The following is a 144179-nucleotide window of genomic DNA, read 5'->3' on the forward strand; positions in this document are numbered from 1 at the left end:
AGAGATGAGGTACTTATTAAAAAGTCCAATCAACTTATTATGTGACTTGTTAAGCACATTTTTACTCCTACATTTATTTAGGCTTGCCATAACAAAGAGGTTCAATACTTACTGACTCAAGCCATTTCAGCTTTTCATTCTCAATACATTTGTTGAAATTAATACATAATGCCACTTTGATATTATGTGGTATTGTGTGTAGGCCAGTGACACAATCTCAATGTGATCCATTTTAAATTCAGGCTGTAACAAAACAAAATATAAAAAAGTTTTTTTTTTTAAATTAAAAGGGGGTGTGAGTACTTTCTGAAGGCACTGCAACTACATGATATAGGCAGCAAGGATAGTTGTAATGCCTGTCATATAAATCCTTTGTGGATGTTTCAGAAGCTTGACGAGCATTTCTAATATGTTAGAAATGCTCGTCAAGCTTCTGCACTCACAACTCAATTATTTGTTGCCTATAGACGTTCAAGCCTCTCCAGATGCAAGTGGACCTCCAATGCCACCATAATCTGATTAGCTTCAATCAGGCATTTCCCTCTCCTAATACATAGAAGATGCATTAGACGTTGTGGAGCTGTCATCCTAAGTACATAAGGAAGAGGCATTATAAAGACTCCATATTTTTTGATGTGTGGTAAGGTCAAAGTGCACGTGTCCATGTGTTAAACATCTGGATGTCTAGGCTGCCAACCAGAGGCAACAGTTTTAAAGGAGTTTCTTTATGCACACTTTATGGACAACACAACCTGTCCAATGGACCAACTTTAGGCTACCGGCTATTAGAGAAATCTCTCTGTCTGTGAAATAATGTCCAATCATCTTTGTGCACAGATTCGATCTCATGCCTTATGGCCCACTTGATATCGTACAGTTTAACACTCAGTTTGAACGCATTTCATAATATCACATTCTCAGCACATTGGGCTGTACAGGTGCATCAAAGCAGGGACCGAGAGACTGAAAAACAGCTTCTATCTCAAGGCCATCAGACTATTGAACAGCCACCACTAACATTGAGTGGCTGCTGCCAACACACTGACTCAACTCCAGCCACTTTAATAATGGGAATTGATGGAAATTGATGTAAAATATATCACTAGCCACTTTAAACAATGCTACTTAATATAATGTTTATATACCCTACATTACTCATCTCATATGTATATGTAAATGTATTCTTATAGGCAGACTCGACAGCCTTGGTTTCTAAAATGATTGCCTCGCCTGGTTTACCAACTACTTCTCTGATAGAGTTCAGTGTGTCAAATCGGAGGGTCTGTTGTACGGACCTCTGACAGTCTCCATGGGTGTGCCACAGGGTTCAATTCTTGGGCCGACTCTCTTTTCTGTATACATCAATGATGCTCTTGCTGCTGGTGATTCTCTGATCCACCTCTACGCAGACGGCACCATTCTGTATACTTCTGGCCCTTCCTTGGACACTGTGTTAACTAACCTCCAGACGAGCTTCAATGCCATACAACTCTCCTTCAGTGGCCTCCAATTGCTCTTAAAGCAAGTAAAACTAAATGCATGCTATTCAATCGATCACTGCCCGCACCTGCTCGCCCGTCCAGCATCACACTACGGCTCTGACTTAGTGGACAACAACAAATAACTGGGTGTCTGGTTAGACTGTAAACTCTCCTTCCAGACTCACATTAAGCATCTCCAATCCAAAATTAAATCTAGAATCGGCTTCCTATATTGCAACAAAGCATCCTTCACTCATGCTGCCAAACATACCCTCGTAATACTGACCATCCTACCGATCCTCGACTTCAGTGATGTAATCTATAAAATAGCCTCCAACACTCTACTCAACAAACTGGATTGGACGCTCTAGAGGTTGGCCCTCGCTTCATACTCGTCGCCAAATCCACTGGCTACAGGTTATCTACAAGTCTCTGCTGGTAAAGCCCCGCCTTATCTCAGCTCACTGGTCACCATAGCAGCACCCACTTGTAGCACGCGCTCCAGCAGGTGTATCTCACTGGTCACCCCCAAAGCCAATTCCTCCTTTGGTTGTCTTTCCTTCCAGTTCTCTGCTGTCCATGACTGGAACAAATTGCAAAAATCTCTGAATCTGGAGACTCACATCTCCCTCACTAGCTTTAAGCACCAGCTGTCAGAGCAGCTTACAGATCACTGCACCTGTACATAGCCCATCTGTAAACAGCCCATCTATCTACCTACCTCATCTCCATACGGGTATTTATTCATTTATTTATTTTGCTCTTTTGCACCCCAGTATCTCTACCTGCACATTCATCTTCTGCCGATCTACCATTCCAGTGTTAATTGCTATATTGTAATTACTTCGCCACCATGGCCTATTTATTTCCTTAACTTACCTCATATGCACTCACTGTATATAGACTTTTAGTTTTCTTTTGTTCTACTGTATTATTGACTGTATGTTTTTTTTTATTCCATGTGTAACTCTGTGTTGTTGTGTGTCGAATTGCTACGCTTTATCTTGGCCAGGTCGCAGTTGCACATGTTCTCAACTAGCCTACCTGGTTAAATAAAGGTGAAAAAAATGTATATACTGTACTCTATATCAACTACTGCATCTTTATGTAATACATGTATCACTAGCCACTTTAAACTATGCCACTTTGTTTACATACCCTACATTACTCATCTCATATGTAAATACTGTACTATAGATACCATCTACTGCATCTTGCCTATGCCGTTCTGTACCATCACTCATTCATATATCTTTATGTACGTATTCTTTATCCCTTTACACTTGTGTGTATAAGGTAATAGTTTTGGAATTGTTAGGTTAGATTACTTGTTGGTTATTACTGCATTGTCGGAACTAGATGCACAAGCATTTCGCTACACTCGCATTAACATCTGCTAACCATGTGTATGTGACAAATAAATGTGATTTGATTTGAAGTTTACCATTGTGTAACAATAAGAGAGGTGTAATGAAACAGAAACGCTTCTGACTCTGCAGCAACCAGGCTCATTCAAGGACTCAAGTCATGTCGGTAGAATTGCAAGGTTGGCATGGCAACATTTTTGGGGGGACTGAAATGGAGAGGTCGAGTGTTAACACCTTGAATAATGAAGTTCTCCTTGAGTGTGTAACGATACTGCTGTGCTGCCTAGGCTCCCTAGCCCACTAGTCTAAGACCAGACACAGACAGTTGACTTGATACAAGACATTCTTCTCCACCCTGGGCTCTGGGGAGATCTGCTTCATTAGCCCAGGCAGGCAATAAGGGTCCGTCCATTCTGGAGGGACGAGCTATTGTTCATTTGTTGTCGCCACATGGAACGATGGCCAGAGGTTGACAACACATTAGATCACGTGATGTACAGAGTGATTTAGCCAGCGCTCATCTATCCAGGAGAGGTCTTAGATGAAGATGCTATGGTTTATACAGTGCGTACTGCAAGCATTGCATAAGGCACACGAGAGAAAATGAAAAAGTCAAGTCAACAACAACAGAAATCTTTCAGCTCCAAATTTCTCTTATCAGCTGTAACAATGCTCCTATAATGCTCCCCACTCATGAACTTATTCAACTGGAAGTGTGAAGGAGGGAGATGGAGAGCGCAAGCGAGGGATAATAAAGTGCTGTCATTATTGCGTGGTATATCAGGAATGGTGTCTTTTTTATTTGATAAATACTTGCAAATATTCCTGAATATTCCTGATGAAACGGCACCTTTTCATTTGAGCTTATGGCGTTTATGTGATGTCAAGAATCAGCGAGCTCACTCTGTACATAGTGAGTTTGGGATTTCAGCTACAAACCTTTTTAAGATGCAAAGGTGGGTGGACGAGATAAGAGTGGGACACAATTATTAGATTTAAGAGCCCCATACTGTATTCACAAACTTATTTTACTCACAAAGGAAAATAAGTCACTTTACTACCTGTATGAAGATTTATAACTCTCAATAGCCTGTCAGTCCATGTCAAAAAGCCAGTTCATTCAAATTCAGAGGTTGGCAGTAAGTGTGACTGCAGATAAGGAAGGTTTTCTTTGGTGGATGATGGAGATCCGTTTGGCTCTCTAAAGCTAAAATATGAACTGCTTTAGAATACGTCTAATGCTTGAAACTTGGAGAATACTGTCAACTAAGCAAAATTCTGAACAACAACAAAAATGTATAAATGGTCTCACTATCAAACAGTCATGACATAATAAAACAACATTAGCTTCAAGAGACAACCAAGTGGGCGTAGAAATTTTGCAACCATACAACGGTCAGTTATCACTGGACCCAACGCTGCTAATAGAAATACAAGGGAGGGCATAAACATCATGTAAATAATTATGTTTATTCACAGATAAATCAGATGGCATAACAGAATAAAAAAATGTAAAAAAAAAACTCAAATGTATAGGCTCAGCCAAATTAAAATGCAAATAAACTATCTATTTTAGATCGGTAAAACAGATTCGATATGTGAATGCTTCCATACAGCCAGTACACAGTAGGTAGGGTAAATCATAACAGAGAGAACATTCGACCAACGTTTACTTGGCAATACTTAATTCCCGACTTGGAAGACTTCTAAACTTCCATGTCTAGTTGCAGGGGGTTCATTTGAATTTAGAAATTGCTCCATTATTAAATTCATGTTTTGCTCCATGAACCAATCCAACACTGTGTACCCCTGTGCACATTGTTGGATTACTTCCTCTCTTCCTAACACACTCACTTGCTATATCAACTGAAAACAGGAAGGAAAAGTGGGATCCTTGGGATGTCCAACTCGGACGTCATCCCATTGAAGGGTTAATGTAAGGGTTAAGGTTAAGGTTAGGGTTAGGTAAGGGTTATTATAGTTCAATTTAGGGTAAGGGTAGGATTTAAGATTCGGGTTTAGGATAGAGACGTCCCATGGATCCGGTGTGGCTAGAGGGTGACCGGGGTGGAGCCCAGAGACTATACACACTCAATGAACCATGGAACCTTGTGGGTAACAGCTATATGAAGCTGGCAGCAGGTAGCCTGGAAGTTAAGAGCGTTGGGCCAGTAACCAAAGGTCGCTGGTTTGAATCCTTCAGCCGACTAGATGAAACACAACATTTGTTGATGTGCCCTTGAGCAAGGCACTTAACCTCAATTGCTCCTGTAAGTTGCTCTGGATGAGAGCATATGCTAAAATATAAAGAAAGAAAGACAGTTGAAGTTGGAAGTTTACATTCACCTCAGCCATGTACATTTCAACTCCGTTTTTCACAATTCTTGACATTTAATCCTAATACAAATTCCCTGTCTTAGGTCAGTTAGGATCACCACTTTATTTTAAGAATGTGAAATGTCAGAATAAATAGAGAAAAGTATTTATTTCAGCTTTTACTTATTTCATCACATTCCCAGTGGGTTAGAAGTTTACATACACTCAATTAGTATTTGGTAGCATTGCCTTTAAGTTGTTTAACTTGGGTCAAACATTTCAGGTAGCCATCCACAAGCATCCCACTGTCACGACTTCTGCCGAAGTCGTTGCCTCTCCTTGTTCGGGCGGTGCTCGGCGTTCGACGTCACCGGTCGCGCGTCGGGTCCTCGTACCCATGTTTGGTTTGTTTGTACATTTATTGTTATGGAGCATACTCTTGGAACTTTATTAAAAGACTCCATTTTACACTCAGTTTGACTCTCCTGCGCCTGACTTCCCTGCCACCTATTACACCTATGCGTGACACCCACAATAATTTGGATGAATTTTGGCCCATTCCCCCTGACAGAGCTGGTGTAACTGAGTCAGGTTTGTAGGCCTCCTTGCTCGCACACGCTTTTTCAGTACTGCCCACAAATCTTCTGTAGGATTGAGGTCAGGGCTTTGTGATTACCACTCCAATACCTTGACTTTGTTGTCCTTAAGCCATTTTGCCACAACTTTGGAAGTATGCTTGGGGTCATTGTCCATTTGGAAGGCCCATTTGCGGCGAAGCTTTAACTTCCTGATTGATGTATTGAGATGTTGCTTCAATATATTCACATAATTGTCCTTCCTCATTGTAATATTTGTGTTGTGGAGAAATGACCAGGCAGGAGACGGGAGTACAGTTAGTTTTCGTTTAGTCAAAACCCCTCGTGCTCTACAGTTCCCAGCACCCCAGTGCGCATGTGCATTTCCTATTAGGTGTAGTAACGTAACACTGCCGTAATGCATTACTGCTTAGTAACAGCACAGTAACTAATATAAACAGATGTAGATCCCAGATACTACACTCCTCCCCCATAGTGTTTAACTCCCAGAGAACAAGGTAAATATGTTCGGTAACTACTAATGCAATATCTGAACAATGCATTCTTAACATTTTTCAACTACTTTGATGAAGCAGACTTTTCAGAGCCCAGCACAAATCCAGGGGATTATTCTGCCCCGAAGATGGAGTTTGTGTCCTAATAACTAACCCAGGTAATGTCCTTTTTCTTTCCTGTTATCTAGGACATATTAAAGTGTTTGTTTTACTGTCTGTTACCTCCTTAACCAGCTCAACTCACAGGTCAAGCTTTTGAGGTGCCCTTCGCTGTCGAATAGGATATCTCGACTCCTCCTGGGCTTCCTGTGGTGGGCCAGGTTCGGTGGAAGGTCAGGCTCTGTCTCTCCTGTACGTCCACAGCAGAATAGCCCTGGGGGTCATTATTGTTCTTGTTCTCTCAGCATGTCTCTGCTGGGGTGTTGGACCGTAGCAGATGATCCACATGAACGTTGACCTGGCGATGACCAATTTGGACTTGGTAAGTCAAAGGTCCTCTGCGTTGCAAGATCACACCTGAGTTCCACTTGCGCTTAGGGTGTCTGAAATCACGTACCATCACCCTCTCTTTCTCTTTTGAATTTGTGAGGTACCACCACCTTGATCCCCACAGAACACACCCTTGATCAGTGGACAACTGGTCTTTCTTGTCGATGAATGGACCAAGGTTATCGTCATTTACGAAGGTTGGCCAACCGCCTAATGTATCCAGGCACTCCGCGTTGAGTCATGCTCAACAACAGCCCTTAGCCATAGTCTACTCTACTCTATTTCCGGTCACAACTTGCAGATTTGTTTACGTGTTGCTGTGCGTTTTGTTGCCAACCTATTTTGCTACCTGACAACTTTACGGTTTTTACTTTTTAATTACCGTTTATATATATATTTTTTTTCCCTCAACTTTTTCACTCCGGACGCTTTATCTGGACACGATTCGTCAGGACCTCCAACAGCCGAAGCTAAGTAGTAACATTAACATGATGCCTTCTAATTGCAGTCGCTGTACTCGCCTTACGGCGAGGATAGCTGTGCTACAAGCCCAGCTTCAGACGCAATCGTTAGGCAAGGGTAATTCAGTGTAGGAAAGGTTGAAACAGCGTCTGTGCCACCAGTAAGTACAGATAGTAGTATAAATCCCCTGGCACAGTCCCCGCAGCCGGACAACTTTCTCACGGTTTCTGGAAGGAAATGCTGTAGGAATGCTCAACCGGTGTCGCTCATTCAGCCGACAGAAACTTTCAACCGGTTTTCCCCATTAAGCAGCGAGTCAGAGTCAGAGGCCGAGTCTTCTCTTGTCTCTACTCCTCCCGTTACGGGGTCTGAGACGCCGAAGCTTCCCACCATTAGCTCTGACAAATTGAAAACTCTAGTCATTGGCGACTCCATTACCCGCAGTATTAGACTTAAAACGAATCATCCAGCGATCATACACTGTTTACCAGGGGGCAGGGCTACCGACGTTAAGGCTAATCTGAAGATGGTGCTGGCTAAAGCTAAAACTGGCGAGTGTAGAGAGTATAGAGATATTGTTATCCACATCGGGACCAACGATGTTAGGATGAAACAGTCAGAGATCACCAAGCGCAAAATAGCTTCTGCATGTAAATTAGCTAGAAAGATGTGTCGGCATCGAGTAATTGTTTCTGGCCCCCTCCCAGTTTGGGGGAGTGATGAGCTCTACAGCAGAGTCTCACAACTCAATCGCTGGTTGAAAACTGTTTTCTGCCCCTCCCAAAAGATAGAATTTGTAGATAATTAGCCCTCTTTCTGGGACTCACCAGCAAACAGGACCAAGCCTGACCTGCTGAGGAGTGACGGACTCCATCCTACCTGGAGGGGTGCTCTCATCTTATCTACCAACATAGACAGGGCTAACTCCTCTAGCTCCACAATGAAGTAGGGTGCAGGCCAGGCAGCAGGCTGTTAGCCAGCCTGCCAGCATAGTGGAGTCTGCCACTAGCACAGTCAGTGTAGTCAGCTCAGCTATCACCATTGAGACTGTGTCTGTGCCTCGACCTAGGTTGGGCAAAACTAAACATGGCGGTGTTCGCCTTAGCAATCTCACAAGGATAAAGACCTCCATTCCTGTCATTATTGAAAGAGATCATGTTACCTCAAATCTCAAAATAGGGCTACTTAATGTTAGATCCCTTACTTCAAAGGCAATTATAGTCAATGAACTAATCACTGATCATAATCTTGATGTGATTGGCCTGACTGAAACATGGCTTAAGCCTGATGAATTTACTGTGTTAAATGAGGCCTCACCTCCTGGCTACACTAGTGACCATATTCCCCATGCATCCCGCAAAAGCAGAGGTGTTGCTAACATTTACGATAGCAAATTTGAATTTACAAAAAAAACAAAACGTTTTTGTCTTTTGAGCTTCTAGTCATGAAATCTATGCAGCCTACTCAATCACTTTTTATAGCTACTGTTTACAGGCCTCCTGGGCCATATACAGCGTTCCTCATTGAGTTCCCTGAATTCCTATCAGACCTTGTAGTCATAGCAGATAATATTCTAATCTTTGGTGACTTTAATATTCACATGGAAGGTCCACAGACCCACTCCAAAAGGCTTTCGGAGTCATCATCGACTCAGTGGGATTTGTCCAACATGTCTCTGGACCCACTCACTGTCACAGTCATACTCTGGACCTAGTTTTGTCCCATGGAATAAATGTTGTGGATCTTAATGTTTTTCCTCATAATCCTGGACTATCGGACCACCATTTTATTACGTTTGCAATTGCAACAAATAATCTGCTCAGACCCCAACCAAGGAACATCAGAAGTCATGCTATAAATTCACAGACAACATAAAGATTCCTTGATGTCCTTCCAGATTCCCTCTGTCTACCCATGGACGCCAGAGGACAAAAATCAGTTAACCACATAACTGAGGAACTCAATTTAACCTTGCGCAATACACTAGATGCAGTTGCACCCCTAAAAACTAAAAACATTTCTCATAAGAAACTAGCTCCCTGGTACACAGAAAATACCCGAGCTCTGAAGCAGGTGTCCAGAAAATTGGAACGGAAATGGCGCCACACCAAACTGGAAGTCTTTCGACTAGCTTGGAAAGACGGTACCGTGCAGTACCGAAGAGCCCTTACTGCTACTCGATCATCCTATTTTTCTAACTTAATTGAGGAAAATAAGAACAATCTGAAATTCCTTTTTGATACTGTCGCAAAGCTAACTAAAAAGCAGCATTCCCCAAGAGAGGATGGCTTTCACTTCAGCAGTGATAAATTCATGAACTTTTTTTGAGGAAAAGATCATGATTATTAGAAAGCAAATTACGGACTCCTCTTTAAATCTGCGTATTCCTTCAAAGCTCAGTTGTCCGGAGTCTGCACAACTCTGCCAGGACCTAGGATCAAGAGAGACACTCAAGTGTTTTAGTACTATATCTCTTGACACAATGATGAAAATAATCATGGCCTCTAAACCTTCAAGCTGCATACTGGACCCTATTCCAATTAAACTACTGAAAGAGCTGCTTCCTGTGCTTGGCCCTCCTATGTTGAACATAATAAACGGCTCTCTATCCACCGGATGTGTACCAAACTCACTAAAAGTGGCAGTAATAAAGAATCTCTTGAAAAAGCCAAACCTTGACCCAGAAAATATAAAAAAACTCTCGGCCTATATCGAATCTTCCATTCCTCTCAAAAATTTTAGAAAAGGCTGTTGCGCAGCAACTCACTGCCTTCCTGAAGACAAACAATGTATATGAAATGCTTCAGTCTGGTTTTAGACCCCATCATACCACTGAGACTGCACTTGTGAAGGTGGTAAATGACCTTTTAATGGCATCAGACCGAGGCTCTGCATCTGTCCTCATGCTCCTAGACCTAAGTGCTGCTTTGGATACCATCGATCACCACATTCTTTTGGAGAGATTGGAAACCAAATTGGTCTACCCGGACAAGTTCTGGCCTGGTTTAGATCTTATCTGTTGGAAAGATATCAGTTTGTCTCTGTGAATGGTTTGTCCTCTGACAAATCAACTGTAAATTTCGTTGCTCCTCAAGGTTCCGTTTTAGGACAACTATTGTTTTCACTATATATTTTACCTCTTGGGGATGTCATTCGAAAACATAATGTTAACTTTCACTGCTATGCAGATGACACACAGCTGTACATTTCAATGAAACATGGTGAAGCCCCAAAATTTCCCTCGCTAGAAGCATGTGTTTCAGACATAAGAAAGTGCATGGCTGCAAACTTTTTACTTTTAAACTCGGACAAAACAGAGATGCTTGGTCCCAAGAAACAAAGAGATCTTCTGTTGAATCTGACAATTAATCTTAATGGTTGTACAGTCGTCTCAAATAAAACTGTGAAGGACCTCGGCGTTACTTTGGACCCTGATCTCTCTTTTGAAGAACATATCAAGACCTTTTCAAGGACAGCTTCTTTCCATCTACGTAACATTGCAAAAATCAGAAACTTTCTGTCCAAAAATGATGCAGAAAAATTCATCCATGGTTTTGTCACTTCTAGGTTAGACTACTGCAATGCTCTACTTTGCGGCTACCCGGATAAAGCACTAAATAAACCAGTGACTCACCTGAGTGGGTTGAGTCACTGATGTGATCATCCTGTCCGGGTTGGCGGCGTCCCCCCCCCCCTTGGGTTGTGCCGTGGCGAAGATCTTTGTGGGCTATACTCAGCCTCGTCTCAGGATGGTAAGTTGGTGGTTGAAGATATCCCTCTAGTGGTGTGGGAGCTGTGCTTTGGCAAAGTGGGTGGGGTTATATCCTTCCTGTTTGGCCCTGTCCGGGGGTGTCACAGTGTCTCCTGACCCCTCCTGTCTCAGCCTCCAGTATTTATGCTGCAGTAGTTTATGTGTCGGGGGGCTCGGGTCAGTTTGTTATATCTGGAGTACTTCTCCTGTCCTATTCGGTGTCCCGTGTGAATTTAAGTGTGCTCTCTCTAATTCTCTCTTTCTCTCTCTCTCTCGGAGGACCTGAGCCCTAGGACCATGCCTCAGGACTACCTGACATGATGACTCCTTGCTGTCCCCAGTCCACCTGGCCGTACTGCTGCTCCAGTTTCAACTGTTCTGCCTTATTATTATTTGACCATGCTGGTCATTTATGAACATTTGAACATCTTGGCCATGTTCTGTTATAATCTCCACCAGGCACAGCCAGAAGAGGACTGGCCACCCCACATAGCCTGGTTCCTCTCTAGGTTTCTTCCTAGGTTTTGGCATTTCTGGGGAGTTTTTCCTAGCCACCGTGCTTCTACACCTGCATTGCTTGCTGTTTGTGGTTTTAGGCTGGGTTTCTGTACAGCACTTTGAGATATCAGCTGATGTACGAAGGGCTATATAAATACATTTGATTTGATTTGATAATGTTAAGTCCAAGACTTTGGAAAGCACTGGGTCTTTCCTTGTTTCCTCTGCTATGTGAGAAGCAGATATGGGCAGTTCATCAATGAGAGAGATCTGGAAGACTGCTCTATCATCTTCACTGTCAGAGCCACTATTGCACGATAGTCTCGATAGTGCATCGGCATTTGCGTGATCACTGGATCGTCTGTACTCAATCTCGTAGTCGTAGGCTAACAATATCAGAGCCCAACGTTGCATTCGAAGTGCAGCAAGGGTTGGTATAGCTGATTTTGGTCCAAGGATGGCCAACAGAGGCTTGTGATCTGTCAGCAGTTGGAACTTCCTTCCCTGGAGGTATTTGTGAAACTTCTTCACTCCGAATATTATGCTCAGGGCTTCCTTCTCAATTTGAGCATAATTTATCTCACTTTGGTGACAGAGTCCATGATGCAAATGCAATAGGGTGTTCTTCCCCTGACGGTAGAACATGTGAGATAACGGCTCCTACTCCGTATGGAGATGCATCACACGCGAGTCTCAGCTTCATCTCTGTGTTATAGTGGGCAAGCCACTTGCTGTTTAGCAGGCGCTGTTTGCAAGTCTTGAATGCTTCTTCGCATTGTGGGGACCAATTCCACTTTGTATCGGCCTGCAGCAGTTGGTGAAGCGGATGCAACAATGTGGACAAGTTTGCCACAAACTTTCCGTAATAGTTCAGGAGCCCCCAAAATGACCTCAGCTCTGAGATATTTGTGGGTGCTGGTGCGTTTACGATTGCTTCCACCTTGCAGTTGGTTGAGTGCAGGCCTTCTGCATCAATCTTGTATCCGAGTCCTGGAGGAACTCACACTTGCTGCATTTCATTCTCACTCCGTATTTCTCCAGTCTTGACATCACTTTGACCAGCACTACAAGGTGCGCTCCAATGGTTGGTGCTGACACGAGGATGTCGTCCATGAAGCACACAACATGGTCTATACTGTCCAAGATCTGATCCATTGTTTGTTGGAATATCGCTGGAGCTGTCGAGATTCCATAGGCCAAGCGATTGAATCTGAATAGCCCCTTGTGTGTATTGATGGTCAGATACTGTTCTGACTCCGGATCCAGCTTCAGTTGCTGATAAGCGAATGCCAGGTCCAGCTTACTGAAAACCTTCCCACCAGCTAGAGTGGCAAACAGATCTTCAGCGTTTGGTAGTGGATATTCCTCTGGTAGTATGCAGTGATTTACTGTGACCTTGTAGTCACCGCACATTCTGACGGTCTTGTCTTTCTTTGGGACTACAACAATCGGAGCGGCCCAGTCGCTCCTCTCTACTTTCGGGATTATGTTATTGACTGGCGGATCTGGAAGAGTCTGGCTGACTGGCGGATCTGGAAGAGTCTGGCTGACTGGCGGATCTGGAAGAGTCTGGCAGACTGGCGGATCTGGAAGAGTCTGGCTGACTGGCGGATCTGGAAGAGTCTGGCTGACTGGCGGATCTGGAAGAGTCTGGCTGACTGGCGGATCTGGAAGAGTCTGGTTGACTGGCAGATCTGGAAGAGTCTGGCTGACTGGCAGATCTGGAAGAGTCTGGTTGACTGGCGGATCTGGAAGAGTCTGGCGGATCTGGAAGAGTCTGGCTGACTGGCGGATCTGGAAGAGTCTGGCTGACTGGCGGATCCTGGCAGACTGACGGCTCTGGCTGCTCCATGCTGACTGGCAGCTCTGGTTGCTTCATGCTGACTGGCGGCTCTAGCTGCTCCATGCTGACTGGCGGCTCTGGCTGCTCCATGCTGACTGGCGGCTCTGGCTGCTCCATGCTGACTGGCGGCTCTGGCTGCTCCATGCTGACTGGCGGCTCTGGCTGCTCCATGCTGATTGGCGGCTCTGGCTGCTCCATGCTGACTGGCAGCTCTGGCAGCTCCTTGCAGACTGGCAGCTCCTTGCAGACTGACAACTCCTTGCAGACTGGCAGCTCCTTGCAGACTGGCAGCTCCTTGCAGACTGGCAGCTCCATGCAGACTGGCAGCTCCGGCTGCTCCATGCAGACTGGCAGCTCTGGCTGTTCCATGAAGACTGACAGCTCTGGCTGCTCCTTGCAGACTGACAGCTCTGGCTGCTCCATGCAGACTGACAACTATGGCTGCTCCATGCAGACTGGCAGCTTCATGCAGACTGGCAGCTCAGGCTGCTCCATGCAGGCTGGCAGCTCTGGCTGCGCTAAACAGGCAGGAGACTCCGGCAACGCTGTAGAGGGGGAAGGCGCTAGCAGCGCTAAACAGGCGGGAGACTCCAGCAGCGCAGGAGAGGAGGAAGGCTCTGGCTGCGCTGAACAGGCGGGAGACTCTCAGCGCTGTAGAGGAGGAAGGCTCTGACTGCGCTGAACAGGCGGGAGACTCCGGCAGCGCAGGAGAGGAGGAAGGCTCCGGCAGTGCTGGAGAGGCGAGGCGCACTGTAGGCCAGATGAGTGGTGCTGGCACTGGTGGTACTGGGCCGAGGACACGCACAGGAAGCCTTGTGCGGGGAGCTGCCATCGGAGGGCTGGTGTGTGGAGGTGGCACAGGATGGGCTAGACCGTGAAGGCGTACTGGAGATCTTGAGAGCAGTGCTGGCACAGGACATGCAAGGCTAGGGAAGTGCACAGGAGGCCTGGTGCGTGAGGCTGGCACCAACTTCACCAGCCGACTAGCACACACCTCAGGACGAGTATGGAGCGCTGACTCAGGTGTCATCAAATCCCCGACACGCTCAGTCGGGCGAATTCCATATTTAAAGCACCAACACAGCAACTCCCTCATTACTCTCTCCTCCAATTTCCCCATTAACTCCTTCGCAGTCTCTGTTTCGCTCACCTTCAACACCGGCTCTGGTTCTGGTCTCCTCCTTGGCTCCTCACAATAAACAGGGAGAGTGGGCTCAGGTCTGACTCCTGACTGTGCCACACTCTCCCTGAGCCTCCCCCCCAATACATTTTTGGGGCTGACTCTCGGGCTTCCATCCGCTTCGCCGTGCTGCCTCCTCATACCGGCGCCTCTCCGCTTTCTTCGCCACCAGTTCTTCCTTGGGGCGCCGATATTCTCCAGGCTGAGCCCAGGGTCCTTCTCCGTCTAATTCGTCCTCCCATGTCCATTCCTTCTTTTGTTGCTCCTGCTGTTGCTTTTGCCTGTTACCACGCCGCTTGGTCCTGTTGTAGTGGGTGATTCTGTCACGGCTTTCGTTGTGGGAAGGAGGAGCGGACCAAAATGCAGCTAGTTATGATTCATTTTATTTAATACGGAAACTATACACGATAAACTAACAAAATAACAAACGTACGAAAACCGAAAACAGCCATATCTGGTGCAAAACATAAAGACCGGAACAATCACCCACAAACACACAGTGAAACCCAGGCTACCTAAATATGGTTCCCAATCAGAGACAATGACTAACACCTGCCCCTGATTGAGAACCATATCAGGCCAAACACAGAAATAGACAAACAAGACATCCATCATAGAATGCCCACTCAGATCACACCCTGACCAATCAAAACATAGAAACATGCAAAGTAAACTATGGCCAGGGCGTGACAGATACAGCCTGGATTCAAACCAGGGACTGTTGTGATGCCTCTTGCACTGAGGTGCAGTGCCTTAGACCGCTGCGCCACTCAGGAGCCCACTGGGGATGCTGGAGTGCCTTATCAGTGGACAGCTGCTGGAACATCCGGGAGGGTCAATATGGTTTTACTTGAAACTCTTCCATTTCTATATTTCGCTCTCAGACATTGTGATAAAGTTATTTTAGAATCCATTTCATCCTGTAGTGCTGCAATGCTGTGCAGATGATGTGTCTGCTATCTTTGTGCAGAGATATAGTAAGCTCATTGAATTAGATATTCATCTGAATAACATTTTTTACAGTGTGGGGAAGATCTACTAAACCATTCTTGTACCGAAGGCATGTGCAGATACTGTATGAATTGTACTGGTACTGTATGTAGGCCTATGGAACATTGACATGCAGGAAACTGCAATATATAAAACATTAGAGGTTGCATTTGATCAGGTTAGATACTGGATCAATGTTGATGATTCACTTATGAACCAACTAGTGGAGCAACATCATCAGACTGTCTCTTTATAGAGAACAAGCTAATAATACTAATAATACAATCTAAATCAGCAGAAAAATTGTATTAAAATATTTAACAAGTACCAAGATCAGATTGAACTAGTGACTTAGCCCTGTGACACTACAAGACTTCCCCAGAAAGTTTTAATGAGGGAACAATATAACGTAATGACCCATTAACTCACAATTATGGGCTTCTCAACTAATTGCCAGCTCTTTTTTAGCGTGTGTCTCCCCTCCTGATGCCAGTGCAGTTATTAGTGTTGTGTTATGCTGTCTGGTGCCTCCAGTTCACAACAGAAAGAACAAAAGGTCCTGGACCAGGGATAATCAACTAGATTCAGCTTGAGCGGATCATTTGTAGATTGCAAATTCACAGCAAGAAGCCCAAACAAGCCCCCTTTTGCCCTCAGAAGAGCCTCAATTCGTCAGGGCATGGAATCTTCAAGGTGTTGAAAGCTTTACCCAGGTATGCTGGCTCATGTTGACTCCAATGCATCCCACAGTTTTTGTCAAGTTCACTGGATATCCTTTGGGTGGTGGACCATTCTTTATACACACAGGAAACTGTTGAGCATGAAAAACCCAGCAGCGTTGCAGTTCCTGACTCAAACTGATGCGCCAGGCAACTACTACCATACCCTGTTCAAAGGCGCTTAAATATTTTGTCTTGCCAATTCACCCTCTGAATGGCACACATACACAATCCATGTCTCAGTTGTCTCCAAGTTTAAAAATCCTTCTTTAACCTCTACACTGACAAAGAGATTTAACAAGTGACATCAATAAGGGATCATAGCTTTCACCTGGATTCACCTGGTCAGTGTCAGTGTCATACTCAGTGTATATCTCTCTGTTATGTGTGGGGATACTTTAGAACAGATTTCCAAAATTATAATCACTTGGATATGCTGGTGTTTTTACAGTCCATTATCTACAACAATAAAAAATTAATTATCAGTAGCCAGTTGAGGAACCCCGTCTTATATGTTTGATGCATTGGACATTTTGGCTCTTTGAAGAGTAAAAACTTTCACTCAGAGAAAATAACAGAAAGAAAGGAACAGAGGGAACAGAGGGAAACAGACAGATAAAATCTAAAACACTGCCATTTGAGGCCCAGTAGGTTTCAGCTAGCCCTGAAATTGGATCAAGTCTGAACCTTTTTGTCTTTCTTTTAAAACCACAAAAAAATGCCTCAGGATGTTTCCTGTGTTTGATATCGAGTGAAAATGGGCTGGGGTTTCTCCGACAGCGCCTTGCCTGGAAAGGTCAGCTCCGTGGGGGAAATTAAAGTGAGAACAAATGTGGCATTTATTATGATCAATACCCCACTTTGGGCCAACAGGAAGAGTCTCCCAGCACAGCAGGCCATGTGAAAAGAAGACCATTGAGACCAAGATCTATGTACTCAACACCAAACACACATTCATGTACTGGTACTCACCTGTAGGAAAATCAGGGGAGGGTAAATACAAGTTTTACTCCTACGTAGGTAATGAGGTGGGATCCACTTGATACCTCCAGTTTCAGATACTTCATCAGGCCTTTTGTGAGGATTCTAAAAGGCACTCTTAAAACAATTACCCATCTTCAGTTCACTGATTTAATGACACTATAGACTATAGAGATGCACCCAAGGGGAGAGTTTCTTTCTCTCTCCCCAGACCATTTTCACTCTTAGCCTCATCATCCATCCTCCATAGAGTGCTGAGTAAAGGAAAAGAGAATCCAGACAATCCCAGTCATGTGGTTACAAAAGTTATTTTATTGAGAGCACTGTTACTAAACAAAGTTTTATTTCCCCACCTATTGAAATCCAAGTCACATCTTGGATTAGTCTTTTCTAAAAGCTATCTCTCGAGACAAATGTGAACACAAAGACATAAGGTAGCTGTTTCTTGCATTTTTAGAAGTAAATTAAACAAAGTAGTGGCAGACCAAAAATAGTATTTAAAGGACAACATACATTGAATCTCACTATAAATGCACAAAATGAATTGGACTGAAAATAGATTAAAACAAAACTGTCTGAACCAATAGTCAACTGAATGGAACACCATTTCAATATCATCAGGGTGTCTGCACATATATTTCATATCATACAAATGTGGATATTATTTTTATTTTTTTTAACAAATTGATTAAGGTACAAAAACATTTTCAGTTATGTGACACTCCCTTTTATTGTGCTATGCCAAAGATGATGACAAATAGGGAGAAAATTGTATAGAATACAATTACTCTCAAGTCATACAGTAAAATATTAGGTGATGGATAGTAACAGATACGATGGATGGCTGCTCAGTGGACTATGAGATGCTTTCCCTTAACAGTAGAATACCATGTGTTTGATATCGATACAGTGTGTATTTTGAGTCCATTTTAAGAGTGTTCTTAAAAGGGAATGTTTATCACAAATCCATTCATGTACTGGTACTCACCTTAGATGTACTATGGATCAGCTGTGGGAAACTGTCTTCAATCATATGCCTTATTTCAAAATCACGATCCACAAATTAATTTAGTAGGTTTAAAAGAATGAAACGTTAGTGGATTTGTAGAGTTAAATAAAAAGGCACACCTTATTTGTTGGCTAATTCTGCCATCCTCTCACCTCCCCTCATTTGCAGTTCTAAAGCCACTCTATTAATCATCTCATTAATGTCAAAGATGTTAAACCACTAGATGTTGTACTGCCATCTACTTACCAGCTAATTGGTAGTGGAACATTTCCATCTCTTTGTCAATGGCTTATACTTCAACCCTGAAGTATTAATGGCAAAATGCATCATGAAATAGTAGGTAGAAATTATAATCACTTCTATCTGTACTCCGTTTAATCCTTTCACCTTAGTTTGAAATCTAGTTGGATTCGTCATGTCACTGCACTAAAAATGCAAGGATATCACTGTGGTATCAAATGACAGGTTAATAGATTGCCTACAGACTGGTGGTTTAAAACATTTATGAACAACAGAGAAAATGGTTGGGAAATATGTCATGTCTGCACAAAAACTTAGCTCTAAATAGTCATTTCAAAATGTCACATTTTTCTCCATGTCAAGTGTTGAGCAAATTAGAGAGGACATCTGTAAGTAAGAGGCATTCCATTTCAATGGAGTGACATTAACAGAATGACAAAACAAAATCATCCAGTCCTGTGATGTGTCCTTCCAGTGCAAACATACAACAATACTTTTATTCAGTATACTGTATGCATCTATAGATGGTGTACGAAGTGGATGTGAGCCAAATGTTTGGATTTGGAAATGCTTGGATCTTTGTGTCTCAAGGAACAAAACCACTGTTCAGTATAAGGCAGACGACATAGCTGTACATGACTGTTATTGACATATCAAAATAAACAAGACAAACTGAATTGGCATAGTGCAATAAGTGTCACTATTCTTGGGTTGGGGGAAGAGCTTCTCTTTTTAGATACACCCCGAAATTATGCCCTCGATCAAAGTCCAAGACAGCCTCTTTATTGCAGCAGAAGAGATCCGGATAGTTATTTTGTTCGCATTTTCTATCTTCAGGAGTCCAGCGTGAGCAGTCAGTGAATCCTCTTGGCAGTAGTTCAGTGGCGGTTGAGCGAAATGCCGCAGTGCAACACTTTCCCACCTTCTCTTTTTCCTTTCCTCATTTTTGTGGGGTTTGGGGAAAGGCTGCCCGATCACATGCCCGTGGTGCTCAGGCCCATGCCCGCCTGGCTCATGCAGGGGAGAGTCTGGGCAGCTTTGGGGAAGTCATGGGCGACCAGCCGTCCGTTCTCTCCCCCGCTCCCTGTCCTGGTCATTCTGCTCAGGGTGGAGCTCAGCATGGCCGCATCAATGATTTGCTGCATGGGAGAGTTTCATTACACTACTGTGTTACATAACAACAACACAGAGAAACACATGATAGTTACGCATGAACTCTACTGAACTCCACTAAGGTAATCTGTTGAACTATTGAACTCTACTGAGTTAATCTACTGAACTCTACTGGGTTCATTTTCCTTTTCTGAGTTCAATCCTTCGGTTATGCATAAAAACAATACAAAATTACTTGAAACAGCCACTAAGTCATCATCATCGATTCAGTGACTTTGTATAAAGCAGGGATTTGCAAACAGACAATCCTGACTTCTGTACTCTGAGTCACTCAGTTGCTTTTATTCCCTCGTAAACTCTTGTGAAAGATGAGAGCATGAACTCATTCTCTCTGCTTATTTCTCTCTGTTTATTTCACACAGTGGAGAGCCATGTGCAATAATTGTAGCATGCAAAATATGAGGCCGAACCCATAACAATAATGCAAGCAGAACCGCGCGGCGCTAGCTCCCAGCCTACTCTCTTTTGCATTAGTTTAACATAATGAAACCCTGTAGGCTTGAAACTGGAGCTAATGATCTAGATGTGGGCTGCTACATCCTCTGTGTATAAATGATTTAAATCCAGCACACTTCAATGGATTCCGAGGATTATGCTCTTCGGATGATGCAGACTAATTGGTATATTCGCAGCAGCGATTTGTGGCTGTGATACTTTAAACACAGCAGTTATGTGATTCTGCTGTCTACACGACATGACAAGGAAACATTTTCAACAGAACAGCTGTTCATGCTGGAGAGTTGAACGTGTACTGTAAAGCAGGCATGTAATCATATATACATTCAAATATAATCCCGTCATTAAATCACTTCTGCTGCTCATATGCAACAACAACAAAAAAGTCCATAGTTTCACGTCTTCTTAACTGATGTAATTGGATGTTCGTTTTTTTTATATATAAATACATTCAAAACCGAAGCGTTGTTTGGGAAACCCTGCACTGGCTGTAAGTAGCTCTGGATAAGAGGCTCTGCTAAATGAATACAATGTTGTTGTTTTTTATTATACATTCTAATATTAAGCATTAAGATCCTGAGGTTAATGAGAAGTGGCAAATGAAAGTTATATACAAGTCTGAACTAACTCTGATAAGATGAAAAGATACCCGCATCTTTGATCTAAATAGGAACTTCTACTCTCGCATGATCAAATGCATCTGCCAGTTTAAAATGTGATTGTTTTCAAGGGTCACCAGAGATAGAGACCACAAACATTAACACCGACGTCTCTATTTCCAGAAGATACAATACACCACAAGGGGAGAATAAGTACTGTACAACTAAGAAGTGGTGTGACATATTCTCCACCTACACACAAACTCTTCAGCACAATTACTCAAATCATAGTCATCTAGTAGCTGTAGGACTGCATAGAACCCTTCATTAAAGCAGCTCTGTGCCCCACAAAGTGCGTTAGTCTTCAGTCCTGTAGTTGAGTGGGATGTACAGTATCTCTGTATGAGTCATAGGGGGCGTCATAAGTAGACAATAATGGGTGCCAAGGTAGAGTCATGAATATTGTCTCTTATTACATTACAGAGCCTTCGTCATTGCATAAAGGTTATGGCAAGCACTGCCTGTAGTCCTGCACTTACCTTCATCCTCCTGGACTCAATCCTGGACTTGTAACAGAACTCGACCAAGGCCACGAGCATAGCCAGCCCCAGCCCACCAATCAAGATGTAGAACACCCCAGCCACATTGCTGAGGCTCAGAGCACTGGTCTTGTCCTACAGACACAGAGACACAGGGTGAGCTGCATCAAATCACGCCCAAGAGACACACCACAGCACATCATAATACACAAGTATAAAAGGTAGGATAAACATACAACTGCTCTCTAAGGCTACTACACTGTCATAGTGACCTTATACGGCGCATTCCATTAAGCGTGCCTTCATGATTAATCAACAGGCTATTTTTTATCACCTATAAAGGTGCTGGCATGTCTTTCTAATTTAAGTGACTCCTATCAACAACAAACTTGATACAGTATGTGTCTAAGACTGACGGAAACATGCAGAGTCATGCATATCTAACAAGCTTGGGGTGAACATATCCTCAGAAAGTAGTGAATTCATGTGGATTTATGGTATACTGTATCTTTTACATGACATCATTTCCACTCAGTCAAAATCACATATGCATTAAAAACCATGAATTCCATTCTACATCTCCTCGCTTATTTATTTATCCTTTACTTAAACCAGGAAGTCCCAGAATTATATGTAGTTGGTGTTGTGTATTCTAAATAGAGTGGAACCATGCAAGAGGAAAAAAGGTCAACATTGTTTTAGGTTTACTTCATAGGTAGGGGTATCTCTATAAAATATCATTACATTTTCAAATAAATGCACCAAATAAGGGAGGGCAATTGGTTCCGACAAACCATAATAATAATAATAATAATATAGTAGTCATGACACCACAAGAGGGTTGTGCACATCCATGACATGCATGGTCTGGGTTTGGTGGCCAACAGGCCATGCCTTGGGTCTTATACAATAGCATGCACACTGTCTAAATAAAAGACAGAGACGAGGAAAACAGCACTAGAGGGGCCGATTCTGGGAGAGAAGATCGAGATATGGAGTTGGTCTCGTATCAAGGGCTTTCTCTCCGCACCGTCATTTACACTTGTGTCTCTTTATTCGATTGTGAAAGTTAAGATCACAAATCAATCAAAATTAAATTCAGTCAGCAAATAGTGAATACTTTGTCCGTTGGTGACTCAAGAATATCCCAGACATTGGAAAAGATGGTATTGGTGCTGACAGTAACTTTATGGTTTTTAGCCATGTTTTTCATATACTATACAAATTCTGTTGTTATCATCACAATTGGCTGCATCAGCATTAGCTACTCGGATTTTGGAGAAGAGAATCCAAAACTAAGTATACGTTTTGGTTAGATGAAACAAGCATTTGCCAAGATCTAATTACGGGCCCGTTGACTTATCCATAGGACGTGAGGACACAGCAATTAACACTAATCACTAAGGTGTCTGAGTTCCACAGCTGACATGAATCGCAGTTATAAGGACACCAGTTTGGGTAAATGGCAGATTGGAGACAAAGAGAAAAAGTGCTGAGTGCTAGGGAGGGGACGAGGGACCTTACAGAAGTGCTAATGCTCAATCTTGGTGTTAAGTATAGGACCAACACATGGACTGACCTTTCTTCCGGAGTCCTTGCTTCCACACTCTCCCTTATCGTACCACCATTTGTTCTTTAGTTTGTCTAAGACGGCTTGCTCATTGAGTTTCAACACCGCTAGGTTTACGGGGATTCTTCAACCAGGGAAATAACATAAATAACATTACCCATGTTATCTTATGTTATTCAGCACATAGTAAACATACACCCATTATTATGTATAGATATCTAGATAGATAAACAAAAAAAACACAATCACAACTTGAAACTGTCACTGCCAAAGTGATATGCATTAATACTCCATCTAGCTTTGTGTCCTTTCTCCCTACTGCAAGATGTGTATTACTATATCACTTTGGGTAACCGGCAAAATGTAAACACTCAGATATGCAAACCTGTCAATTATTGTTGCTCTATAAAGACAGTAGTTGAGAAATCATACTCAAAACTGTGTTCTTTCGGGATTGCTAATACAACTACTTTGAAAGTAAACGGCACATTTTTGAAGAATTTATAATACAGTATAGTTCTACGGTTACACAAACTAACGTCACCAAGGACGACGGGGGATTTGTGGTATTGCAGCCAGTGTGTTTTTCAAGGTACATTGCCGGTTACCCCCATTGTCGTGGTTACCCGCTAGGTTTCTCATACTGGGGCTGACCTTGGAATCACCTCCCCCGCTGCCGCACTCGCCCTTGTCGTACCACCATTTGTTTTTCAATTTGTCCAACAGGCCCTGTTCGTTCAGTTTTAACACTGCCAAGTTTACTGGGTTTCTTGAAATGATAATAGAATAATACTGGTCAGCATTTATGGAGATGTGATATGTGGTGTGTGGCAGAGGTGGTTCAGAAATAAGGTCTAAATACGAAAAAGTAGGTATTGTCGTCAGAACAATGAGGAATGTATACAAAAAATAAGTAACTAATAATGTGGCTGACACTGTACATTTAAGAAAAACATTTGTTTCTAGTATGTAAAAGTGATATAATATGGCTAAACCATGACAGATTTTACCAAGCAAGACAAGGATTGTAGGTAGGAGAGCTATACCTGTCAGTGATGTCTTAGATTTTGGTGTGTGATTATATCGTTCTATGAACATTTCCTGAAATAAGTAGTTCCCTGGATAAGGAAAAGACGTAAATAGCCAACTTGCTGATTCACTTTGCAATATTCAGTTTCCGTCAGTCATCATTCATTCATTGTGTTATTGTTGTGGTCAAGGAGCACCATCCAAAGCCTTCACCCTTTGCACCATCCAAAGCCTTCACCCTTTGCTATTGCTGATCCACTGTGGACAACCCTCTCATTACTAACATGGCAGAAGGTGCTGCTGAAAAGAAGACTAATGGAAACATATAGCAGCATGAACCTCAGCAAGCTAGAGTCTTTCTCAGTAAAACCCCTGAATTCTTTCTTATCCAGAGAGAATTGGAAAGAAAGAGGTCAGTCTGCCTTTTGGATGAGTAAAAGAAATCCACATCCTGTATTAGGATTAGTAGCATTTATCTTTGAGAGCATCGGTTTTCTTGTGATGCAGCTGACAAAATAAAGGGATGTGAGTGACGTTGATGTGGGGAAAAACAGGAAGGAAGAACATTACGTTTTCAACAGGTAAGGCAAGATTAGGCAAGGGTGAGATGGAATGGTGGGCCACATCAGAAGCATAGCAGTGAATGACTCTTGATCCAGTTGTGTTTCATGGATATTATGGAGAACTGATTACAGTTTACAACTTTATGATGGTGGATAAGGGTGTTGTCCGAATCTGACAGAGCAACATTGGTCGTATTTAGAACTCATGGTGAAGAGATTTTCCAAATGATCAAAAACAAAGCTCATATAGAATACTGTGCATCTGATGTGGCACAGTTGTTACAGTTCCTACAGTAGTTATATTTCAACAGCATTTTCTACTTCCATCATACACAGACAATCATTAAAGTGCAAATATAGTACACTGTGGCATGGTGATCGTTGATTGGTTAGAGCTAGTTTTAGATGGTTCGTTCTCAAGAGCAAGATTTTTACAACTTCAGGAATATAGAATAGGAAAACATCAATTCCATATACAGTACGTAACTCCAAATAAAGATCAATTCACATAGTTGGCTCAGAATTTGATAGCGAATTTGAATTCCCATCCACAGTGTGATACCAGACAGTTAATCTCAGAGCATGTATGAGGCAGTCCAGCCCAGTCTGTACCAGCCATCACATCAGTGAGTGTAACTATGAAAGCCTTTGTGAAACACCACTCTCTTCAGTCACATTGATGAAGATATTATATGTGTATCAAACATACTGTATGTGATGCAGGTAATGTGGAATTGGTAGACTATAAACTAGGTAAATTACATGAGTGATCAATCAAAAAGGCTGCTAGGTGTGGTTGCCAAAGCCTATGGGCTTTGCGATTGGTTCATGAAAGACATGTTAATATGAGGAAAATAAAATCGGATTGAACACAGATGCATGGAAAGTGGTGAAACTCATGACTTCCTAAATTTGACATAAATAAAACTGGGTTACAGTGCCTTTGCCCTGAAATAACTAGGCAAATACTGGGTAATAATTGGTTTTTGGTACTAAAAATAAAATGGTAATTAAATCATGAGAGATGGTACAGGAAAGGTAACAACTAAAATGTACGATTCTATTTCTCGGGCTGTTTCTTGCAAAAATTCTGATTTGATATTTACTACCAAAGTACTCCTCTCTTGTAGTGTCTCCATTGTCTACTGTGTTTCCAAATTCATCTGTGTAACAGCACCACAGAGCTCGAGGATAAAAAGCTGCAGGGCTTCATTTAAAGTTCCTTTTAATTGGCTTTCATGTACTATATGTCAAGACTGAATTTATATTGTCATAACCGTTGTCGTCCCGTTTGCCTAGTTATTTAATGGAGAAAGACATTGTAACATGATATTGTATGAATAAGTAAAAGGACTGAACAGTCATGCTTCCAACATAAGTAGGTGTTGATGATACTTTATTAACTGAGTTGAGACAGTGGGGACACAAGCCTTCTAAAATTCTGGTGAGAGTGGTTACAAACCATAAGTACAGTATAGTTATCTATGGCTGAATGAGATCTCACTATACCATTACATTAACTATTATATAAGTATTATGCATTATTACTGAAACAGACAAAATGTGCATAATTTACCCATGAATTGTGAAATTAATATAACATTTAACTAAATGTATTGAAGCAATTATCTCTTCACTCATTGTTATCTACATTAGAATTACATCTGAAAAATAATTTATAATTTATGTAAGCTCACTCACCTTATTGTGTCTTTGGCATTCACATGTAAAACACAACATGTGGTCGATCGTCATGGTGATGTGACCATCCTGTAATTACCTTAGTGCTGATCCCTTTGGCGTGGCAATGCCGTATCCTTTAGAGTCCAGGTTCCCGCCCACCTTCATAGTGTCACATGGTTTCCTCTGCTCGATGTACTCGTTCATGGTGGACTCCAGCAGGTAAGCATACCTCCCTTTGGACTTCCTGACCCGCACCACGCCCTCGTCTGTGGTCTTCACAAACACTGACGGGTCGGCAGACTTCATGTAGGACCACATCTTCTCAAACACGGCGATCTTCGATCTCTGGGGTGCAAAAACATGAATGACTTGAGTGAACTATAAAGGCTACAGATGTGCTCTTTGAGAATGTAACCGTCACATCAGATACTATATCGCCACATCATGACTTCCTCCAGAGTGGCGCAGCCGTCTAAGGCGTCACTACAGACCCTGGTTCGATCCTGGGTGTGATCGGGAGTCCCATAGGGTAGCGCACAATTGGCTCAGCGTCATCCGGGTAAGGGGAGGGTTTAGCCGGGGTAGGCCGTCATTGTAAATAAGAATTTGTTCTTAACTGACTTGCCTAGTTAAATAAAGGTTAAATATAAATATTTTTTAAATGACTATTCTTTTTCAGTGATAACATCTAGGGCCCAAAAATGTGTCATTGACTCCAGTCACCCAAGTCATAGACTGTTCTCTCTGCTACCGCACGGCAAACGGTACCGGAGCGCCAAGTCTATGTCCAAAAGGCTCCTAAACAGCTTCTACCCCCAAGCCATAAGACTGCTGGACAATTATCAAATGGCTACCTAGACTCTTTACATTGACCCCCCCCCCCCCCCCCCCCGCACCCTCTTTGGTGTTACACTGCTGCTACTTGCTGTTTATTATCTATGCATAGTCACTTTACCACTATCTACATGTGCAAATGACCTCAACTAACCTGTACCCCCACACATTGACTCGGTACCCCCTGTATATAGCCTCATTATTGTTCTTTTGTGACTTTTATTTCATTTTATACTTGAGTTTATTTAGTAAATGTTTTCTTAACTATTTATACTGTTTATACTTAACTGTTAAGGACTAGTAAGTAAGCATTTCACGGTAAAGTCTACACCTGTTGCATTCAGTGCATGTGACAAATACAATTAGAGTTGACTTGATTAGAGCAGCAGCTCACCCTGAAGAACTCTTTGGTGGAGCCTCCGTCTAGGGTACCATAGGCGATCTCTGTCTGCTTGGCCAGGTCCTCAGCACTCTCTATGGGTGACACCATCCTCTCCACTGTGAGGAAAGCAGCCAGGTTGGCCGTGTAGGAGGAGATGATGATAAGGGTGAAGAACCACCACACGCCCCCCACGATTCGACCAGAGAGGGACCTAGAGAGAAGAGAGAGGTATCTTTAATTATCAAAACATTGCCAATCTACGATGGAAGCAAATGAAAAGGGAAAGTGTTGCGTGAGGTGAGTGACAAATCCATTTTTTTCAAGAGTAAAACTAATAGTTTCTTGGCACACAATGACACTACATTGCGTTCTGTTGACACTATGGATAACCACTCAATCAATTGGATAATCATAGTTTCTCACAATGCCACAGGTATAGTGAGATTTCTAACATACACAATATGAGCAAAAGATATGCTCTTAAAATAGAGAGGGGGGGGGGCGTGTTTGCGTGTTTGCGCCACAGGGTTTTTTCCTCACTGTCGTTGTACGGTTGGTAATTTATTTAGGAGTAGAGATTTCTTTGGTGGGTTGGGACTTATAATAAACAACTGTGCAAACTGGAATTTCCTTGCTCTCCTGACTTCTGCACCTACCTCTTCTTAGGAGGCACCTAACACTTCCATTCAACTTTTATGGTAACAAAAACCCTCATTTGCTGTATGATTTGGAAATGTTGGAACTGGGCCATGTCAGTTTCTAAAAGAAAGCACAATGGCTAATCTTTTGCAGTGACTTTCAAACTGAAAAAGCAACCCGCTTATAAGTGCCAAACACTGGCCGCACAATCTGCAAGATCGATTGTATATTCAAACAATTTTCATGTAAATGCTGCCTACAGCCCACACGTCTATGCAAAAGACGAATGATTGTGTTTCTATATCCTGCCTCGGTATAGGCTCTGAGATTAAACAGGCTATGATGTTGCACTGCTTACACACAGAAATGCTGTAGCCTACCGATACTGTCAAATATTTTAAATAGGCTATTGGTCTATTTACTTTTGAGCGTGGTCGACTATCAAATGAGCAATGGATAAATGGTAGCCTAATATTTGTTGTGTAGCGGGAATAAACCAGTCTTGTCAGAAAAGGAGAAACATGCCCTGTAATATGATTGATTTAGGCCTATATAATAAAAATAAAATATATTAGGTGGGATGCTGCTATTTGATCTCCTCCAATGGCAAATTAATCTGTTTTATCATTAGACCTACATTTATGTTTTTATTAGACTACCATTATTATAATTCCTGTGCATCAAACAACGCTATTTTCCCCAAAATGACTATATTTGCTTGCAATACAGTTTATCAACCGCTAGAAATTGTGCGTGCGCATGGTTTGAGATTTGCATGTAGATACGCATACTTTCTCGTCAAGTTCAAAAGGGATCAACACCAACCTTTGAGGGGAAAACTGGCGCACGCAAACCTTTGATAAATGAGGACCCTGAACCCATCCTCGGTCTAAATCTGAGAGCCTTCTTATGTTCTGCTACAAATGTGTTCTAAACCACAGCAGGGACAGAGAGATGCTGCAGCATGTCTGCCCCAAAGATCACAGCGTCGCTGCGAAACAGTGATCACATTTATGTAAACAGAAACATGTATTGTTGGATTGTCTTTTGTAGGCTGCACCCATCCAATTATTATGCATTGTATGAAACAATCTTCTCAAATTCAGGCAGATCAGGCGTAAACAAACATGAAAGTTGTGTGGGCCGAGGGGAAGATGGGGAAAGCTGATAGATCTGTAGCAAATGGCGTTCAGCCTTACAGGAGCACTGAGGGTAAATGCAGATTTCTCAAAGATGACACTTCTCTCTTGGAAGCAGCAAGGCAGCTAACCAAAGCAGAGTAATTGTGTGAAAATAAAAATAGCAAAGTGTTGTTCTCTGTTGTATTAATCAAAGCAGAGGATAAGCTGACTCCAGTATTTGGATTCACCCTGCATATTCGGGGAGAAGAACATCCTCACCCACAGACCTGTTTCCAAATCCAGAAATCACTGCAACCGTTTCTCTGGAAGATTTGCTGAACAAAAGCTTGTTTTATTGCCCCGAATCCCTGCTGCACAATGCAGCTCACACACTAAAAGAGAATTTAAAAACAGCAACAACAGAGGGAGCCCAGAAATAGGGGTGGGGGGGTGGCATGTGAGAATGCCACTGATAATACCAACAAAGGAAAGCAAAAACAACTAGAGAAGTACATTTCCAGAAGAAAATGTGTGTTTGCTAGCTTGTGGTTGTGAAATAACTTATAGTACTGGAAGTAACTTCAGTAGTAATGGTAGTGACTTGTTACAGTTGAAAAAATAGGTAGATGGGAGAATTGATAGATTGATTAATTGATTGAATTATTCATAGGATATGATAGCTTGAACATGTGAAAGTTGTTTTGGTGTCTCTCTCTCAAACGATTCAAGAGTTGGTGGGTTATTTTATGCTAAGTTATGCAAATATAGATGTTAACGTTGTTTAAATGTTTGTAGATTATATTGTTAAAGAGCAGTAGCATTTAACATGTTTACCACTGTTTTTTATAGTTGGCATTGAACCCATTAAAGTTATATGCTAATTTACGCAACTTACATTGCTTTGTAGTTCATAAAGATTTGAAAGTTGGTCTTGTATTTGGCCAAGGAGCAGGACCATTTGGAATAGCTACCACTGTATTCCTATGGTTCTTATTCAAACTCATGTTACTTTATGCAAATCATATTTGTAATTGTTATGGTTGAAAAAAAATGTATAGTATAAAAAATCTGAATGCAAACAATATAAGTTGGGTCAGTCTGAATATCTCAACGATGGTTTGGTGTTGATTGCTTAAACGGTGAAAGAGGAGATGAGTCTAGAATGTGTATTTATTTTTATCATTCAAGTCTCGCCCCTTTTTGCAATTGAAATGCATTGGTAGCTAATTTAAGACACAGACATTTAAAACAGAGAAATTAAATAATGATGTTCATTTAGAGTTTCTATCTTGAACGGTCAGAAAGTAGTGGCACTGTGAAAATCTACCTCTTATTGTCACCATTTACTCTAATGTAAATGTTGTACGTTTTAAATACATAGCAAAAAGTATAAATTGTATCAAAAAGCCTTTGACATGAAATCTAAGCAGGGTCGTTCTCAGCATCTTATCGTTGGTTTGAACGGTGAAAGAGGAGATGCGTATCCATTTTCAAATGTTTCACCATTCAAGTCTATAGCTGTTGACTTGCATTGAGTTTTATGCAAATATGGTTGTAGTACAAAAAGTTTAAGAGGTTTCAAAAAGACGTTCTTAAGGAACCTGAAGTGGTCTGTCAGCACATTCTAACGTTGATTTGGTGTTAATAACATAAGCAGTTTAAGCGCTAGATAGAGCGGAATAATAATAATAATAATAATAACGTAAGTATGTAAGAAATCTAGAGTGTTCTTGACTTCAACAGGCACACTAATAAGCCATTTCTTCTTTTCAACTTCAATTCATGACAGCTAACAGGCACAAGAACTGGACACAGGGGAATGCTCCAGGTCCAGCCACAAGATGTGAAAAACCTCCGCATGGTCGTCCAGTTACACTTCCAGCATGTTAGCAGCGGGGAACTCTTCTAAAATTGACATTTGTTTACTTACATTTTCATGAAAATGCAACTAACTGGTCAGCAGGGTTGATATTATTGTGGATAGCTATAACACTGCCATCAATTCAATATAAGAGGTAATAAGGTACAATAACGATACACAAAATTGCCAATGGCAACAGTAAAATGAAAATTACATAATTTCCCAAGTGTGTGCTACAGCAAACACATGCCCACACGCATACACACACACACACTAAGTTCTCCGTCACGGTGAACTGTCCTCTCCAAACATTTGAGCAGAGGGAGACAGTGTTATGTCAGTAGGTCTTCCAGCCAAGTCTGAGCAGGTAACGAGTCTCCAGAGGTCTGTATTATCTGAACAGGACAGTGCAATGATAGCAGTACACAGCTCAGATGTGACGGTGATCTCTGTTTTTGACAGAACTATTGTTCTGTTAAACAATGTTGAGCATGTCATAACACTCAGAGTGACTGGGTCACCTCTGCACTGTGAAAGGGCTGTGAGGCACGCAGGGTTGGGTTTGTGTGTGTGTGTGTGTGTGTGTGTGTGTGTGTGTGTGTGTGTGTGTGTGTGTGTGTGTGTGTGTGTGTGTGTGTGTGTGTGTGTGTGTGTGTGTGTGTATGTGCATGACTGTGTGCGTGTGTGGGTCGGCGAAACAGTGTGTACTATAAAAGGAGGAGAATGTGTGAGTGTGTAAAAGTTTGTAGCTATGGGATGGCTGGGTGTTGGGGTGTTTGTGTAACAGCAGAGCTGAAATGACAGGCTGTGCCTGGGGGAGAAAGAGGAGCGTCTGGGCATCTGGTCACGCTGATCACATCTGCCTGGGGCCTGGAGATCTGACCCTTTCAAGACCATGGCTCACTGCAGATACAGACAGGAGGACAGTGGGACTAGCCAATGATTACACAGTGATCCTTCTCCACTGTGTACACCAGCGGAGGCTCCTCAGAAGAGGAATGGAAGGACCATCCTCTTCAGTGAATTTCATTTTTATTTATTTACAATATAACATTACTGCATGATTGTAGTGGGTTTACTAATGCTTCAGTTCCATTAGCTATGTTGTCTATGACATTACTTTCTCTAATAAGGTGACAACAATGTAGGCTCTGTGTAGAAGTTATGATATGGTTTGGCTTGGAAAGGTTTTGTCGCCTGGTCACATACAGCTGATGTGTTGTGCATTTAAGTCCACAAGCCAAGGGAAAAGGTGAGAGGAGGAGAGCGTGTAGATGCGAGAAGGAATAAAACGTGGCTGCTATGGAAGTGAACTGTTTTTACAAGTGATCAGGGCTGTATTCATTCCGCCGATTCTGTTGGGGAAAAAAACGCTTATTAAACGGAAGCAAATGGAACAAAACGGGGATAAACATAACTGAATTTGTTTAATAGAACATTCTCATTTGCAACTGCTAGACTAATAATTACACCCTAAATCAGCTAGATGCAGGCAAGAGTGTGCAAGGCGGTATTGAATGTGTGACTGTCCAAGTGTCACCTCCCAAAAAATTATTGACTTGTGTGCACCTACGTTATATAAACTTTCATTCACAGGTTGTAGCAACCTCATGATGTGTATAGGAAACTCTTGAGTATCATGTTGTAGCTTAAACCTATCACTGTTACATTGAACTGGGTGAATGGAATATGAATGACAGTCATCCAATATGTTGTAAAAGAAATGAGGCCATGCTCATTGAAAAAAATAAAGAAAAAAAGTGTCCTCTCATCTTAAATGGCACCGACCGATACTGGTGTGCACACACATACACGTTTATTTCAGTAAGTAGATATCACCCTGGCTAGTGGCAAAATATGTGCTGTCAAAAGAAGCCAGATTATATTTAATTATATTAAAACCCATCTTAACCCTTTCACAACTCACCTATCTACAGAAGCCTCTTATGACATAGGTAAGTATGCAATACTTGTCCAGTAAATTACATTAATATGGTGTGAAACGTTACAGTAATGTTAGAGGTGCAGCACACATTCCTCCAGCAATAGAAGAGGAGTGTATGAGACAGAGTGAGAGGGACGAGGGCTGGCGAAGGTGTTCATAATCAACACGGTCACTTCTTCACTGCCTCACTCAATCCCTCAGTAAAACTCAAACTATTAGATTGCCTCACTGAATGGGAGAGAATCCCATCAGCTTTACACAGGGGAGAACAAAAAGGTAAGTGTTTGCTCTAAATCTAGCTGTCATGTATACATTGAGTATACCAAACATAAGGAATACCTTCCAAATATTGAGTTGCACCTCACCCTTTTGTCCTCGGAATAGCCACAATTCCTTGGTGTATGGATTCTACAAAGTGTAGAAAGCATTCTAGAGGGATGCTGGCTCATGTTGACTCCAATGCTTCCCACAGTTGTGTCAAGTTGGCTGGATGTCCTTTGGGTGGTGGACCATTCTTGATACACAAGAGAAACTGTTGAGCATGAAAAAGCCAGCAGCATTGCAGTTCTTGACACAAATTGGTGCGCCTGGCAACTACTACCATACCCTGTTCAAAGGCGCTTAAATATTTTGTCTTGCCAATTCACCCTCTTGTCACGGCTTCTGCCGAAGTCGTTGCCTCTCCTTGTTCGGGCGGTGCTCGGCGTTCGACGTCACCGGTCTTCTAGCCATCATTGATCCATTTTTCATTTTCCATTGGTTTTGTCTTGTCTTCCCACACACCTGTTTTCAATCCCATTCATTACCTGTTGTGTATTTAACCCTCTGTTTCCCCTCATGTCTTTGTCAGAGATTGTTTTATTGTCAGTGTAGTTTTATGTTGTATAGGTGCGCTTCGGGTCCTCGTACCCATGTTTGTTTATGTATGTACCTTTTAGTGTTATGGAGCATGTTATGTGGACTTTATTAAAAGACTCCATTTTACAATCCATTTGACTCTCCTGCGCCTGACTTCCCTGACACCTATACACCTATGCCTGACACCTCTAAATGGCGCACATAGACAATCCATGTATCAATTGTCTCAAGTTGTGAAAATCCTTCTATAAAACCAGTTTGGGATAGGGGGCAACATTTTCACATTCGGATGAAAAGCGTGCCCAGAGTAAACATGGCGGACATGTTGTGGAGTCAACAGAAGTCAGAAATAGCATTATAAATATTCACTTACCTTTGATGATCTTCATCAGAATGCACTCCCAGGAATCCCAGTTCCACAATAAATGTTTGTCATGGCTTGTTTTTGTGTCTGAGCGCCGTACTCAGATTATTGCATGGTGTGCTTTTTTCGTAAAGCTTTTTTGAAATCTGACACAGCGGTTGCATTAACCTTTTCATTTTTGGAGAAATAACGTTCCCGTAGTAAACGGGATATTTTGTCAGGACAAGATGATAGAATATGCATATAATTGACAGCTTAGGATAGAAAACACTCTAAAGTTTCCAAAACTGTAAAAATACTGTCTGTGAGTATAACAGAACTGACGTTGCAGGCGAAAGCCTGAGAAAAATCCAATCCGGAATTGCCTCATGTTTTGAAATCGCTGTGTTCCAATGTGTCCCTATTGAGCAGTGAATGGGCTATCAACCAGATTACTCTTTCTCCGTATTCTCGAAGGTGTCTAAAGCATTGTGACGTAGTTTTACGCATTTAGGTAGAAGAATACCCGTAGGCGGCTACATTGCGCAAGTGGTCACCTGATGCTCCCAGAGAGATTCTCTTGTAAAATACAGAGGTAGCCATTACTCCAATCGGTCCTAGTGAAAAACTAATTGTCCCGATGAATATATTATCGAATAGATATTTGAAAAACACCTTGAGGATTGATCATAAACAACTTTGCCATGTTTCTGTCGATATTATGGAGCTAATTTGGAATATTTTTCGCCGTTTTCATGACTGCAATTTCCGGGCGATTTCTCAGCCAAACGTGAAGAACAAACGGAGCTATTTTGCCCACAAAAATAATATTTTGGGAAAAAAGGAACATTTGCTATCTAACTGGGAGTCTCGTGAGTGAAAACATCCGAAGCTCATCAAAGGTAAACGATTTAATTTGATTGTTTTTCTGATTTCCGTGACCAAGTTACCTGCTGGTAGCTGGACAAAATGCTATGCTAGGTTATCAATAAACTTATACAAATGCTTGTCTAGCTTTGGCTGTAAAGCATATTTTGAAAATCTGAGATGACAGGGTGATTAACAAAAGGCTAAGCTGTGTCTCAATATATTTCATTTGTGATTTTCATGAATAGGAATATTTCTAGTAATATTTATGTCCGTTGCGTTATGCTAATTAGTGTCAGATGATGACAACGGTCCCGTTCACGGGATGGGGTGTCACTAGAGGTTAAGGAGAAGTATATCTTTAATTCTGTGCATAACACTTGTATCTTTTATCAAAGTTTATGATAAGTATTTCTGTAAAGTGATGTGGCTCTGCAAATTCGCCGGATGTTTTCGAGGCACAACATTAGTGAACATAACGCGCCAATGTAAACTGAGACTTTTGGACATAAATATGAACTTTATTGAACAAAACATACATTTATTGTGTAACATGAAGTCCTATGAGTGCCATCTGATGAAGATCATCAAAGGTTAGTGATACATTTTATCTGTATTTATGCTTTGTGTGACTCCTCTCTTTGTCTGGAAAGTGGTTGTATGTTTTTTTGTGACTAGGCTCTGACCTAACATAATCATATGGTGTGCTTTCGCTGTAAAGCCTTTTTGAAATCGGACACGATGGGTAGATTAACAAGATTTTAACCTGTGTCCTCCCATTCATCTACACTGATTGAAGTGGATTAAAACAAGTGACATCAATAAGGGATCATAGTTTTCACCTGGATTCACTTGGTCAGTATGTCATGGAAAGAGCAGGTGTTGTTAATGTTTTATATACTCAGTGTACATGCTGAATTAATTAATTAATGATGGATGGATTAATGCAGCTTTATGTCTGTTAAACGAATCAGTAATCTGTAATCAGCATGCATTAAGACGTCACACACACAGACATTTACCTCAGAAGTTAAACTAGGCGATAAGCGGCTCTTGTGGGTTGCAATGTGACGAGCCCTCTCCAAGTGGCAGTGCTGACATTTACAGAGAACAAACACATTTTTACCATGAATAAATAGCTGGGGTTTGCCCACAAAGCTGCTCCTTCCGTCTCCCATTGCTCTTGTAAAGATGTTGTTCTTCAAAGTCACGTTTCGATCTGGCTGTTTGGAGATTATCATCATTATGCACAACATGGCAGGTCTGCTAGTTACCGCATTCTCTGACAAATAACATCCTGCCAAACGCAGCTGGCCGACCAGTCTTTAAACTGCTCCCTCAGAGCTGTGGTCTATATATAACATTTGAGTTGTTGCACTGCAGGCCTTCTCACTGAACTCCCCAGCATGGGTAGCTAGTTGACCTTTCTATTTATACTGACCTTCAGGTGACCTTTCACAATCGCCCACATCTCAGCAGCAAATTAGACCCCCTCAGAGATACAGTACCATCACTGTAGTGTACATACTCGCTCAGCCTCACATTGCACACCGTGAAATGTATGCAATACTGAAGAACCTACATGTGTATACAAAACACTTAGAACACCTGCTTTTTCCATGACAGACTGACCAGGTCAATTCAGGTGAAAGCTATGATCCCTTATTGATGTCACCTGTTAAATTCACTTCAATCAGTGTAAATGAAGAGGAGGAGATAGGTTAAAGCCTTGAGACAATTAACACATGGATTGATTGTGTGCCATTCAGAGGGCAAGTGGGCAAGCCAAAAGATTGAAATGCCTTTGAACAGGGTATGGTAGTAGGTGTCAGGCACGCAGGTTTGTATCAAGAACTGCAATGCTGCTGGGTTTTTCACGCTCAAAGGTTTCCCATATGTATCAAAAATGGTCCACCACCCAAAGGTCATCCAGCCAACTGGACACAACTGTGGGCCAACATCCCTGTGGAATTCCTTCAACATCTTGTAGAGTACATGCCCCAACAAACTGAGGCTGTTCTTAGGGCAATGGGGGTGGGGTGGGGGGGGGTGCAACTCAATACGAGGAAGGTGTTCCTAATGTTTGGTATACTCAGTGCAGATTCTTGCCGTAAACAATCTCAGAATGAGAAAGAGCGAAGCATAAGAGTCTTCAAACTAATGGGAGATGTGTTCTTATATAAGTAGTACCTCCATTGTGATGTGTTACTGATTAAGAGACCCACTATGTGTGAGAGACATTAATGTAGCGTATCTGTGCTCTGGCCCCATGGGTAAAGAGCACCTCATCCCACTGAATTCTTTCATCACTATCTGACCCCCTGAGGTAGCAGGGAGGTGAATCACCACTGTGTCAGGCAGACCTCCTCTCCTCTGACAGCCAAGGAGACAAAGTCAAATCACCCGTCTGCCCAGAGGCTTAGACTATGAAACCCGAGAGACAGACAGAGAAAGAGGGAGAGAGAGCGGGAGAGCGCTCCCAAGCAAGTCAACTGAGGAGAAGGCACTTAAATGTTGGGCAAAATAGCAGATAAGAGAAGATCAATGCATTTGTAAAGATGTGATTTAGAGTAATCACCCATCTGCAGTACACCACCATGCCTGGTCGGAGAGTATAAAGGGACAGAGGAATAGGGGAGAGGAAAATAAACATGTACAGTACAAACTAAGATGGAGTGCTTGGGAGGTTCTTCTCCTGAAGCTTAACCATTCTGGCAGAGCTAAACGGACGCATCCATGACAGGGAAAACAACATCTGTCACGGGCAGCTTTCTGCAACTGTAATCTAATTTGAGCCCATTAGTTCCCCCAAAGTAAAAGGATACACATGTCCTACCTAAATGTCAGACGGTGGCTGAGGAGCCAGCAGTTAGCACAAGCCAAGCGCCCAGAGGAGGGGGAGGCAGTGAGCCATCAGCAGGAACTTCACCAAACCGACCTGCACTATTGATCTTGTAAAGAATCCCCATATGACTTTATGAGTGGATAAACGTATAATACACAAATGTTGACTGAGCTGAGGTGACAGAACAAAGGATGCCAGGCGAGGATCAGAGTGTCTTTACCTGCAGGCAGGGACGCAGGACAGTATGGTCAGTTGAAAACAAAGGCGCAGGGCAGGGAATTGTGATAATGAGAATGGAACTCCTGCCCTATGCCAAGAGAACAGTACGTAAGGAGACACAAAGCAATTGCAATCCAATATGTGTCTGTCATTTCCTTTCTGTGAGATACACAGGTGGCACAATGTCAAAAAAGGGTTGCTTCATTGTTAACTCACTGGAAGGAATGCATCAGGTAAGCACCATAACCGAATCTATCTACAGTGCCTTGCGAAAGTATTCGGCCCCCTTGAACTTTGCGACCTTTTGCCACATTTCAGGCTTCAAACATAAAGATATAAAACCTTATTTTTTTGTAAAGAATTTGATTTGATTTGTTAAAAAAGTTTGAAATATCCAATAAATGTCATTCCACTTCATGATTGTGTCCCACTTGTTGTTGATTCTTCACAAAAAATACAGTTTTATATCTTTATGTTTGAAGCCTGAAATGTGGCAAAAGGTCGCAAAGTTCAAGGGGGCCGAATACTTTCGCAAGGCACTGTAGTTACTCCAATTCTTCTTTTGAAATTGACATATCTACTCTTTTGTGTCCCCAAAAATAACACTATCTTAAGGAAACCTTTGGATCTCCTCTCTGAGAAGCGTCTGTTGATGTCCCTGTCTGCCCTGCTAAGAGCACAACAAGCCCCTCCAAAAGCAGCCTCCTGGCCCGGACTGGAATCTGTGCACTGGACTCTATGGACTGGGCCCCGGGGCTTGACCTGGGCTAGGGTACCCCTGGACTGGGTCTGGCCTGGACCTCATTACTACTGCCGTGGGTTGTCAATAGAACAAAACCTCCTCAAGGCCCGGTCCAGCCATAGTGTCTGCCAGTCAGTCTGTCACTCTGCTCTGCTTCTGTTCTGTTCTGCAGGATGCCTCTGTATCCTGTCTGCTGATGACTCATCTCCGCTGTCTTCACTGTGGGGTAATTATTGTAACTACTTTTGTTCTTGACCTATTTCATCCCCATGTGGAAGGGGGTATGGGGGGGACAATGCATTTCATCACACTGGAGGATTTATCTTTAGCAGAGTGCAGTTGCAGTAGATCGACAATGGTCACCTGTCTTTATCAGTTCAAATGTTTTCACGCATTACCTGGGTTAATTGTATTTTCATTACCTTGGTATTAATCATAATAATTTGTTTTGTTGTAAGACATTGTACGGAGGATCTCACCGTTAACAAATACTGTATTTCTCAAGTACAACAATAAAAAAAATAACAATTCAAGATTATGTCTGCTGATGATGACACATAGTAATACTGATGAATGAGGAAGGACGTTAACGTTGTTAATAGAAACACTACAGTTAACAGCAGGGGTAGAAAACAGATCACCTACCTTGGCGAGATGTCACAGCCCTGCTGCATGAAGGCGCCCAGAGAGAACCACAAGCTGTTGAATATCCCAAACTCATTGGTGTGCCCCTCGTTCTGCCCCTGGCCCTGTCCCTGTCCTTGGCCCTGGTTTTGGCCCTGTTGGGACTGGGACTGACCTGGCTCTCTCCTGGGACTGGAGGACGATGGCTGGTTGTGCTGCTGTCTCTGCTGCTGCTCTTGACCCTCCTCCCCATCGGAGTCGTCCCCCTGCCACTCGTACGGGCTGAAGCGACTGACCAGGAAGAGAACCACGCTCACGCCGATGTAAGCAAACACAATGCACATCCAGATCTCGTAGGCCAGAGGATCCAGGAAGGAAAAGACTCCAGGTTTGGACTTGGTAGGCTTCTTGATCATGATGGAGATACCCAGGGACATGAAGGGCTTGGAGAAGTCGATCACCTCCTCTCTTACCAGGGTGATGGTCAACGGGGCTACTGCCACATCCGCTTTCTAGGAGGCAAGGAGATAATTACGTGTTTATCTATGTATCCATCAATTCAAATCAATTCACCAACAGTATCCCTACACTCAGAAATCCCATCTCTGTACTCGTCCTTGCACCCATAAAGTCTTCAAGTGGAGATGACAAAAGTATTTCCTAAGGTGAGGTGAAGGAATGTAAATAACTATTCCCATGGGCAGTGATTAGCATACACAACAGTAATAGTAAACTCTCTTTTCATAAGAGAGGACTTTCTGAGATAACTCTCTCTAGAGAGCTCCAGCTTACATAAACACTCAGTCTTTTCAAGCTGAATAATAATGAATCGCTTTCAAGAAATATTAGGCTTACTACTCAGAGAAAAAAACAAAACCCTTCCAAGCGAGACTTGATTTGGTTGAGTCCACCCAGCACCTCTGTCATTGTATGGACAGAATATATTCTACATTACCCTAGACCAAACTGTTAGAGCGTATCTTTCATCTCAAGTTCCTGAGGGCAGAGAAATAGGGTTTGACATGAATCCCATGAAAAATTGAAGATATGGGAAGTGACAGTTTGGTAAGGGACATTTTCAATAACAGACTTCCTGGAATACACATCCAGCTACTGTATTGTGCTCATTCTGTTGCCTGTTACTCAACTTTTTGGGGGGGGGTAACGGGCAACAGCTTTTGACTATTTGGTACCTTACCACTTCAACATTGACAGCCTGTCTGGGCCCATCTGCATTGTGTAGTTCTGTTTTGACATTGAGGGAGCTGCTGGACATGTAAAGTGAGAGGTATACCTTTGTCAGAACATATCTTAGAGCTCATAGGGACACATTGTGTCCTGGCTGAAGCCAAGCTGTGACACACTTCTCCGACACATTGTTATTCTTCTCAAAGATTTTAATGTTAACCCTACATAGTATTGGAAAGAAAGAAACTGCACCACAGTATGTCCTTTGGCTACAGCAGCAACATAACGTACAATGTAGATCTGTACGTGTTCCAGAGAACAGAACAGTATTTATACGAAAAGCCACATTGAATTTGTTTTGTGTATTTAGTATGTGACAAACATCCACTAATGAGATCATTGTCTTTTGTAGACATTTGTTAGGTTAAAAATAGGTTTAAAGTAGTGTCTGGTTAAATATTGAAGCATATCACTGGGGAAGAGCTATAGTGAAGGTTGTGATGCAGGTATTCCCAAACTGAGGTATGCCCAAATCAAATCAAATTTTATTTGTCACATACACATGGTTAGCAGATGTTAATCCGGGTGTAGCAAAATGCTTGTGCTTCTAGTTCCAACCATGCAGTAATATCTAACAAGTAATCTAACCTAACAATTTCACAACAACTACCTTATACACACAAGTGTAAAGGAATGAATAAGAATATGTTCATAAAAATATATGAATGAGTGTATCAAGGCTGTCGGTAACTGATGAAAGGAGTCAGGCGCAAGAGAGCTGAGATGCGTGGACAAGGTATTTAATACAAGATAACACCAGTATAAACACAATACTATGGTGTGGGAAAAATACCGGTACCAGGAAATAAACGGGCGTAATAACAAAACCCAGCAACCCAGCCGTCAGTAACAGCCTGAACAATAAAACAAACACGCACACAAACGTGGGGGAAACCAGAGGGTTAAATAATGAACATGTAATGGGGAATTGAAACCAGGTGTGTAGAAAACAAAGACAAAACAAATGGAAAATGAAAAGTGTATCTGCGATGGCTAGAAGGCCAGTGACGTTGACTGCCGAACGCCGCTCGAACAAGAAGAGGGACCGACTACGGCGGAAGTCGTGACAGAGTGATGGTCGAACGGCATAGGTAAGATGCAGTAGATGGTATAGAGTACAGTATATACATATGAGATGAGTAATGTAGGGTATGTAAACACTATATAAAGTGTGGTACACGCAATGCCGTTGGAGGTACGCCAAATAAAAATGTGATTCACATTTTTTCTTCACATTTTCAAACAGTCCATTTATATTTTCTAACGGGGCTATACATCTGGATGAGTTTTTTTTCCTCACCTGAGGAGCCTTGTTTCACTGCCAAAAATCGAATTAAACAACCTAGTCTTCAGCGAAATAACAACACAATGTCAAATACAGGTAGCTTAGTCAAATAATGAACATCGATCACATTAACCGTTACTCTCTCGCGGGAATTCCACTAACAGTCCGTATGTAGCCAAACGTAGCTGCGGCTCATGTTGGTATCTGTACTGATGGCGCAAAAGACATGACAGGGAGACATAGTGGACTGGTAACGCGCGTGCAAGTAGTTGTTCCCGACGCCACTTGGGTACACTGCAGCATCCACGAAGAGGCTCTTGCTGCCAAGGGAATGCCTGGCAGCTTGAAAGATGTTTTGGACACTACAGTGAAAATGGTTAACTTTGTTAAAGCAAGGCCCCTGAACTCTCGTGTATTTTCTGCATTATGCAATTATATGGGCAGCGACCATGTAACTCTTTTACAACATACAGAAGTGCGCTGGTTATCAAGGGGCAAAATATTTACACTTTTTTTTAAATTGAGAGACGAGCTTAAAGTTTTCTTTACTGACCATAATTTTCACTTGTCAGACCACTTGCATGATGACGAGTTTCTCACAACTGGCCAACTGGGTGATGTTTTTTCTCGCCTGAATGATCTGAATCTTGGATTACAGGGACTCTCTGTATCTATATTCAATGTGCGGGACAAAATTGAGGCTATGATTAAGAAGTTGTGGATCTTCTCTGTCTGCATTAACAAGGACAACACACAGTTCTTTTCATCATTGTATGATTTTTTGTGTGAAAATGAACTCAAGCTTACGGACAATGTCAAATGTGTTATAGCGAAGCACCTGAGCGAGTTGGGTGCACAATTACTCAGGTACTTTCCCGAAACGGATGACACAAACAACTGGATTCTTTATTCCTTTCATGCCCTGCCTCTAGTCCACTTACCGATATCTGAACAAGAGAGCCTCATTGAAATTGCAACAAGCAGTTCTGTGTGTGTGGCAGGCTTATAATGATGGCAAAAAAAACAACATTTGAGAGTGTGCTGACCCTGGTGCTAGAGGGGGTACGCAGCTGGAGGTTGAATGTTTGAAGGGGTACAGGACTATAACAAGTTTGGGAATAGGGATGGTACAATCGTGTGTACTGTTGCAAACATTGTACCACATTTGCAGCATTCTATTTTAGTTACTGCCAACTTTATAAACCGAATGAGAGGTTACATTAAAAATGAGTCAGGCTGTGTCAACTTAAAAAGCTATTATTGTCCTTGCCATTGGATGAATTCCATGAACTGCTGTGTTGTCGGAGAGTGTATGATAAACACATTTGTCCTCTTAGAGCGTAGTGAGGTGCCTGGTATGTTCATGAGATGGTTACTAACCCCATAAACCAGCTCGCCCACCATCCCGTTCCACATCTTGGACTCAGCGTCTCTGGCTCCGTACTTGCCATCGCTTACGACCTCTAGCTTATAGGTGTAGCCCACATGCTTGGCGATCTCGGCGGCCAGCTCCACACAATAGCCCTCATACTTATCGTTCCCCACCAGCTGCTCGTGGTTCTTCTTTAGCATCACATATGGAGATTCCTTGGAAACATGAAGGACAACATTGATGCCTGGTTCTTTTACACATTTTCATCACATACTGCATGCATTCACCATGACTCTTTCAGGAGCATTTATTATAAAGCTTTCCTTGTCTACCTTTCTTTGGGATAATGTACACGATATGGTATACTATATCACCTTCTATGCAAACATTGGGCAGTGGTATAGTGCAATTTTTTTATGATGTCATAATTTCTCAATCAAAGTTTGTACTGACAGATGTAGCCTATTGAATATCATTGTAGAACAGGCCTATGCATAAAATGCATCCTCCAATTGCAATTGCAATCTGCCTATGACCACAGAAAGCATGAAGAAAATATGATATTTTTCATATCCTCAAACAACAAGTTAGCCATAGGCCTACCTGATTTCAAAATAGGCCATTATCACTGTCAATCGTGAATGATTATTCTTCACGTTTTACCAGTGAAATATCCAAACTGCATGCCAATCATTTGATCTCAATCAGTTTCATGGGAATATGCATTTAGATCTTCTTGAACAACTGTTTCATGAGCAAATGAAAGCAAATGATGTTAACAAACTATTAGGCTTATTTTGTTTAAATCAAAGCATTTATCCTGCCCAGTGGCGCGTGCAGTTGATTTTCTTTCTTTCTTTCTGTCTATTCAGCTTCAGATAAGGTGTTTTTGGTGTAACATATTATAGGCATACTATGCTACAGTATATGCTATTATACCGAACCAAAATATAAACGCAACATGCAACAATCTGTCAATTAGGGCCTAATGGGAATATAGATATGCATCTGTTGGTCACAGACACCTTAAAAAAAGGTAGGGGTGTGGGTCAGAAAACCAGTCTATCTGGTGTGACCTCCATTTTCTTGCCCCATGCATTCGTGACACATCTCCTTCGCATACAGTTGATCAGGCTGTTGATTGTGGCCTGTGGAATTGTCCCACTCCTCTTCAATGGCTGTGTGAAGTTGCTGGATATTGACGGGAACTGGAACACACTGTCGTACATGTCAATCCAGAGCATCCCAAACATGCATAAATGTGTGACATGTCTTAGAGAACTGGGATGTTTTCAGCTTCCAGGAATTGTGTACAGATCCTTGTGACATGGGGCTGTGCATTATCATGCTAAAACATGAGATGATGGCGTGGATGAATGGCATGACATCGATAAAATGCAATTGAGTTTGTGGTCCGTAGCTTATGCCTGCCCATACCATAACCCCACCGCCACCATGGGGCACTCTGTTCACAACGTTGACATCAGCAAACCGCTTGCCCACACGACGCCAGACACGTGGTCTGCGGTTGTGAGGCCTGTTGGACGTACTGCCAAATTCTCTAAAATGACATTGGAGGCAGCTTATGGTAGAGAAATGAACATTAAATTCTCTGGCAACAGCTCTGGTGGACATTCCTGCAGTCAGCATGCCAATTTCACTCCCCCTCAAAACTTGAGACATCTGTGGCATTGTGTTGTGTGACAAAACTGCACATTTGAGATCGGCCTTTTATTGTACCAAGCACAAGGTGCACCTGTGTAATGATCATGCTATTTAATCAGCTTCTTGATATGCCACAACTGTCAGGTGGATGGATTATCTTGGCAATGGAGAAATGCTCATAAACAGGGATGGTAACAAATTTGTGCACAACATTTGAGAGAAAAACGTTTTTGAGTATGGAAAATGTCTGTAATTTGACATTTTAGCTCATGAATCATGTGACCAAGACTTTATATTTCGTTCAGTGTATATTTGGTTCTGTTATGTAAAATACTAATGAATCATTATGTGATCTTGCAAGACATTGATTTAGCTTTGGTGTACCTTTACTAATCGAGTCTCATTGTGAGAAGTGAGAAGTTTCTATTTGTAATATTATTATTATTATTAAGTGATGAGTCGAACTAATAGGCAACAGATCTTGATGAGGGTTATTTTAAGCGATTTGAACACGCTTTGAATCATGGTGGTGAAAGAACAGTACCTTAACCAAGTGCTCGCATATCGTTCTGGGTTCCACTGCGCAAGAGGAGTCCCATGGAGCTTTATGAACGTCAAGGCAGACACGCTGTAAATTTGGATCCTTGATCTCGTTGGTGTGATAATGAGGTTCATGCGGTGGATCAGTTTGTCTGAATACGCAACAGAGGTAGTACTTTTCTGTAAGCTAAGCTCTCGGACAGTAGGGCGAGTTCAAGTGCGTCATACGTTAGCCCCAAGTCCATAACAAACTGTTGTGAGGACAGACGTTTTAGAAACCCCTGGTAGAGTATTCTGTCTATCTTGCTATGTTGGATTTGGCCCGCTCAAAATGGTCAAGCGTCTGACCGACGGGCCTCCGCACACACACACACACACACACACGACTACAGTTATTCATAATTCACGCCACTGCCAGAGAGAGAAGACAGGGAGGAAACCATCATTTACCTACCTATAGGCTGCCTACATATTTATGTAGTTACTCGTTCTATCGTTTTCATGGAATTTTTGTGGTAATTAAATCAGAATAAAATGTACTGAAATATTTTTACCAGGCGTGCTACAGCAGCACTACATCCCTGACCATGGGGCTTCACACCAATGTATGTACATTTCTTTGTGTAGCCTACAGGAAAGGGCCTTCAAATGGAATTATTCATGGCCACCCTCTCGCACCTTCTCCTTAGTGTGGGTTGACTCAGATCTGATGGGCGAGCAGCACTCCTGCTATTTCTGGCTGGCCAGGCCGGGGTGACTGTAAAGGGGCTGTGTGGAGCTCTGCCCTCCAGATAAAGCAGAACAGAGCTGCTGTGAAAACAGCCCTCATGGCAAGGCTACAGGTGGACACAGCATAGCGTACAATCTGGAAATAGACCATAGTGTGGTCGAGATGGTGGTGTCAAAAGGACGGAATTAAGAGTTTAGATTAGGCCTGAAGCATTTTGAAACAGGTAAGGGCTCTCCCTCCCTGATCCCTTCCTACCTCATGTAGATAACTTGACCCACTGGAATTGATAGACCATTTCAACAGGGATTGCTTACATGGATGAATGTGCTGTACAAAATAGAAACCCTGTAATTAGGATATGAAAAGTTTAAATAAATACACTCTCCAATTTCTCTGGGATAGTTGCCAATCATTTCTATCCCTTTGTGAATCTAACCAAAAAAATCCCTATTTTTCAGTATAGCCTTTACACCTGGCCGTCATTCTCATGCCAGTTCGTTCGACTGGCAGTGTTATTCAGCACAGCCGACGGGACTGATCAGAGGTGACCTGAACCTCTCTGATGTGTTGATATGGCAGAGCGACAACAGAGAAGCTGAATGCAGTCACCATGTAGAAAGGGAAAGAGCATAATCAGCAGGCTTGCCAACTCTGACCGCTCAGACTTCATAGCCAGGCAGGAGAGTCGCTTCTGGGACGGCCCTCAAAGACACACTAATACCACGGCTTCTGCTGCCAGGGCATTGTCATATGACAACATGAGAGAATTTGTGTATCTGTTCTTTTGCTGCAGCTACCTTCTGTTTACAAAGCTGTGCAGATATCACTAGGGCCAAAAAATACCGACAGTTCTCAGGACTTTGTAACATCATACTGCACTGCCATACTGCCACATGGGTTGATAAAAGCGACTCTACTGTTCTGTGTTTCCGTACCAAACGCAGCTTTAAACAACTGTCGTGTTTTGGTCCATGGAACATTATCACCATACAAACACAGAGCCTTTCAGTGAAGCTAAGTGAGACTCACAAGGATAGTGGTCACAACGTATGTCCTGTTTTGCAGTCCGAAGAATTCTTCAACCACCGGCGTGTATACGGCTGTGTTCACATAGTTCTCATTCTCATTCCAGTAGCCCACCTGCAGTCAGAAGAGGTACAGTATGTCAACACACATAGCAGAGGAAATCCTACATTTCTATTTATAGTGTAATTTGTATGAATATTACTGTAGTGTATTGTGGGGATAAGCACATCCCTTAACTCATATGGTTAATCCCCTAGCTAGTCCTTAAGCCATACTCTGTGATAACCAACACCTCCTACTGTACTTCTTGGCCAGCCTGTCCTACTCTCAGGTTGTAAGACTGTCTTGGTGATAACATTAAAGAGAAATATACAGCCATCTTAATGCACAAACTCCCTGCATACTAAATGATAAGAGGAATTTGCTCCACATATGCAAGATCACTAAGTTCTATAGCTAATGTGCCTCTGGTTGTCATGTGAATTATAAATGGGTATATTATAAACTCAAAGAACTAGGGTAACTCATTTTCTGATTCAATGTAAAGAAATGATTTGCATATGAATAACATAATATGAAAATAAAACAACTACGCTATGAAAGCAAATACAGTATGTCACATTCTGACATGACGTGAACATTGGAGACACTCATTATAGACAATGCCAGTTTGTTCATTTTACTGTTATGTTTTGCTTGGCTCCAGCTGTTCTTGATGCGGGGCATATTGTTAGTAAATGACCAGTCCATTTCTATTGAAAAATCATTTGTCATTAACATTAAATCAATCATTAAATCAAACATTTAAATCAAATTTGATGGATTCATTCTACTGTGTCTACTGTGTTTAGGTCAAATATCATACAGTATACTGTCTAACTGTACACAAAAGATTTCCCCTGAGGATGATAAAGAGGTTAATTATAGAGATTATACACAAGTCCCGATTCACCTTCAGTGGTCCACTTGGGCTCAGCTCCATTATGGTGACCGTGAAGTTGGTCCGATGGCCTTTCTCGTTAAACTGGACATGTCCAGTCAATCCCTCAATCCGAACCTGTGGGACAGATATAGACCAGGATTGGTATGAAGAACTGCTAACTCTCGGAATCTGAATAACAAAGAAATCAACATCTGCTACATTTCACACAATACTGTATGCATCATCATAGCTACAAGCAAAAATAGCATGGCATCATTTTTCTTATCTCAAGAACACAAGATTGCTATCTCAGGATTATAATATTACCAGTTGGTTGGGTTGACATTGCATGATGTCTAACATAATATAAGTCTCCAGGTCACTAGATAACTATCTAAGAATTACATATTGCTCATAGGCTTGCAATTGCTGTTTCTCAAAATGTTGGTGGGCCTGAAACTGGGGGGTTTAACGCAATAGTACTTAATTAAGATGTTATTGTATTTTATTTCATTGTATTTCATTGTATTGTACAGTATTTCTCATAGTCATACATGATTCATTACATGTGCGGCTAGTATTGAGTTTGAATCCAAGTCATTGTCATCCAGCTGTGGCTGTGGAGTGTGTGATGCTAACTGCCTACCTGCTGTAGGGCTCTCTGGATGTCGATACCCTGGCCCCAGGGAGCTGGTGGGTTGGCCAGACACTCGCCAGCATTACCTCGCCGGGAAATGTCAATACGCTGCTTCCGAAGGTTCTGAAACGCAGTTGCCATGACGCTCACTCCGTCGTATGTGAGGGCTCCTGTGTACTGAGAGGGCAAATCCGAGGAGGCAACACATATGTGTTTATTGTAACCTTGAACACTTGAATAGGGAGATCTCTGAACAATGAGACAGTTCGATCATACCTTCAGTCTTCCCTTGGGTAGTTTGAGGTCTTTGCTGTCAAAGTCCACCCACTCCTCTATGGCCTTGCTGACATTTTCGTCGGAGTAGTTCATTAGCTGGAACCCGGTGATATTGGCACCACTCTTCTGGAACTCGGTGAAGTTCATGTCCAAAAAGCCCTAGGAAAGAAACCGAAGCAAACTTGAGCTAAGTAAACAAAATAGAGCCAAAAATGTCCCAGCCATAATGATGGTGCAGATAATTGTATGACAGTCTCTTTTCAGAGTGCTGTTATTGAAAGTTTGATTTCTCAGAGCTGCTATTCAGCTGTACAACCCCACTTGAGAAGCCAGAGATTAAAAGTCCACGCAATCATTACAAATCTATGAAGCGCAGGACAAAAAAACCCACTTTTCATACTTTTTGACGAGCAATCTCCGCAGCTGTCTTTTCAACTTCATCTGCCCACTTTTGTTATATTGATTTACAAATATGACTACTTATATTCATGCAAAGATAGAATAACATAGTTGTTTCAAGTCAAACACAGGACGGCACTCTCACAGTCTTCAAGAAAGGGGGTAAGTGTGCATACTAAAACATACAACAGACACACATCAAGAAAATTGCCTGAGGACTTCAAATTGGTACTTCAAAATTGAATTGTTCCTAGTGCTTTCTTTGATTGACGTAGGGATATGGTGGGCAACCATGTGGGAAAGACTCCCCTCACCGTATTTGCATTTAATTACCTGCTCCTGAGTCTAACAGCATCAAACTACATTAAACCTCCCATCTGGAGTCATACTGCAGCTTGCCTTGGAAACAGGCTTCAGCCGACACTATTTTAATGCTTTCTTTGAATGATAAAAAGTCCCATATTCACATATTTCATTCTTACCCCGAGGCTACAATTAATCAGAAGAACGCTGGAAGTATAGGGGATCTTCACCGGTTGATAACTAAGATCAAGTCTTGTTACATAGGCCATGCTTAATCAATAAAGAGAGGTAGTGTGAATGTGTTTGTGAATTTATGTTTGTGTGTGTGTGGGTGCCCCCCTCCAGAAAATAGCTCCCATGGTAATGAACCGCAGGGATCCTATTCACACAGAGTGTTGCATCTTGCTGCCTTTATGATCATCATTATTCTGGAGTTGACAGCTCCTCCGTTTACTGGACCCAATTATAAACTAAGAAATCCTACTTGTACAATTGCAGTTTTGGGGTGTTTCTTTTTCCTATAGCACAATCCAATTATGAATTTAACAATCATGCCTGTGAAGTCACTGTTTTTTTCTCTCTCTGTTTCACAGTCCAATTATGAGGTCTACCACAAATGTTTCCAGATCTCTGAGTTGAGCCCTCTAGAGTGCACATTTAAACCATGCTCTTGACATGCAACCTCAAGCCAAACGTACTGCATCCTCTCCTAAAGAAGTACTCTGCATAACACACCTAAAAGGTAACCCAACATACCACTAAAGCAAGATGCTAGCTTGTTGCCTCAAGGGCGACAGTTAACTTCAGATCTCTGTATGAAGCTATGCTAACGTGAGAGTCAACAATAGCAATACAATAACTTACTAGACCCTACAGTTCTATTTCTATGGAAACGTCTATGCTTACAGTACACCTGGATACAGTAAGTGTAAATGCAGAAGCATTCTAACAGAGTCCCTTCTGCCTCATATTTATTGTATCTACTATAAGCTCATAAGGTCCCTGCTGAATTTGATTTACCATCACAGTGCTTATCATTTTAGCCTACTAACAATAATAAAGTGATGGTGGCAAATGAATATAAACATCAAGCAATGAATTGATTCCATTAATAATGGAGGAATAACTTCTGTTTAGTTATGCAAAGGAAACACACACACACACACACACATTTTCCTACACATAAAAAGCTCAGAGCCTTGCAATTCCTTGCAGGAGGATCATTCCCTTGCTCAGCGGGTAATCAGCCATCTGTCTACATTGTGTTCTGCATAGACAAGCAGAAGAGCTACAGTCAGTCAGATTCAGAGAAGATGAAGAGGCACCAATACATGGAACAACGCCACCATTGATTAATCTAAACAATCAGTTTCTATCAATGCTGCATAAATTTAAGCTACAGTTGTGCTTCAAAGTTTTTGATCCGTCAGTGGGGATGGAGTTATTATTTTACTTCTCACTGTGGCATCTGTAGTGTTGTGAACAAAACAAATTCATACAACTTTCACAGTAGTGTTTCCTTACTGGGAGTGTCACTAATATCTAAGATGACATTTTAAATAGATTGAAAATGAAAAATGAAATTGTATTATGCAATGGATCTTGCATATTGCATTAAAGCTTCCATCGTTTCAGAGAGGGCCAGACTTACCAGGTTTGCCAATATGTAGTGATACTTTTTTAGGTTTTTCTTCTGAGCAGCGATCTGGAAAGGATAATAGAAATGAAAATTATGTAATTTGGATCAAGCATTTTGCATCACGTCTAATGAAGATGAAGCTATTTCATTACAGATGTGGATTGAAGTGTCCCATTAATCGTGGTCATCCCAAAATAGGGGCTAATTGGTCCCATATTTGAGGAAATAATTGTTCATCACCCATCTCTGCTTGGATGTCTGAGTAAAATATCAGGGCTCAGTAGAAAATGGGCAGCTGGAACAACTCACCGTGGAGGGCTGGGAAGGATCTGGCATATGTCATTGTGGGAAGCCCAATTAGATCTTTAATGAATACATGTGCACAATCTGCATCAAAATCACTAGTACACCTGTGATTGACAGGCCCGGGACAGCCTCTGGCTGGGGGACACAAAATGAAGCAGCCGTCAGGGTTAATTGAGCCTGACCACTGATTTCCAAATGCTCATCTGAAACCTACATGTTTGTGAACATACTAATTTCACTAGCTCTCTGCTATTCAGACACCATGGCTGCGTTTACAGAGGCAGCCCATCTCGTATCTTTTTCTACTAATTGGTATTTTCCAATAATTGGCAAAGGATCAGAATCGTGTGACCTGTTGGCAAAGTGGACACAGAGGAACATGTATGAGTACAGGGCCTGTTCTGCTCAATATCATGTTGATGTCATCAAATTCTAACATCAGCATACAGCTTCTGTCCATTGGAAAAAGACAGTACTAAAGAGATCTTACATATTCAAAATAGCTCAAAGGAACTGTTCTCTCTCTCAAACAAGATACACAACATTTCTAAAAATATTTTTGATGGTTTCGAAAGATTTAAAAAAATATATACTGTATATATTTTTAAATATACTCACTGCGGGGATGACATTTCCAGTACAGTAAATAACTTTTACCAGGGAACCGTTGTTGTTCCCGGAGAACTGACTGAAAATCATACATATCTTTCTTCACTATATCTTCACTACAGACCTCTCTCCACTATCCCCTGTCCAGAGACTGGCAAAGTATAGCACAGAGACACCATCAACATTACATGTTCAAAATGAACCCTTTTAACCTCTTTACACTCAGGGGAATTGGACTATATGGATAGGGCTAAAATGAAGTGTTTCGTGCAGAAGAAATATGGAAATGCATAACCATGGTTCCAATTTTAAATACAGAACAGTTGAGATTATGGGAACATTAGACTAAACGTCAGGACACAACAGTTCACTTGACACAAGAGGGAATACAAACATTACTTGATTTTATGTGCATTTGATATCTACTGTACTTTTTGCTGCATTTGTTGATAACTAAATCTGAAAATACACTCAGTAACAATATTCTTGGAAAATTTGGGGTAGGAACAGTCCAAAGTGTGCACAGCTCCTAAGTAATTTCAATGCACTTTGGTGACTCAAAGAGTCTTCAACCACAAGGTGCTTTTTGAGCTCTCCTAGCTGTGTCATTGAGGAACTAAAACAAGCACACTTAGTTTTGGCCTGCATCCCCGCCTTTACACAATTATTGTTGTTTACACAGTCCAAAAACAGCCCATTATAAATCTCAATCAGGGTCAGGGGGAATCATTTGGAAGCGTGTTCTATTGCCAACATGACAAGTTAAATTATAAAATACAATCTTAGTGTTAGGCTTTCACAAGGCAATTCAGAGAAGCGGGTTGTCATTATGTGCGGTCCATCTCAAAATTTCTTAAAAATACAAACATAGGCATTCTTGTAACTGTACATCAAACTGTGTATATCACATGAGTTTTATGGAAATGTGAAGTGCACTTTGACTCACTGATGTTTGGCTTGTTTGTGACATTAAAGCAGAATTTATAATCTTTAATGTCTCATCTTTCAAAATACATCGAGTCCTCGTAATTTACAGGATTTCCCTTACTCGGACAACAACAAAAAACTGCAAGCATTGCCCAATTACCGGGAGGGATGGGAGCAACTTCTTGTTGCGCGCACAGTGTTCAAGTTCTAAACAGTTGTAAAGCAAAACCAATACAGACTTGTGAAATAAATTTCCTGAGATCTAAAGTCACATACAACATATTACTGCGTTCCAATTTAGGCACTCAGTGTCCAAATCTGCCATTTTCAACCAGTATAAAGGTACAAGTGTAAAAGGCTACCTGAACCCTTGTCAATACCTTGAGTGGGAAAACTTAATGTAACGATGACGCCGTGAGTCGAGAAGCAGGTGCAGGTAAAACGTTTAATGAAACCATGAAACAAGACAGTAACAGAAGCGAGGTAACATGAACACAGGTGCAATACCAACTGAGGAATGAAAGAAAGGAATGGACTAATAAAGGAGAGGTAATGAGATCCAGGCGTGAGTCATAACGATGAGTGCCAGGTGCGTGTAATGATTCCCAGGACCAGTGGTTAGTATTCCGGCGACGCACGCTGGAGGGGAGGAGCAGACATGACAGTACCGACCAGGAGGATGACCCCGTGGACAAGGAGCGGGTCAATTCGGGCGGTGAAGGTGGAAATCACGATCATGATGTTGGGATCCAGAATGTCCTCCACCGGAACCCAACACCGCTCCTCAGGGCCATACCCCTCCCAATCCACCAGATACTGGAGCCGAGCCCCACGGCATCGGGAGTCCAGCAGAGATCTGAAAGCATACGCCGGACTGCCCTCGATGTCCAGGGTGGGGGGGGTCGTGGGGGACAGCAGCTGCTAGGGGACCAGGAACCACCGGCCTGAGAATGGAGACATGAAACGAGTGTGAGATACGGTAGTGACTGGGCAGCTATAACCTAACCCCGAGCTTCTCCATGAAGGCACTCCATACTCGTGATTTGAATTGGGGTCCACGGTCGGAGATGATGTCCTCCGGAAGGCCATAATGCCGGAAGACCTGCTGGAAGAATGCCTCAGCAACCTGGAGAGCAGTGGGGAGACCTGACTTCGCAATCTATCCACCACCACTAGAATGGTGGTGAAACCGTCAGAGGGGAGATCGGTTACAAAGAGCTACTAATCGGGAGGATAGGATTATATGCTCACTCAGGACTGGGCCCTCTCCTGAATCGTAGAGGTGGGACAATGAATCAGCCTTGGTGTTCTTTGAGCCTGGGCGACAGATTAGTGTGAAGTTAAACCTGGTGAAGAAAAGGGCCCACCTGGCTTGGCGCGGATTCAGTCTCCTCGCTGTCCGTATGTACTCCAGGTTCCAATGGTCGGTGATAATGATGAATGGTTCCCCTGTCATTGAGACAAAACTGCCCCACGCCTATCTCGGAAGTGTCCACCTCCAACACAAAGGATATAGTGGGAGCTGGATGTTTCAGCACTGGGGTGGTGGTGAAACGTCCCTTGAGAAGACAAAAGGCCTCATCGGCTGCTGGAACCCTCCCTTAAGGAGAGAGCTGAAATTCCTGATGATCGACGGTAGAAGTTGGCAAACTTCTAAAACCGTTGTAACCCTTTAAGTGTGGTTGGAACTGGCCATGACCTGACTGCATCTATTTCCTTGTCATCCATCTTCACTCCCTGCTGGCTGATTTGGTAACCCAAGAAGGAGACCACCCTCTGATGGAATTGACACTTCTCAGCCTTGACGAACAGTTGATGGGCTAGGAGGCGTTCCAGGACTGCTCGAACATGTGTGATGTGATCCTCCAGATTAACCAAGTAGATGAAGATGTTATCAATGTATACGATCACCTGGCGTCTGAGCATGTCCCTGAACACCTCGTTGACGAACGCCAGGAACACAGACGGAGCATTGGCTAAGCCAAAGGGCATCACCAAGTACTCGTAGTGAACAGACATTGTGCTGAATACAGTCTTCCACTCATCCTCCTCCCGGATGCGGATGAGATTGTAGACACTCCGCAGGTCCAATTTGGTGAAGAAGCGGGCCCCGTGGAGCTGCTTGACGGCAGACGGCACCAATACTTCTTCGAGTCCTCTGTAACCAGTGCAAGGGTGTAATCCTCCACCCTTCTTGGCCACGAAGAAGAACCCAGCTGACGCAGGAGATGTAGAGGTGCTGAAGAACCACTGTTGGAGCGCCTCCTGAATGTAATCCTCCATGGCCTGGGTCTCAGACACAGACAGAGGGCAGATGTATCTGCATGGAGGTGTTGCATCAGCAAGCAGGTTGATGGCACAGTCCCAGGGGCAATGGGGGAGATAGGTGGCCCGGGTCTTGGAGAATACCTCCCTCAGATCCTGGTATACCTCCGGGATGTTGGGCTGAAAGGCAACCAAAAGGCTCTCAACCGACATGGAACCACTGGGAACAAGGAAACAGGTCCTCTGATTCTCATCCTCGACCATGAAATGGTGTGGTTATGGCGTTGAAGTCAAGGGAGGCCGAGGATGATCTTGTGAACTGGTGATGAAGGGGATATTCTCCTGATGATTGGACTCCACAGTGAGGGTAAGCGGTTGAGTGATGTGTGCAATGGTTCCGGATCCTAATAGCCGACAATCAGGGCCTTGCAACGGAAAAGGAGAGGAGGGCGTGTATGAAGTAATATTGAGAGAGGCGGCAAGGGTCTGATCCAGAAAATTCCCTGCGGCACCGGAATCCACTAAAACTGTTGACACAGGACATTAGGAACAGTTTATTGTGTTATTAGCTTGTTCATTTTTTACTTCATGTGTAACTCTGTGTTGTTGTCTGTGTCACACTGCTTTGCTTTATCTTAGCCAGGTCGCAGTTGTAAATGAGAACTTGTTCTCAACTAGCCTAACTGGTTAAATAAAGGTGAAATAAAATAAATAAAAAAAGTCAACCAACGAGATGGACACCAAAAAAATAGCCTAGCAGGAAGTGATGAAGATGGAATATTAGCTCCTGGCCCAGGGGATGGCAGATCACGTGACCGTCCCGCTATTCTAGTAGATCCAGGATTTTGATGTGCCGGACACCGCTGGAGTCTGTGCCTTCCTTGACCACAGTACATACAGAGCTCCAGTTGTATCAGTCTGCAGCGCTCCGTCGCAGGGAGGTGTGTGACCCCTACCTCCATGGGTTCAGGCTCTGATTCCGAGTGTTCGCTGAAGGAGGGAAAGAAGTGATGAGAATGCCGACACTCCCGGAAAAGGTTATGAGCGCGTCCAGGGTAAGGTTGTCGTCCCGGCAGGCCAATTCCGTCTGGACCTCGTCGTGCAAACCTCTTCTAAATAGCGTGCGAAGAGCTGGAAGGTGAGCGCGTAATCGGCACCCACCTGATCTCCCTGCCGTGATTGAAGTAGATGCTCACCTACCTCTCTACCCTCCGGGAGATGATCAAAGATCCATTTAAACAGAGCCATGAACCCCTCATGAATGTAGCTCCTCTCCTCGACCGCCGTAGCCCATTCCAATGCCCGCCCTGTCAGCAGAGAAATAACCATGGCAACCTTACAGCTCTCGGTGGTAGGGGTTTCCATCTGGTGTGTAAAATAAAGTGTGCACTGAAGTAAGAAGCCACAGTATTTGGATTGGGTACTGTCATATTTCTCTGGGGGGAATAAATGGGCATCGCTGCCTGAGCAGTTTGCTGAATGGGCTGTTGGGCTGGCTCACTGGGTAGGCTGGTTCTAGAGTATTCTCCTGGAAATGTTTGAGATCCTACAAACTGCGAAGGACCTCATCCATGGGCATCCCCAATTGTGCCAGCTGGTCATGGTGCTGAAGCAGAAGGTAACCCTGTTCGTCGACCGTCTGAGAGATATCCAATTTTCCTGCTGCTTCCATTTTTTTGTTGGTAACAATGACACCATGAGGAAAAACGCAGGTCAACCCTTTAATGAACACAACAAACGTGAAACAAGACAGCGTGCCAGAAGCGAGGTAACATGAACACAGGTGCAGTACCAACTGAGGAATGAACAAAAGGGACCTATAAAGGGGAGGAAATGAGGTCCAGGTGTGAGTCATAGTGATGAGTGCCAGGTGTGCGTAATGATGAGTGCCAGGTGTACGCAATGATGATTCCCAGGACCGGTGGTTAGTATTCCGGCACTGTCGCAAGCCGGAGGGGAGGAGCAGGAGTAGATATGACACTTAAGAGGAGAAAGGGTTATTTTGTCACTCTAGCTGAGTGGTCCTCTTGTTGGAGTGAACCCATCCCACCATTGAAGTAATGTGTCTAGTTTAAATCTATCTCCCTTTTCATTACTGGACAGTCTGTCAATCCAATGTTATTTACCAGGTTGAGTATCATGTTGAGTCTCTCCAGCTCACAGTCCAGGATGATGTTGTACTCCTTCTTCTTCTCTAGGTCCTGAACCACCTTCAAGAAGGCCGTCTGATCCATACCACTGTCCAGGTTCACTGATGTCACCTGCCATGACTTCTCTGCTGCAGTGTCCAGAATCTTCTGGAGTACTGTCAGGCCTAAATGACAAGACAAACACCAAAGGTAAATACTAATTGGTCTGGGCATATTTGAGTAATAAACCAAACTTAGGTCTATATATATTTCTTTTCATCCTTTGTAGCCACTTAAATTGCATTTACACCTGCTTACTTGACTTCACCTACTGTATGGAGCAAGTCACAACAACATTGTGAATTAACAGAGTTGATTTTCTCTGAGTGCCTTCATAAAGTACTCACACCCTTTGACTTTTACAGCATGAATTTAAAAATAATTACTTTAAGATTTTGTGTAACTGGCCTACACACAATACCCCAACATGTCAAAGTGGAAATGTAATTTTCAAAAATGTATTACAAATGAAAAGCTTGCAACTTGAGTAAAGTCTTTAATCAGGTCAATACCCACAAGGCCGCGGGGCCCGATGGTATTTCAGGGTGCATTCTCAGAGCATTCGCAGAACAGCTAACCGATATACTCAAGGTCATTTTCAACCTCTCATTGTCCCAGTCTGTAATACCCACATGTTTTAAGATGGACATCATCCTTCCTGTTCCCAAGAACTCAAAGGCTTCATGCCACAATGAGTACCGGCTTTAGCACTCATATCTGTAATCATGAAGTGCTTTGGCGAGGCTGGTTATGAGACACATCAACTAGATCCACTCCAATTTGCATACCACCATAGACAACGCAATCTCAATTGCACCTCACACTGTCCTCACCCAACCTAGATAAGAGGAATACCTATGTGAAAACTGCTGTTCATTGTTTACAGCTCACTGTTCAACACCATTGTCCCCTCCAAGCTCATCACCAAACTTAGGAAGCTGATGGAGTGAAACTGAACACCTCCATCTGCAAACTGGATCTTGGACTTCCTGATGGGCCGACCCCAGGTGGAGAGGGTAGGCAACATTGCCTCGCTAAGCTGACCCTCTACACGGGGACCCTACAGGGGTGCATGCTTAGTCCCATCCTGTACACCATGTTAAACCACCATCACAAGTTTGCTGACGACACGACTTGGAAGGCCTGATGACTAGCGACGATGAGAGCCTACAGGGAGGTGGTCAGTGACCTGGCAGTGTGGGGCTGGAAGAACTACAGCAAATTTGGGCATGACCATGACCTCATCCACATTGACGGGGCTTCAAGTTCCTCATGTCGAAATCATTAAGAACTTAAAATGGTCCGCACACATACGCGCAGTCGTGAAAAAGGCACGTTGAAAAGGTTTGGCATGGGCCGTCAGACCCTAAAAAATATATACAGTTGCACCATTGAGAGCATCTTAGCTGGCTGCATCACTGCTTGGTAGAAAAATAGCACCGCCCTCAATTGCATGGCGCTACAGAAGGTGGTGCGGACAGCACATTACGTCACTGGCGCCGAGCTTCCTGCCAACCAGAACCTCTATATCAGGCAGTGTGAAAGGAAGGCCTGGAAAATTGTTGACAACTTCAACCACCCAAGCCATAGACAGTTCTCTCTGCTTCCGCACGACAAGCGTGCATCAAATCTGACATCAACAGGCTTCTGAACAGTTTATGATCCCCATACCATATGATTGCTAAATAGCTAACAGCTGAGTTGACATTTTCTATTTTATTCCTATTTTTTTCACTGTCTATTCACAGGGCCCTACACACTAATCACATTGATGCTCCAACACACATACAAACACTCACTCCATCATTTGCTCTCACACACATAACATGCACATGCATGTATAGTTGTTTTCAACTCTCTAGAGACAGCAGGAGTGGTAGAGATTGGCTATGAAAAGCCAACTGACATTTATTCCAGAGGTGCTGACTTGCTGCACCCTCGACAACTATTGTGAGTATTATCATTTGACCATGCTGGTCATTTATGAACATTTGAACATCTTGGCCATGTTCTGTTATAATCTCCACACGGCACAGCCAGAAGAGGACTGGCCACCACTCATAGCCTGGTTCCTCTCTAGGTTTTGGCCTTTCTAGGGAGTTTTTCCTAGACACTGTGCTTCTACACCTGCATTGCTTGCTGTTTGGGGTTTTAGGCTGGGTTTCTGTACAGCACTTTGAGATATCAGCTGATGTACGAAGGGCTATATAAATACATTTGATTTGGATTTTTTTTGTGACTCTACACAGATCCACTCCCATACAATCATCATATACGCTGCTGCTACTGTTTATCATATATCCTGATGCCTAGACACCTTAGCCAAATACATTTAAACTCAGTTTTTCACAATTCCTGACATTTAATCCTAGTAAAAATGCCATGTCTTCGAGGTCAGTTAGGATCACCACTTTATGTTAAGAATGTGAAATGTCAGAATAATAGTAGAGTGACTTATTTCAGCTTTTATTTCCTTCATCACATTCCCAGTGGGTCAGAAGATTACATACACTCAATTAGTATTTGGTAGCATTGCCTTTAAACTGTTTAACTTGGGTCAAACATTACGGGAAGACTTCCACAAGCTTCCCACAATTAGTTGGGTGAACTTTGGCCCATTCCTCCTGACAGAGCTGGTGTAACTGAGTCAGGTTTGTATGCCTCCTTACTCGCACACGCTTTTTCAGTTCTGCCCACAAATGCTCTATGGGATTGAGGTCAGGGTTTTGAGATGGCCACTCCAATACCTTGACTTTGATGTCCTTAAGCCATTTTGCCACAACTTTGGAAGTATGCTTGGGGTCATTGTCCATTTGGAAGACCCATTTGTGACCAAGCTTTAACTTCCTGACTGATGTCTTGAGATGTTGCTTCAATATATCCACATAATTGTCCTCCCTCATGATGCCATCTATTTTGTGAAGTGCACCAGTCCCTCCTGCAGCATAGCACCCCCACAACATGATGTTGCCACCCCTGTGCTTCACGGGTAGGATGGTGTTATTCGGCTTGCAAGCCTCCCCCTTTTTCCTCCAAACATAATGATGGTCATTATGGCCAAACAGTTATATTTTTGTTTCATCACACCAGAGGATATTTCTCCAAATGTACGATCATTGTCCCCATGTGAAGTTGCAAACCATAGTCTGGCTTTTTTAATGGCGGTATTGGCGCAGTGGCTTCTTCCTTGCTGAGCGGCCTTTCAGGTTATGTCGATATAGGACTCGTTTTACACCTTTTGCACCTGTTTCCTCCAGCATCTTCAAAAGGGCCTTTGCTGTTGTTCTGGGATTGATTTGCACTTTTCGCACCACAGTACGTTCATCTCTAGGAGACAGAACGCGTCTCCTTCCTGAACGGTATGACTGCTGCGTGGTCCCATAGTGTTTATAGTTGCGTACCATTGTTTGTACAGATGAACGTGGTACCTTCAGGCGTTTAGAAATTGCTCCAAAGGATGAACCAGACTTGTGGAGGTCTACAATTCTTTTCTGAGGTCTTGGCTGATTTCTTTTCCCATGATGTCAAGCAAAAAGGCACTGAGTTTGAAGATAGGCCTTGAAATACATCCACAGGTACACCTCCAATTGAATCAAATAATGTCAATTAGCCTATCGGAAGCTTCTAAAGCCATGACATCGTTTTCTGGAATTTTAAGTGAAAATCATCTCTGTAAACAATTGTTGGAAAAATTACTTGTATCATGCACAAAGTAGATCTCCTAATCGATTTACCAAAACTATAGTTTGTTCACAAGACATTTGTGGAGATGAAAAACGAGTTTTAATGTCTCCAACCTAAGTGTATGTAAACTTCCAACTTTAACTGTATACTACCACCGTTCGAAAGTTTGGGGTCACTTAGAAATGTCCTTGTTTTTGAAAGAAAAGCACATTAAAATAACATCAAGTTCATTAAAAATACAGTGTAGACATTGTTAATGTTGTAAATGACTATCATGACTAAATGACTTTCAGCTGTGCTAACATAATAACAAAAGTGATTTATAATGATCAATTAGCCCTTTAAAATAATAAACTTGGGTTAGCTAACACAACGTGCCATTGGAACACAGGAACACAGGAGAACACAGGAGAACACAGGAGGTGGTTGCTGATAATGGGCCTTTGAATGGCTATGTAGATATTCCATTAAAAGTCAGATGTTTCCAGCTAAAATAGTCATTTACAACATTAACAGTGTAGACAATGTATTTCTGACTCATTTGATGTATTTTAAGATTTTTTTGTTGTTGCTTTTCTTTCAAAAACAAGGACATTTCTAAGTGACCCCAAACTTTCGAACGGTGGTATGTATGTATGCATGTATGTATGCATGCATGTATGCATGTATGTCAATCCAGTATCCCTTCACATTTTAAATATGGTACTGGTACTGACCCTGTATAGTATACTTGCTTACTTTATCATGTTCTTATTCTTATTTCTCCTGTGTTTTGGTTTTAACTTGTTATTTTTAGTTTTACATTGTTATTGTTACTGCATTGTTGGATTTAGAGCTTGCAACAAAGTCATTTCTCTGTGCATGTGACATTAAAACTTGAAACTAGAGCTAAGCACAGGCAAAATCCCACAGGAAAACCTGGTTCAGTTTGCTTTCCAACAGACACTGGGAGCCAAATTCACCTTTCAGCTGGACAATAACCCATAACACAGGGCCAAATGTACACTGCAGCTGATTACCAAGATGTCATTGAATGTTCCTGAGTGGCCTAGTTACAGTTTTGACTTGAATTGGCTTGAAAATCTATGGCAAGACGTGGCTGTCGTGCAATAATCAACAATCAACTTGACAGAGCTTGAAGAATTTTGTACAATCCCGGTGTGCAAAGCTCTTACAGACTTATCCGGAAAGACTTGCAGCTGTAATCACTGCCAAATGTGTTTGTAACATGTTTATTTTTTTACATTTACAAAAAAAACATGAAAAAAACATGTTGTTTTCACTTTATGGGGTATTGTGTGTGTGTGTAGATGGGTGAGAAAAACAACAACAATTGAATCAATTTGGAATCCAGGCTGTAACAAAATGTGTAAGTCAAGGGGTGTAAATACTTTCTGAAGGCACTGTACATACTATGTGTACTCTTGCCTTTAAATCCACCTTGGTAAATAAACGGGTATTATAAATTCCTAATGCTTTTTGATCAGAAGTGGTTTGTTTAGCACAGTGCCACTGCATAGAGGGAACAGAGGATATCACCGAGCTAAACAGCAGACTGTGTGCGAGGCAGAGCTGCGCAGGTTGTTTTCACACCAGTCACCTGAAATCACTGTCACCACACCTAAAATTGACAGCCAAGCTGAGGCACCATGCTGCTGTCTGCATGCCTATTTATTCTCCTCAGCCAAATTATATGTGCTGCTTCGTATCTGCTTTCCCAAAGGCCCAAAGTTTAAAAAGGGACAAATTTAGCAATTCAAATGGCTTCCCCCCCGTTTAATACTGGAAATGGAAAGGCTAGAGTATTTTGCAATGAGGAAGACAAGGAGGAAGTATGTTTGAAGTCAGTTAATCTGAAGACATTATGCAGTTGGGGGTGATCATAGTAAAGAGAGCCTATGAAGTGGAGGGAACTACTTCAGTGGCCCCCCTCTCCCCTTCCTTCCCCCATTCACGTCTCTTCTCTCCTTGAGGAACACGACTTGGAACTTAGATGGGTGACGTGCGACTGCAGCTGAACCATTTGAATTAATGCCTATCCTTCCCTGTATCAATGCCTTTCCTTCCCTGTATCAATGCCTTTCCTTCCCTGTATCAATGCCTTTCCTTCCCTGTATCAATAACACCGGCACATCAATATTCCCCCATATAAATTCTCTCCGATTTATGTTCACCCGTATGTTTAATGATGTGGTGGAGGAAGTGAGGCTTGGGTTTTCTTTCTCGTGTGCCCTTCTGTTTATGTAAATCCGTTTTGAAGCAGAAGTATAAGCATGAAAATAAGGATCTTCTGTTCTGAGACATTGTTTCTGACATATCGTACACTCCCCTACACATTTAATGCACTTGGACAGTGAAGCTAAAATGTTTAATTTGGCTCTATATTCCGGCATTTGTCTTGATAAAATGTGTCATATAGAGGTGACACTGCAGAATGTCACCTTTTATTTGATGTTATTTTCATACATATTTTTTACCACTTAGAAATGAAAGCACTATATGTACAGTTGAAGTCAGAAGTTTACATACACTGAGGTTGGAGTCATTAAAACTTGTTTTTCAACCACTCCACAAATTCCTTGTTAACAAACTATAGATTTGGCAAGTCGGTTAGGACATCTACTTAGTGCATGATACAAGTAATTTTTCCAACAATTGTTAACAGACTGATTATTTCACTTATAATTCACTGTATTACAATTCCAGTGGGATAGAAGTTTACATACACTAAGTTGACTGTGCCTTTAAACAGCTTGGAAAATTCCAGAAAATTATGTCATGGCTTTAGAAGCTTCAGAGAGGCTAATTGAAATGATTTGATTCAATTGGAGGTGTACCTGTGGATGTACTTCAAGGACCTACCTTCAAACTCAGTGCCTGTTTGCTTGACATCATGGGAAAATCAAAAGAAATCAGCCAAGACCTCAGAAATTTTGTAGACCTCAAAGTCTGGTTCATCCTTGGAAGCAATTTCCAAATGCCTGAATTTCCAAATACTCTTCAAAGAGGCCCCCATTCACCTTTATCTCAGGGCCAGAGTGACTGTCTTCAAATGACATTTTTGATCAAAACAGACAGCCTCCTACAAAGTACAACTGCAAGGCAATCTTGTTAAGGCAAATATTAACAATAGAGCTAAAACAAAAGTATCAGATGCAATTTAAACACGCCACCTTCAGGTCTGACCTGAAACTGACCAACCTGATAAATTACTTTATAATTCATCAGGTTAGTAGGCTACTTAGCATTTTCATATGTTATAGTATAGAGGCAATTCCAGGCATTGTAAAAAGGCAAGCCGCCACCTTTAGGATTTGGTTGGAGGATCGCGTTCAACTTTTAGGTGCCATCACCTCCACCTACTGTACTGGTGTTTGACATACCTACATTAAATTCTTCATATGGTAATATAAAATTATTAGCCCTCTCAACAACAAAAAAACACCACCCCATTCTACTATTTAACCCTATCTAATCCTCCTCCAGACCAACGTTCTGAGAGGACAGAACACTCCCGAACTATCTGCCCCTGAGAAAGGCAGTTAACCCGTGTGCCAATGACGTGGATGTCGATTCCGAGGGGTTTGGTTAAATGCGGAAGACACATTTCAGTTGAATGCATTCAGTTGTACAACTGACGAGGTATGCCCATTTCCTTTTACCACTCAACACCCCCTGCAACTGTTTTGTAGTAAATCCTCGTAATCCTAAGTACTTCTCAGCTGGTGCCACCACAACCTCTATTTTCTGTGACTTCTGATCCATTTATGCAGTACAATTGACAAGCATGGCTATGAATGCTAAAGAGCCCACCTTACTGAATCACAAACTCTTCCCATCGCTCTCTGTCTACTCACAGGAATCCTTTCAGTATCCTTCACCTTGCAACCATCTTCCTCTACCACACTCTTCACTGCTTCGGCATACAACACTCTCTCTACTACTCTAACCCTGGCAACCTCAACCTGCCTTTCTCTCATTGGACACCTCGGGTCTCCAGCCCCATTGGCACCCCCACAACTTTCTTCACCGATACTACACATTCCTTCATCTAATGCCCTCTTGCACACTTTTCATATCTAGGAATCTCCCTTCTACACACTGCTGCAGCATGCACATAAACTTGACACCTTAAACATTGTAGTATTTCAAAACAAAAGCTCTCAAGGGATAACTTACACTTCCTAACTTGTCCTTGTCAGGCAAAGACTCTACATCAAAACACAGCAGGAGACAATCCCTTCTTTGTTTCCCCACGCTCTCCGCCGGGGGTCTGCATCGCACCAAATGGCAGGCAGCACAGACACCGGCAATATTACATTTCTATTCCTCCTCAACATTCAATGCCACCTCTGTTATCACTTCTTTCAAAGGTGCCCTGCTCCGGAGAGCAAAGAAAGTCACATTTCTTGTCCCTAATCACGTGATCCGTAGCACCCTCTCCCTCTGGACTGAAGAAACACAATAAATCATCACTATTCCACTCCAAGTTACTCTCACCAACTCAAAAGTCCCCAACCTCTTCTCCACCTAACCTTTCACCACATATGGATCAGCCAAAATGCAAGGATCAATTCTCGCTACAAATCTCACTCCCACTGAGCCAGAATGATCCTTTTCATCCTCGGGACAAGGCCTGACCTCGGCGGTCCTCACCGCACGTACTACATCCATACTTTCGGCAGGTTCCATCTCTGAGAAACTAGAACCTGTATGCCTCTTTTTGCACTTGGCACCAACCTGCCTCACCACACCGCTTCCCTCTACACTCAGCTCCTTCTCAGCAGTCATCACTGTACCGCCCCCACAATTAATTTGTCCTCAATCTCTTCACGTTCACTTTCCTTCTCTAACTCTTCCAAAAGTTCTGTGCGATCCTCCATTCCGTATTCCCTCAAAACATAACTGCCTTGAGCAAGGGAGTTAACCTCTAACAATTGCTCCCTGGGTGCAGATGATGTTGATTAAGGTAGCCCAACAAATCCTCCTTGGCATGAACAAAGTGGGAGATGATTTCTTTAGTTGTGATGTGGGAGAGATTGTTGTTGTTTTTCTCTGGCCCTCTGTTTATAGTAGTATATGTTGTCTGAATCAACCAGTGGGCGACCTCAGTACCAAAGTCCTCAGAATTCTCTCTAAAACAACAGCTTTGTTCAGAAGGAAGAGCATAAGATGACATGTAGGTCTGAGTAGAGAAGAAATTAAATATAGATCTCTTTCTACACCGCATATGATTTGCATAAACATTAACAATGCATATCATTTACCAAAAATACCCAAGTACACCCAAATGGAGATCATACATTTGGAACCACAGCAAGCTGCTGCCTTTCTATATCAAGCTATCACTGGAGCCATGCAGTCGATGTAGTAATGCACTCATAAAATTAGTCACAGCTTTTAATTTGTATGCAGATAGAGCAATTACATCATGCATTCGTGATGCACAGGGCTAAGACTTTTCCTGACCATGTGACCTGACAAGGAAAATCTCCTAGTGATGTGTGCTATGTATAATAATTTTGCCTTTGCATTCATTAGCAGTAAAAACAAAATATTTCATGCTCTGAGAGAGATTGAATGGTTATCTAAGTCTGTTATTTTCTGTCATATATAGAAACAGAAAGTGACGTTTTTCTAATTTTAGTTGCGACATGGATTACGCAACAGATGACAAAAGTAGGTTGTCAGAAGTAACAGTGAGGTTTAAATGCAATTAATGTGAATTAAAACACTATGTCGAATCAAATTTTTAAACTGCCTCTGCTCGCCTTGCAATACACTTTCTGTCGTCTCTGTACAGGCACATAGAGCTCATCTCAGCAGCTGTGAAATTGTCTCACACCGGAGAGCAAACCAGCTTTATCGTCCACTGAGCAACACTAACCTGCAGATAAACTAGGGAGACAAACGCTGTGCTCCCTCTATCTGTCTAGCGCTAGCAACGCGTCACACCACTGCAGCAGTGAAACGGAAGAGATCAGTGTTGGGATTGGCAAAGAAAGCAACCTGGGCTCCTATCGGTCCCTTTCTCTGCTGCTTTCACTGACCTGCCCATCACAGCTCCTCTAAAATGTCGCACAAACCCAAACTCAATTTCTGCACTGTCTCTATTTGTGTAGTGTAGATTTTTTAACCCCGATATACAGTGTGGATTTTGGTCTTTATACTATAGACCCTGTCTAGGTTAAGAGGCTGAGTCTTTGATGCAAAACAATAGCGTTGTCTTCCTTTTCACTATTGCAAACATACGTGTAAACTAGCAAGGAGGAGCCAGAAAACTGGATTACAATTATAAAGAGTCACGGAAAACAAAAGATAACATAAAAAACAAAAAGTAAAAAACAATGTAAACCTTTTACAGTCCTCTTGTAGTCTGTGAGGGCAATCATTAGGGCCAGGACGATACCAGTATCGTGATACTAGTTAGTATCTAGGCAAGGAATTTAACTTCTTTAGAAATGCAACCCTAATGTTGAAAACAAACATCAGGATGTTGTTGTCATCCAGAGTCACATGTATTTATTTTCCAATCTATAACACACAATATTTTACATTCAGAAGGTTTTTAAAGGACCAAAGAGGTTAGGTCTGCTTCATGTTTGAAGTTTAGTCATGGGGGGGGAGATTGTGAAACTGCTATCGTTTCAGCCCTAGAAATCATACTGTAATGTAACACTTAAGGGAAAGTGGGATACCTAGTCAGTTGTACAACAGAATGCATCTTCCACATTTAACCCCTCGGAATCAGAGCTGCCTTACACCTACACCATGTGCATCCGGAGAGCAGTTGTTGGGGTTTAACTGCCTTGCTCAGGGGCTGAACTACACATTTTTACCTTGTCAGCTCAGGGATTTTATCCAGCAACCTTTCAGTTACTGGCCCAATGGTCCTTTCTCACCAGACTACGGGGAATCATGTCTTGCCGTATGGTTACAAAACTGTTCTCTGGAGTCTAGCCTTGAGGCGTCACACTACGGAGCAGGGCAGTGTGGCTTCTCGAGGCCTGAGCTCTGGCTTTAGTGTTAGAGTAATGCAGGAGTGATTCATCTCTGGTTATATCCTGAAGAGTACATATGTAATGGAAGCCTCAGCGCACGCACACACACACACTTTACACAGACACATAGTCACAGACATAAACATTGGAGTGAAGTTCCCTAAAAGGCTTAAATAACCACTGACTGTGCAGTGCAGTATCCAGGCAACAGGGCTTGAATCAATGGCGGTGAGGGAGGTGTGTCACTCGGATGTGTCATGAAGAAGTCGACAACCTTGAGTTCCTTGTCCAAGACTAAAGCGCTACGGCTAGATAAACAAATCGATGGAGCATTTGTCCCGCTGCATGGATCTCACCGGAAATATACAACAAAAAAACGATCCATTGTCAAAGAACCACTTATGTGCAGATCACAGACTGTACATGTTAAAAAATAAGCAAGCAAGTACACATTATGTAATTATATTTGTTCATCTACGGTTCAGACACTTAGGTCTACATGTCCTGGGCACATCCACTGCATCAACCAGACTCTGCATCATTAAGCAGTTCACATCTCCTACTCGCTGCATCTGCTTCTGATGGCACTGAAGTTGAGTGAAGGTTACAGTTGAGTGGCTGCAAATTGAAGATGAACATGCACCAGGGGCTCATTTCCCATAGGAGACCATCGCAGTTAAATATGCCCATCCAAGCACAAAATGTGCATTGAGGACGTACAGTTTACAGAGTACAGCTTACACATCTAGAGGAGCTTCTGGCAGAATACCAAACAACGCATTTAACAAACACAAATACATCCACAGATGTTGTAAAACAATATCACATACCATATACAGCATGGCAACACTCGTAGTCAGAGGGGAAACAGTACAGCAAACTTTAATTGGACGAGTCTGACTGTACAACATTCCAAACAATTTCAATTAATGCCACTCTGAACTGAGAGAGAATACACCTAACAAATATCAATAATATATCCACAAATACTTCAATAATAGAACGTATCCAGAATTAACATTGATCAACTGTGCTTTATCTGTGTATTGTGAAAGTATGCATCTCTTTTTTCCAAGTAGCCTAGTGTACAGTTTGACTTTCTCAAGAGGTTACACAAAACAAAAATGACCGAATGATGAGCAGTACCTGAATGTGAGCTGTACATGTAAACGAACTTGGTCCATTTGTAGTGCTGGATCAGGGCAATGAGGGGCTCCTGGAGTTCCGGTCTCAGCTGGATCACAAACTGGTTGTTGGTTTCTATGGGGAAACTGGGTGTCACAAAGCAGACGTGGAGAGCCCCACAGAATGACATGAGCATGTTCATTGTCTTCCTGTCATACAGTCCGATGATGGCATAGACTCCTTTGGAAAACTGTGAACAAACTGTGGAGAGGAGAAAAGAAAGAATGGGAAAGGTGATCACATCTGATTGCTATGTTTATTCATACAAAAGACTGAACAGACAGGAAATCGGTGAGACGTTAGAATGGGTGTAGGCATACATGTTAACTCCCCGAGAACAGAGACGGGACCGCCTTAAGTAGGCCCGGGATACATTTTTTTTAAAGGAACTCAGTCGAGGTCTCAACTTACTGTATACACAAAGTGCAAATTCGAAATTTGTTTGTGCATCAGCAATTTTTCTCTTATGTCAGACACTGATAGTCACTCAATTAGCCCGTGTCAGCAAAATAAAAATGTGATTGGTTAATTAGTCTAGCCAGCTTTCTAAGCGTGTAGTGATCATGGTTGAATTACCGACCCGGGTGGCCCCCACTCTCAGATAGCATGTTAAAAACTGCAAACATTTCTCTCCACCCTATGGATCAGTAGAATTGCATGAAATTACTTATGAAATTTCTAAATCTTCTCTCTGCCCAATGGCAATTTTTTTGAATTGCAGCAAACTTGCTTTAAAGCAAAGATTTTCTTTACTATTCATGGCAAAATTTGTAGACTTGGAGGAAATTACTATAAAACATAAAGTTTTTCTCTCCTCTGTCGAGGAAACAGTCCTACTTGTATGAGAACATCATATCAGGAATGCAACATAGTATTATCCCAGCAAACAGGGAACATTTCCAGAACATAAGCTAAGATTCCCATTAAGTTCTATTTAGGGTTTTATCTAATGGGATGATAATGTTTTTGATAAATAAAAATGTTATTTAATTATTTTAAATGAAATATCCTTGGAATGTTCTCCTAGCATTCACTAAAATGTTGTGCACAACATCTGTACCAACTACCATAGAATATTCCCAAAATGTTCTCATTAGGTTTCCAGATGATAACACAATGTATATGTAATGTTTTCCCAGCAAACCAAAATTTGATTAGGAAAGTTCCCAGAACATTCGTCAAGGTTGTGGCAAATGTTTTCGTAACACAAAAACTGTGCTGTTGATTAAACCAGGTTTGTATGAAACATTTGCCAGAACACATTTTGTCTGTTCTTTAAAGGTTCACAGAATGTTTCATTAGGTTGTGGGAACAGTCGGGTTGGGTACATTGTGGGGTCATCACAAAAGATATGTTCCCAAAACTGTCCTGTTGTGTGATTGATTATACAATGTTTCTTTTAGGGTGCAAAAAACATTCACCTGATGTTACAAGAACATTCTCAGAACACATTTTGTCTGATATGTAAAGGTTCTCAGAATGTTTCCTTGGGTTTTGGGAACATTGTGGGGATATGACTAGAGTTCCAAAACACAAAAGTGACTGAAACATGGTCCTGCTCCTCTTTTTTTTAACCAGCTCATGTTTAAACCAAATATGATGTGTTAAAACACCACTGGAGATACAGCTCAATACTATACCTGTGCCTCTTCTCAAGCCATTTTGTTTGCCTCCCTGTTGTGCTGTCTATCAATCTCAGCATCTTCTCTGCTGTCATTATGTGCTTCTTCTTGTTCTCTGTCTGTCTTAATGCCTTTATGTTATTAAAGCCTAGCTAATGACTTAAGATAAATTGCAAATTAGTGTCTGTCATGTGTTTTCCTACCATAAGTTTTAATTAATATTACAGGGCTCCCGACTAACATTTTCCCCTGGTATCACTGGTGCCATTAACTTTTACAGTTTGTGGGACCAGCCCATGATTTTGTCAGACCAAAAATCATGAGTAATCATCTTGTGAAGTCATTCATAGTGCTTTATCAAGAAGTATGATACATAGACTACTGGGGTATTCAATAAATAAATAGTTTCATCTAACAGCTCCAAGCAGGAATGCATGATTCAAGATATTTTAATGGGCAACTTTAATCCAGTGATTATCATTAATTTTGGGTTGAAAATTAGACTATAGGTACTGTCAAAATAGTAATTCAAATTAATGTCTTAATTTCTTTTTGTACAATAGAGATGAATCTTTATGTGCACTAACTAATATCCAAGCTGGTCATTAGAAATAGACATTGATTTGAAAAGGTCGTAGAACGTCCATATATACATTTACAAATGTAAAAATGATTGCCCAGCACTGGGCGAGCGCGAACTCATAGCTCATCCTGATCTCGCAAGCTTACATTCTGTTTTGCTACAAATATAGTCTGGCCACGACCAGATTCAAACTATTTGAGCCCCTCCCTTCCATCCACTGTATGGCCAAACCAATCGGCATCCTCTGATCATCTGTGGTTTGCAGAAGTCAAATCATAACAAAACTGTCTGCTCTTGAGGAGGTTGGTGTTGATGCTGGTATAGCAGCAGTTATATCAGAACTGGAGGGCATAACTTAATAGAAAGAAAAGAAAATAAAAGCATTGAAGGCTTTTCTCAGGAGTGAAGACATATTTGCTCTACTCCCGACTGAAGTTCGCCAAGAGCTTGATTTACCAGCTAGCTCTGTTTGGTAGTGTCGTCATTGGTCGCCCTCATGGAAGTTCACATCACATACACACAGTAAATATACAGCGCATTTGGAATGTATTCAGACCCGTTGACTTTTTCCACAATTACTTTACAGCCTTATTCTAAAATTGATTAAATTGTTTTTTCCCTCCTCAATCTAGCTACCCCATAATAACAAAGCAAAAACAGTTTTTTTTTTAAATTTGGGCATATGTATTAAAAATAAAAACTGAATTATAACATTTACATAAGTATTCAGATCCTTTGCTCAGTACATATTACAGCCTCAAGTCATCTTGGGTATGATGCTACAAGCTTGGTACACTTGTATTTGGGGAGTTTCTCCCATTCTTCTCTGCAGATCCCCAAGCTCTGTTGGGTTGGATGGGGAGCGTCGCTGCACAGCATCTCTCCAGAGATGTTCGATCGGGTTCAAGTCCGGGCTCTGACTGGGCCACTCAAGAACATTCAGAGACTTGTCCCGAAACCTCTCCTGCATTGTCTTGCCTGTTTGCTTTGGGATATTGTCCTGTTGGAAGGTGAACCTTCGCCCCCAGTCTGAGGTCCTGAGCACTCTGGAGAAGGTTTTCAACAAGGATCTTTGTTCATCTTTCCCACAATCCTGACTCGTCCCCCTGTCCCTCAAGCTGAAAAACATCCCCACAGCATGATGCTGCCACCACCATGCTTCACTGTAGGGATTTTGCCAGGTTTCCTCCAAACATGACACTTGGCATTCAGGCCAAACAGTTCAATATTGGTTTCATCAGGCAAGAGAATCTTGTTTCTCATAGTCTGAGAGTTCCTTAGGTGCCTTTTGGCAAACTCCAAGAGGGCTGTCATGTGCCTTTTACTGATGAGTTTCTTCTGTCTGGCCACTCTACCATAAAGGCCTGATTGGCGGAGTGCTATAGCGATGGGTGTCCTTATGGAAGGTTCTCCACAGAGGAGCTCTGTCAGAGTGACCATCAGGTTATTGATCAGAACCAAGAACCCTGTTGCATAATTTGCATAATTGCATAATTTGATATCAAACGAGTCCTTGCTATTGATAAAAGACAATATTGTGCAGTTGCTTACATCGACCTGGCCAAGGCTTTCAACTCTGTCAATCACCGTATTCTTATCGGCAGACTCAACAGCCTTGGTTTCTCTAATGACTGCCTCGCCTGGTTCACTAACTACTTCTCAGATAGAGTTCAGTGTGTCAAATTGTAAGGCCTGCTATGCGGACCTCTGGCATTCTCTATGGAGGTGCCACTTTGATCCACCTCTATGCAGAGGACACCATTCTGTATACATCTGGCACCTTCTTTGGACACTGTTTTAACAAACCTCCAAACAAGCTTCAACGCCATACAACACTCCTTCCGTTGCCTCCAACTGCTCTTAAATGCTAGTAAAACAAGATGAATGCTCTTCAACCGATCGCTGCCTGCCCAACTAGCATCACTACCCTGGATGGTTCCGACTCAGAATATGTGGACAACTATAAATACCCAGGTGTCTGGCTAGACTGTAAACTCTCCTTCGAGATTCATATTAAGCATCTCCAATCCGAAGATAAATCTAGAATCGGCTTCCTATTTCGCAACAAAGCCCCCTTCACTCATGCAGCCAAACATCTCCCTCACTAACTTTAAGCGTCAGCTGTCAGAGCAGCTTACCGATTGTTGCAGCTGTACACAGCCCATCTGTAAATAGCCCATCCAACCAACCAACTATCTACCTCATCCCCATATTTGGTTTGTTTTTCTGCTCTTTTGCACGCCAGTATTTCTACTTGCACATCTATCACTCCAGTGTAAATTGCTATATTGTAATTACTTTGTCGCCTTACTTCCTTAGTTAATTTGCACCCACTGTATACAGATGTTTCTATTGTGTTATTGACTATATGACTGTTTATCCCATGTGTAATCTGTTTATCCCTATGTTTGTGTCGCACTGCTTTGCTTTGTCTTGGCCAGGTTGTAGTTGTAAATGAGAACTTGTTCTCAACTGGCCTACCTTGTTAAATAAAGGTGAAAAAAAAATGAAAATAGAATATAGCAAGTAAAACACTGGAATGGTAGATTTGCAGTGGAAGAATGTGCAAAGTAGAAATGAAAATAATGGGGTGCAAAGGAGCAAAATAATTAAATAAATAAATAAAATAAATACAGTAGGGAAAGAGGTAGTTGTTTGGGCTAAATTATAGGTGGGCTATGTACAGGTGCAGTAATCTGTGAGCTTCTCTGACAGTTGGTGCTTAAAGCTAGTGAGGGAGATAAGATAAGTGTTTCCAGTTTCAGAGATTTTTGTAGTTCGTTCCAGTACTGAGTTTGTGTGCAGGATAGGATAGGATAGGACATTAAATGGGTGTCCTGACTCTGTGGTCACTAAAAATGCCATGGCACTTATCGTAAGAGTAGGGGTGTTAACCCCGGTGTCCTGGCTAAATTCCCAATCTGGCTCTCATACCATCGTTTCCACCTAATCATTCCCAGCTTCTAAATTGACTCATTCCTCTCCACTGTAACTATTCCCCAGGTTGTTGCCGTAAATGAGAATGTGTTCTCAGTCAACTTACCTGGTAAAATAAGGTTTAAATACAACATGTAAATGTGTACATAGGAGAGAAGTGAATAGGCGACAGGATAGATACTAGACAGTAGGTGTGTATGTGTTGGAGTGTCAGTGTTGGTGTATCAAGTCAAAAAAGGGTTAGTGCAAGGGTCAAAGTTGATAGTTAACCAAATAGCTACCCGGACTATTTTAGCAATCTTATGGCTTGGGGGTATTTGCATTTGTATTTGTTATCTACACTACTCTACTACATCATATATACAACACAACATCCATGTGTAGTGTGCGTGTGTGTGTGTGTATAGTGCATATGTTATCATGTGTATGTGTGTCTCCTCACAGTCCCTGCTGTTCCATAAGGTGTATTTTGTATCTGGTTTTTCAATCTCATTTTTCTGCTTGCAAGAGTTACAGTACCTGATGTGGAATAGAGTTCCATGTAGTCATGGCTCTATGTAGTACTGTGCACCTCCCATAGTCTGTTCTGGACTTGGGGAGCGTGAAGAGACCTCTGGTGGCATATCTTGTGGGGTATACAGGGGTGTCTGAGCTCTATGCTAGTAGTTTTTACAGACAGCTCAGTGCATTCAACATGTCAAAACTTCTCACAAATACAAGAAGTGATGAAGTTAATCTCTCCTCTACTTTGAGCCAGGAGAGATTGACATGCATGTTAATGTTAGCTCTCCTTGTACCAGTGTTGTAGTACTTGTCTCGGTCTCTAGGCCTCGTTGAATGTCTCGGTGGATACATTTGTACTCGGTCTCGGACAGTGAGGACTTGTAATTTCCTCCCGATACGAGCGGAGACCAGGCCAAATATATACTTTTTTATATATATCTTAACAGCCTTTATATTTATTATAGACATGTTTGCACAGAGGTGAACCTATAGGCCTTCAGTGTGTAACAGGTTTGTGATTCTGAAAGGACAGCAACTGTAATACCAGCGAACTCATGTTGGAGAGTGCACTTTTTGTAAAACACAAAGGGCCAGTGGTGGAGAGGAGGCTACACTTGAGCAATAAAGCACGAGGGGGTGTGGTATATGCCAATATACCACAGCTAAGGGCTGCTCTTAGGCACGACGCATACAGCGTTTAGCCGTGGTATATTAGCCTTATACGACAACCCCCCGAAGTGCCTTATTGTTATTATGAATTGGTTACTAAACTAATTAGAGCAGTAAAAATAAATGTTTTGTCATACCTATGGTATACGTTCTGATATACTACGGCTGTCAGCCAATCAGTTTTCAGGGCTCTAACCACCGAGTTTATAATCAGATATATGCCGTATACCCATATACCCAGGTAGGAAAGAGGTTTCAACTTATATCTACCAGTAAATGCTGACCACACTGTTCGCATTACGTGAGTGAGCGTCGCAAAATAAATGTACACAATAATGTAATTCAATCATTGCATCCAAACTTCTTGCGCGTGTCAACGAACGTCTGTGTAGCCAGGCACAAAAATAGAACTTGGTTCTATTTGTGACTCTTGACGTGCTGCCTCTCCCATCTCCTCATTGGTTTGCAGGAACATATTCTCACGTGGGTGATTGAAAGATGAACTGAGGTCCACGTTACAGTGTAGTTGGTGGTGGTAATGCACCTTAAAGTTGGTTGTCAACTGCCATTTGAAGAAGAAGAGATTACTAGAAATGAACTCGGTTTACCCTTCTATCTGGGGATTAATTGTCAGAGGACCATTTCAGAGAGAGAGCATTTCAGGTAAAATAACAACCCAATGTTTGTATCTCAGGAAAAATTAGCGAGCAAAAGCAAATTAGCTAGCTAAATTGCCATGAATGTTTAATTCTTTTTGACCTGTCCCCAAATTAATATAGTTGATTCAGAGTTCATTTTGATATTTCGTCCTGTATGTCCCGATCGTGTCTGGTGTGGATGGACAAAATCAACATCCAGGCGGACGCTACGCATGCATGTAAAGGCAACAATGGGTATGCAAGCCAGTCATTGAAAAAGTTTATTCTGAAGTGGTGGTTAGTAGGCTATTTGTGATGCACAATGAATCAGGGGTGTAGACATGTATGGGCCTGGGTTGACAGAGACCCACCCACTGGGGAGCCAGGCCCTGACAGGCCCACCCAATCAGATTGATGTGGTTTAAGCATTGTTGTGGACTTAGACCATCACATTTTTGTATTTTTTTTCTATGAAAAAAAGTGTGATTTTTGAGATTGAATCCACTACACCACTGCATAGGGCAGATGGGAAGACAGCGGTCACACACGGCATTATGTTGAAGGATAAGTAGTCAATGAACTCGGGCATAATAAGCCAGTAGGTCCCAAACAAAAACACAACCATTAAGCCTTTCCCAATCGAAATGTACAACTATTACTTCCCATTGCAAAAAAAAAAAACATTTCACGTTTAGCACACAAAGTAACAGGTGAACCTAAAGTTTTTAAAATTCAAGTGGAATTAACAGTGTTTTAACTACTTTGCAGATTTGAAACAGACAATCATATTATCAGTCAAAAATATCAAATTCCCAGTTTTTACTACAAAACCAAATTTATAAGAAATGTTAAAAATATATGCAGTATATTTGACTCAACGTAGATGGAGGCAGTTCAATGCATGATTAATATTCATCAATACATTTCCTGGCCTCTGGCCTGCTACATTGTTTGCCGCCTCCATTTGGGATGCACTGTTTCAGTTTCAATGACTCCATATTCTGGACAAAAAAGGGACAAATGTAACTAAGGCTAGGAATGTTAACACAATCAAACTAACAAGGGCAGTGATCACAAGTCAGTCATAATGTGGCTAATAGGCTAGCGTTTCTATTTATGTATAATAATAAAAACACGGAGCCTAAAAGTGTACAAAGCTGTCATCAAGGTAAAGGGTGGCTACTTTGAAGAATCTGAAATATATACATTATATTTTGATTTGTTTCAACACTTTCTTTTGGTTACTATATGATTCCATATGTGTTATTTCATCATTATTATTCTACAATGCAGAAAACAGTACAAATAAAGAAAAACCCTTGAATGAGTAGGTGTGTCCAAACTTTTTAAAGAATCACTGTTGCAACTGTCTGTAAACACACAGTCCAGTTCAAAATGAATGATGGCAGGCCTGTGTGGCAATGGCTTGTTTGCATAAAGGCCTACAGTAGCTCTGGACCTAGTTTTGTCCCATGGAATAAATGTTGTGGATCTCACCATTTTATTACGTTTGCAATTACAAAAAATAATCTGCTCAGACTCCAACCAAGGAACATCAAAAGTCGTGCTATAAATTCACAGACAACACAAAGATTCCTTGATGTCCTTCCAGATTCCCTCTGTCTACCCAAGGACGCCATAGGACAAAAATCAGTCAACCACCTAACTGAGGAACTCAATTTAACCTTGCGCAATACCCTAGATGCAGTTGCACCCCTAAAAACTAAAAACATTTCTCATAAGAAACTAGCTCCCTGGTACACAGAAAATTCCCGAGCTCTGAAGCAAGCTTCCAAAAAATTGCAGGGAAATGGCGCCACACCAAACTGGAAGTCTTCCGACTAGCTTGGAAAGACAGTACCGAAGAGCCCTTACTGCTGCTCGATCATCCTATTTTTCTAACTTAATTGAGGAAAATAAGAACAATCCAAAATTCCTTTTTTATACTGTCGTAAAGCTAACTAAAAAGCAGCATTCCCCAAGAGATGATGGCTTTAACTTCAGCAGTGATAAATTCATGAACTTTTTTTGAGGAAAAGATCATGATTATTAGAAAGCAAATTACGGATTCCTCTTTAAATCTGCGTATTCCTTCAAAGCTCAGTTGTCCGGAGTCTGCACAACTCTGCCAGGACCTAGGATCAAGAGAGACGCTCAAGTGTTTTAGTACTATATTCCTTGACACAATGATGAAAATAATCATGGCCTCTAAACCTTCAAGCTGCATACTGGACCCTATTCCAACTAAACTACTGAAAGAGCTGCTTCCTGTGCTTGGCCCTCCTATGTTGAACATAATAAACGGCTCTCTATCCACGGGATGTGTACCAAACTCACTAAAAGTGGCAGTAATAAAGCATCTCTTGAAATAGCCAAACCTAAACCCAGAAAATATAAAAAACTATCGGCCTAAATCAAATCTTCCATTCCTCTCAAAAATGTTAGAAAAGGCTGTTGCGCAGCAACTCACTGCCTTCCTGAAGACAAACAATGTATACGAAATGCTTCAGTCTGGTTTTAGACCCCATCATAGCACTGAGTCTGCACTTGTGAAGGTGGTAAATGACCTTTAAATGGCATCAGACCGAGGCTCTGCATCTGTCCTCGTGCTCCTAGACCTAAGTGCTGCATTTGATAACATTGATCACCACATTCTTTTGGAGAGATTGGAAACCCAAATTGATCTACACGGACAAGTTCTGGCCTGGTTTAGATCTTATCTGTCGGAAAGATATCAGTTTGTCTGTGAATGGTTTGTCCTGTGACAAATCAACTGTAAATTTCGATGTTCCTCAAGGTTCCGTTTAGGACAACTATTGTTTTCACTATATATTTTACCTCTTGGGGATGTCATTCAAAAACATAATGTTAACTTTCACTGCTATGCAGATGACACACAGCTGTGCATTTCAATGTAACATTTTTGAAGCCCCAAAATTGCCCTCGCTAGAAGCATGTGTTTCAGACATAAGGAAGTGGATGGCTGCAAACTTTCTACTTTTAAACTCGGACAAAACAAAGATGCTTGTTCTAGGTCCCAATAAACAAAGAGATCTTCTGTTGAATCTGACAATTAATCTTAATGGATGTACAGTCGTCTCAAATAAAACTGTGAAGGACCTCGACGTTACTCTGGACCCTGATCTCTCTTTTGAAGAACATATCAAGACCATTTCAAGGACAGCTTTTTTCCATCTACGTAACATTGCAAAAATCAGAAACTTTCTGTCCAGAAATGATGCAGAAAAATTAATCCATGGTTTTGTCACTTCTAGGTTAGACTACTGCAATGCTCTACTTTGCGGCTACCCGGATAAAGCACTAAATAAACTTCAGTTAGTGCGAAATACGGCTGCTAGAATCCTGACTAGAACCAAAACATTTGATCATATTACTCCAGTGCTAGCCTCCCTACACTGGCTTCCTGTCAAGGCAAGGGCTGATTTCAAGGTTTTACTGCTAACCTACAAAGCATTACATGGGCTTGCTCCTACCTATCTCTCTGATTTGGTCCTGCCGTAATAGGAAAAGTACGCTACAGTCACAAGACGCAGGCCTCCTAATTGTCCCTAGAATTTCTAAGCAAACAGCTGGAGGCAGGGCTTTCTCCTATAGAGCTCCATTTTTATGGAATGGTCTGCCTACCTATGTAAGAGATGCAAACTCGGTCTCAACCTTTAAGTCTTTACTGAAGACTCATCTCTTCAGTGGGTCATATGATTGAGTGTAGTCTGGCCCAGGAGTGGGAAGGTGAACGGAAAGGCTCTGGAGCAACGAAACCGTCCTTGCTGTCTCTGCCTGGCCGGTTCCCCTCTTTCCACTGGGATTCTCTGCCTCTAACCCTGTTACAGGAGCTGAGTCACTGGCTTACTGGGGCTCTTTCATACCGACCTTAGGAGGGGTGCGTCACTTGAGTGGGTTGAGTCACTGATGTGATCTTCCTGTCTGGGTTGGCGCCCCCCCCTTGGGTTGTGCCGTGGCGGAGATCTTTGTGGGCTATACTCGGCCTTGTCTCAGGATTGTAAGTTGGTGGTTGAAGATATCCCTCTAGTGATGTGGGGGCTGTGCTTTGGCAAAGTGGGTGGGGTTATATCCTTCTTGTTTGGCCCTGTCTGGGGTTGTCCTCGGATGGGGCCACAGTGTCTCCTGACCCCTCCTCTCTCAGCCTCCAGTATTTATGCTGCATTAGTTTGTGTCTGGGGGCTAGGGTCAGTTTGTTATATCTGGAGTACTTCTCCTGTCCTATTCGGTGTCCCGTGTGAATTTAAGTGTTCTCTCTCTAATTCTCTCTTTCTCTCTTTCTCTCTCTCGGAGGACCTGAGCCCTAGGACCATGCCTCAGGACTACCTGACATGATGACTCCTTGCTGTCCCCAGTCCACCTGGCCGTGCTGCTGCTCCAGTTTCAACTGTTCTGCCTTATTATTATTATTATTATTATTGGACCATGCTGGTCATTTATGAACATTTTAACATCTTGGCCATGTTCTGTTATAATCTCCACCCGGCACATCCAGAAGAGGACTGGCCACCCCACATAGCCTGGTTCCTCTCTAGGTTTCTTCCTAGGTTTTGGCCTTTCTAGGGAGTTTTTCCGAGCCACCGTGCTTCTACACCTGCATTGCTTGCTATTTTGGGGTTTTAGGCTGGGTTTCTGTACAGGACTTTGAGATATCAGCTGATGTACGAAGGGCTATATAAATACATTTAATTTGATTTTGATTTGGATATGTTTCACCGGTCTGCGTACACTCCGGTCCTGGACAAGACGGATGTTTTTATTCATTTTTAATTACTGCAGCGTCTATTAATTATCCAAACACACGGTCGCTTTCCCACTTTATACTGCTATAGGATTTTCACAAATGCCTTAGTATACGGAATTCCCAAACATTTCTAAGAATTTATGAAAATGTGATGATGACCATGTCTACGTTTTATTTTTATTTTAACCTTTAATTTAACTAAGCAAGTGAGTTAAGAACAAATTCTTATTAACAATGACAGCCTACCCCGGATGAATCTGGACCAATTGTGCGCCATCCTATGGGACTCCCAATCATGGCCAGATGTGATACAGCTTGGATTCAAACCAGTGACTGTAGTGACACCTCCGGCACTGAGATGCAGTGCCTTAGACTGCTGCGCCACTCAGCACATGTTCTGTATAGAATGCTTTGATGTACGCACATCATCTGCTAGCGACTCAGCTGCCTTCATTCAAGTAGACATGGCTGTTCAGTGGAGAAAGAAAACAATACTAACCAAAGAGTACATTTTTAAAGGGGCAATCTGCAGTTGTTACATACATTTTTGGACTTAAATTATTGGTATGTACCCATTTCGATTTTTATATGAATGTCCTAAGTTAACATTGTTTAGGAAGTGTCAGTCTTCCTAGGGGTGTATATGAACAGACTTTTTATAATATTTGTTGCTAAACTGCTGTCAGCTCCACTTTAAACTTAAAACAAATATAATATGAATGTCATAACAACAGAATTACTGTATTTGGAAATTGTGCAATATTGTGGGAATGTTCTGTGGGAACTGTGTATATCACAAGAATATTCTTGCAACATCCCAGACAACACCTATAACTTAATAAAATATTCTGGGAACCTTTAAATAACTTAGACCAGGTGTTTTTTTGTCAACATTCTTACAACACTATAGGAATGTCCTGTGCAACCCAACCTAACCTAATGAATGTCAACACAACTGAGCATATGTTGTGCTTTGGGAACCTCTCTTGTAATGTACCCAAACTGTTCCCACAACATAATTCAATGTTCTGGGAACATTTTAAAGAACTCAATGGCTTTTCTGTAAACGTTCTAGCAACATCAAAAGGAATGTTTTGTTCACCCTGATACAAAAACTGAATGTCAGCACAACTGGAAAGGTGTGGTGTTTTGGAAACCCATAATGTTCTCACCAGACTGTTCCCACAACCTAACGAAACATTCTGGGAACCTTTTAAAGAACAGACAAAATGCGTGTGGGATGGGATGTTTGTGACAGCTGTCTTTGCATTGTTTCTCTAAGCTGGTGTTCCTTTTATCTTATTCATGTCTGTGTATACATTTAATTTCTTTCCATAGTGTAGCGCAATCATTTCTGCACTGTCACTCATTGTTGCATCTCTCTGCAGGTTTCAGTTTCAATTGTTTGCTTGTTATTCATTATGAGTCTCATGTAGGGAGTCAGCCTGGAGCCAAAAGCCATCTAAAAAGACTAGAGCTGGTGGCATAAAACGACATGATAAAGGACTGCCACAATGGTGCTGTTTACACATGGCCTATATAGAGCATTTTCATGTATGTATATCATCTGCTAGCAACTCAGCTTCCTTCATTCAAGTAGACATGGCTGTTCATTGGAGAAAGAAAACCAATGCTAACCAAACAGTACCTTTTAAATGGGCAAACTGCAGTTGCTACATCAATTTATGGACTTAAATTATTGGTAGGTATAGATTTTTGAAGAATATAAGTTACAAATGCCTCATGAGCTAAGTTAAACTGTCGTAGCCCATCAGAACACAAAATATAAGCTTGTTTTACTTTCAATGTTTGTAAACAAAGTAAATATAAACAAACACTGTATCGTCTCAAAACATGTATTTTTAACGATCAATTTTATATCATGAATGGTCAATGCATCCAACCCCATCCCTCAGCCCATTACCAAATAGTGGCGACGAGAACGCTTTGTCATTGTCTCAAATTCAGATTGCCCCTTTAGGGGAGACTGGCCCAAAAAAGAATCAGAATTGGAATGACTTTTGTAATGCTGATTTGAATGAATTATTATTATTATTATGATGAATTATGCTAGTTTGTCTGATTTATATTGTGCTGATTTGATTAGCTTTACTGTGTACGTTATGTTGTTTCTATTTAAATCACAACTTCTGGTTAATTTGTCCTTGTAAAAGCCAGGGCCATATTTTCCTCCAATGCCAAAGATACCAGAAGCTGACAAAGGATATTTTATTACTTTCAAGATACACATCTTTCTCTTTAGGAGATACAAAGGCAATACAAGACTCCACAGTTCTGTTATCTCCTTTTACCACAGTACATTTTCCCATGCACCTTTTTAATCTCGTCATAATTTACCCTGCATTGTATTTCATACAAACTATACAACACATTCCTATTCACGAGCATGACCTTGGACTGTTCTCAATTGAGGTAGTTCATGTCACAGCCTGCATTAAGCAATGAGAAAAACAGGTGTTTCTCCTGGGGTGTTTTTGGGGGAAATGCAGAACGCTCCAGAAGTGAATGATCCTCTCTGATCCTCTGGCTCCCCAGTGAAGATCAGCTGATGGCAGCTGGGGCTCTCTGTTCTGGCAGCCTGCTCTCTTGCTACAGAGAGGATCAAATAAAGACTGGCCGTCCAGTTGGGACTGTCTTACACAGCCGTATCATTGCTGAGGCACTTTGTGTTGACAAACAGTGATAACACATATTGACTTTTACGAGCATCATGCTGGAAATGGAGCCAGGCCTCATCATGAATCAGAGCCAGAGCTCAATACAATCCACTTCTTAGGCCTAGACTCAGGCTCTTAACGTGAATTGTAAAGCTTTCAATCTGCCCTCATGTTCTGCTGGCTTTGGTGCAAAAAAGTTAACTTGTTACAGAGTTTATTGAGTGAGATTTGGTGCTTTATGATTCCCAAAAGATATCTGCCATAGCCACTATCAGTAGAGCCAGACTGCACCAGACTATATAGCTACATGAGCTCTGTCAATTGTGTGATGCGCCCTAGTGGCGCTCCCAACTGCTGTGACAATAATTCACCCAGTGTAAGAAGGATACAGACATAATGTCACTTAATGCGGACCAAGTCGTTTAGGGGTTCTAAGCCATTTCATAAAATCGGTCTGAAATATGGCCATACAACCAAATACTTAAAGCTCATATATGAGTGGACAGAAAAAACAGACAGTATATCTGAACAACCCTGCACAAGGAGACCAGCTGTCCTCTCTGACCTTGGGTCTGTTCCTGTCAGCAAATTCTATCAAGCTAATGAGATATGTCACATACAATCAACATAGAAACCCCTAAAACCAACCTATTCCACAACAGCGAGCTAAAAGACAATGCCCAAGTGTGACAGCGCTTTATTTTTAAAGATCCCAGAACCCTGCTAATAGTTGCTACAGGGCCTGCAGCTTGTCCTTGCTTCAAAGACAATGCCTCACAAAATGTAGGTGTTGGCTGCATGATTCAGAACCTTCAGCGGTAGTGTGTGGAGAACGAGAGCCAGGAAGGACTTCTTGTTGAAAAGACTGCAGGGAAGAAGGGGGAGAGGCTTTCTGCTCTCTGTGTGTGTTTAGCATAAACACTGCTATCACCATGTAGGCTGCTGTGGGGCTGTTGTTGAGTGACATGACTGGGGTGTCTGGCCTGGCTGCATGCATGTCACCACCCTGAAGGAGCTGACGTGTTGGGAGGATGACCAAAAGCACTCCCTGACGGATGAAACGAACACACCGGACAGCCTGACACAAGGATGACGTGCTACTAGTGTGGGTGTCCTGACAGGACTGAACAGTGGGGACCTGGATGTATTTGTGCCTCTCTCTTACTGCTGAAATGCATAGTCCTACACATCTATTGGAAACACCTTGACTTAGAAAAATACAAGGCCCCATGTCATGCTCAAACTGAGAAGGACTGATTGTGTACAGGATTGCACTTGTTAGTTCAGATGTCCTATTCATGTGACAAAACACACACACTCATTCAAAATTTGACAACATGCCAATTGTTTTATCCAGACATATTGTACATTAATTACCTTAGGCCTCAAGAGTTACCAAGATCAATTGCTTTGCATTTTCTTTTGAAATATGGTGACTTTGTTCAGAAATCAATGTAAATTGATGAGGCTGCATCAGACAATACATTAGATAGTCACGTCACTCATTCCTCCATATTCTAGCCACACCTTTAGGCAGGAGGCAAACAATGCACTCACATTGATGGATGTGTGCCACACAATAGAGAGACAGTAGTCTGAGACTGACAAGCATAGAATACCCAAACAATGGGAGCAGACCAGGGGCTTAAGGTGGCACAATATCTTTGCCTGTGAGGGAATTACACTGAGACTCTTTGGACAATGACTATTTTGAACAATTTACACAGTAAATACAAATCTAAAAAACATTTACTGGAAAAAAATGTGCACAACTAAAGTTTGGTAACAGAAACTTTATGGTAAAATCTCCCTCAGTTTGTATCTGGACAGTTCTTAATGTAAATGTGTTTTTGTAAAATTGTCTGTGGAAATAGTTAAAAGTAGTCCTTGTGCATAAAGTGCATGGTTTGTTAACGTTTTGAATCACAGTTTTTTTGTTTGGTATACATTTTAAAGTGAAAATCCGAGTCTCAGCGTAATTCCATTACCATGAAATTGCCCATGCGCACTGGAGAGGACAACAACACTTCGCCTTTGATTCCCACATACTCTTCTGTTCAACTGCCCACACTGAGGTCCATGCCATGCCTAATGGCCACTGCCCACCTCTGCGGCACAACCCCACAGGCTCCTGATCAAGCATGCTGCTCCTGCGCCCCATTTGTATCAGATCACATTGTAATTTTCTACAAACAAGCAATGTCTTGCCACAGTTTACGGAGTATGGCTATCATCTGGATAACTGCTATTCCCCTTGATATCGTAATCTAAGCATTACAGAGCCTAACCACAGGAGAACATTTGTCCTATAGCTGCTAAATACTTTCAATCCCCTCCTACTTAAAAAGATTTTTAACAACTGCAATTCCCCTTCTGCATTACCCCAGAGTTAATCGCCACATATTCACAAATCACAAATCAAAACCCAACTCCATTTTGTGTAGTGAACATGACCTTGAAGATCTCTGATGGGTGTTTGAGAGTCTGACGTCATTTCCGGTCACAACTTGCAGACTTGTTTTCGAGTTGCTGTGCGTTTTGTTGCCAAACTATTTTCCTACCTGACAACTTTACGGTTTTTACTTTTTAATTACCATTTATATTTTTGTTTTTTTTCCTCAACTTTTTCACTCCGGACGCTTTATCTGGACACGAGTCGTCAGGACCTCCAACAGCCGAAGCTAAGTAGTAACATTAACATGATGCCTTCTAATTGCAGTCACTGTACTCGCCTTACGGCGAGGATAGCTGTGCTACAAGCCCAGCTTCAGACGCAATCGTTAGGCAAGGGTAATTTCAGTGTAGGAAAGGATGAAGCAGCGTCTGTGCCACCAGTAAGTACAGATAGTAGTATAAATCCCCTGGCACAGTCCCCGCAGCCGGACAACTTTCTCAGTTTCTGGAAGGAAATGCTGTAGGAACGCTCAACCGTTGTCGCTCATTCAGCCGACAGAAACTTTCAACCAGTTTTCCCCATTAAGCAGCGAGTCGGAGTCAGAGGCCGAGTCTTCTCTGGTCTCTACTCCTCCCGTTACGGGGTCTGAGACACCGAAGCTTCCCACCATTAGCTCTGACAGATTGAAAACTCTAGTCATTGGCGACTCCATTACCCGCAGTATTAGACTTAAAACGAATCATCCAGTGATCATACACTGTTTACCAGGGGGCAGGGCTACCGACGTTAAGGCTAATCTGAAGATGGTGCTGGCTAAAGCTAAAACTGGGGAGTGTAGAGAGTATAGAAATATTGTTATCCACGTCGGCACCAACGATGTTAGGATGAAACAGTCAAAGATCAGCAAGCGTAAATCAGCTAGAAAGATGTGTCGGCATCGAGTAATTGTCTCTGGCCCCCTCCCAGTTAGGGGGATTGGTGAGCTCTATAGCAGAGTCTCACAACTCAATCGCTGGTTGAAAACTATTTTCTGCCCCTCCCAAAAGATAGAATTTGTAGATAATTGGCCCTCTCTCTGGGACTCACCCACAAACGGGACCAAGCCTGACCTGCTGAGGAGGGATGGACTCCATCCGAGCTGGAGGGGTGCTCTCATCTTATCTACCAACATAGACAGGGCTCTTAAATTACATCTTAATGGCATCGGACCGAGGCTCTGCATCTGTCCTCGTGCTCCTAGACCTTAGTGCTGCATTTGATACCATCGATCACCACATTCTTTTGGAGAGATTGGAAACCCAAATTGGTCTACACGGACAAGTTCTGGCCTGGTTTAGATCTTATCTGTCAGAAAGATATCAGTTTGTCTCTGTGAATGGTTTGTCCTCTGACAAATCAACTGTAAATTTCGGTGTTCCTCAAGGTTCCGTTTAGGACCACTATTGTTTTCACTCTATATTTTACCTCTTGGGGATGTTATTCGAAAACATAATGTTAACTTTCACTGCTATGCGGATGACACACAGCTGTACATTTCAATGAAACATGGTGAAACCCCAAAATTGCCCTTGCTAGAAGCATGTGTTTCAGACATATGGAAGTGGATGGCTGCAAACTTTCTACTTTTAAACTCGGACAAAACAGAGATGCTTGTTCTAGGTCCCAATAAACAAAGAGATCTTCTGTTGAATCTGACAATTAATCTTAATGGTTGTACAGTCGTCTCAAATAAAACTGTGAAAGACCTCGGCGTTATTCTGGACCCTGATCTCTCTTTTGAAGAACATATCAAGACCATTTCAAGGACATCTTTTTTCCATCTACGTAACATTGCAAAAATCAGAAACGTTCTGTCCAAAAATGATGCAGAAAAATGTATCCATGCTTTTGTCACTTCTAGGCTAGACTACTGCAATGCTCTACTTTCCGGCTTCCCGGATAAAGCACTAAATAAACTTCAGTTGGTGCTAAATACGGCTGCTAGAATCCTGACTAGAACCAAAAAATATGATCATATTACTCCAGTGCTAGCCTCTCTACACAGGCTTCCTGTCAAAGCAAGGGCTGATTTCAAGATTTTACTGCTAACCTACAAAGCATTACATGGGCTTGCTCCTACCTATCTCTCTGATTTGGTCCTGCCGTACATACCTACACGTACGCTACGGTCACAAGACGCAGGCCTAAGCAATCAGCTGGAGGCAGGGCTTTCTCCTATAGAGCTCCATTTTTATGGAACGGTCTGCCTACCCATGTCAGAGACGCAAACTCGGTCTCAACCTTTAAGTCTTTACTGAAGACTCATCTCTTCAGTGGGTCATATGATTGAGTGTAGTCTGGCCCAGGAGTGGGAAGGTGAACGGAAAGGCTCTGGAGCAACGAACCGCCCTTGCTGTCTCTGCCTGGCCGGTTCCCTTTTTCTACTGGGATTCTCTGCCTCTAACCCTATTACAGGTGCTCAGTCACTGGCTTACTGGGGCTCTCTCATGCCGTCCCTGGAAGGGGTGCGTCACCTGAGTGGGTTGATTCACTGACGTGGTCATCCTGTCTGGGTTGGCGCCCCCCCTTGGGTTGTACCGTGGCGGAGATCTTTGTGGGCTATACTCAGTGTCGCGCCCTGGTCTATATTTATTATGTTATCTTCATTTATTGGGTCAGGCCAGGGTGTGACATGGGTTTATTTGTAGTGTGTTTCGTCTTGGGGTTGTGTGGGGTGTACAGATTGGTCTATGGCTGCCTGAGGCGGTTCTCAATCAGAGTCAGGTGATTATCGTTGTCTCTGATTGGGAACCATATTTAGGTAGCCTGGGTTTCACTGTGTGTTTGTGGATGATTGTTCCTGTCTCTGTGTTTGTTGCACCAGTCAGGGCTGTTTCGGTTTTCGACGTTTGTTGTTTTGTATTGTTCGTGTTCTTCATCATTAAAGATGTATCGAACGAACCACGTTGCATTTTGGTCCGATCCTTGTTCCACCTCTTCGTCAAAGGAGGAGTTGGAAGAAACCCGTTACAGAATCACCCACCACAAACGGACCAAGCAACGTGTCAACAGGCAGGAGCCACAGGAGAAGCAACAAAGGCAGCAACAGCGATCACAGGACTTCTGGACTTGGGAGGAGATATTGGACGGAAAAGGACCCTGGGCACAGCCTGGAGAATATCGCCGTCCCAAGGAAGAACTGGAGGCAGGGAAAGCGGAGAGGCGCTGGTATGAAGAGGCAGCGTGGCGAAGCGGTTGGAAGCCCGAGAGTTAGCCCCAAAAATGTCTTGGGGGGGCTAACAGGGAGTAAGGCTACGCCAGGTAGGAGACCTGCGCAAACTCCTTGTGCTTACCGGGGGGCTAAAGAGACCGGGCAGGCACCGTGTTATGCTGTGGTGCGCACGGTGTCTCCAGTGCGGGTGCATAGCCCTGTGCGTTCTATTCCAGCTCCGCGTATCGGCCGGGCTAGATTGAGCGTCGAGCCAAATGCCATGAAGCCGGCTCTACGCATCTGGTCCCCAGTGCGTCTCCTTGGGCCAGCTTACATGGCACCAGCTTTACGCTCGGTATCCCCGTTTCGCCTGCATAACCCAGTGCGGGCTATTCCACCATGCCGCACTGGCAGAGCGACCGGGAGTATTCAACCAGGTAAGGTTGGGCAGGCTCGGTACTCAAGAGCTCCAGTGCGCCTGCACGGTCCGGTCTACCCAGTACCACCTCCACACCCCAGCCCTCCGGTGGCAGCTCCCCGCAACAGGCTTCCTGCGCGTGTCCTCAGCCCAGTACCATCAGTGCCAGCACCACGCATCAGACCTACTGTGCGTCTCACCTCTCCAGCGCTGCCGGAGCCTTCCTCCTCTCCTGTGCTGCTGGAGCCTCCCGCCTGTTTAGAGCTGCCAGAGCCTTCCGCCTCTACAGCGTTGCCGGAGTCTCCTGCCCGTTTAGCGCAGCCAGAGCTGCCAGTCTGCATGGAGCAGCCAGAGCTGTCAGTCTGCATAGAGCAGCCAGAGCTGTCAGTCTGCATGGAGCAGCCAGAGATGTCAGTCTGCTTGGAGCAGCCAGAGCTGTCAGTCTGCTTGGAGCAGCCAGAGATGTCAGTCTGCATGGAGCTGCCAGTCTGCAAGGAGCTGCCAGTCTGCAAGGAGCTGCCAGTCTGCAAGGAGCTGTCAGTCTGCAAGGAGCTGTCAGTCTGCAAGGAGCTGCCAGTCTGCAAGGAGCTGTCAGTCTGCAAGGAGCTGTCAGTCTGCAAGGAGCTGCCAGTCTGCAAGGAGCTGCCAGAGCTGCTAGTCTGCATGGAGCAGCCAGAGCTGTCAGTCTGCAAGAAGCCGCCAGAGCTGCCAATCTGCATGGAGCAGCCAGAGCCGCCAGTCAGCATGGAGCAGCCAGAGCCACTAGTCAGCATGAAGCAGCCAGAACTGCCAGTCAGCATGGAGCAGCCAGAGCTGTCAGTCTGCCAGGATCCGCCAGTCAGCCAGACTCTTCCAGATCTGCCAGTCAGCCAGACTCTTCCAGATCTGCCAGTCAGCCAGACTCTTCCAGATCTGCCAGTCAGCCAGACTCTTCCAGATCTGCCAGTCAGCCAGACTCTTCCAGATCCGCCAGTCAGCCAGACTCTTCCAGATCTGCCAGTCAGCCAGACTCTTCCAGATCTGCCAGTCAACCAGACTCTTCCAGATCCGCCAGCCAGCCAGGATCTGCCAGAATCGCCAGCCAGCCAGGATCTGCCGGATTCAACTCCCTGGCTGGGCTTCCTCTCAGTGCTGGGCTTCCTCTCAGTGCTGGGCTTCCTCTCAGTGCTGGGCTTCCTCTGTCCCGAGCTGCCCCTCTGTCCCGAGCTGCCCCTCTGTCCCGAGCTGCCCCTCAGTCCAGTAGGGTTCTGGGTGAGGACTACTAGGCCATGGTCGGCGTCGAGGGTGGACAATCCTAGGATGCGAGGAGGGTGGACTAAGACATTCATAGAGTGGGTTCCACATCCCGAGCCGGAGCCGCCACCATGGACAGACGCCCACCCGGACCCTCCCTATTGTTTTTGTTGTGCGTCCGGGAGTCCGCACCTTAGGGGGGAGGGGGTTCTGTCACGCCCTGGTCTATATTTATTATGTTATCTTCATTTATTGGGTCAGGCCAGGGTGTGACATGGGTTTATTTGTAGTGTGTTTTGTCTTGGGGTTGTGTGGGGTGTACAGATTGGTCTATGGCTGCCTGAGGCGGTTCTCAATCAGAGTCAGGTGATTATCGTTGTCTCTGATTGGGAACCATATTTAGGTAGCCTGGGTTTCACTGTGTGTTTGTGGGTGATTGTTCCTGTCTCTGTGTTTGTTGTACCAGTCAGGGCTGTTTCGGTTTTCGACGTTTGTTGTTTTGTATTGTTCGTGTTCTTCATCATTAAAGATGTATCGAACGAACCACGTTGCATTTTGGTCCGATCCTTGTTCCACCTCTTTGTCAGAGGAGGAGTTGGAAGAAACCCGTTACACTCAGCCTTGTCTCAGGATGGTAAGTTGGTGGTTGAAGACATCCCTCTAGTGGTGTGGGGGCTGTGCTTTGGTAAAGTGGGTGGGGTTATATCCTTCCTGTTTGGCCCTGTCTGGTGGTGTCCACGGATGGGGCCACAGTGTCTCCTGACCCCTCCTGTCTCAGCCTCCAGTATTTATGCTGCAGTAGTTTGTGTCAGGGGGCTAGGGTCAGTTTGTTATATCTGGAGTACTTCTCCTGTCCTATTCGGTGTCCTGTGTGAATCTTAGTGTGCGTTCTCTAATTCTCTCCTTCTCTCTTTCTTTCTCTCTCTCGGAGGACCTGAGCCCTAGGACCATGCCTCAGGACTACCTGACATGATGACTCCTTGCGTCCCCAGTCCACCTGGCCGTGCTGCTGCTCCAGTTTCAACTGTTCTGCCTTATTATTATTTGACCATGCTGGTCATTTATGAACATTTGAACATCTTGGCCATGTTCTGTTATAATCTCCACCTGGCACAGCCAGAAGAGGACTGGCCACCCCACATAGCCTGGTTCCTCTCTAGGTTTCTTCCTAGGTTTTGGCCTTTCTAGGGAGTTTTTCCTAGCCACCGTGCTTCTACACCTGCATTGCTTGCTGTTTTGGGTTTTAGGCTGGGTTTCTGTACAGCACTTTGCGATATCAGCTGATGTACGAAGGGCTATATAAATACAATTGATTTGATTTGAATTCTTAACTGCAGAAAATAATCTGTTTAGTTATGATGTAATGAATAATAGATTAACCCTTTCACGCATACGATCAGATATTTGTGATCATTGTTGAGTGGTCCCTGCGGCGTACCATCGCAAATACGTGATTGGAACAGTAGCAACAGAACACATGACGCAACAAACAACAAACACAGCATTCCTGTCTGAAAAGCATCTAAACAATGTTTTCTACTGATGAGAAATAAAGGTCTTCACAACTTTAGTCCTCAGTTTGATCTTTCAATGTAAACGATAAATGCAAACTTCATCATCCAAACATCACATGGAACACATCCACAGCCAAACGTATTCCATAAACAAGTCTAAATGACAGGTTGCGCTGACAAAAAAAATGAAACATAATTTAGCAACCTGACAGCTAGACTTGTTTACAACGTATCACATCTCTGGTGACCACAAGGGAGAAATGTAATATTGTTTAGAAAAGCTAAGCTAACGGCAGCTAAATTCTTTATGATGGCAGCCATGTTTGTTTATATTTGACAAGCGAAAATGCCCTAATCCCAGAATGCCATTCACTATAAGAGGCAAATAAACTAAGTCAAAGTCAATATGGCTGCGCCCATTGCCTGAAAAATATGAACTGAGTTTGGCCCCTTTCCAGCATATTACAACTCTTCGACGTACTTGTGACAGTGTATACAAGAACCGGAGCATGTGACCTGACAAGTAGTTAACATTTTATTTGCTTTGTGATTTGTTAAAAATGGTTATCACCTCACAGATCATCACCCCAAATACAAGCCTACTGCTTAGTCTAACTGTCATGCCCTGATCTGTTTCACCTGTCCTTATGCTTGTCTCCACCCCCCTCCAGGTGTTGCCCATCTCCCCCATTATCCCCTGTTTATTTATACCTGTGTTTCTGTTGCAAGTTCATCTTGATTGTTCAAGTCTACCAGCGGTTTGTCTCAGCTCCTGGTTGTCCCAAGTCTCTCTTCTTTTGAGTCCTCTGGGTTTTTTTAATTTAACCTTTGCCTGTGCTGACTTTATACCCACCCGCCATTACCACTGCCTGTCTCTGAGCCTGCCTGCAGTCATGTACTTTTGCTCCGACCTCTGCCTGACCTGAACCTGCCTGCTTTCCTGTACCTTGGCCTCTGCTCTGGATTATTGACCCCTGCCTGCTTTGACCTATAGTTTGCCTGCCCGGTGGTTACAATAAACGTTGTTACTGCACAGTCTGCACTTGGGTCTTACCTTGATTCCTGATAGTACAAACTGGCCATGACTGATCCAGCAGACTTGGACCATCTCTGCAATCCCATCTCCTACCAAGGAGCCCTCATTGGTAGACCCGAGGAGGTGCATCACGGTCTGAAGGGTTCCAGGCCGTGGCCGAACTTCACGGCCTAGCTTTTGACGCATTGCGGGAGCAATTCCGTGGGTTGCCTACTAGGCAGCCTAGCACAACGGTAACCTCCCAGCCCCTCAGTAACCCAGCTGGTAGCTGTGCCGTCACCCCAGTGTCATGACTGTCCTGACAAGGTCAGGTTACAGGAGACCACAACCCTACAGATTATCTCTCAACCCCAACAGAGGAGGAGAGATCTAAGGGTCTGAAGATGTGGGGGTTTTATGACCCCTCACGCCCCTGGTAAATCTCATGCCACAGACAAATTCCTTTGTCCTGTTACTATGGAGAACAAGAACATTAAACATGAAATAAAGGGACTTTGGAACAATGGTTTCCGTCAGCCACAATGGTGGTCATGAAGATAGATGGAATATGAAAATGTATGTCATTTTTGTTTTGTTATTAAATGTTATTATGAAAACATTGTAACGTGAAGAGTTTTCCTAGTAGATGTTTGATGTTTATACATTGTACGTTGTATGGAAAATATCCAAATCAAAGAGAATGTTTTGGGGAAGATTAAATATTAAGTTAGTTGTCTAAAATTGGATTTGAATAAAATCTAGACCTTGCCTCATTAACTTGGTACGCCCAGAGAATTGCCCTAAAGGCGGTTACGCCCACTTCTGACCGCGTATAAGCGAATAAAACCTGTGAGTATAGAATTTATAGAGAACACTACGTGACCCTAGCTGCAGCAAGGTCTAAAAAGTCAACGAACCCAGAACGCAACGCAAGTTTGAAGACAAAGATATTATTTTCTACCCAAGCTACGGATGAGTAGCTGTGTCTAAGCGGGTGAATTCAAGTCGAACCACCTAGCCTCCATCTCCCATCGAATCGTGGTATCTAAAGGGTTTAATTCCTATGCCGTGAGCTCTGAGCTACAGAGCTGTCTGTCCTCAGAATACCCCTTCCAGAGCAAAGGGTGAGGGAACAGACTCCTAAGCCAAAAGGACACTGACATTGGGAGGACGGTCAGAGAGGTGCGCCTGAGTAGTGCGTCATCGAGCAGCCTGAACGGTCCACGCAGAGAATTCTCGGAGATCATCCCCACGTAATTACATCATTAAATTTGGACCCATAAGAGCGGCAGTTTGGGGCAAGGCTAGGGTTAGAATAGCATAGCTGACAAATTCACCCAAATGTATATTTCTCTTGTGTACTTTCTTTTTTTTCTCTCTTTTGAAATCCCCATTGTGGGTAACACGCACCATAGTGTGTTGGCCCGTTATATTAAGTTCTAATCAATAGCCTATAATGTGTTTTGTCTATGTGTATCTTTTATCATCATTTTAGCTTTTTAGTAAATAATTATTCAACTAAGATTGGTGTGGTACGAACTCATTGGTGAGACCCGGGTCCGTGCAGATTCACGGGCTATACGACATTCAGAACGATATTGGTAGAGGCAACTGGTTAATTAGCGGCTGTTGTAAAATCGATATTCTGATATTCTTTGAGTTAATTTGGGAAATAGAAACTCAATAAAAACTAGTTTTCCCATGATGCTCCAGGGTAATGAGTAATTGCTTTATTCAGTTAATCACGCAATTAGAAACTTTAATCATTCGATGAACAACAGTCGTCACATTAACTAATTCAACGTCATGACACCAGTTTCCCAGGAACCCAACTTACCTCCCCCGGAGCACAACGACGGAGATTCTAGAACCTGCTGAGCCTTTCTCTCCCAGTGCTCCCCCGTTTTCGAGCTGCAGCCGCCTTCGTTCCCCTCGGACCGCTCAAAGATGGTATACATTATTACGCTGATGTCCGGGAGGGCACTCGCCTGGGCCGCTGCGGTGTGGGAGCAACGATCTGCCTCAGTCTGGAGGTTTTTGAGGCTCCGGTGTCCAGGAAAGAGGCTGCACGGGGGTTGCTTTGGCAGGACTCCCTCAGTCTGCCACATTGTGGTGGAGTTCCTCACGCTGTTAGCGGAGGGTACTTGGAACCCGGAAGCGCTGTTCGTCACGGGTTATTGGCGGGGGTAAAGGAGGAGCTTGCAGCCCGGAAACTACTGACGAGTCTCGACTCACTCATCACCTTAACCATCCAAATCAATGGATGGTTATGTGAACGTAGGAGGGAGAAGAGGTCTGATTGCGGTCCCAATCGCTCACTCAAGGATCCCACCTTAAATCTGATGAACTACAGAAGACCCCAAGAGAATCCGAGGTTACCCGAGGAAATCCAAGAGCCTCCGAAGACTGCCGAGTTGCCACTTCCCGAGCTGATGCAGGGCTAGGCTGCCTCCAGCAGACAGCGTACGCAGACTGAACACCCAGAGCTGTCTGTATTACGGTACTGTTGGTCATTTTGTGTCTATCTGTCCTTTTACGAGACCCAGGTCATTTGTTGGTGTGAGTACTCTGGTGGGTCTTAAAAGAGAATTGTTCTTCTCCCTTTACTCGCCCTCTCCATGCCAACCTGCTGTGGGGCGACCAGTCCAAGTCTCTTCAGGTACTCATCGACTCAAGAGGCCAATATGAGTCTCATGGACGTTACCCTGGCATCCAAGCTGGGCATCCCCAATCAACCTCTCTCCATCCCCCTGGGTGTTAGAGAGCTAGATGGGTGCTCTATAGGCCGGGTCACCCACCAGACCACCCCTGTCAACCTACAAGTGTTGGGGAACCACAGTGAGACGATCCAATTCCTGCTGGTTGAGTCTCTGCAGGGTCCTGTGGTATTGGGAATCTCTTGGCTCCAGCAATACAATCTCTCCATTGACTGGGCTACTGGTGCCATCGTGGGCTGGAAATATTACTATGTTGGGGGATTTATCGATAAATGGGGTTTCAAACACAGGAAGTTTATACACTAAATAAAATTAAAATTAAAACCCTTGGAAAGGGGGGTCTGAGCTGGCAACCCTGAGCTACCAGTTACAATCTGATGCCGTGTTTAAAACAACTGGGAATTGCCGACTTCAGTGCATTCAAGAGAACTGGGAACTCTGGGGGAGGAACTAGCGCCGACTTGGAAACCGGTCATCCAACCCGGAATTCCAACTTCGGAACTTGGGTCTTTTTCTAGAGCTCTGGCTTTCCGACCTGAAGATCACTGACGTCATGATTTGACCTCACAATTTTTCCGAGTTCCTAGTTGTCTTGACAGCACCATATGTTAGTCAAGTGAACTATCCCTTCACCTTGGTTTTTTTCTAACATCTTTGGTCTGACAGACCCTAAAGTGACAACCAGAATGCATTGTATGATGTCAACAAACATGGCACCACAAATAGCTGGACAATAGCTTAGCATAAGCTCATAATCAGTCCATCCTTCAAAGTATTTTACACACGTGTCTATTACAATCTATGCAAGAATCGGAATGCATGATTTGTCACCAGTACTTGAAGAAATTTGAATAAAACACTACATTATTCTCCATACATACATACGGTATGCAACAGTAGAAAGGACAACACGATATACAGAAAATAAGGGACTTACTTTGATAGGAATGCACACGTTATTTGTAAGGGAAACAATGACAGCAATGCGGCCACCAGCCAGACAATGTGCCAGGGGGTGCTGACTACATGCGCACTGTCTTCATACTTCATACTTAATTGGGGAAACGCTTGGGCTTTTGTCAAAGAGAAGTTTATCCGCCTCAAACAAATTGTCCGCAACAGTGAATTGGGCTACACAGGTGAAGTAATGAGGCAGAACACACCTCAATTCAAACTGTTGTAAGAAAATCTAATCTGTTAGAAAATAATTTGAAATTGACAAGTTGAAACAGCCTATAAATAACTAGAAGGCAGCGTACCTTGGTTTGAGGGCAATGTGGGTTAACTGTCTTGTTGCATAACAATCACATTTTGGAACAGTGAGTGCATTCTGACATCACGTGCATAAAAAAAACTCACGCTGGGGCGACCATTAGAGATGTTTGGAACTCGCGCATGAAAAGGTTAAATGGGTTCATTGAGGCAGGGGCCTGCTAAACAATTCACATAACAGGCACAAGCTCCTTGGAGACACCAACGTCACTTAGGTTACAATTTCTTGCAATATCAAAGTAATCACACAGGATTAGTTCTGTATTACACATGGACCTTTAACATGATTGTCTTTCCAGCTATGACTTTTCACCACTATCATGAGGGGAAACGGGTGTGTACTGTAAATGTGCTGTTCACGACTTCCACCACACACACATACTGTAGGTTACAGCTCAGTTTTCCCTATAGCCAAAACTATTGGCTTCAACATAGTGGTAGCACAAACCATGTACAGTACCAATCAAAAGTTTGGACACACCTACTCATTTAATGGTTTTTCTTTATTTTTACTATTTTCTATACTATAGAATAGTGAAGACATCAACACTTTGAAATAACACATATGGAATCATGTAGTAACCAGAAAAAGTGTTAAACAAATCAAAATATATTTTATATGTGAGATTCTTCAAAGTAGCCACCCTGTGCCTTGCAAAAGTATTCACCCCCCTTGGTGTTTTTCATATTTTGTTGCATTAAAACATGTAATGTAAACATAGTTTTACTTGGATTTCATGTAATGGACATACATAAAATAGTCCAAATTGGTGAAGTGAAATTTTTTAAATTACTTGTTTCAAAAAAAGTGGTGCGTGCATATGTATTCACCCCCTTTGCTATTAAGCTCCTAAGTAAGATCTGGTGCAACCAACTACCTTTGGCAGTCACATAATTAGTTAAATAAAGTCCACCTGTGTGCAATCTAAGTGTCACATGATCTGTCACACGATCTTAGTATATATACACCTGTTCTGAAAGGCCCCAGAGTCTGCAACACCACTAAGCAAGGGGCACCACCAAGCAAGTGGCACAATGTAGACCAAGGGGCTCTCCAAACAGGACAGGCCAAGGTTGTGGAGAAGTACAGATCAGGGTTGGGTTATAAAAAAATATCAGAAACTTTGAACATCCCACGGAGCACCATTAAATCCATTATTAAAAAATGGAAAGAATATGGCACCACAACAAACCTGCCAAGAGAGGGCCGCCCACCAAAACTCACGGACCAGGCAAGGAGGGCATTAATCAGAGAGGCAACAAAGAGACCAAACATATCCCTGAAGAAGCTGCAGAGCTCCACAGTGGAGATTTGAATATCTGTCGTCTTTAAGCCATACACTCCACAGAGGTGGGCTTTACGGAAGAGTGGCCAGAAAAAAATAAGCAAACATGTTTGGTGTTCGCCAAAAGGCATGTGGAAGACTCCCCAAACACATGGAAGAAGGTACTCTGGTCAGACGAGACTAAAATTGCGAAAACGCAATGTCTGGCGCCACCCCAACACCTCGTATCACCCCGAGAACAACATCCCTACAGTGAAGCATGGTGGTGGCAGCATCAAGCTGTGGGGATGTTTTTCATCGGCAGGGACTGGGAAACTGGTCAGAATTGAAGGAATGATGGATGAAGCTAAATACAAGGAAATTCTTGAGGGAAACCTGTTTCAGTCTTCCAGAGATTTCAGACTGGGACAGAGCTTCACCTTTCAGCAGGACAATGACCTTAAGTGTAATGCTAAAGCAACACTCTGGTGGTTTAAGGGGAAACATTTAAATGTCTTGGAATGGCCTAGACAAAGCCCAGACCTCAATCTTATTGAGAATCTGTGGAAACTGTGATTTCTGTACATAAGCGGAACCCATACACCTTGAAGGATTAAAGCAGTTTTGCCTTGAAGAATGGGGAAACTCCCAGTGGCTAGATGTGCCAAGCTTATAGAGACATACCCCAAGAGACTTGCAGCTGCAAAAGGTGGCTCTACAAAGTATTGACTCTGGGCGGGTGAATAGTTATGTACACTCAAGTTTTCCGTTTTTTTGTCTTATTTATTGTTTGTTTCACAATAAACAATATTTTACATCTTCAAAGTGGTAGGAATGTTGTGTAAATGAAATGATACATCGCTCCCCCCCCAAAAAAAAAACATTTTAATTCCAGGTTGTAAGGCAACAAAATAGGAAAAGTGCTAAGGGGGTGAATACTTTTGCAAGCCATGGTACGTACACTTTCAGTCATGGAATAGTGAACCAAAACAACTTCTTGTGACTCTCAAACCCGGGTCCGGGAGCGTAATCATCGCCTGACACTAATTAGCATAACGCAACGGACATAAATCTTCCTAGAAAATCTTCCTATTCATGAAAATCACAAGTGTAATATATTGGAACACAGCTTAGCCTTTTGTTAATCACCCTGTCATCTCAGATTTTCAAAATATGCTTTACAGCCAACGCTAGACAAGCATTTGTGTAAGTTTATCATAGACTAGCATAGCATTATGCCTTGCTAGTCGCAGGCAACCTTGTCACGAAAATCAGAAAAGCAATCAAATTAAATCATTTATCTTTGATGAACTTCGGATGTTTTCAATCACGAGACTCCCAGGAAGATAGCCAAAGTTCATTTTTTCCCAAAAGATTAGTTTTGTAGGCGAAATAGCTCCGTTTGTTCTTCAGGTTTGGCTGAGAAATCGCCCGGAAATTGCGGTCACCACAACGTCGAAAAATATTCCAAATTAGCTCCATAATATCGACAGAAACATGGCAAACGTTGTTTATAATCAATCCTCAAGGTGTTTTTCTAATATCTATTCGATAAATTCGTTTTTCTCAGTAGGACCGATTGGAGTAATGGCTACCTCTGTATTTTACACGAGAATCTCTCTCGGAGCCACCATGTGACCATTTGCGCAATGTAGCCGCCTACGGCCATTCTTCAACGGAAATGCGTAAAACTACGTCACAATGCTGTAGACACCTTGGGGAATACGTAGAATGTCTAAGCTTGTTGATGGCTCATTCACAGCTGAATAGAGACTCATTGGAACGCAGCTCTTTCAAAACCTGGGGCACTTCCGGATTGTATTTTTCTCAGGCTTTCGCCTGCAACATCAGTTCTGTTATACTCACAGACAATATCTTTACAGTTTTTGAAACGTTAGAGTGTTTTCTAGCCAAAGCTGTCAATTATATGCATATTCTATCATTTTGTCCTGACAAAATATCCCGTTTAAAACAGGAACGTTTTTTTCCAAAGATGAAAATACTGCCCCCTAGTACCAACTAAATGTTTCATTAGTTTTATGGACGATTTTTGTAGAAGCGAGAGGTCACCAGGAAGTGACATTTCAAAGACCTCTCACACTTTCCTTCTGTGGCTGTGCAGACAAAATGGAAAAAAACATAATGTTTCTGTCGCTTAATTTGTCATGTTGTTAAAGGTTTGTAGTGTGCAAAAGTACAATGTAAGTCTTCAAATAGTAAGATAGAGACCATTGTTAACTATGAGTTTTATGATGATTTTGTAATGTTTACTGACCAAGTTGGAAAACATGTTGACATTTCCAGGGGCTTAGCTAGCTTCCAGCTAGCTACATTAGTGAATAAGGGGAAAATGCTAACTATCTTTACCACCCTGTGTAAGTATGTTTTACTCACTAAATTAGTTTTTTTGAGCTACGAGTCTGAAATGGGGAATTGAATTTCAATGCAGTGAATATTTGTTGAAAGTCGAACTGAAAAATGTCAATAGTAGGATTTTTCGGCGATCTCCTCAGCAAATGTTTTATGTGCTACATCTGGAAAATTGATATAAAATGTCTATATTTCCTTTACAATTCTGTGTTGTGTCCCTGTTCTTCTAAAATTATTCATAAATCCTTTATGAATGGGAAAATATTAATTCAATTACATTGCATAGAATTCATATATAGATGCTTAATGTTGGTGTTATAGAGCAGTGGCAAACTGTACAATTGATTAATATTAAGTGCTTAGCTATAAATGCTTTATAAATGGGAACATAGATTTTACTTTACCTTGACAAAAATATGAATGCAACATGCAAGAATTTCAAAGATTTTACTGAGTTACAGTTCATATAAGGAAATTAGTCAATTGAAATGAATGAATTATGATTGGGAATACAGATATGCATCTGGTCACAGATACCTTTAAAAACGAAAGCCTGTCAGTATCTGGTGTGACCACCATTTGCCTCATGCAGCGTTACACATCTCCTTCACAAAGAGTTGATCAGGCTGTTGATTGTGGCCTGTGGAATCTTGTCCCACTCTTCAATGGCTGTGCAAAGTTGCTGGATATGGCGGGAACTGGTGGGAAGTTGCTGGCGGGAACTGGAACATGCTGTCAAACACGTTGATCCAGAGCATCCCAAACTTGCTCAATGGGTCACATGTCTGGTGGGTATGCAGGCCATGGAAGAACAGGGACATTTTAAGCTTCCAGGAATCGTGTACAGATCCTTGTGCCATGGGGTCATGCATTATCATGCTGAAACATGATGTGAAGGTGGTGGATGAATGGCACGACAATGGGCTTTAGGATCTTGCCACAGTATCTCTGTGCATTCAAATCACCATCGATAAAATGCAATTGTGTTTGTTGTTCGTAGCTCATGCCTGCCCATACCATAACCCCAACACCACCATGGGGCACTCTATTCACAACATTGAAATCAGCAAACCGGTCACCAGAAACAGACGGCTCACAAGTCATCAGCTGGCAGCTTCATTAAATAGTACCCACAAAACTTCAGTCTCAATGTCAACAGTGAAGAGGTGACTCTGTGATGGTGGCCTTCTAGGCAGAGTTGCAAAGAAAAAGCCATATCTCAGACTGGCCAATAAAAAAAAATATTAAGATTGGGCAAAAGAACACAGACACTGGACAGAGGAACTCTGCCTAGGAGGCCAGCCTTCCAGAGTTGCCTCTTCACTGTTGACGTTGAGACTGGTGTTTTGCGGGTACTACTATGCCAGTTGAGGACTTGTGAGGTGTCTTTTCTCAAACTAGACACTCTAATGTACTTGTCCTCTTGCTCAGTTGTGCACCGGGGCCTCACACTCCTCTTCCTATTCTGATTAGAGCCAATTTGCGTTATTCTGTGAAGGGAGAAGTACACAGCATGGTACGAGATCTTCAGTTTCTTGGCAATTTCTTGCATGGAATAGCCTTCATTTCTCAGAACAAGAATAGACTGATGAGTTTCAGAAAAAGGTTCTTTGTTTTCTGGCCATTTTGAGCCTGCAATTGAACCCACAAATGCTGATGCCCCAGATGCCCAACTAGTCTAAAGAAGGTCAGTTTTATTACTTCTTTAATCAGAACAACAGTTTTCAGCTGTACTAACATGCTTGCAAAAGGGTTTTCTAATGATCAATTAGCCTTTTAAAATGATAAACTTAGATTCACTAACACTGTGTGCAACGGTTCTCGTCTGTCGAAGGAGAAGCGGACCAAAATGCAGTGTGGTATTTTTGAGACATGTTTTAATGACGAAGAAAACAAACAATACAAAAACAACAAACGGAACGTGAAAAACTATACAGCCTATCTGGTGACAACAAACACAGAGACAGGAACAATCACCCACGAAATACTCAAAGAATATGGCTGCCGAAATATGGTTCCCTATCAGAGACAACGATAAACACCTGTCTCTGATTGAGAACCACTCCAGACAGCCATAGACTATGCTTGATAACCCCCACTAAGCCACACACCCAATACCTAACAAAACCCCAAGACAAAACACACCACAATAAACCCATGTCACACCCTGGCCTGACCAAATAAATAAAGACAAACACAATAAACTTCGACCAGGGCGTGACAATGTGCCATTGGAACACAGGAGTGATGGTTGCTGATTATGAGCCTCTGTACACCTATGTAGATATTCCATTAAAAATCTACTGTTTCCAGCTACAATAGTTATTTAAAACATTAACGATGTCTACACTGCATTTCTGATAAATGTTATGTTATTTTAATGGACAAAAATTTGCTTTTCTTTCAAAAACAAGGACATTTTTAAGTGAACCCAAACTTTTGAATGGTAGTGTGTATATATAAATAAATCATATATACACTGAGTATAGCAAACATTAAGAACACCATCCTAATATTGAGTTTCCTAAATGTTTTGGTTTCATTTTGTTAAGACAATCCAGGACGGTACTTCTACATAGCAGATTGTGGAAACAATCCTTTTTTAAATTTTCTTAGTAAAATACTACAGAAAGGTACCTAAAATACATTTTGGGCAATTTTTTACAAGAAAATGTTATCTAGAATAAAAGTTTGACAACATATCATTCCCTATGCATTAATCTGGAGAATGCGTCTGAGGATAACAACACAAAATGTGGTGAATACAGATGCTTCTGAGGCATAAAAATTTGTTAGTGTGTGGAAAAGGGCAGTTAAAGACAAGTACACTACCAATCCCCAAACACCTATTTAGAACCAATCACCATCTCTTTGAAGTAAGTTACTACATATATTCCAGTTTGTATCATTTTATATAAAATGGCCTTTTAAAAGTAATTACAATTCATCACAATTTGATGACGGTAGTATGATATGACTTTTTGAAAAAACTAATTTTAATACACCGAAATACCCAAATCTCAAAATGTAATTTTAGCCTGTGGCACCTGGTCTTAAGATGAGATCCAATAGATCCAATAGATGGTTCAGGCATTGTTTTTTGAGAAGCTCATTTTCAATGAGCATGTGAACGTTCCAACTTGTCTCAACAATCCTTCATCAAAAATCTGCCTGTGAACATTCAATTGCATAGACTCCCACACAACAAGACATATATAAATATGAAAAACAGATAGCTACATTTTTAGAGAGGTTATCATATATCAATTTGATCAGGGGCTTGTGGGGAACAATTTAATACCATCAGATCTTTGCCACCCCAAAGTGGACAAACTTCTAGTCTGACCCATCGACTACTTAGGAAACTTCTTCACTCAATGAGGATTAGCTTCTAGTACAATGTATAATTCAACAAAAAAATACTCCAGCACTGATAGATCATACAGATATCGGTTTGGGATGACTGGTAAATCCTATTCCATTCAACTTTGTCCATCTTTATCTGTTTGTGCCTCCAAAATGAATGACAATTCTAGACTCGATTGATTAGTGAACTAGTATATCTAGTCATTGAAATTGGTTTTCTCAACCTTTTCACTGGAAAACCAGTCTTTTGAATAGACATCACTTGGTTTTACTGGACTAGAATACACTGTAACCATCACCACTTATTTTGTCTATGCCCCGACATTGCCCTCTATAGGCCTGATGTCAGTATACAGGGCATGACATTATGGCTTCAACCTATACACTTGTGGTGGTTAGCTTTAGGTGGTCAGAGAGTAAATATCTAGTACTTATAGAAATTATTGAATACCTTATTGGTCTTTAAGACCAGGCTGAAATGTCATTTTTGCATCGAACTATCAATTTTGAGATTTGTTGGTATTTTGGTCCGTTCATATTAGTATTTTCAAAAAAGAAACAAAAATGTCACATGTTTTATTTTAACCACTTTAAAATGTACATAGATCAATAATTTCAAAGCTCTCTACATTGAATTACACATAATTTAAAAGCCCATTTCATACAGAATGTTACAAACTGGACTATATTTACTAACTTACTTTGAAGAGACAGTGATTTTATCTAAATCGGTGTTTGGCATTTGGTAGTCTTATTTCAGTGTACTTGTCTTTAACTGCAATTTTCCGAAAGATAGACTCTTCACACACGGCAATTCATTTTTCTCAGCTTCAGAAGAATCTGCATTCACCACGTTTCACATTTTGTGTGGGTATGCTTAGCTATATTATCCAGACCTGCCCAGAGGGAATTGTTAAATATGTTGTACATTTTTTTTCTTTGAAAAAATGCACCAAAAAAATGCTATGTCTTACGTACATTTTATGTCTTTAGTATTTTACAGATAAAAAGATAAGTATTTATCCACAATCTTCTCTGGACATGTCCTGGGGAGTATTAACAAAATATAACCAAAATATTTAGGCCGACTTCATTCATGTTTCCAGAAAAAAAAACATGCTGCAAATATGCACATTTCTATTTAGATATTGGTAAATTCTACTTCCCCAGAATCAGATGAACCAATGGATACCATTTTGATGACTCTGCATCCAGAAGGAAGGTAAGATCTAGTTTTGTGTGTCAATGCTAACTAGTGTTAGCGCAATGACAGCATGCTAGCAGTTAACATAAGAGTACCAGGTATTGTGGTGAAGCTAGTTAGCAATTGCGCTAACGTTTGTTAGCAACTTCCTTCAAACTGCACGCAGAGACATAACATTTTTATCCACAAGTTCATCCGACTCTGGGGAATAGCCAAAATCCTGAAATATCCCTTTAAGATATGTAGCTATGTGGGACACCTTCGGTCATGTGTGGCACAAGAGACTGTCAAGAGTCCACTAACTCCATTTACCATGTGTGTCCAAGCTCTCTACAAGGTGAGTGATACTATGCTGCTTTGGAAAAGCAGGCAGCTGTGTCTGCACTTCCTGAGACCCTGGCTGTAGATGTGTGTGAACGTGTTTGTGATGCATGCAGTCACATTAGCCTGAATAACCTCAATGCATTCCGCATTAATCCTTCACCATGGTAGGCATCAAGTGGTTTCTCTGAGTTATTGGTAGCCTAGTTAATGGTTCTAATAGAATAATTGGATGTTATTATTATTCTACTATACAGTTATTATTGTAACTGTTATTATGACTCTCCATGTCTTGTCATTCGTCCAGCTCACCCTGGGCAATTAAATTATGTTTTTTATGATGATGGTTGCGAGATTATGGCCACATAGTCATCTGTCTAAAGTAAATCTGACAGTATCATAAATGATGACAAAATGGTTTCCTACTAATGGTTTGCTTTCTTTAAAAATATCATTGTATTCCCAAGACACTATAGTGTACTTAAGACAAAATCATCATTGGCCCCCATTGAGAATGCCTGGGGCAGCACAGTCAGAATGGGAGTCAGTCGGGCTGAAAACGTCCATCACAATAGAGTGGCGCGACCGTGAAATCCATCAATAGGTTGTCTCCTGTCTTATACAGCCTAGTATCAGTATGACGTTGATCATGACTACGATCAATTGTGCTCTCCAAAGAAAAAGGTCATTTACAGTGCATAACCTACATAGTCTACGTCTTTTTAAAACGCACAATACAGAATCTAGATAGTCCAGTCTATTTAAATGTAAAGTACAGAATCAAGATAGTCCAGTCTATTAAAATGTACAGTACATACATGTAACTTATATAGCCCAGTTTATTTACAGTACATAATCTAGATAGACATTGACCATTTAAATCAACTGATAAAAACACAGCTTCTCCCTTCCCAAAGCAAATCCTGATGTCCTGAACAGCTCACACTAATGTCTAGAATCAGGAGGCATTGATAGGAACAATACTGAATCACTGATCTCTTATAACAAGAGCCCTGGACACAAAAGCCACTGTCTAGTAGTCTAATGCCTTTTATGTAGACAGGGCTGAGGTTAACATTCTTGGAAGCTTGAGGAAACTTAGGAAGACAGCCTGAAATGCTTTTATTATAGGCTACTCAATTGAGTAGGTTGTGTCATTTTTCAGATCATTTGCTTCTCATATTTTGTAAATTATGGTTCCCTGATAGTGCTGTTGCACATCATTTCCCCCTGCTACAGCTCAACTCCCCTGTTGGATGACACCTTTCATGACTGAAATAAAAGAACATATCTTAGTAGTTTCTGGCGCCCTTAATGCCCATTATTATCCAACTGTTGGGCAGCTTCCTTAGACAAAATGAAAGACAAAAAAGTAGTTGCATGATGCCAACATAATGGTGCATTATACTGTTTTAATCTATCAGAAAACTGCAGATTTATGGAGGTATGTGTGCCTAGGTAGGATCATTTCCTACCTCCAAAATCAAAATGTCAGAATGTAGAGGGGGTGAATGACATGATCTTTGACATTTATTAAAGCAACAGATGTTAATGCAATCCAGACAGCATTTGAACACCTTGAACACTGTCATCAAAATGGGAACACTGCAATTACATGTACTCTTCATTCGGGGGATAAAGGCTAAACTTACATGCATATGTCATAGCAAAGCTACTTGCGGTGTCGACCATGTCCACCTGTGGTACCAGTCTGGGGATATCCTGGTGATGGGAGAGTGCAAAATGAAAAACCTCATTTTCATGGGAGCCCTTTGGGAACAATCCCCCTGTTAGCAAGACAAAGACAATCATTGAAGACAAGGTTGAAAATAGGTTCACATCAACTGTCATCATACAACGAATATTTGAATGTATTACAACATTTGACGTATGAAGACTGTCATGCAACTTTGGAAATACGCAGCAGTTTAGATATCAAACTAACAGGATGCAGTAGTGATATAATAAGCATTCCGTGTTGATAATACTCACCTATATTGATATTACTTGGGAAACTTGACCCATAGCAAAACCCAACACAAAAACTGACAAAGACCAAGGTAAAGCTTCGCTGCATATTTCCTTTTGCATTGGCGACGAACAAAGAGACAAATTCCAAAAGGTCTGCTTCTGTTTCTCACAAGGCTCTGTCAGTTCACTGACTCACAATGCATCCATAGTTGTAATAGACAAACTGGATTTGCAGAACTGTATTGCAGCCTGGTCTCATAGCAGCTTCAGAACCGCTCTCTCCCTATGGTGGTACTCTCTTTCGCTGACTCTGCTGTGCACGCAGACCTAAGAAGAATAACCATGCCAATAAACGAACCGACTGAGAGCCCTACCTACATTAGATATAGTCTGCGGAGTTTCAATTATTATATCAGTATGAAATGGGAGGGAACGATGGTTTTATCATTCTAGCACAGTATTCACACACGGAAAATGACGCGTAAATGAATTGGCACAGCACTGGGAATGCCCAAATCCCTTGCCCAGACTGTACCACTTTTGTAGCTGTTAAAGTAGCGGAGTTGCCAAGACGTTTATGGCATAATGATTGTGCATGCAGCTCTTTACCTGTCTATTTTTGGTTATAAAGTGTCACCTAAATTGATTAGTTAATAATTATATGTATGTACACAAGTATAGTAAAACATATTGACACTTTATTAGATTATTGCAGACTATAAAATGTATAGCCCAATCACCTGCTCTGTTACATAATAGCATACGGACAAAGTGTTTCAATTCTGCTGCTGGAGCAGAAATAAGAAAACAAGACGTCGGATTGTCTTCACTGGCAACCGAGATCAACTCTGCGCGCACTATTCAAGGATATTGGAAAATAATGGGCGCCGTAGAATGCTGCGTGATTGCCCTGATAATAACCTCATTACAGGCTTGTTTGAACCCACGATTGTTCTCTTGTCTGGAGCCTTATGACTTTGGATCGTGGGAGAGACACTGACAGAGAATATATGTTTAGTGTTTGCTCTTTTTGGACAGCATAATATTTGTTTTTCTGCAGATTTCGGCAGATTTGGCGCCATACTGTAGGTTTTTGCAAACGGAAGAAACAATTGATCCTGTTTATTCGAACACATGAAAGGCTTAAAATAATATATATTTTTATAAATTTGACGCTCTTATCACGAGCAATTTACAGTAATGAGTGCAAATATGTTCATACTTTCCCCCAGTGGGAATCGAACCCACAACCCTGGCATTGAAAGCACCATGCTCTACCAACTAAATCAAACCCATAACGCTGACATTGCAAGTAGCATACTATACCAACTAAGCGACACGGAACAATACAGCGATACAAAGAGGTTCAACATTACTTAAAACTGCAGAGCAAAAGTAAAACCATAGGTAGTAAAACATCCCCTTGGCAGGAGAACTCTCCAAACACGTCTGAAACAGGTTAAAAATGCATGTTCCTTTACTAGGTAAAAGCATGTGCACCTGTGTCAGTCTGAACAACCAAGGAGAACACAGTAACAATTGACAAGACAATTATCCACAGTGGTGTAAAGTACTTAAGTAAAACATATTTTAAAGTATTACTTCAGTAGTTTTCTGGGGTATCTGTACTTTACTATCTAGATTTTAGATTTTTTTAGTTTTACTTCACTAGATTCCTAAAGAAAATAATGTACTTTTTACTCCATACATTTTCCTTGACATCCAAAAGTATTCCTTACATTTTGAATGCTTAGCAGGACAGGAAAATTATCAATTATACGCTTGTCAAGAGAACATCCTTGGTCATCCCTACTGCCTCTGATCTGGCAGACTCACTAAACACACATGCTTCGTTTGTAAGTGTTGGAAAAATATAAACAATAAAATGATGTCGTCCGGTTTGCATAATATAGGGGATTTTTTAATGATTTAAACTTTTGCTTTTACTTTTGATACTTAGATATATTTGAGCAATTACATTTAGTTTTTGATAATGAAGTATATTTAAAAACTAAATACTTTTACTAAAGTAGTATTTTATTGAGTGACTCACTTTTACTCAAGTCATTTTCTATTCGGGTATCTTTACTTTTACTCAAGCATAACAGTTGGGTACCTTTCCCACCACTGATTAGCAATTGGGGTGTGCGTGGCAATCAGCACAGGCTATATGGAATGTTTGAATGGAATGGCAAATACAAAGACAAAGACATTACTTGCTTCAACGGTTAAATAAAATAGTCTAGTCCAAGTCTCTCTCTCATTCACACTGCATTTGTGAGAGGCCTCTGATTTTAAAAAAGACAGTTGTTCATCTCTTACATATCTGTATCCACATCCCAGAGTTTACAATGTTTCCATGCTAGCAGTAAAGCAACATTTTAAAACAACATTTGTTGTCATGAGCATTTACTGCGCAATTCTATACATTGCAAACTCACAGCAAAGAGCACATGAACGATTCATGTTAACGTACTTCTCTATTTTCCACAAACTACAGTGGGAAACCAGGAAATTAATAAATTATGAATGCATTGTGCATACACAGCATCTATAAAATGCAGAATGACAATGCATTACAAACCTGAGAAATTAAACGCTGTTTAAATCAGTTCTGCTATGTGCTGTGGGCACAGTTTGCAGTAGGGGGCGGGAGTAAAGCCCATTCATTGCGCTTACATCCATGGCATGTTATTTTGTGGTATTCATAACACATTATGCAAGATGCAGTGTCATCCAAACACATTTCCTCACCTTGGATTCTAGATGAAAATGTAGATATCGTAAATACAGCAATATAGTAGTGCAGAGTAAAGATGGCATTTTCACCGCCACAATGAATCACAGAATTTCACAAGCAGAGGATCAGCCATTGTTAAATTCACAATGCGTACAAGAAGATTAATATTTCTGAAATATGAACATTTCAGTGTATTGGTTAGAACACAAACACTATGTGGTAAGAAGGAATATAGTTTGACTTGTGAATGTGTTTGGAGACAGTTGAGGGTGAGTGTGGATGTCACCTCAACAGGAATGTCACCATGGTACTGGACAATATAGAATGACCAATGAGATGAGTAAGAGGAGGAATGCAAGGTACCACTGTCACTTCATATGTATCAGAGATGGTTCACTGAACCACTCCTTCATGAAGAGTATAACCTTAACTCAGACCTGAAGACTTGTGTTAGCTCCAAGAGCCAATGTCTTGGCTTTAGCTCACTGGGCTATACTGTCATGTAGAGTTGTGCAGACGGTAAAGGGTTTGATGCCTGTCGTCAGCAACACACGCACAAGTGATTATCATTTTATGTTCTTAGTTGAAAATAGATTTTTTTTATCCCCAAACAATATAATGGATGTTTACAATTAATGTGTTCAATGGACACTTGATTTGTTCAATTGAAACTACAATGACTGATGTCACAAACACTCCTACAAGGCTATAATGTTCAAGATCTGCATTATTCACTTGGATACGAACGCTCTCTTTCATATCCAAGCAACAGATAGAATGCTGAGCTCTTACAGTGTGTTGTTAAAAGTAATTAAAAGAGAGGTGTGCACGAGCACTACCAACTCGGGAGATCATTAGATTACATAGGGAAAGAACAACTTTGCTTTGGAATGCCATTTTACTAAACAGTGTCTTGTTAGTTTACAATTATGGCTTTTGCTGTTTAAATATTAAATGTACACATAGCAGTAACACCAGGGTGGCATCAAAAGGCCTCTACGTTGTGGAATTCACCCAGCTCTCCCATGGTAATTTTGCCTCTGAAGCAAGTGCCAGGAATATCCCTTATGGGAGTTAGTTACTGTTGTTGTTGAGAGTCGGTTGAAACACAAAACAAATATATAATTGAGTATTCCTAAATAATACATTAATGCTCTAAGTTTAATCATTTAGTTTGGCCTGAGGGTATGTAATCCTTGTGTGACTATATGTAAGGTGACTACAGAGTATGTACTGCCCTTTTTGGGGAAAGAGGCCCTAGTGACAGAAAAGGGGAAAAGGACAGCTTGTCTCACAGCCTTGTGTGGCACTAAACTTTTTGAACCATGTATTTAGCACTGACATGCCCCCTACAGTATACTAAGCAAGTCAAATAAACAAAGTAATTGTCCATTTGGTAAATAACGTAGGAAATAGGACTGGTATGTTTATGAAAGAGATTTTAACATCAGCCCTCAAAACTGGCTATTAAAGTTAAAGATCATGGGACGGCGATGCATCATATGTTAATGTTTGTTGCTGAATGAACCATCTAGGATTTGAATTGTCTCTAGGTAAGTCCCACTGACCTCTTTGTCTGTGTCAGCAATAAATAATCAGATCCACAAAAGCACATATCTCTTTGGGATTGACATTACCACATGAATCACTGAGGGCTGTAATTTGTAAATTATATAGTGTGTGCATTGATCACACCAGTTGACCACTAAAAGTCTCAAAGACTGGTTGAATCTGAGACGTCGATCGCCAGGACAAATAGCCCCAGACAGGCAGGCCCATTTTGTACATTGTGTGTAGTAATTGGTCAAGTCCTGAGGCACGACACGTTTCAACATGGCACCCATTTATGTAAAGAGGCCAATGGATGAAATATTAAACAGATGAATAATGGAACGAAACCATTCGACCAGCTGACATCCATTATTCTTCAACTATGTGTCGCATTGATTGTGCATTTTTGTTCACAGCGCAATCAAAACACTGGCTATTTTAGCTTCTCTCCAGGTCCTGACTCTTTTCCCTGGCTTGCGGGAAAGTTGATAGAGCATGGCTAATTCACTGGTGCTCAGAGGTAACATTTGCAGCTTTAAAAGCCTTTCACCTTTGAAAAGCAGACAGTGAGACAGGTGGTCTCAGTGCGTTCACCCACGTAGAGGAAGGAGAAGGGCTATTACCGTCATTATTACACAAAGTAGTCTGTGGTGCAAAAAAAGCCTCCTGCCTTTCATATTAAGTTTGCTTTGGCATCTCAACTGTCATATCTTGTTATTGCTGGAGGCGAGAGGAGAAGCAAGTGTTTGTCTCAAACTGAGGCGCACAGGATTTTTTTCACAAGATGGGATGATGAGGGGTAAGAATCATACTGTCAAATCTGTCTGTGAAGGACTGGCTACATCAGCTTTTCCTGTTCAAAGTCTTTGATGTGGGAAGAAGACAGCGAGCCTTTGATTGTGCATCTTTGATTTTTAAGTCGAAGCCTTTATAAGCCATTTCTATACACACTATATCGAATAACAGATGATAGATCTAACTGTGGCTTTTGTACTGAGTGTGCTGCTAGAATGGGAGTTTTGATTAAATCAATCAGAAAAAAACACTGTGTGAATCAAAAGAAACTCAACTATCAAGTCAGCACTCTCCCAGTGCATGAAGAGTGTTGATATACCTTAACCCAGAAAACTCTGCATACTCTGAAGACCTGGATATCTGTAAACAAGTGTTACCTGACATGTGTTACTCAACATACTGTAAGTGTTACCCAACAATGGAAGTACTGTGAATTCATTTCCAATGTTACCTCTGAAAATAGAGACATTTGACATAACTGCAGGAAACAGAGATCATGGAGCATGTTGCCCTTTTAAATTTGGCCTGTGAATTTCACTGTATCATGTCTGGATCTCCCTAATACTTACTCACATGTTGCACAAGCAGTGGATTGACAGGTATGTCTGTTAATGTCCTCTAAGGCCTGGTATAAAGAGACATAAGCTACACATGGTTATAGCTCTATTCCCTCTTGCAAGGGCACTTTATCAGCAGGCGTATGGCCTCATGAGTCTTCTCAAGCACCCCCTGTGGATAGGCCAAATACCCCCCAGGGGCCCTAGTACCCCAGGTTGGGAACCACTGCTCTATACTCTCAGAACGTACATAGTTCTGAGTGGCAATAGTAACCAGCATTCACAGAGTGCTTGATAACAGTATGCCTCCTCTTTGGGCATTGCTTATCCACATTGTATCAGATCAGTCAGACTTTAAAGCAGGTTAACACTAAAGGTCAGAGAAACACCATCAAAGACACTGCAAATGCTATCCCTCATTGGAGACCTTTAGGGGCCCAACATGAGAGAGGATCTGTCGAGAGCTCATTTCTCTCATTTCCCTTGAACTACTAACACTTCTCAGAACATTCTGACCTCCATCTTCTGTGTCTCAAATGTTATTACTGGAGAGCCAGAGGGGAAGATAGTGTCCTTAGCATGAAGTGTAGAGATGTCAAATTACTCCGCTGATTGAAGAAGACTGGGATGGCTTTGTCACCGTCATGGCAGAGAGGAAGTGGATGAGCACAGCAAGTCACCTCATGAGTGTAACGATGTTCGTCTGAGGAAGAAGGAGTAGACCAAAGCGCAGCGTGGTACATGTTCATATTTCCTTTAATTAACTGAACGCTAAATACAAAAGAACAAGAGAATAAATGAAAACTGAAATAGTCCGGTATGGTGCAAACACTGAAACGGAAAACAATTACCCACAACCCATAGTGGGAAAGCAGGCTGCCTAAGTGACAATGAGAGAATTTTGACTGAGTCAGTCTATGAGTGGAGACCTCAGGTTCTCAGGTGAAACACGTTCTGAATTTTTTTTCTTGAATATTCCTGTAGGAACTGCAAACGTTCAAGCTGCTATGAAGAGTTAAGGCCTCATACAATGAAAGTGATTGTGATGGCAATATGAGTCAGTAATTATATTGCAGTAATGTGAACACTAAGTAATTAAAGTTACTCAATAGATGTCATGTTTTCCGGGGCTCCAGAGTGGCACTGCGGTCTAAGGCACTGCATCTCAGTGCTAGAGGAGTCGCCACAGACCCTCGTTTGATTCCAGGCTGTATCACAACCGCCTGTGATTGGGAGTCCCATAGGGCAGTGCACAATTGGCCCAGCGTCGTTAGGGTTTGTCCAGGGTAGGCCGTCATTGAAAATTAGAATTTGTTTAACTAACTTGCCTAGTTAAATAAAGTGCCATGCACAGACAAGCTTTAAGCTCAAACCGGCATGCCAGGAAAACCACTATTGGCCTCTTTGTTAATCTATATTTTGATTCTATGCCCATGAGAAGGTTGACTGATTCATTGTTCAAGGGAACCTGATTAAGTAAAAGTATGCTGATTTGCAGGTAAAACATTTTTGGGGGAGGAGTTCTAAACTAAGATGTGGGTGACTCCATGGGCTACTTTGAAATTCCATCTCATCAGCCTTATCTCCTTAAATCATATATAATTGATTTTATTTTGGTTGTCATGACAACTGTGGAACTCTTTGAAGCCATTTTATTGCTTCTGGGGAGGAGTTGTAATGACTTTCAACTTTATAGCACCACAAATAGACTGTGCAGCGCTGGAGCATAAACATCGTGCACCCTAGGCTTTGTGAAACAGAAAAACTGACACGTGTAGAGATAGAGGAGGCGGAGAAGGATAAAAATGTGATAAAGACGTGACAGACACCTGCTGTGAGGACTTGCTAATGAAGCCCGTACAATGAAACGAGAACGTGCAGCTTTGCAAACACAACAGGCAGCACATAGTAAAACTTTTTTGAGAGGGTTCTTTCAGCTTTCTATTGTCTCTGAGATGCTTGACAACAGGAAACATATGGCACTAAGTGAATCTGGCAGCCAGAACTGAGGCACCCCAGAGCTCATCACACATCATGGAAACCTAATTAATACGGTAATGGAGTCAGTAGTTTTATGCTGGAATTAAGATATCGGCTGTCAAAAAAATAAATGACTGTAATTCTATAGATGCTGTTTTAAGTGATGGATCACAGAAGAACAGGAGCAGATGGCATCCCTAGCCGCGTCCTTCAAGCATGAGCTGGCTGGAGTGTTTACAGACATGTTCAAATTCTTCCTATCCCAATCTACTGTCCCCACATGCTTCAACATGTCCACCATTGTTCCTGTACCCAAGAAAGCAAAGGTAAATTAATTAAATGACTATCACCCCATAGCACTAACTTCTGTCATCATAAAGTAATTTGAGACACTAGTCAAGGATCATATCACATCTACCTTACCTGACACCCTAGACCCACTTAAATTGTCTTACCGCCCCAATAGATCCACAGACGATGCAATCGCCATCACACTGCACACTGCCCTACCCCATCTAGACAAGAGGAATACCTATGTAAGAATGCTGTTCATTGACTATAGCTCAGCATTCAGCACCATCGTACCCTCCAAGCTCCTCATTAAGCTTGAGGCTCTGGGCCCCACAAGGATGTGCTCAACCCCCTCCTGTACTCCCTGTTCGCCTCCAACTCAATCATCAAGTTTGCAGATGACACAACAGTAGTAGGCCTGATTACCAACAAGACAGCCTACAGGGAGGAGGTGAGGGCCCTGGGAGTCTAGTGCCAGGAAAATAACCTCTCACCCAATGTCAACAAAACAAAGGAGCTGATCGTGGACTTCAGGAAACAGTAGTGGGAGCACCCCCCTATTCACGTCGACGGGACCGCAGAAGAGAAGGTGGAAAGCTTCAAGTTCCCTGGCGTATATATCACTGACAAACTGAAATGGTCCACCCACACAGGCATTGTGGTGAAGAAGGCACAACAAATTTGGCTTGTCACCTAAAACCCTCACAAACGATGTCACAGGAAGGTCAAAAAGATCCTCAAGGACAACAACCACCCGAGCCACTGCCTGTTCACCCCGTTATCATCTAGAAAGTGAGGTCAGTACAGGTGCATCAAAGCTGGGACCGAGAGACTGAAAAACAGAATCTATCAAGGCCATCAGACTGTTAAATTATGTTAAATAGCCATCAATAGCACATTAGAGGCTCATGCCCTGTATGCATAGACTTGAAATCACTGGCCACTTTAATAATTTGCATTACTCATCTCATACAGTGGGGCAAAAAAGTATTTAGTCAGCCACCAATTGTGCAAGTTCTCCCACTTAAAGAGATGAGAGGCCTATAATTTTCATCATAGGTACCACTTCAACAAAGACATACAAATTTTGAAAAAAAATCCAGAAAATCACATTGTAGGATTTTTAATGAATTTATTTGCAAATTATGGTGGAAAATAAGTATTTGGTCACCTACAAACAAACAAGATTTCTGGCTCTCACAGACCTGTAACTTCTTCTTTAAGAGGCTCCTCTGTCCTCCACTCGTTACCTGTATTAATGGCATCTGTTTGAACTTGTTATCAGTATAAAAGACACCTGTCCACAACCACAAACAGTCACACTCCTAACTCCACTATGGCCAAGACCAAAGAGCTGTCAAAGGACACCAGAAACAAAATTGTAGACCTGCACCAGGCTGGGAAGACTGAATCTGCAATAGGTAAGCAGCTTGGTTTGAAGAAATCAACTGTGGAAGCAATTATTAGGAAATGGAAGACATACAAGACCACTGATAATCTCCCTCGATCTGGGGCTCCACGCAAGATCTCACCCCGTGGGGTCAAAATGATCACAAGAACGGTGAGCAAAAATCCCAGAACCACACGGGGGGACCTAGTGAATGACCTGCAGAGAGCTGGGACCAAAGTAACAAAGCCTACCATCAGTAACACACTACGCCGCCAGGGACTCAAATCCTGCAGTGCCAGACGTGTCCCCCTGCTTAAAGCCAGTACATGTCCAGGCCCGTCTGAAGTTTGCTAGAGAGCATTTGGATGATCCAGAAGAAGATTGGGAGAATGTCATATGGTCAGATAAAACCAAAATAGAACTTTTTGGTAAAAACTCAACTCGTCGTGTTTGGAGGACAAAGAATGCTGAGTTGCATCCAAAGAACACCATACCTACTGTGAAGCATGGGGGTGGAAACATCATGCTTTGGGGCTGTTTTTCTGCAAATGGACCAGGACGACTGATCTGTGTAAAGGAAAGAATGAATGGGGCCATGTATCGTGAGATTTTGAGTGAAAACCTCCTTCCATCAGCAAGGGCATTGAAGATGAAACGTGGCTGGGTCTTTCAGCATGACAATGATCCCAAACACACCACTCGGACAATGAAGGAGTGGCTTTGTAAGAAGCATTTCAAGGTCCTGGAGTGGCCTAGCCAGTCTCCAGATCTCAACCCCATAAAGAAGATCTTTGGAGGGGGTTGAAAGTCCGTGTTGCCCAGCAACAGCCCCAAAACATCACTGCTCTAGAGGAGATCTGCATGGAGGAATGGGCCAAAATACCAGCAACAGTGTGTGAAAACCTTGTGAAGACTTACAGAAAACATTTGACCTCTGTCATTGCCAACAATGGGTATATAACAAAGTATTGAGATAAACTTTTGTTATTGACCAAATACTTATTTTCCACCATAATTTGCAAATAAATTCATTAATAATCCTACAATGTGCTCTTCTGGAATTTTTTTCTCATTTTGTCTGTCATAGTTGAAGTGTACCTATGATGAAAATTACAGGCCTCTCTCATCTTTTTAAGTGGGAGAACTTGCACAATTGGTGGCTGACTAAATACTTTTTTGCCCCACTGTATGTATATACTGTATTCTAACCTATTCTGCTGTATCTTACACTTTGACATTGCTGGACCAAATATTTATATATACTTAATTCCATTCCTTTACTTTATATTTGTGTGTATTGTTGTGAACTTGTTATATATTACTGTTAGATATTACTACACTGTTAGAGCTAGAAACAAAAGCATTTCGCTACACCCACAATAACATCTGCTAAACACGTGTATGTGACAAATACAATTTGATTTGGATTGATTTGAGATGGAAAACTTTTTGAGTGTATATGTGTGTGGTGTGTTTGTGTGTTACCAGACACCCAACAGGAATATTTAGTACAGCCTCTGTAATGGTAGCTTTTTAAGTGCTTCCTTTGTCTATTATAACCCATAGCTGTAGTACTGACTCTGATGTTCCTCCCCCATCAGCCATTTTGCTGAGAATAAAGTGAGGCTAAAATATGTAGCTAGGGAATGGTTCGTAGGGGTTCCAGCTATGGAAAGAGGGGGAACCTGAAAGTAGAGAGAGGAGTGGTTCAGAACAGTTGGATATTCTCAGACAATCCTCTGCAACACTCATTTTCTTGTTTTCTCCTGCTCCATCAGTAAATCATTCATCTAACTAAAGGGCCTTATCTTTTTGCGGATGATTCATTCAAGTACCAGCACAGAACAGTAACAGTGTTGTTCCTTATAGAAGTCAGATAAAATAACAATCTTCCAGATATATTTAACTGATTAATATCAGTTATAAACTGCATACTCAATTTAAAAAAAAACTGTGTTTAATAAAAACGGAGTGTACAAAAGCAAAACAAAAGATAGAGCAAAAAAGTTTACAAAGTTGCCATGACTAGATACAGTCATATGAGGGTAACAACTTTGTTTTGGTTATTCGCCTGCCGTTTCCCACCCATCTGTCAGATACCTGTTATAGGAGGCGGAGGGAAAGCAGAGAAGTGAACACACCTAAAGTCAACCTTACATCACTCACAGTGTTCCATTCCAGGTTTCTGCTGTGGTTGCAAGCTGATGAATAACTCATCAGATAATGTGATTAATAATTTGTAATATGACAATTAATGTGTTGGAGGTTTCCTGCTGAAAGTTGGAGATGAAGTCAATGCTTTATCCATGTTTTTTTTATGTTGTTATATTCGGGAAGCTAGAAAGCTGAGCTTGCAGCAGAAAATAAAAATCAACAAGAAAGTTATGGGGAAATAGAAATGTGACTCATATCAACTTGCAGGCAAATTGTTACAAAGTGCTGAAGAAACTGAAACATGGACGTTTATAGCTCGAAACTACTGTATTTAGACATTTTAGAACTGCAAACTGGTGAATATAATTTCTTAGAGTTTCTCTTACAAGAGAAAACTGTACTGTAAAGAGTTGGAATACACCATATTCACATGTATATTTAAACATAAAAACAAAACACACTTTCTCAGGTTCCATAAACCCACGTGTTTACAGTGTTATGCATGAAACCACATAACATAATACATTTTCATAACATAATATATTGTTACATTTGTCGTTAAACAGGGAGCATGCCCAATACACCATCATTTAAAAACGTTAAATGTATCATCATTACCATCATCATCATGTTAACTTTTAAATATGATGGTTAACTAACTATAATGTTTGGCTAAATCTATATATTGGGCCGTTCTGGCTTGGAATTACTAACTTTACTAAGTAAAGCTTACTTACTTACTCACTTTACTTTTGTTATGTACTTGAGTGAAGACCCAAAAGCGGTTTTAACAGAAAACAGAGTTCTTTAATGAAAAACAGGAATGGCATAAATCCTCTTCCAACGTAGTCAATGGAACAAAAAGAACGTTAGTATAATGCAGGATGCACCTGCCAGGCAGACTCCGACAGGATAGGACAAGGTGGAAGCAAACGCGACGACAGCTTGCTTCTGGCATCAAAAACACAAACAAGAATCAGACACTGAAAGTAGCAGGAACAGAGAGAGAAATAGAGACCTAATCAGAGGGGGAAGAGAGAACAGGTGGGAAAGAGTGAATGAGCTAGTTAGGGAGGATGTAGAACAGCTGAAGAAAGAGAGACAGAGAAGGTAACCTAAAAAGACCAGCAGAGAGAGACAGAGTGAAGAGAAAGGACAGGAACAGACATAACAAGACATGACAGTACCCCCCCCCCCACTCACCGAGCGCCTCCTGGCGCACTCGAGGAGGAAACCTGGCGGCAACGGAGGAAATCATCGATCAGCGAACGGTCCAGCACGTCCCGAGAGGGAACCCAACTCCTCTCCTCAGGACCGTACCCCTCCCAATCCACTAGGTACTGATGACCACGGCCCCGAGGGCGCATGTCCAAAATCTTACGGACCCTGTAGATGGGTGCGCCCTCGACAAGGATGGGGGGGAGGGACGAGCGGGGCGCGAAGAACGGGCTTAACACAGGAGACATGGAAGACCGGGTGAACGCGACGAAGATAGCGCGGAGAAGAAGTCGCACTGCGACAGGATTAATGACCTGAGAAATACGGAACGGACCAATGAACCGCGGGGCCAACTTGCGAGAAGCTGTCTTAAGGGGAAGGTTCTGAGTGGAGAGCCATACTCTCTGACCGCAACAATATCTAGGACTCTTGGTCCTACGCTTATTAGCGGCCCTCACAGTCTGCGCCTATTACGGCAAAGTGCCGACCTGACCCCCTTCCAGGTGCGCTCGCAACGCTGGACAAAAGCCTGAGCGGAGGGGACGCTGGACTCGGCGAGCTGAGATGAGAACAGCGGAGGCTGGTACCCGAGGCTACTCTGAAAAGGAGATAGACCGGTAGCAGACGAGGGAAGCGAGTTGTGGGCGTACTCTGCCCAGGGAGCTGTTCTGACCAAGACGCAGGGTTACGAAAAGAAAGACTGCGTAAAATGCGACCAACAGTCTGATTGGCCCGTTCGGCTTGACCGTTAGACTGGGGATGAAAGCCGGACGAGAGACTGACGGAAGCCCCAATCAAACGGCAAAACTCCCTCCAAAATTGAGACGTGAACTGCGGGCCTCTGTCGGAAACGACGTCAGACGGAAGGCCATGAATTCGGAAAACATTCTCGATAATGATCTGAGCCGTCTCCTTAGCAGAAGGGAGCTTAGCGAGAGGAATGAAATGAGCCGCCTTAGAGAATCTATCGACAACCGTAAGAATAACTGTCTTCCCCGCTGATGAAGGCAGTCCGGTGATAAAATCTAAAGCGATGTGAGACCACGGTCGAGAGGGAATGGGAAGCGGTCTGAGACGGCCGGCAGGAGGAGAGTTCCCAGATTTAGTCTGCGCGCAGACCGAACAAGCGGCGACAAATCGACGCGCGTCACGTTCCCGAGTGGGCCACCAGAAACGCTGGCGAATGGAAGCGAGCGTACCCCGAACGCCGGGGTGGCCGGCTAACTTGGCAGAGTGGGCCCACTGAAGAACGGCCGGACGAGTAGGAACGGGAACGAACAGAAGGTTCCTAGGACAAGCTCGCGGCGACGGAGTGTGAGCGAGTGCTTGCTTTACCTGCCTCTCAATTCCCCAGACAGTCAACCCGACAACACGCCCGTCAGGGAGAATCCCCTCGGGGTCGGTGGAGACCTCAGAAGAACTGAAGAGACGAGATAAAGCATCAGGCTTGGTGTTTTTTGAGCCCGGACGATAAGAAATAACAAACTCGAAACGAGCGAAAAACAGAGCCCAACGAGCCTGACGCGCATTAAGTCGTTTGGCTGAACGGATGTACTCAAGGTTCCTATGGTCAGTCCAAACGACAAAAGGAACGGTCGCCCCCTCCAACCACTGTCGCCATTCGCCTAGGGCTAAGCGGATGGCGAGCAGTTCGCGATTACCAACATCATAGTTACGTTCTGACGGCGATAAGTGATGAGGGAAAAACGCGCAAGGATGGACCTTGCCGTCAGAGAGAGAGCACTGAGAAAGAATGGCTCCCACGCCCACCTCTGACGCGTCAACCTCAACAACAAACTGACTAGAGATGTCAGGTGTAACAAGAATAGGTGCGGAAGTAAAACGATTCTTAAGAAGATCAAAAGCTCCCTGGGCGGAAACGGACCACTTAAAGCACGTCTTAACAGAAGTAAGGGCTGTGAGGGGAGCTGCCACCTGACCGAAATTACGGATGAAACGACGATAGAAATTAGCGAAGCCCAGAAAGCGCTGCAGCTCGACGCGTGACTTAGGAACGGGCCAATCAATGACAGCCTGGACCTTAGCGGGATCCATCTTAATGCCCTCAGCGGAAATAACGGAACTGAGAAAAGGGACAGAGGCGGCATGAAAAGTGCACTTCTCAGCCTTCACATAAAGACAGTTCTCCAAAAGGCGCTGGAGGACGCGTCGCACGTGCTGAACATGAATCGAGAGAGACGGTGAAAAAAATCAGGATATCGTCCATGTAAACGAAAACAAAAATGTTCAGCATGTCTCTCAGGACGTCGTTAACTAGTGCCTGAAAGACAGCTGGAGCGTTAACGAGGCCGAAAGGAAGAACCCGGTATTCAAAGTGCCCTAACGGAGTGTTAAACGCCGTCTTCCACTCGTCCCCTCCCTGATGCGCACGAGATGGTAGGCGTTACGAAGGTCCAATTTGGTGAAAAACCTGGCTCCCTGCAGGATCTCGAAGGCTGAAGACATAAGAGGAAGCGGATAACGATTCTTAACCGTTATGTCATTCAGCCCTCGATAATCCACGCATGGGCGCAGGGACCCGTCCTTCTTCTGAACAAAAAAACCCCGCTCCGGCGGGAGAGGAGGAGGAGACTATGGTACCGGCGTCGAGCGAAACCGACAAATAATCCTCGAGAGCCTTACGTTCGGGAGCCGACAGAGAGTATAATCTACCCCGGGGGAGTAGTTCCCGGAAGGAGATCAATACTACAGTCATACGACCGGTGTGGAGGGAGAGAAGTGGCCTTGGAACGACTGAACACCGTGCGCAGATCGTGATACTCCTCCGGCACCCCTGTCAAATCGCCAGGCTCCTCCTGTGAAGAAGAGACAGAGGAAACAGGAGGGATAGCAGACATTAAACAGGTCACATGACAAGAAACATTCCAGGATAGGATAGTATTACTAGACCAATTAATAGAAGGGTTATGGCGCACTAGCCAGGGATGACCCAAAACAACAGGTGTAAAAGGTGAACGAAAAATTAAAAAAGAAATGGTTTCGCTATGATTACCAGAGACAGTGAGGGTTAAAGGCAGCGTCTCACGCTGAATCTTGGGGAGAGAACTACCATCTAAAGCGAACAAGGCCGTGGGCTCCCTAACTGTCTGAGAGGAATGTCATGTTCCCGAGCCCAGGTCTCGTCCATAAAACAGCCCTCCGCCCCAGAGTCTATCAAGGCACTGCAGGAAGCAGATGAACCGGGCCAGCGGAGATGGACCGGAAAGGTAGTGCGTGATCCAGAAGGAGAGGCCTGAGTAGTTGCGCTCACCAGTAGCCCTCCTCTTACTGATGAGCTCTGGCTTTTACTGGACATGAGGTGACAAAATGACCAGCGGAGCCGCAGTAGAGACAGAGGCGATTGGCGATTCTCCGTTCCTTCTCCTTGGCCGAGATGCGGATACCCCCAGCTGCATAGGCTCAGCATCCGAGCCGGCGGAGGGGGGTGGCAGTGATGCGGCAGGTGGCAGTGATGTGGAGAGGGGAGCAACGGAGAACGCGAGCTCCTTTCCACGAGCTCGGCGACGAAGATCAAACCGTCGCTCTATGCGAATAGCGAGAGCTATTAAGGAGTCCAGACTGGAAGGAACCTCCCGGGAGAGGATCTCATCCTTAACCTCGACGAGGAGACCCTCCAGAAAACGAGCGAGCAAAGCCGGCTCGTTCCAGTCACTTGAGGCAGCGAGAGTGCGAAACTCAATCGAATAATCCGTTATGGATCGATTCCCCTGACATAGGGAAGACAGGGCCCTGGAAGCCTCCTCCCCAAAAACAGAACGGTCAAAAACCCGTATCATCTCCTCCTTAAAGTCCTGATACTGGTTAATACACTCAGCCCTCGCCACCCAGATTGCCGTGCCCCACTCACGCGCCCGTCCGGTAAGGAGAGAAATGACGTAGGCGATGCGGGCTGCGCTCCTGGAGTAAGTGTTGGGCTGGAGAGAGAACACCACATCACACTGAGTGAGGAATGAGCGGCACTCAGTGGGCTCCCCAGAGTAACACGGCGGGTTGTTGATCCTGGGCTCCGGAGACTCGGAAACCCTGGAAGTGGGCGGTGGATCGAGGTGGAGTTGGTGAACCTGTCTTGTGAGGTCGGAGACTTGGACGGCCAGGGTCTCAACGGCATGTCGAGCAGCAGACAATTCCTCCTCGTGTCTGCCTAGCATCGCTCCCTGGATCTCGACGGCGGAGTGAAAAGGGTCCGGAGCCGCTGGGTCCATTCTTGGTCTGATTCTTCTGTTATGTACTTGAGTGAAGACCCAAAAGCGGTTTTAACAGAAAACAGAGTTCTTTAATGAAAAACAGGAATGGCATAAATCCTCTTCCAACGTAGTCAATGGAACAAAAAGAACGTTAGTATAATGCAGGATGCACCTGCCAGGCAGACTCCGACAGGATAGGACAAGGTGGAAGCAAACGCGACGACAGCTTGCTTCTGGCATCAAAAACACAAACAAGAATCAGACACTGAAAGTAGCAGGAACAGAGAGAGAAATAGAGACCTAATCAGAGGGGGAAGAGAGAACAGGTGGGAAAGAGTGAATGAGCTAGTTAGGGGAGATGTAGAACAGCTGAAGAAAGAGAGACAGAGAAGGTAACCTAAAAAGACCAGCAGAGAGAGACAGAGTGAAGAGAAAGGACAGGAACAGACATAACAAGACATGACAACTTTACTCACTTACTATACCTGTATATTGGAGTTTCTTGTGGAGAGAGCAGAGCAGGAAGTGTAGTCAGTGCAGTGCATACTGTCAGCAAGGGTGTCCTGCACACTTTGTCTCACTTAAGCACCATCAAACATTAAAATACATCCTTCAATGAATATTGCAACGATGCTCTGTGCCAGCCGTCCAATCTAATTGTTCATGGCACAGCATTCATATTTCGGGAAGGAATTATTTAATAAAGGTGGAGGCTCTGCTGTTATAAACATTATTTGTGCTCTTTATTGAATATTGATAATTCAATGTGCATTCACTTTTCATGTTGTCACAAAAGACTGTCTTTTATGAGCATGATTGGAATACGTATTGTCAGATTTAGCTTATTACTGTAAGAATTTTTACATTGTGTCATTGTGTCAACTCATATGGATAATGAACAGAGTGAAAAGTGATTGAAAACACATATAGCCTAAATAAAATAGCCTCCCCCACATCTGCTCCTGGACTCCTCAATCAAAACACATCATAAAACATTCTCCAAATAAGAGGGTGGAAATCATATCTGACACTTTCATCTGCTTAGAAAATTTGCCTGTAGTCACTTGTTCAGTGGAGTGGAACTCAGAAGGTAACTAATTGCAATGTTTACACAAATCTGGAACGCAAACTTCCTTTCGCTGCCAACAATCAGTCTGTTGAGCTAACTTAGCTTGCCTCTACATATGGCAGACAGAGTTCCGTTCTGCTGTGCAGTCTGTGTAGAGGGGCGGTCAGCCAAGGAAGACCACAGAGAGAAGGGGAGAGGACATCCAATATGACAAAGGCACTGGAGTTGGACCTGTTCTCCTGTTCTCCCTGAGTTCCTTCTCCTTCAATCACCCTGCCACGGTTGTCATCAGTATTAGGATTCCTGCACACCCATGATCACCCCAGCTCTAACCTAGGGCTCATATCAATTTGGATCATATCCCAACCTAAAGAAATGACCCCCAGTCCTAACCCGGGGGTGGTTCTGATTTTCTTCTTGCTCACCACTCAAATACAGTCTCTGACCAAACATTTTTCGGAATACTGGAAGTGATGTATGTGGTTACTTATTAAGATCTTATTACAATCAAATTGAGTTGCTCCCCCTGAAACCTGAGCAGGTCATTACTATTCTTTGAATCTAGATCCAGATAAATACATAATGTATAAATATGTACATCATGCCCTAAAGAGTATACAAAGGTTGATCTGTTTTACTACACCAGTTAATGAGTTTCACTACTGCAGGGATTATGGTACGCTGCTCATTAAAACACTGTGTAGGTCATCACTGCAGAGCTTTCAGGATACACATTTTCTTATATTCTCTAACCGGAAAACATAGATTTCTCCAGTAGGTGACGTAAATAAACATGGAACCCTGGCTGCTCACAGTGCTGCTCCAGCCCATTAGAGGAGACCAAGGTCAATCAGTGTGCTCACAAAGCATCAGCAGCTTCCCTAACTCTCCTGCCTGTCTGTGACCTGTTTTATCACATTCATGTGGTTACATAAGTTCTACAACGTACTTTCAGGGTTGCTTTTGGCTTAGCCCCCCCCCCAAAAAATGAATTCATAAACTTTTATAAAATATAAATATTTGACATTAAAATCTCTCCCTGCCAGTGTAACAGGGTTGGTTATGTTTCCACTTGACACTGCATAAATATGTATTTGACGTTTATATATTCTAATTGGTTGGTTCAAGTCAGATGTCAATAAGGTGTTATGCCATTGGTCATGCTTGCAGATAGGGGAGATCGCGAATGTAAATTCTTTCCAGTCTGATACTGACCTGCAAGCGGTGGGTCACATTCTGAAATACTGTATTCTATTTTCATATTTACAATGTGTAGGAATGCATTATGTCCTGATGTGTATATACACTGAACAAAAATATAAACGCAACATGAAACAATTTCAAAGATTTTACAGTTCATATAAGGAAATCAGTTCATTTTAATTAATTAATTAGGCCCAAATCTATGGATTTCATATGACTGGGAATACAGATACACATCTGTTGGTCACAGATACCTTTAAAAAAAAGATAGGGGAAACCTAGTCAGTATCTGGTGTGACCACCATTTGCCTCATGCAGTGCAACACATCTCCTTCGCATAAAGTTGATCAGGCTGTTGATTTTGGCCTGTGGAATGTTGTCCCACTCCTTGTTGGATATTGGCGGGAACTGAAACACGCTGTAGTATGTGTCAATCCAGAGCATTCCAAACATGCTCAATAGGTGACATGAATGGTGAGTATGCAGGCCAAGAAAGAACTGACATTTTCAGCTTCCAGGAATTAGGTACAGATCCTTGCGACATGGGGCTGTGCATTATCTGAAACATGATAATGCACGACCTCAGGATTTCGTCAAGGTATCTTTGTACATTCAAATTGCCATAGAAAAATGCAATTGTGTTCTTTGTCCATAGCTTATACTTGCCCATATCATAACCCCACCGCATTCTGTTCCCAACGTTGACATCAGCAAACCGCTCGCTCACATGACACCATACACACTGTCTGCCACCTGCCCGGGAACAGATGAAACCGGGATTCATCCCTGAAGACCACACTTCTCCAGTGTGCCAGTGACCATCAAAGGTGAGCATTTGCCCACTGAAGCCAGATACAACACCGAACTGCAGTAAGGTCAATACCATAGTGAGGACGATGAGCACGCAGATGAGCTTCCCTGAGATGGTTTCTGACTGTTTGTGCAGAAATTATTCAGCTGTGCCATACCCACAGTTTCATCAGCTGTCCAAGTGGCTGGTCTCAGATGATCCTGCAGGTTAAACAATCCAAATATGGAGGTCTTGGGCTGGCTTGGTTACACTGCCAAATTCTCTAAAATGATGTTGGAGGCGGCTTATGGTGGAGAACTGAACATTACCGTTCCTGGCAACAGCTCTGGTGCACATTCCTGCAGTCAGCATGCCAATTGCACGCTCCCTCAAAACTTGAGACATCTGTGGCATTGTATTGTGTGACAAAACTACACATTTTAGAGTGGTCTTTTTTTATTGTCCCCAGCATAGGCTGCACCTGTGTAAGGTTCATGCTGTTTAATCAGATTATTGATATGCCCCACCTATCAGATGGATGTATTATCTTTCCAAAGGATACATGCTCACAAACAGGAATGTCAACAAATTTGTGAGGAATAAGCTTTTTGGGCATATGGAAAATATCTGGGATCTTTTACTTCAGCTCATGAAACATGGGACCAACATTTAACATGTTGCGTTGATATTTTTGTTCAGTGTATATGTGTACAGTACTTGTTAGATATTGGGGCATCCTGGGATTTTTTGTCTTCGGGTAATTTCATACAAGCATGATTTCTCCCTCCCAAAGCCATAATCTTGTTGCAGCCATGCAGGATGCCTGTGACTCTGTATGACTTAACAGGCAGAGTGGAAAGGTATGGCCTTAATCCACTGACAGACTAAAATATTAGTCCTCAATTCATCCTCAAAATTCCACAAGTGAACTACACACGCTTTTGATTTTTCAACAACAGAGGTGTTCTGCTTGTATATTTGTGAGTGTGTCTCATCTGTGTTTGTGTCTGAATACAGTAGCATCTGCACTTCTGTTACAGACATATACCGAAAGCTGACAATGAGAAGTCCTCACTTAAAGATATTTTTGATTGATCTGCTCCCACTGTTTTTAACTCAAGGTGAAATAGAATGTGATTAACATTAGGTAAATAAAGCCATTATTCATGGGTCCTTTTCTTGCCAGTCGTGGCTTTTGGAAACTTTGAACAAAATCCTTTTTTTCTGTCGAACCTCATGTCATGTGTTTCTGTCTGTCAGTCTCCTTGTTGTTGTTTATCCCGATGCGTCTATCCTTGCCGTTGAGCATGAGATGCTGTGCAGGAGAGATAGCACCACGTTCTCTCAGTAGCATGATTGTGTGACTCATTTCGGCCCTGTTCTGTGACAATGACCCACTGAACTCATCCCCTCATTCCTTTGAACCAAGATCTTCGGGGGGGGGGGTCCAGGTAAAAGTACATTTCAATTTTGTGTGTGTGTGTGTGTGTGTGTGTGTGTGTGTGTGTGTGTGTGTGTGTGTGTGTGTGTGTGTGTGTGTGTGTGCACAGTAAAAAAATAATAATAATTCAACCAGCTGCAATTGGTTTGTGAGTTTGCTCAACATTTAGGCATATACTGTAGCTGAACTAACATACATTCTGAAGCGGAATTGTAAGTTCACTCAGCATTGAATTTTAGTTTGATTGACCATACATTTCAACTTGAGAATTGATTTTTACCTTATTTGTATATTTCCCAGTGCCTTGCCTTTCAAGTAAATTGACTGTATTTGTAAGCGACAGATTCATGGTTGTTGTATTCAGTCCTGTAGTCTTCACCAAGTGAGTGTCTAAGTGAATGTTATCATTCAAATTAAATTATGACAATATGTTACATATATCATAAGGCCTTTCTTTGAGGGCCTATAGTGCCTTGCAAAAGTATTCATCCCCTTGGCGTTTTTCACATTTTGCTGCATTAAAACCTGAAATTTAATTGGATTTCATGTAATGGACATACACAAAATAGTCCAAATTGGTGAAGTGAAATGAAAAAAATAACTTATTAAAAAAAACAAGAAAAAACAGGAAAGTGGTTGTAATGACTTTCTTCTGTTGAAGGAGGAGCGGACCAAAATGCAGTGTGGTGGTTATTCATGTTTAATGATGGAAAAATGACTTGACATGAAAATACCGAAATGTACAAAAACAACAGACGGAAAAAAAAACACACCACAATAACCCATGTCACACCCTGGCCTGACCAAATAAATGAAGAATAAACATAACATATTTCGACCAGGGCGTGACAGAACCCCCCCCCTAAGGTGCGGACTCCCGGACGCACATCAAAACAATAGGGTGGGCGCCGGGTGGGCGTCTGTCCATGGTGGCAGGTCCGGCTCCGGCGCGGGACGTGGAACCCACTCTATAAATGTCTTAGTCCCCCCTCCTCGCGTCCTAGGATAGTCCACCCTCGCCGCCGACCATGGCCTCGTAGTCCTCACCCAGAACCCCACTGGACTGAGGGGCAGCTCGGAACTGAGGGGCAGCTCGGGACTGAGGGGCAGCTCGGGACTGAGGGGCAGCTCGGGACAGAGGGGCAGCTCGGGACAGAGGGGCAGCTCGGGACAGGGGAAGCTCAGCACTGAGAGGAAGCTCGGGACTGAGAGGAAGCCCAGCACTGAGAGGAAGCTCAGCCAGGTAGTTGGATCCGGCAGATCCTGGCTGGTTGACGGTTCTGGCAGATCCTGGTTGACTGGCAGATCTGGAAGAATCTGGTTGACTGACAGATCTGGATGAGTCTGGCTGACTGGCAGATCTGGAAGAGTCTGGCTGACTGGCAGATCTGGAAGAGTCTGGCTGACTGGCGGATCTGGAAGAGTCTGGCTGACTGGCGGATCTGGAAGAGTCTGGCTGACTGGCGGATCTGGAAGAGTCTGGCTGACTGGCAGATCTGGAAGAGTCTGGCTGACTGACGATCTGGCTGCTCCATGCTAACTGGCGGCTCTGGCGGCTTCTTGCAGACTGGCAGCTCTGGCTGCTCCATGCAGACTGGCAGCTCCATGCAGACTGGCAGCTCCTTGCAGACTGACAGCTCCTTGCAGACTGAGAGCTCCTTGCAGACTGGCAGCTCCATGCAGACTGACAGCTCCTTGCAGACTGACAGCTCCTTGCAGACTGGCAGCTCCATGCAGACTGGCAGCTCCGGCTGCTCCATGAAGACTGACAGCTCTGGCTGCTCCATGCAGACTGACAGCTCTGGCTGCTCCATGCAGACTGACAGCTCCTTGCAGACTGACAGCTCCTTGCAGACTGGCAGCTCCATGCAGACTGGCAGCTCCGGCTGCTCCATGAAGACTGACAGCTCTGGCTGCTCCATGCAGACTGACAGCTCTGGCTGCTCCATGCAGACTGACAGCTCTGGCTGCTCCATGCAGACTGGCAGCTCCGGCTGCTCCATGCAGACTGGCAGCTCCATGCAGACTGGCAGCTCCTTGCAGACTGACAGCTCCTTGCAGACTGAGAGCTCCTTGCAGACTGGCAGCTTCATGCAGACTGGCAGCTCCATGCAGACTGACAGCTCCTTGCAGACTGACAGCTCCTTGCAGACTGACAGCTCCATGCAGACTGGCAGCTCCATGCAGACTGGCAGCTCCATGCAGACTGACAGCTCCATGCAGACTGACAGCTCTGGCTGCTCCATGCAGACTGACAGCTCGGGCTGCGCTAAACAGGCAGGAGACTCCAGCAGCGCAGGAGAGGAGAAAGGCTCCGACAGCGCTGAACAGGCGGGAGGCTCCGACAGCGCAGGACAGGAGGAAGGCTCTGGCTGCGCTGAACAGTCGGAAGACTCCGGCAGCGCTGGAGAGGCGAGAGGCTCCGACAGCGCAGGAGAGGAGGAAGGCTCCGGTAGCGCTGGAGAGGCGAGGCGCACTGTAGGCCTGATGCGTGGTGCTGGCACTGGTGCTACTGGGACGAGGACACGCACAGGAAGCCTGGTGCGGGGAGCTGCCACCGGAGGACTGGTGTGTGGAGGTGGCACTGGATAGACCGGACCGTGCAGGCGCACTGGAGCTCTTGAGCACCGAGCCTGCCCAACTTTACCTGGCTCGATGCCCACTCTAGCCCGGCCAATACGAGGAGCTGGTATGTACCGCACCGGGCTATGCACCCGCACTGGAGACACCTTGCGCTCCACAGCATAATACGGTGCCTGCCCGGTCTCTTTAGCCCCCCGGTAAGCACAGGAAGGTTGCGCAGGTCTCCTACCTGGCGTAGCCATACTCCCTGTGAGCCTCCCCCCAATACATTTTTGGGGCTGACTCTCGGGCTTCCAACCGCGTCGCGGAGCTGCCTCTACATACCATCACCTCTCCGCTTTTACCGCCTCCAGTTATTCCTTGGGACGGCGATATTCTCCAGGCTGAACCCAGGGTCCTTTACCGTCCAGTTCGTCCTCCCATGTCCATACCTTCTCTCGCTGCACCTTGGGGCGGCTACACTCCCCTGGTTTAGCCCAGGGTCCTCTCCCGTCGAGTATTTCCTCCCAAGTCCAGAAAGTTTTGTCAACCTGCTCCTGCTGCGGCTGTTGCCTGTTACCACGCCGCTTGGTCCTGTTGTGGTGGGTGATTCTGTAACGACTTTCTTCTGTTGAAGGAGGAGCGGACCAAAATGCAGAGTGGTGGTTACTCATGTTTAATGATGGAAAAATGAGTTGACATGAAAATACCAAAATGTACAAAAACAACAGACGGAAACGTGAAAAAACTATACAGCCTATCTAGTGAAACTAAACACAGAGACAGGAACAATCACCCACAAAACACTCAAAGAATATGGCTGTCTAAATATGGTTCCCAATCAGAGACAATGATAATCACCTGACTCTGATTGAGAACCGCCTCAGGCAGCCATAGACTACGCTAGACACCCCACAAAACCCCAAGACAAAAAACACACCACAATAACCCATGTTACACCCTGGCCTGACCGAATAAATGAAGAATAAACATAATATATTTCGACCAGGGCGTGACAGTGGTGCGTGCATATGTATTCACCCCCTTTGTTATGAAGCCCCTAAATAAGATCTGGTGCAAACAATTACCTTTCGGAGTTCATAAAATTAGTTAAATAAAGTCCACCTGTGTGCAATCTAAGTGTCACATGATCTGTCACATGATCTCAGTTCTCATGATCTCATGATACACCTATTCTGAAAGGCCCTAGAGTCTGCATCACCACTAAGCAAGGGGCACCACCAAGCAAGCTGCATGATGAAGACCAAGGAGCTCTCCAAACAAGTCAGGGACAAAGTTGTGGAGAAGTACGGGTTGGGTTATATAAAAATATCAGAAACTTTGAACATCCCATGGAGCACCATTAAATCCATTATTTTAACATGGAAAGAATATGGCACCACAGCAAACATACCAAGAGAGGGCCGCCAACCAAAACTCACAGACCAGGCAAGGAGGACATTCATCAGAGAGGCAACAAAGAGACCAAAGTTAACCTTGAAGGAGCTGCAAAGCTCCACAGCGGAGATTGGAGTATTTGTCCACAGGACCACTTAAGCCGTACACTTTACAGAGGATTGGCCAGAAAAAAAGCCATTGCTTAATGTGTTCGCCAAAAAGCATGTGGAAGACTCCTCAAACATATGGAAGAAGGTACTCTGGTCAGATTGAGCTTTTTGGCCATCAAGGAAAACGCTATGTCTGGCGCAAATCTAACACCTCTCATCATCTCGAGAACACCATCCCCACAGTGATGCATGGTGATTGCAGCATCATGCTGTGGGGATGTTTTTCATCGGCAGGGACGGAATGAAGGAATGATGAATGACGCTAAATTTCAGTCTTCCAGAGATTTGAGACTGGGACAGAGGTTCACCTTCCAGCATGACAATGATCCTACACAACAACACTTGAGTGGTTTATGAGGAAACATTTAAATGTCTTGGAATGGCCTAGTCAAAGCCCAGGGTGAATAGTTATGCACGCTCAAGTTTTCAGTTTTTTTGTCTTATTTCTTGTTTGTTTCACAGTAAAACATATTTTGCATCTTCAAAGTGGTAGGCATGTTGTGTAAATCAAATGATGCAAACCCACAAAAAATCTATTTTAATTCCAGGTTGTAAGGCAACAAAATAGGAAAAATTCCAAGGGGGTGAATACATTCACAAGCCACTGTAAATAAGGTATTTCTGTTTTTTCGCTTTGTCATTATGGGGTATTGTGTGTAGATTGATGAGGGATTTTTAAAATATGTAATCCATTTTAGAATAAGGCTGTAAAGTAATAAAATGGGGAAAAAGTCAAGAGGTCTGAATTCTTTCTGAATGCACTGTATAACACCTTTTTGTAATGATTTTTATAGGAACCTTTTTTTCATGGACCTCTTTGTTGCTGATTCTTGTGTGCAAAAGTTTCCCCTCTCTGGATTTTTTTCTAGTTAACTGAAATATTGATCACTCTTAGCAGTGGAATTTTCAAAGCAAAAGCAGCGGCGTAGGTGCATAGGCCTTATTTCTCTGTGCAAATGCTTTTCCTGTCTTTTGGGAAGCTATTTTAGAATATCCACAATATGCCACTCTTGATGTTGCAGCTGGAAAGTGTATTGTTGCACGGCTCGTTTAAATTTCCCTGGATACCCAGATTCCCTGCTCAGGCCAAACACTACGCCACGCCCACGGACGTTAGTTTCTTATGTGCATTGAGTCTGGATCTAAGTACCTCCCCCGAATGCGGGGAATTCGGGCCGTCTGACTGGTCCAGAAAGCAATGGGTTGGGCCAGAGGCAGAACACACTCGGGTAAAGGAGCATTTTGAAAATCTGTCATTGGCTTTGACATTCTGATTGGTTAGAGAAGATCCAATCATTGGTGACTTTGTTTTGTAGAACACCTCTCATGCCCTTCTTCACCACAAACAACTTCAATGTTGGCAGTCTCAGACTAAAGTATGTAGCGAACGACAGAGCACCGGAAGAATTTTGTGTGATTCGTCAGGCTATATTTGAATAAGGCTTCTGCTGGAAATGGCTGGAATCAACTGCAGAGAGAGACTCCATGAGTTGGAGCTGGTGTGTACATGATGCCTTCTGATGTACAGGCTAATTCCATATATAGTACATCAGCACATGTGGCAGATACAGGGGATCAGGCATTAGGGACATCATGTGAATCCCTGCAGTCAGTAAAAGAGCAATCAAAGACTGGAAAATTTCATGCTTATATCAATATGATATTAATGCAGCAGGATAGAATATCTTCTGTCCTCCATCTTCAACATGTCAAGTTGTGGCGTAAATCATCTTCATTTGGCCTATCTGTATTCATATTGGCTAATCATATTTCCCCATGTAAAGGCTTATTTTCTCAATGGAAGTGCCATTTAATATGCAGACTGTGCTCAAAGATTGTGGGACTGTGTTTGTGTGTGTGTGTTGAGTCCCATGTACTAATGCTCTCACCATCTCTTGCTGTCATTCTCCATCTTACTCACACAGACACACACAAACATATACACATATATATATGTATATATATATATACACACACAATTGCTTAATCAACGTTATTATGAGTGGACTTCAAAAGGACAAGAATTTGAGCTAATGTGTTCAAGTTTGTTTACTCAGCAAACTCTGCTCGAAGTGAGCTGAATTTGAACAAGCTTGTTGAGTAAAATTACAAATTCATGTTTGCTCAAAACCACATCTATCATCATATTTCCCAGCATGCTCTATTGCAGGTTGATTTTCAGAAATCTTTGTTTTAATACCTGTGTTTTTACATGTACATTGTATGTATTGCATCTCATCTCTGTTCATTTCTTTCTGCAGACAAGTCAACAAATCCACACTCAAACTCACCCTCAACATCGAAGATACCATTGTCTCTCCCTCTCACCACGCATGCAACTTGGTGTCATCCTGGATTCCACCCTCTCTTTCAACCACCACATCCGACAGACTGTCAAACCTTCATTCTTCCACCTCTCCAGAGTCAGGTCCTCCCTCTCCCGACCTGGCTCTAAAACCCTCATTAATTAATGGATCTCTTCCCAACTAGATTACTGTAACTCACTACTTTATGGCGTAAACACAAGCTCCCTTCATAAACTCCAAATGGTTAAAAACTCTGCAGACTTACCCAGAAAGACTCACAGCTGCAGTCAATGCTAGAGGTGATTGTAACATGTATTGAATCAGGGGTGAGAATACCTATCTAAATTAGATATCTCTGTATTTCATAATAATGGGGAAAACGGGTGACACTTGGGGGGGGGTGGAGACAATCACAAGACAGGTGAAACAGATCCCCCCCCCTCAGCGATGAGGGCTGTGTCCAGGATGTTCCTAGCGGGGACTCAGCACCTCTGCTCTGGACCATAACCCTCACAGTCAACCAGGTACTGACCCAGGAAGCGTTGCAGCTGTATAGAGAACCAGGCCTCACAGACCTGGTTCTCTATACCTCAGATGAGTGCAGCCCTGAGACAAGAGGTAGGGAGGATGGTCTCTGGGTCCTATGGTGTAGCAGCGGGGCTATAGAGGCATGACAGTGCATCCAGCTTCACATTCTTGGACCATGAGAGGTAGGAGATGTTGAAGTTGAATCGAGTGAATAGCAGGGCACATTGAGCTTGCCTGTAGTTGAGGCCCTTGGCAGAGATATTCCAGGTTCTTGTGATCTGTCCATACTATGAATGGGTGTTCTGCCCCCTCTAACCCATGCCTCCACTCCAACGCCATCTTCACCACAAGTAGTTCTCGGTTACCCACATCATAATTCCTTTCCATGATGTTGAGACGATGGGAGAGGAAAGCGCAGGGATATAGCTTTTGGTCTTGGGCCGAACGATGGGACAGGACAGACCCGACTCCAACTTCTGAGGCGTCAACCTACACCACGAATTGAGCCGGATGGATTAGGATGGGGGCGGTAGTGAATTGGTATTGTTGTCCAAGAACGCCTGGTCTGCAGCTGGAGACCACGTGAATGGGACCTTGGGAGAGCTGAAAGGGGAGAAAGCAGGATGCTGTAACCCCGAATGAACCTGCGGTAGAAGTCGGCAAATCCCAGGAAGCACTGCAGCTGCACTCTGGAGGTGGGTTGTGACCAATCCACCACCGCTCTCACCTTTCCAGGATCCATCTGTATGTTGCTTGCAGCTATGATGTATCCAAGGAAGGAGATGGTGGAGCGATGGATTTAACATTTCTCTGCTTTGACGAACAGCTGGTTCTCTAGAAGACGCTGGAGGATGTTCTTGCGCAGTGAGGAAAACAATGAGGATGTCATCAAGGTAGATGAACATGAACTGGTTCAACATGTCACAAAGAACATTGTTAACCAGGGCCTGGAACACAGCAACACAGTTGGTCAGTCCAAATGTTATCACCAGGTATTCATAGTGCCCGCTAGCTGTATTAAATGCAGTTTTCCGATGGTAGCCCCCTGGAGCTGTTCGAAAGCCGAGGCGATGAGTAGAAGCGGGTAACGGATACACACGTGCAGGGTTTTGTCCTTCTTCTCCACAAAGAAGAAGCCCTAATACAACATTACATTTCATATCCTCAATCCTGTTGGCCCAACTAACCACATAGGGGTCATAACCTTAATGACAGTGATAACCACATTTAGCTACCTCCGATATGTGGTTATCATACCAAAATATACACCACAGACATGAAAATCATCATTAGACTTTGCCACCAAAAAGTGGATAAATATGTGAAATGTGGCCCTCTCACCCATGAACTAAAAGCACCAACTGACAGAGCTATGGTGTGGTTTTAATGGAAATCTGGGCATGCCCTCTCAATTTGTGCATCAGTTGGTGTCCTATCATTTCTCAATTCCCCTGCACAAGTATTAGTCACAATGCCCTCCAGTAAAAACAGACATTAACATAATCTGCCATTGAAGATGATTAAAATTAAGGCAACAAACTCATACATTTCCAATGTGCTGTTCATAGCAAGGCATGTTTCATTTAGATTCCAACATGGGAAATTCAATGGAACTTTCCATGTTTGTGCCAAAATCCCCCTTATCAGCTAATTACAGATTGGATGAGCGAAGAATGGAAATAAATTGCCTGGGTACTTTCTAGTCATCTGTTTTGTCTGTGCATAAAAATACATAATGTCAAACATTGTTGGGCAATCCAAAAAATAAAGACTGAACTTGGAGTCTTCCGTTTGCTTCTTGTGAGATAAGTTGACTTTGATGAGTGAGAGTGGAGTGGCTCAGAGTGTACCTCCACATTGGTAAGAAACCATTTCAGTTGGATTATACAGTTGAAGTCAGAAGTTCACATACACCTTAGCCAAATAGGCACACACCTGTCTATATAAGGTCCCACAGTTGACAGTGCATGTCAGAACAAAAAGTAACGAGGTCGAAGGAATTGTCCGTAGAGCCACGAGACAGGATTGTGTCGAGTCACAGATCTGGGGAAAGGTACCAACATATTTCTGCAGCATTGAAGGGCTCCAAGAAGACAGTGGACATCTTTCTTAAATTGAAGAAGTTTGGAACCACCAAGACTCTTCCTAAACTGAGCAATCAGGGGAGAAGGGACTTGGTCAGGGAGGTAATCAAGAACCTGACGGTCACTCTGAAAGAGCTCCAGAGTTCCTCTGTGGAGATGGCAGAACTTTCCAGAAGGACAACCATTTCTGCAGCACCCAACCAATCATGGCCTTTATGGTAGAGTGGTCAGACGGAAGACCCTCCTTAGTAAAAGGCACATGACAGCCCGCTTGGAGTTTGACAAAAGGCACCTAGAGGACTCAGAACATTCGAAACAAGACTCTCTGGTCTGATGAAACCAATATTGAACTCTTAGGCCTGAATGCCAAGCCTCACTTTTGGAGGAAACCTGGTACCATCCCTACAGTGAAGCATGGTGGTGGCAGCATCATGTTGTGGGGATGTTTTTCAGCGGCAGGGACTTGTAGACTAATCAAGATCGAGGGAAAGATGAACGGAGAAAAGTACAGAGACAACCTGCTCCAAAGCGCTCCGGATTTCAGACTGGAGGGAATGTTCTCCTTCCAACAGGACAATGACCCTAAGCACACAGCCAAGACAAGGCAGGAGTGGTTTTGGGACAAACCTCTATCCTTGAGTGGCCCAGCCAGAGCCCGGACTTGAGCCCAATTGAACATCCCTGTAGAGACCTGAAAATAACTGTGCAGCGATGTTCCCCATCCAACCTGACAGAGCTTGAAAGCATCTGCAGAGAAGAATGGGAGAAACTCCCCAAATACAGATGTGCCAAGCTTGTAGCGTCATACCCAAGAAGACTCAAGGCTGTAATTGCTGTTAAATGTGCTTCAACAAAGTTCTGAGTAAAGGGTCTGTAAATGTGGTATTTGCATTTTTTTGGTTGAATGAATTTGCAAAAATGTCTTTAAAAAAACAGTTTTTGCTTTGTCTTTATGGGTCTTTGTGTGATGAGGGAAAAATGATTCAATCAATCTTAGAAAAAGGCTGTAATGAAACAAAATGTGGAAAAAGTCACGGAGGCGGAATACTTTCCGAATGAACTGTATTTCCTCAAGTGAAATAGGGCTAATGTAATAGAAAACAGAACATTTCCTCTCTTCTAATCATGAGTTCTGTGTGTACTCAGTCTTACACCCCCTATAGTGGGTGAAAGGCAAACATCCAAGTCAACCTGCTGCATTCAATCAATCTATATTCATGCTTGCTTCATTGCTAATGCTGCCTCCATCTAATGCACACCCACAAAGACAAACACACAGACAATCACATGTATAGTTAGCTCACCTCTCACAGATACTACCTTTTTTTTGGAGTGGAAGCTGAGCAACAGGAATGGGAAAGGGAGTCAGCTCCATGAGCAGGGGGCTTGTCATTCCCTCAGCTGCCCAGCCTGAGGGCTCACAGCTGGGAGGCGCTTCTGCTCACCCCTGGGCCTCTCCTGGAGGGGTCAGCAGTGCTTCAGCATACGCGCCATAAAGAACAGAAAAAGCCAACATTTAGATGCCATGTTTCAGGTCTATAATGGACTAATAAATGGACTAATAAACAATTTTGTGTCAAATGCACCAAAAATAGACTTGTCTAATGCTCAACGCTCTTTTGACTAACAATGTGAGTTCCCATATCATAGTGGCGTGTTTAATATGCACATTTTATGCACTTCAAAGAAAATGTCAATATTAAGAGGGTTGATTTATGGTTAGCACTTTAGTTTACAGTGCTGAAATAACAGGGTCACGACTCGAAAGTAACAGGAAGCAACAGGGCATAAGACGGCAACGACAAGGTTGGAACATGGTAGAACCCATTAATAGATTCACCATAGTTTCCGTGTACCTACAGTGCTTGGGCACTGTATTTTAATGCAAAGATCTGTTCCCCCGTTACCATGTTAATTACTACTGCGTTCTTTATAGTTTCTAAACAAAACATTGAAACTATAAGAACCTTGTTATTGTTCAGGTTACTTTCACTTACATGAATGTAAACACATGGTCAGTGTGCTCCCATGTACAGCACCGGTCAAAAGTTTGTACACCTACTCATTTTTTTTATTTTATTTTTTTTACTATTTTCTACATTGTAGAATAATAGTGAATACATCAAAACTATGAAATAACACATATGGAATCATGTAGTAACAAAAAAGTGTTAAACAATTTAAAATATATTTCATATTTGAGATTCTTCAGTATAGCCATGCTTTGCCTTGATGACAGCTTTGCATTTAACAGGTGTGCCTTGTTACAAGTTCATTTGTGGAATTCCTTTCCTTCTTAAATGCATTTGAGCCAATCAGCTGTGTTGTGACAAGGTATGGGTGGTATACAGAAGATAGTCCATAATTATGGCAGGAACAGCTCAAATAAGCAAAGAGTAATGACAGTCCATCATTAATTAAAGACATGAAGGTCAGTCATTGTGGAACATTTCAAGTTGCAAAAACCATCAAGAACTGTGATGAAATTGACTCTCATGAGTACCGCCACCGGAAAGGAAGACCCAGAGTTACCTCTGCTGCAGAGGATAAGAGTTCAAGCAACAGACCCATCTCAACATCAACTGTTCAGAGGAGACTATGTGAATCCGACATGGTCGAATTGCTGCGAAGAAATCACGACTAAAGGATACCAATAAGAAGAGACTTGCTTGGGCTAAGAAACACGAGCAGTGGACAATAGACCAGTGGAAATCTGTCCTTTGGTCTGAAACATATAATGGCGCCGGAGGAGATGGCTGCCGTTTTACGGTCCCCGAACCAATTGTGCTATTGTGTGTGTTTTTCGCATTATTTGCAACTTATTTTGTACATAATGTTTCTGCCACCGTCAGGACAGCGATTACTCACCTCGTACTGGAAGAAGATTTTTTTTACTTCAGACACCCAACACCCAACAAGGCCATCATCCCCATCATTCACAGGAGAAAGAGATGGAGAAATCGGGGATGTAGGTCGGGGTGCCTTGTCAGGATCCGACGACGAGTGGGTAATCTGCCTTTACCATCGGTCCTATTAGCCAGCGCACAATCATTGGATAATAAAATAGACAAACTGCGATCATGTATGTCCTATAAATGAGACATTAAAAACTGTAATATCTTATGTATCACTGAGTCGTGGCTGAACGACGACATGAATAACATACAGCTGGTGGATTTTTGCACTGTATCGGCAGGATAGAACAGCCGCCTCTGGTAAGACAAGGGGTGGCGGTCTATGTATAGTTGTAAACGACAGCTGGTGCATGAAATCTAATGAAGTCTCAAGGTTTTGCTCGCCTGAGGTAGAGTCAGCTGTATAACACACTATTTACAAAGGGAGTTTTCATCTATATTCTTCTATCTATTTACCACCACAAACTGATACTGGCACGAAGACCGTACTCAATGAGCTGTATACAGGCATAAGTAAACAGGAAAACACTCATCCAGAGGCGGTGCTAATAGTGGCCGGGGACTTTAATGCAGGGAAACGTAAATCCGTTTAACCTAATTTATTACAGCATGTTAAATGTGCAACCAGAGCGAAAAAACTCTTGACCACCTTTACTCCACACACAGAGATGTGTAAGCTCTCCTTTGCCCTCCATTTGGCAAATCTGACCATAATTCTATCCTCCTGATTCCTACTTACAAGCAAACACTAAAGCAGGATGCACCAGTGACTCTGTCAATTAAAAAGTGGTCAGATGAAGCAGATGCTAAGCTACAGGACTGTATTTCTACTGTAGCACAGACTGGAATATGTTCCGGGATTCTTCCGATAGCATTGAGGAGTACACCACATCAGTCACTGGCTTCATCAATAATACCCCAACCAGAAGCCATGGATTACATACAGGCAACTGAACTAAAGGGTAGAGCTGCCGTTTTCAAGCAGTGGGACACCAAAGTTTATAATAAATCCCGCTATGCCCTCCGACAAACCATCAAACAGGCAAAGCGTCAATAAAGGACTAAGATCGAATCGTACTACACCGGCTCCAACACTCGCCGAATGTGGCAGGGCTTGCAAACTATTACAGACTGCAAAGGGAGGCACAGCTGCGAGCTGCCCAGTGACACTAGCCTACCAGATGAGCTAAATTACTATGCTCGCTTCAAGGCAAGCAACACTGAAACATGCATGAGAGCATCAGCTGTTCCATCCGACTGTGTGATCACGCTCTCCGTAGCCGATGTGAGTAAGACCTTTAAACAGGCGGATTACAAGGACATGTTCTCCGAGAATGTGCTGACCAACTGGCAAGTGTCTTCACTGACATTTTCAACCTGTCCCTGACTGAGTCTGTAATACCAACATGTTTCAAGCAGACCACCATAGTTCCTGTGCCCAAGAACACTAAGGTTACCTGCCTAAATGACTACCGACGCATAGCACTGACGTCTGGAGCCATGAAGGGCTTTGAAAGGCTGATAATGGCTCACATCAACACCATTATCCCAGAAACACTAGACCCACTCCAGTTTGCATACCGCCCCAACAGATCTACAGATGATGCACTCTCTATTGCACTCCACGCTGCTCTTTCCCACCTGGATGAAAGGAACACCTATGTGAGAACGCTATTCATTGACTACAGCTCAGCGTTCAACACCATAGTGCCCTCACAGCTCATCACTAAGCTAAGGACTCTGGGACTAAACACCTCCCTCTGCAACTGGATCCTGGACTTCCTGATGATCCGCCATGCTGATCCTCAACACGGATCCCCTCAGGTGTGCGTGCTCAGCCCCTCCTGTACACCCTGTTCACTCATGCACGGCCAGGCACGACTCTAACACCATTATTAAGTTTGCCGATGACACAACAGTAGTAGGCCTGATCACCGACAACGACGAGACAGCCTATAGGGAGGAGGTCAGAGACCTGAACGTGTGGTGCCAGGATAACAACCTCTCCTTCAACGTGATCAAGACAAAGGAGATGATTGTGGACTACAGGAAAAGGAGGACCGAGCACACCCCTAATCTCATTGAAGGGGCTGTAGTGGAGCAGGTTGAGAGCTTCAAGTTCCTTGGTGTCCACATCATCAACAAACTATCATGGTCCAAACACACCAAAACTATTCCCCCTCAGGAGACTGAAAAGATTTGGCATGGGTCCTCAGTTCCTCAAAAAGCTTCCTACCATCCAGGACCTCTTTACCAGGCGGTGTCATAGTAAGAACCCTAAAATTTGTCAGACTCCAGCCACCATAGTCAGACTATTCTCTCTGCTAATGCACGGCAAGCGGTACCGGAGCGCCAAGTCTATGTCCAAAAGGCTTCACAACAGCTTCTACCCCCAAGCCATAAGAATCCTTAACAGATAATCAAATGGCTACACAGACTATTTGCATTGCCCCCCTTCCCTCTTTTATGCTGCTTCTACTCTCTGTTTATTATCTATGCATAGTCACTATAACTCTATCTACATGTACAGTACATATAACCTCAATAACCTCGACTGACCGGTGCCCCCACACATTGACACTATAACGGTACCCCTTGTATATACTGTTATTTAAAAATATATATATATTTCACCTTTATTTAACCAGGTAGGCTAGTTGAGAACAAGT

At 42.9% G+C, this 144179-nt stretch overlaps 1 protein-coding gene across 2 annotated transcripts; it reads right to left on the reverse strand.

The window, feature by feature from the left end:
• Positions 1-17459: 17459 nt before the first annotated feature.
• Positions 17460-108317, reverse strand: LOC135548736 (glutamate receptor 1-like). 2 transcript variants are annotated; one of them, XM_064978617.1, is made up of 16 exons: positions 108185-108317; positions 107845-107979; positions 69478-69717; positions 57584-57771; positions 51363-51416; positions 49010-49168; positions 48743-48910; positions 48127-48231; positions 47178-47288; positions 43222-43428; positions 39330-39820; positions 27257-27455; positions 26126-26373; positions 23408-23522; positions 21184-21318; positions 17460-19555 (listed from the first exon to the last, which is right to left on the reverse strand). In XM_064978617.1, exons 1-16 carry the CDS (start codon positions 108267-108269, stop codon positions 19391-19393), a joined length of 2805 nt encoding a protein of 934 aa, XP_064834689.1. In that variant the 5' UTR covers positions 108270-108317; the 3' UTR covers positions 17460-19390. The 2 variants fall into 2 exon arrangements, with proteins under 2 accessions (XP_064834689.1, XP_064834690.1); XM_064978618.1 differs by lacking the exons at positions 23408-23522; positions 108185-108317 and adding an exon at positions 22763-22877 and having other exon boundaries at positions 21163-21318; positions 39330-39409; positions 39524-39820.
• Positions 108318-144179: the final 35862 nt, after the last annotated feature.

Source organism: Oncorhynchus masou, chromosome 11, assembly GCF_036934945.1.
Source record: "Oncorhynchus masou masou isolate Uvic2021 chromosome 11, UVic_Omas_1.1, whole genome shotgun sequence".
NCBI classification, from domain to species: Eukaryota; Metazoa; Chordata; class Actinopteri; order Salmoniformes; family Salmonidae; genus Oncorhynchus; species Oncorhynchus masou.

What these genes read in the sequence shown, in the direction of transcription:
- LOC135548736 (XM_064978617.1), bottom strand. Translation starts at nt 108,269, where the DNA reads ATGCAGCGAAGCTTTACCTTGGTCTTTGTCAGTTTTTGTGTTGGGTTT. An exon ending in TACCCAAGGGAAGACTGAAG is followed by an intron (nt 48,911 to 49,009) that starts GTATGATCGAAC and finishes TTGCCCTCTCAG; the next exon opens with TACACAGGAGCCCTCACATA. An exon ending in CCAAAGGGATCAGCACTAAG is followed by an intron (nt 23,523 to 26,125) that starts GTAATTACAGGA and finishes TATCATTTCAAG; the next exon opens with AAACCCAGTAAACTTGGCAG.